The sequence below is a fragment of the Barbus barbus genome (assembly GCF_936440315.1).
Source record: "Barbus barbus genome assembly, chromosome: 19".
NCBI lineage: Eukaryota > Metazoa > Chordata > Actinopteri > Cypriniformes > Cyprinidae > Barbus > Barbus barbus.
The window spans coordinates 1,968,810-2,072,733 of record NC_136747.1 but is presented as its reverse complement, the minus strand read 5'-3'; the positions used below and the strand labels follow the sequence as shown (position 1 = coordinate 2,072,733).

At 37.6% G+C, this 103,924-nt stretch overlaps 3 protein-coding genes across 5 annotated transcripts; 1 reads left to right on the top strand and 2 right to left on the bottom strand.

Moving 5' to 3' along the window:
• Window positions 1-4,001: 4,001 nt before the first annotated feature.
• LOC306885576 (DNA topoisomerase 2-beta-like) lies at window positions 4,002-46,993 on the bottom strand. 2 transcript variants are annotated; one of them, XM_079442193.1, is made up of 35 exons: window positions 46,485-46,993; window positions 44,216-44,395; window positions 42,254-42,344; window positions 40,963-41,026; window positions 38,438-38,583; window positions 31,236-31,333; window positions 30,905-31,117; window positions 29,963-30,136; window positions 29,669-29,770; window positions 29,422-29,559; window positions 28,972-29,110; window positions 27,831-27,988; window positions 26,493-26,618; window positions 26,266-26,376; window positions 26,074-26,179; window positions 25,875-25,984; window positions 25,676-25,768; window positions 23,094-23,208; window positions 22,791-22,912; window positions 22,383-22,531; window positions 21,437-21,668; window positions 18,828-18,962; window positions 18,547-18,747; window positions 17,007-17,202; window positions 16,685-16,776; window positions 14,929-15,084; window positions 14,206-14,289; window positions 13,926-14,123; window positions 11,644-11,797; window positions 10,360-10,524; window positions 9,267-9,450; window positions 8,536-8,618; window positions 7,963-8,052; window positions 6,395-6,618; window positions 4,002-5,122 (listed from the first exon to the last, which is right to left on the bottom strand). In XM_079442193.1, exons 1-35 carry the CDS (start codon window positions 46,524-46,526, stop codon window positions 4,961-4,963), a joined length of 4,833 nt encoding a protein of 1,610 aa, XP_079298319.1. In that variant the 5' UTR covers window positions 46,527-46,993; the 3' UTR covers window positions 4,002-4,960. The 2 variants fall into 2 exon arrangements, with proteins under 2 accessions (XP_079298319.1, XP_079298318.1); XM_079442192.1 differs by having other exon boundaries at window positions 44,216-44,410; window positions 46,485-46,981.
• Window positions 46,994-66,304: 19,311 nt separating this feature from the next.
• Window positions 66,305-69,912, top strand: LOC306885301 (general transcription factor II-I repeat domain-containing protein 2-like; the record flags this gene model as incomplete). Its single annotated transcript, XM_079441736.1, has 5 exons — window positions 66,305-66,374; window positions 66,454-66,539; window positions 66,657-66,771; window positions 68,204-69,627; window positions 69,751-69,912. 5 exons carry the CDS (start codon window positions 66,305-66,307, stop codon window positions 69,910-69,912), a joined length of 1,857 nt encoding a protein of 618 aa, XP_079297862.1.
• Window positions 69,913-70,977: 1,065 nt separating this feature from the next.
• LOC306885599 (T-cell differentiation antigen CD6-like) lies at window positions 70,978-94,042 on the bottom strand. Of its 2 annotated transcripts, XR_013785562.1 has the most exons (16): window positions 93,947-94,042; window positions 91,409-91,462; window positions 90,373-90,633; window positions 88,131-88,406; window positions 86,009-86,320; window positions 84,236-84,547; window positions 82,768-82,827; window positions 82,384-82,518; window positions 80,518-80,634; window positions 80,315-80,434; window positions 78,576-78,650; window positions 77,796-77,879; window positions 77,552-77,686; window positions 72,037-72,114; window positions 71,640-71,832; window positions 71,015-71,454 (listed from the first exon to the last, which is right to left on the bottom strand). XR_013785562.1 is itself a non-coding variant. In XM_079442244.1 (15 exons), the coding sequence occupies exons 1-15, from the start codon at window positions 93,996-93,998 to the stop codon at window positions 71,696-71,698; spliced, it is 2,208 nt and encodes a 735-aa protein (XP_079298370.1). In that variant the 5' UTR covers window positions 93,999-94,042; the 3' UTR covers window positions 70,978-71,695. The 2 variants fall into 2 exon arrangements, 1 of the variants encoding a protein (XP_079298370.1); XM_079442244.1 differs by having other exon boundaries at window positions 70,978-71,832.
• Window positions 94,043-103,924: the final 9,882 nt, after the last annotated feature.

The following is a 103,924-nucleotide window of genomic DNA, read 5'->3' as shown; positions in this document are numbered from 1 at the left end:
TCTGTAAATATTTTATTTTCTCAGGATTTTTTTCTTTGATTTTTTTTGGTGACAACATACAGAGTCCCTAAATATTGTTTAAAAAAAAAAAAGACTTTTGCATGAACACAAGAAACTTTTAATGCCCTCGAGAAACTATTCGCATGTGCATAGACATTTTTTGCATGCTTATGCATTTCAATTTCTAGTTTAAAATACCCTATTTCCTTTGTGCATCACTGCCATCTTACTATGAATAAAACAAGTGCATGGATGCACATGAATTACAGTTTTGTATGATTGCTTAGGCACAATTTTAAAAACAAGGCTCATTTTGTCAAAACACTACACACAGTTCACACATCTACACACACAAGTAGCAGAACATCTCAGATCTTTTGCAAAATGAAACACTTCTTTCAAAACTTTACAATAACTTAACAAAACCCAGTTTCAGTACCATATGATACACACATGCAGTCGGATTCTGTTTGAACGACTTACACACTGCTGTGCTCAATCTTAAACACTTGTAACATTTCTACCTTTCTAATGATACAGTCTGGGTTTGATTTTTGATTTTGATTTGATTGTTAAAGAACATGAATTGACCAAACACAATACTCGAGACAAGTGTTGCACACTGATGAAAGTATTTATTTCTCACCACATTGTAAAATCCTTCAGTACATCATTGCAATTACAGTTTTTGCCTATTGCTTACACACTTTTTGCAGAATTAGGCTCATTATGTCAAAACTCTACACACAAGTCAATCAGACATAGCACTTGGAGATTAACAACTCACATCTATGCCAAAATGAAATACTGCAATCAAAACTTAACACTCCTTTCTAAAAACGAAATTCTTGCAACAAAACCATACACACAAGCGCCATTTGAATTACTCTTTCATATCACCAGCAACACACTGACGGGCTTTATATAAAACACTGCAGTCTTTGTGTTTCTATTTTTATTGTCATTTTCTCAGACTCATTCTTCTGTAAAACTCAAAAGTAGAATTTCTGCAGTAATCAAACAAGAGTTTTTACAAAAAACAAACATTCTTACAGAAATAAAGAAAATAGAATCATAAATCATCAAATTTAGCAACAAAACAAAAGTAAAAAAAAACAATTACTGGATAAATTGGTATTGAGGGGAAATATATATACTTGTTTTGTGTGTGTGTGTGTGTGTGTGTGTGTGTGGTGGGGGGCTGGGGGTCTTATGCATCCCGCCTTCTGTTCGGATCTGGCCACAAGACCTCGTCAACATCACAGGCGATGTCCTCGCGGTCTAGGCATCGGGAAAATATGGCCTTGTGTGCCGAATCCACCCTTGGATTGATCACACCTCAATGTCTCCGCATGCCTCTTCCATTGCTTGCAGAAGAGTCATGCGGGCGTGTGGTTGCCAATCATATACGTTACACCGCCACGCAGAAAATTATTCCTCAATTGCATTTAGAAAGGGGCTGTAAGGGGGAAGGTATAAAAGTGTGAAATGGTTATGGTTGTTGAACCAATCTCTGACCAGAGCAGCCCGGTGGAAACTAACATTATCCCAGATGACAACAAACCTGGGCTGCTGTGGTCTGTCCTGCATGTAGTGCATCTAGAAATGCAATGATCTGTCCTGTATTGTGGGACCTAGAGTGGCACGGTGATGCAGGACTAGTAATTGCAGCACACAAGGTGATATTTCCCCCACGCTGCCCATTTACAACAGCCCTTTGTCCAACTACATTATGGCCGCGACGCCTGGTTTTGGCCAGATTGAAGCCTGCCTCATCCACATAGATGAACTCATGTGGCAGTTCGCCGGCATCAAAATCCAGAACTGTCTGTAACAGAAAATATTGAATAGTGTTACTGAAAACACATACAGTAACTACAATGTCTATATTTTCACACACGTAGGGGCTGGGTTGGGTCAGTATAGACAAACACTACAAGCTACAGGCAAGGCAGGTGGCAGCATAAACCTTCATTCCCACATCACAATATATAGTATGTAAAGTAAAGTGACACATACCTGCATATAATCATGGCGCAGATCCTTGACCCGGACACTGTTCCTCTCAAATGACACCCTGTACAGCTGCTTCATTCTGAAGTTATGTTTCTGTAGGATTCGACTTGGTGTAGAAATGCTGACCCTGTTGATATTGTTGAATACATTTCTATTTGCAATTATGCATTGTTGCAACTCACGAAGTCGGATTGCATTATTTTCTCGCACACATTTCAATGATGGCAAGCTCTTGCTGTCGAGTGAAGAGCCGTTCCCTTCCACCTTGAGGAGGTCATCCAACCATTCTGTAGAAAATGCCACCACAAGATGTCATTGGTTAGGTTCTTTTTCACATATTGTACTTTCAAACTGTACACAGCACTGTAACATCACAATGGTATTCCTTTACATATACTTCACAGCACTACCCATTTTTGTATGGTGCAGTTAGTACAGTAATACTGTAATATGATACAGAATCATGTGACACATACAGTAGGTACAGTCTGGAGTAGAAACTTGAAGATATACCTGTTCTCCAGTCGGAATGCCCTTATTATCGATGCTACTGTGTAGCGACTGAGGTTAGGGTGGACTCTTTGTCCAGCCTCCCTCATGGACAGGCCATGAGTTATCATATGGTCCACCAGAGTAACCCTGATGTCATCTGATACACGTCTCCGCACTGGTCCTCGTCCTCTTCCACGTCCGACTCCTCTCTCTCTTTGTCCTCCTCTTACTCTCATTGCCTCCATGCTTGCAAAGTTCTCAAAATGGCTTACCTGAGGACTATTTGTAGTGCTAAGGCTCAGACCGATTGGTGTTCTGTTTTCTGTGCAAGTGTTTTCAGGTGTGCGCTGTAAACCTTCCACTATCATGCAGAAGGGAAAAAGGAAAGTACTGGAATAATGGAACCAGATACCTACTGTACTTAGTCTATCTAAAAACATGATGTGGTCGGTGTTGTAAAGAGCTATTTTGTCATGAGGACCCCATTCTGCGTGATCGCAGCACATAAAGTGATGTTACCACCATGTTGACCCGGGACATTCAAAATAGCTCTATGGCCAAAAATATTTCTTCTTACAGTATTCCTCTTCCTCTTACCGCAACACTGCCTTTCATTTTGGTTGAATACAAAAATTCACCTGTTGCCTTTTTAAAGTCCTTACACGTTGATTGTTGGGTTTACAGTTAAGCAGCTAAGTGTCTGCACACCTGACGGCCGTGTTTGATCAATCGGTTCATATGTGTAGTATTTTGGAAAGCAGTGCCTTGAACTGGCAAAGAAGTGACATTATGTTAGATTTCTGTGTCTAATGTAGAGAAGTGTGTTTAGTGTTTTGCAATACAATGTGTGTCATGTTTTGCAAAAAGTGTGAGACTGAGAATGTGCTTGTTGTGCATATTTGGGCACAAATATGTTCCTTGAGTGTAAGGTTTCACTGTGTGTTAATTTTCATTTTAGTGTGTAAGCAATCGTAAAAAACTGTGATAGAGAATTAAGATTTCTTAGGGTAGTACCTCTAATGTCAAGGCCTAATGTCCAATTTAACACATCCTCTGTGGCGGCACAGAAACCATGACATGAAATGGGCTGATGGCTAATACGGCTGTGTGCATTGTCCTGTTTGTCAAACATTAATCAAGGGTCTACTAATAAACAAAGTTCAAAAGTGTTCAAAACTTGGCTTTCGTCAGGGCAGTATGTCATATTTCAAAGCCTTGGGTTTCTTTAATGCATACTCTGTGGCGGCCAAGGAACCATGCCACAAAATGGTCCGATGGCTCAGTGTGCACTGTCCGATCTTCTAAATTGAATGTTTTCTTGTGTGCACACACGTTTGTATATTTTTGCAAATGTCTTTGAGGCTATGTAATACGAATATCATGAGAAGAAACTCAAACTGCATTTTGCATGATTAAAAAGTGCACCTTGAAGTCATTCAGTCATGTTTGACAATCACTAAAGAATCACAAGAGCTGCCATGAAAACACATCTTGTATGATACATTTATTTTCATTAGATTCTTAATTTTCTATTGTAAAAAACTAAATAGGGGCAAAAGTCTAGAAATACAAATACTTTTCCATACTCTGCATTTCTTGTGTGTGTGTGTGTGTGTGTGTATATATATATATATATATATACTGTATATACTGGGTTTAGTCATTTTACACATTACAAATTTATCTGCTGTTTTCTGTTCAATTCTTCTCTTCAAAAAAACAAAACAAACAAAAAAAAGGTTGAAGTTGTCTAAAGCAATGTTTTTGTGTCTTTGGAGAACTTTCCTATGCAGATTTCTGGTTCTAGTTATGCGTCACTAGAGTATTATCCATATAAAATGCCCTCTTATGTCCGTGGCTTACACTTTCCTGTTAGGAGTTGATCAACTGGATCTAACGTTACACAATTCATATTTAATCATGCATAATTGAGTCTGTACCACCGTTCTAAGTTTGTTATTGAAAACACCATTTAACCGTCAACAGCTGACGTGGAAATAAACAGCATGTCACAAAGCTAAACTTGTCTTGAAACCAACACCACTGAAATGCTGAAAAAAGTTTTGAAGACCAACAAATAATTTACATTTCATGTTTATTTCCAAGTCGTCTCAAAAAGGTAAGTCGTCTCTAACGCTGAACCATTAAAATGTGCTAAAGCACAGCAGTCTAAACTTCTAAAAGCTGCTCAGGACAAATACAATTTAATGATAAAAAAACAACATTGTCAATGTATCATAACAATAATACCAATAATAATAATTATATAGCAATAACAATAATAAAAAGAGTAAAACAGCTACACAGTAGAAAGAATTCAACATCACAAGTGAAGAAAAAATAAAATGGAGGGTAAAATGTACAAAATTCTGCTGGGCAGAGGACAGTGAACCTGTTCTTCAACAAGCATTCTTCTGGACTGAGAGAGAGTGTGTGTGTTTGTGTGTGTTTTCTAGTCAAACATATCGTCATCATCGTCGTTATCAGATTCTGCAAAGTATTTGACTTCCTTCTTGGCTCGACCGGACCGATCTCTGCCCGAGTCCAGACGGCTGAAGCTGTTCATGCCTGCATCGTCATCATCTTCATCGTCAGACGCTGCCTTCTTTGGTTTCTACATGTCAACACACACACACACACACAACATTGTAAGACACTGCAGTTAGCCATGAGGAGAAGTGCAAGCTCTAGAATTGATATATTTAGACATTTAGTCACAAACACAGTTCTTACTGGAGTAGCAGTGTGCAAAAACATTTACCAATGTGCATCTCAGTCCTATAGTTTAGAAAATATTGCTATTTCGAGGCTTTACCTGCTACTGGTTTGAACACAAGCCTGGATTTAATTTTAATATTGTGCTGTAAAGTATAACAATCGCCTGACCGCTGGCGCTCTCTGCAGGACAAAAGTTCATCCGCCTTTTTATTAGCATAGTTCTCATTAAGTGAAGATCAATTAAAAATCGGACTTTTTGACTACTCTAAATGCTTTGATAAAAAACTAATCATGCAAAGTATTTAAAGAAGATCCATCTGAACTATAAGAGTTTATTCACATGAAAAGCCATTGTAACTAATACTAAGCATGTTACCAAATCAAAACATTTGTGCTGTGTTTTAATGGATGTAATACAACCATATCTCCTATTCAAAACCAATCATTCGTTTCAATAATGGGTCAAAGGGTATTTTCAGGGCTGTCAACTGATTAAACAAATAATCATACAAATTTCTGTAATTTATCGTGAATAACCACACCTAACATTACAAGTTGTAACCATAAATTTACTTTCATAAATTTACTTTTGCCAAAAATACATTGTACGGGACAAAATTATCCTTTTTATTAAATGCCAAAAATCATTAGTATATTAAGTAAAGATCATGTTTCATGAAGATATTTAGTAAATTTCCTACCGTAAATATATAAAAACTTCATTTTTTATTAGTAATATGCATTGCTAAGAACTTCATATGAACAACTTTAAAGGAGATTTTCCTCAATATTTTGATTTTTTTGCTCCCTCAGATTCCAGATTTTCAAATAGCTGTATCTCAGCCAAATATTGTCCTATCATAACAAACCATACATCAATGGAAAGATTATTTATTCAGCTTTCAGATAATCAAATCAATTAAAAAAAATAGTTTTGTGGTCCAGGGTCACATATATGATTCTATACTGTAACTTCAGGAAAATTTAATTATTTTTTAAATCAAAATGTTTAAAAAAAAAATAATGGCAAATATTAATCTAATATTTTTTCCCACCCTTAATTTCTTTATAATAAAACATATTCAAACAAATGATTTGAAAAGGATTATACGTCCCGCGTTACACAGACGTAGCTTCTAGTGTTTTCAGTAGAGCATAAATCACTCACCCTGCTTGTGGCAGTCTTTCCAGGCTTCTTCACAGGACTATACTCATCCTCCTCTGAGCTCGACTGCTTCCTCTTCCTGCCTCGGCCTTTGCCGCCCCCTTTGGGTGCTGCTGGTGCTTTTTTAGTGCCTGTGTCTGAGTCCGAGTCCCAGAGAGCGGTTTCAGGCTTCTTGGCTTTTGCTGGAGCTTTCCTCTGTTTAGGTGCTGTGTCTGCAGGTTTCTTAGCTGGAGTAACACAACAACATGATTTCAACAGACTGGAAATGAGCTATTCACATTTACTCGTTAAGATCATTAAGATCTGCGCTAGTGAGCTACATGGCCACTGTACACACATGCTAGTAAAGTATATCTGCTCATTTAAGACTAAAACAGGATGTTGAATAAAACAAAATGTTGGATGAGACCAGTTGCATTAACATAGTTGTCATGTTAAGACTGTGCCTTAAGGACTAGTTTAACTAACTGGCAGTTAACCAAGTGGTTATCAGTCTTACGTCTCAGATGCAAATTAGATCAATCCACAAAAAATGTATGTAACTGACTTTAAAAAGTTATGACCAGTCTAAAAATAAAAAAGAATTTAAGACGAGTCTAAGCAGTTTATGCAACCGGCCACAGATTTCCTCCATCAGGAATCGACTGGCTTGTACAAAGTGCTTGTGCTGTTACTGTGATTCTGTGGATTGTGAAATTATTTTAGAAGACAAGACTTCGTTTCAGAAAATGCAATCATTCCATAAGTTATTACATTTTGATGAAATACTGCTAGGACAAACTTTTTTTGGTTACACTTTATTTTAAGGTGTCCTTGTTACAGTGTAATTATGCATTTACGTACTTAGTAATATTAATTAACTACATGTACTTACTATATGGTTAGATTTAGGATTAGGGTTAGGGTAACACTAACTAGTACTTAGTAGTAACAGTTGAACTTACATTAAACAAAATGTACTTATCATGTAACTAAGTGATGGAACAGCCTGTAATTACAGTTAGTAATTATGTAGATGTAATAAGAAGCTACTGTTACACACATGTATCAGACCGAGTCTGTTACACAGCTACTAGCACACTTAAGTACAATCTTGATACACTTTATTTTAACTAGCTTATGTCTGTTTACTGACATTCATAATTATGCTGTATAAAGTCTGCAACACGTGTGTAACAATGTTTTGGTTACATAAGTAGCTGTGAAACAGACTCGGTCTGATACATATGTGTAACAGTAGCTGTCTATTACATCTACATAATTACTAACTGTAAGTACAGGCTGCTCCATAACTGAGTTACATGGTTTCATGTAAGTACAATGGTTACTACCAAGTACTTAATTAGGTAATTACTCTGTATTATGACACCTTAAAATAAAGTGTTAACGGGTTTGGCTTTGCATGTATTTTGGACATGCATGTAATTATGCATAATTCATTGTTATTGCAATAGTAAGTACTTGTAACTTTTTTCTTTGGCACTGATGAGTTGTTCACAATAACATGAAGAACACACATAAATGTTAAATTTGGAGTTCATGGTGACTTTTCAACATTACTGCAACAGTACCTTTTTTAGCTGGAGGTTTGTCAAAAGCAGAAATGCTGGAGTATGATGAGAACACTGGACCCCTGTCGTCATCGCTGTCTGACTTCACATCTGATGAACAAACACACATTATTAATACATGTTTAGTTTAGCTGCTTGTCAGGATGGCCGAGCGGTCTAAGGCACTGCGTTCAGATCGCAGTCTCCCATAGAGGCGTGGGTTCGTATCCCACTTCTGACAGACTTATTCTTTTGAGGGCAGTCGTGGCCTAATGGATAGAGAAGGTTGTGGGTTCGAGTCTCAAATCCGGCAGGGATTGTAGGTGGGGGAGTGAATAACCAACACGCTCTCCACCCTCAATACCACAACTGAGGTGCCCTTGAGCAAGGCCCCGAACCCCCAACTGCTCCCCGGGCGCCGCAGCATTAGCTGCCCACTGCTCCGGGTGTATGTTCACTACTGTGTGCACACTTGAATGGGTTAAGTGCAGAGCACAAATTCCCAGTATGGGTCACCATACTTGGCCACACACCACTTCCCTTTCCCCTTTCCCTTGTTGGTAGAGACACGATAAACCTCCACCAGACACATACCGTCATCGCTGCTCTTGTCAGCAAAGGCAGCTTTAGACGACAACACCGTCTCTGGATCCTTTTTCTTCGCTGGTGAAGTGGACCTGAAAATGAATTCATTAAAACTGAAATGAGCTGCATTCATGATTGTCACCTTCAGCATAAGAGTAAATGCATAGTTTCACTAAATGGGTGGATCTCCCAAAACCTATCAAAAACATACAATTGTCATTATTCTCAAATTCCCGTTAGCCTATCATTATAAATAGGTAAAACCTTATTTTAAGGTGTCCTTGTAACACGTTCCATGTATGTAATAACAATAAATGATGCATAATTGCATGCAAGTAACGCTAAGCCAAACCCTAATCCTAACCCTAACCATATAGTAAGTACATGTAGTTAATTAATATTACTCAGTACTTAAATGTATAATTATACTGTAACAAGGACACCTTAAAGTATAGTCAAATTTAAATAGTAAAAGTAAACAATCTGTATTGTATGAAGCACTATAGAAATTTGACTTAATGAGTTGAATTTTTTACAGTACAGATTGGATTATGAAGGTTTTTTTTTTTTTGCATTACAGTAAAAAGAAATGTGTTTACTTGCCATGAAGATAATGTCACAATGCAAAGCTCTTAATGGTCCTATTTTGTTTGCAGACAAAAAAAGCTATTTTCTTTGAAAAAAATGTTTGTGACAGGCTTTGAGATTCACCCAATAGTGAATATATAGACACAACGTACAATTTAGTAAATGTTGTTTTTGGCGGGAAAATGTCATCGTCATCATCTTCATCGTCATTGTGTTGCTCTGTGTCTTTACTGGAGTGAACTGGTGATGCTGGAGCATCATTCTCCTGTTCTTCATCACCATCCTCCTCTTCCTCTTCCTCCTCAGAGAAGTCAAAGGTGTACTTGGCCTTCACAGCTGTGAAACAACACAACACATTTCAGGCTATACATTTGTGAAGCGCCATTTTAACACGATACGAGTAAGTTAATGTGTTCACATATACACTACCACCTCTGCACTATTTTCAAAAATTCAATATAATATTTCAGAAGCTGGTCAATTACTTCTTCCATAGATGTTGAATGGGTCATTCCACTCAAATTTTTGATTTGCTAATATGGTTTCTGAAGAAAGATAAACATGTATAGTGATGAAAGCCAAAATATTAAATGTCGGGGTTGAATATTTACTGAGTAATCCACTGTCAAATTACAGGGGTCTAAAAATGACTTCAGAAAGATTGCAGCATCATTAATGTTACTTTCACACAGAGATTGGTAGCTCTGATAGTAAACTCTGTTGACTTTAGCTGTCTTTGTTGTATTATGTGCCATTAGTGACCATAAAAAAATTGGGAAACAGCACTTTTCAAGTTTTTTATCATGCCCATAACTCAAGAAGTATTAAAGATATCTTAATGCCCTTTTAGATATTGGGTCTTTCTTAACAAACTTTTCTATTGGCATCTTTATTTTTAAGGGCCTTTATGGTTCAGTTCCAGAGATGTGGGAATCTCAATACAGCTCCAGAAGTAAATCGTTAAATTGTACACATTTTCAATGGTAAAAAAACCCAAATGTGGGTCTGAAGAACAAATAATGTTGAAACTAGAGATGTATTTGGTTAAGTTGACACAAAATGACCTAAATATGTTTTTTCAATCACCCTTCATGTGTATATAACAGTTCAGCCCACTGATAGCCATGCAAATATATACAGTGAAATAAAACATATTCTTTACCGGCCTACATGACATGAACCGTCATATCACCAAAGCCTGATTTAAATGACAAAAACATTAGCAGTACAGAAGCACACACACACCTGAGGCTCTCCTGGACGAGGTGTCTCTAGGAATAATAGGTTCGCTTTCATCCAGCTCGTTGTCAGACCGATCATCATTAACTTCATCATCTGACCATGGATTCCTCTTCTTCACTTTCTTAGCTGGGCCTTTAGGAGCTGCTGGCTTCCTTTGTCTCGGAGCTCCTAAAAGATTATATTACAAATAAAAAAATATTAAAAACGAAAGCCACATTTGAAAGTAAACTGAAGTTAATGCTGCAGTCTGTAAGTTTTGCCTCTTTGTCGTCATCTCTGTTTTAAAACCTGGAATTGCAGCTGTGTAAATGATCTTGTTTGCGTGGGTTGTGCTCCGGTGTGATGAATCTAATGTTTTGAGGTGAATGTGTAGCTGTCAGTCACTGCACCGGTCTGGATACTGTACTCAGAAATCACAGATTCTATCCTACGTCTTGGAATATATGACCCAAATCGGAATGTTCACCATATACTGCCATCTGAACAAGTAACAAGTCTGCCACGTTTGTTCTGACCAACTGAGGAAAAAAGCATTACCATAAATCGCGCTACCAACAGAGATTAAATCTAAAGATTGGTTAGCTCACATCACACCAAACCCTCCAAAGTATTATTATTGTTATATTTTGTTCTCAAATTATTAATGTTAACAACATCAGCATTGCGTGACTATGAGTATAGTGTATTAGCGTGTAGATTTCAATTTCTGTACAGTCTAATCTCTAATTGTCATACCATTCGAATTTCATATTAAGACATTTTTTTAACCTAAAAATCAAACTATGCTCCCTTCGAACTGGTTTTCTTTAAAATACAAATCTTGTGTAATCCCCGGCTATCTGTAATCAGCACATTTAAAACTGGAATACAATTTAATTTCATTCACATGTGTTTCATGATCACATGATCCTTTCTGGATTACAATCCGCCATCAAAATGATACATTTAATTATTCTAGCTGCTGTGAGTATAAATGAAGACTATAAACGATCAGTCACCTGCAGGATCCTCACATGAGCTAGCCTGCTAGCCGGGACAACTTCTTTATGTTTACAGACGTGACGTAATGACGCAGGAGCATGCTCGAATTTCCCACGAAAACCTACTTGTACCACTCAAATTAGAAAACATTATTATAAGCTAACCGTTGTGAATCGGGCTAAAGTAAGGCGATAGTTTTGAACACTGGCTGGTTATGTACTTACTCAAATACTGATTGCGGATCATTTTTAACCAAAAAAAGTTAAGGACTGCAGCTTTAAATAGAGTGCCAGTATTTATTGTTACCAGGTTCCTTCTTCTCTCTCTTCACCCGAGGAGCTTTGGGTTTGGCTCCTGGATTGGGAAGGCCGGATGGAGAAATGAGGGAATTCTCTCCTTCATTGGAGCCCAGCACGCTGTCCTCATCAAACTCCAGCTTCAAGGCAGTGTCTATCTCAACCTGACAGGAACACAAACACACACACACACATCTTTAGACATGCACAGACTGGACATTTATTAGCTGTGCTTCAGCCTATAAGGTATAATTGATATAGGGCTCCAGACTATTACATAAACGAATAACAACCGTTTTTCACAAATAAGTGCAGTTATTATTAATAATACTTAATTTGTCTCACTTTAGTTTATTTGACAGTAAAGCACAGAGTGAGTGTGAGTTGGGGTGCTGACGTAACTTTACTTACATTAACGATAACAATGTCTGTAAATGTAAAAAACTCATTGTTATTAAGAAAAAATGTAAAAGAGTTCTGCACCAGCTGGACATACACCAGTTATAAGACTGGTCTGGATGTAAAATGCACCTTAAGTCCTGCATAGAATTGCACCTGTTGCACCAAATAGGTGTAGTGCTACGTAAGACAGATGTGAAGTGTAATGAACTGTAATATTTACTGTTAATTTGCGCAGGATTAGCAATACACCGCAAAAAAAAAATGCTTTTCTTACTTAGATTTTTTGCCTTGTTTCCAGCCAAAATATCTAAATAATTCTTAAATCAAGAAGGATTTTCTAGACAAGTAAAAAATTATTGTCTTGTTTTCAGACAAAACATGTCAAAATTAAGTGAGTTTTTGCTTGAAACAAGCTAAATAATCTGCCAACGGTGTAAGAAAAATAATCTTGTTTTCTGTTTGAAATAAGATAATTTTTCTTACCCCATAGTTTTTTTCTGAAAATAAGACAATAATTTTTACTTGAGTTAAGAATTTTTTTATCTTTTGGCTGGAAACAAGACAAAACATTAAGTAAGAAAAGCATTTTTTTTGCAGTGAGTCCATTTACAGCCAGCAATATGTTTCTGACTAAGTTGCGAATCCTCTTTGGACTCTTGGAGAATTCGAGAAATAATAATAAAAGGGCTGCAGGCGTGACAGCACAAATTCATTGGCTTTTTATTTGCATTACAGTTTGCCTAGGAATTAAGTGTCATTTGTATATATATTGTTTAATTAAATGTTTAACTTTGACATGACATTAATTTTGAAATACATGCTGTTAATCAAACCACTGTTGAATTATTTTAAATAATTTACTGTCCTAATAAAAACAATATTATGCAATTACATAACCACAGTGTATAAAAGTACAAGATGAATTAAGTAGTATGCGCACCACTTAAAGACAAAACATAAATCTGTATTCAGATTTCAGAATGAGCACTTTGACATTTGAAGGACATGTAGCTCACTCACACTTTTAATAAGCTGGGGAAATTCCTGACTCGTTTGCATTGTAGGAATGTACAGAGAGACTCCAGATGACTCGTAATGTTCACTGAAGTTAGATTCACTTGTTATTATGTCAGGAGCAATTCAGTTCTTAATAAATGTAGGTTTGTAATCAATGTTCCCTCTATTTTTTTTCTTGCTGAGCAAAACTTTTCTCTATTGGGCAGACATTTCGGCCACCTGAGCAAAAGCATTCTTTATACCAGACCTGTACAGCGCGCGCAAAAAGTGTGCAACTTTTAACTTTAATGTGCTATTTATATTTGATTTGACCCTTGGTGTAACTAAATTAATTTTTTTTATAGTGCTGCTACCAAGACATTCTATTAAAAATTTGTATTTATTTATTTTATTTTTTATATCATGCAGAACAATACAATTCATTATAATATAATATAATATTTAAAAAATGAAGCAGATATTGCTCATGAATTCCCTTTTTGAGGTCAGTTATTTGAAGCTACTCTTTAAAACATGTTTTATTTCGTCATTGCGTTTGCGCTGGATATCGTCTTGAGCTATTTCGTCTTCAAGCATTCGATTTCTACAGCGACTCCTTTGGCACACATCATTCTCTTTCTATGAAACCTGTAAACCACATTCACCGGCTCTAACTCATAAACAACACCAGCTCTATAGTGGTTTGCACTGCGTTTGTCCTGTGCGCGGTATATTATTTCTTCTGCGCAGCCGCACGCAACCGCAGCTTAGAGGGAGACTTGTTTGTAACCCCTGCAATGTGAATGGTGTTGGCTTACACTGACACTATCATGATAACCACAGGTAAAACCATGCATGTTTTTTGTTAACAGATATAGATTTACTCATCATTACCTTCTTCTTCTTGCTGAGTTTCTTGGAGGCGTCGGCTTTCATAGCGAGTGTGACCTGTGGCTCTATCCTGCGGCCAAACGGAGAGGGCAGAGTTTCCTCCAGATGCATCTTCTTCACTTTAGGTTTGCCCACCTTCCCTTTCACCAGCTTCACGCCCTTCCCAGAGTTCACACTCTCCTTCTCCAGCTCCTCCACACGCTGGAAGAAAGACCGAGAGAAAACTCTCACACACTTCATCACACGCATCTCGACTCAACCCAATCCTAAAGCTGAGACTCACATCCAGCTCCTCGATGAAGACGGCCAGATCTTCCCTCCACAGATCTTCTGAATTCTTCCTCTGGAGTTCATTCAGCTCTGCTTTCTAAATGAAACATTGAAGAGCAACACTCACAGTTAAGACTGAAGATTCTTACCCGCTGCTGTTCAAGCGAATAGCTCACCACATGATTTTTAACAGGGTTTGTGACGGTATCATCAAATCTAATGCCTTTTTAATACGGATGTAACAATATCAAAATCTCACGATATTATTGCGATATGAAGACAAGGATACGATATTTCTTGTGATATTTAAAAAGAAAAAGAGCTTCAACCCATGTTCTTAGCTAAGAAAACTTAAGTCAGAAAAAAGTCGACTTGCACCTGAACTTAAAAGTGGACTCAACCCTCTTTTTATTTGTGATATACTGTCTCAGTCTTAATTACATTCACACTGCTGTTTTAGAGAACAAACAAATAATAATAAGAATAAGAATAATAATGACAGCAATGACAGCAGTAGCCATATATTGTAAAACAATTGCACATTAAAATAAACGAAAATGAATATTTCATAGTTTTTTGGGGGATATATAAATATAAGCGGGATCAATCACAACTGCTTCGTGTCAGGTGGTTCTTTGCCTCCACGTCGTGCATTCATTTTGTTTAATGCACAGCTAGCAATATAAAAAAGATATGAAACATTGAATGTAACACTGATGGCTGTAGATAATAGTACCTTCAGGTCTCTCTGCTTGAGGAGTTCCTCGACCTTCTCCTTGGTCAGACACCACAGAGGCATGTTCAGAATGTAGTTAAAATTCGGCCCAGAGAAAGAGCCAGAGTCCACTGAGCTGTCACTGTCGTTACCATCGCCATCCTCTTCCTCCAAAGACTAACATCACCATCATTCGACCAAACAGAGAGAACCAGCAAGATAAGAACAGTGAGTAAAAGTTCAAGCCCTACAGACACTGGAAACTATATAATCCATCTTACTATAATACTGTAAATTAGGGATGCACGATATTGGATTTTTGCTGATATCTGATATGCCGATGTTTTCCAACTCATTTTGGCCGCTACCGATATATTTCCTTTTGTTTGGAAACAACACCAAGTATCTCCTGTGCAGAAATTATAAGCAAAATATTTTTGATTTTGGTTAGTTTTTAACAAGAACTTATTTGTTAGAATTAAATAAACAATAATGAAGAAAGATGCAGTGTTAACCCTAACATTTTATTTTAAGATTTAACATTTGTAGATTGTCTAAAGCAAAAGAGTTGTAAAAATTCTTAAGATTTGTTTAAAAAATTAAACATATTACACATTAATTAATAAATCAGTATATATATATATATATATATAAATATTTTATTTACAATATTCATGTCATGTTTGTGATTTATTTTTTTTATGTAAGCTATAGCTTCTGACCTTACTAATTATACTAATTATTTTATGACATCAATTACTGCTTTATTTAATCAGAAACACAGTCTAAATGTTATTTGTGTAGGCTAGTTTACTTTTAATTTAATTAGAAGTAGGCCAACAGCGACCCCTACAGATTAAACTCCTTACGGAGCAGGCGTTAGGACCCGGGGGAGGCTGCCACTGCAGTGCTGTTACTGTTTAAGATTCTGTAGGTGCTTTCACAGATTAAATGCATTGATCCAAAAGAGTGAATCTACTCATCATTCAGACAAAACTTTGCTTCAAGAATGAGCCACACTGCTGACGTGATCTAATCGCTAGCACACCCTGAGCACATGCGAGTTAATGTATTCCTCTTATCGGCAAGACATATCGGCATCATTTTTCAGATCGGGCCGATGCTGATATTTACATTTAAAGCCATTATCTGCCGATTCCGATATCAGTCCGATAATATCGTGCTTCCCTACTGTAAATATAAAAAAATGACAAAAAAGCCATCACATCACTAATGGTCAGGCTCAGGATTGTTCATATCTAAAGCACTGTCTATACTTTCGCCTAGTGACTGTCCACTGACTGCATGCACGATTTATTAAACAAAAGACGTAGTTTGGCAGAACAACATCAGATCATATTGTCAAACTTTTTTTTTTAATGACAAACATTTCTTGGATAGATTTAAAGATGCGTGTATTCCATGTTCCATTTTTTAATAACCTTTTTCATTCAAATTTAAAAGAAATTAATGAAATAAAGATATACGAATAAATAATAAGTATAACAGGAATAAAGTTAAACATTATGTAGAGATTATGAAGTACAGTTAGTCATTCTACTGGAAAAAAATACCATATGCACAAGAAATTTTTTATTTTTTGTAAACCATAATCTATGCCTTTTAATCTTATTTATTTAGTTTATTTTTGTGCATTATTTTATTTTTTTTGTTTAGTTGGTCTTAATGCATAGACTTTATCTTAAGTCATGAGCTGACCTCTAATAGATGCATACATACACAAAGCTGTATCTAGCATCAGTGTTTCCTCACATACCTTCTCCTGGGCTTTGTTCCAGGCTGCAATGGGGTCGGATTCGTATCCTCTTTGCACCAGCATTCGGATCAAATCTCTTTTTGACTTGTTCTCTGGTAAATTAATACAAACCATTAAAACACACTGAGTGCACATTTATTTTTATTATTATTATTATTTTAAACAGATTTTAAATAGATCTTCATTAATTTGTCCTCTGCAGTAAGGCCGTTATTAGCTGAAGTACAGATTCAGATTTACCAACCAGAGAGAAGAGAAAAACATATTTCAGAAGAGGATGCAGGTGAAAAAGAACTGAGAGACGTATGGATAAACATCTTACCGATTGATATTTTTCCTTCAATCTTCTCCAGCACAAATCGTGCCTGGTTGGAGAGTTTGGCTGCCTCAGCGCCCAGACTACCCACCAGCCAGTCCTTCCTCAGTTTATAATAGTGCAAGCGCAGCTCAAAGAACTCCTTCAAGATATCCTGCACGGACTCATAGCGCTTCAGACAGCCCATGTGATCAAACAGCACCTACAGACCAGCGAAGAAAAGCGTGAGGCAAATAAAAAATCACATTACTGGTTTCACAACAAACCACAGCGATACACGGATGACACACTATTAACAATCTAGCAGAGTTTTCAAATTTATTTTTTGGTGGATAGCATTTTAAAATAATTTCTCGTCATGGCTTTGAAAACATGCAGCGATGTCAGGAATCATTTGATAAAGTAGATGAAAATAAAGTGCAAGTTGTACAGCGCTAAACTGTCAATAGTGTCAACACTATTGTAATACAATGTTGTTAAAGCTTTTGTGTTTAGACCTACTGAGTACTCAAAAGGGAAAAATTACAAAAATGACTAATACATCCCTAATGTGGTTATATTGTTCTTACATGCACATCGATTAGTGTTGGTTTATTTGCAAATTTGGTTTGCTTACTTGAGTTTGTGTCTATTAAAACCTGCACTAGGTGCCATCAAGGCCACAAGGTGCCATCTTTAAAGGGATAGTTCACTCAAAAATGAAAATTCTGTCATTAATTACTCACCCACGTCGTTTCAAACCTGTAAGACTTTTGTTCATCTTCGGAACACAAATTTAGATATTTTTGATGAACTCCGAGAGCTCTCTGATAGACATCTGATAGCTCCATAGCCAGCAAGGATCCTTACACGATCAAGGCTCAGAAATATAGCAAGGATAACGTTAAAATAATCCATGTGACATCAGTGGGTCAACTGTAATTTTAAGAAGTATGCTGTAAACAACGTCTGTGTCAGCAGCACCGTACGCGGACATAGGTTGCATACTTAGGACCCTTGCTGTCTATAGAGGGTCAGAGAGCTCCCGGAATGCATCAAAAATATCTTAATTTGTGTTCCGAAGATGAATGAAGGTCTCACAGGTTTGGAACAACACGAGGGTGAGTAATTAATGACAGAATTTCCATTTTTAGGTGAACTATCCCTTTAAAACAGTGGTCTCCAACCCTGCTGCTGCAGAGCTACCATCCTGAAGATTTCAGCTCCAACCCCAATCAAACACACCTGAACCAGCTAATCAAGGTGTTCAGGGCTACTTGATAATTACAGACAGGTGTGTTGCAGCAGGGTTGGAACTGAAGTCTGCAGAACGATAGCTCTCTAGGAGCAGGGTTGGAGATCCCTGCTTTAAAGGTACACTTTTGGCACTCTAGTGGATGTTCTGTAGCTACAGCTACTTCGCTCTGTTTATGTATATGACGAGTCACAGGTACTGGGCTACTCCGCAGCGGTTTATGTTTCCGCAGATTGTTTCTGGCCTAATTATTAATTGAGGTGTGAAATCTCAATAGCTTGATCCGGGAGCATCAGGAGGGGAGGTTCGTACCATTGAGTTGCAGGTGAGGGACGACTGCAGTTTGAAGACCTTGTGGAGACCGGCCGCCTCTGCTTGTGCAAGCTTCTCCTCTGTCATGCGCACCACAAACTTCACTGTGGTGTCGGTGTGGTATTCCTTATAGTCGCTGATCAGCGGAGAGGTTTTGTCTGTTCCTTGGAGCATGGGCTCCAGAACCGACTCCTTATACGCCTGGAAGAGAAAAAAGATCACCAGCGTTACAAAAAAGAGATCCAGCTTTATAAAATCAAGACTTCTACAAGTGATCTTACCTGAGTCCAGGTGCGAACAGGAAGTTCAATAATCTCAATGGTATTTTTGTCCAAGACAGACACTTCTCCGCTGACCAAATATTGGTTCTGTCCCAACTCATGAATGGCGCCTTTGAAGTTCTTGTACCTGGGCAGCTAACAAAAACATGAAGATATGCAGAGAATGAGTGATTTAAACTTCTGATCTTTCCATCCATCCAAAGATATGGTATCAGATATTTCCATAAGCATTAGGCAGCTGTTTATATCACTGCTAGATAAGGTCTCAAGAAACAAACACGCTAAAAATGGAAAACACTGGCTGCTTAACGTTTTAACTTCCTTTAGTTTTACTATCATAACAACACGGACAGAATGGCACTTGCAACTGTCTGCTGCAGAGACATTTCAAAAATTGGGTAAACCTTTCCCAAACATTTATCAATAATTCAATTATTATGAAAAAATTATCAATAGCTATTAGGCTATTAATAGCTATTAATTATCAATAGCTCTGCAAATTAGGCCAAATTCCTCTTATAAAAAATAGCATCTGAATTGTTCAACATTGGACGTGTCAGTAATGAACATACAGGTATTATACAAAATACTGTAAAGTAGGGGCGGGAGATATAGTAAATAAAAAGGAAAGAAAGAAAAATAAGTAAAAAGCTCTCAAGCTTAATGAAAAAGAAAAGTAAACAGTAATAAAAGAAGAACAAAGAAACTAATTACAAGCAATAGAACAAGTAAATTTAACAGAACAAATGGCATGTTTCCACCGAGCGGTATGGGTCAGTACGGTTCGGGACCGAACACCCAGATCCAGCTTGTGTTTCCACCGCCAACAGTACTTGATAGGCGTGGAGTATGCTGGAAACTAGCCATCGACGATAAAGCGTGACAATTAACAATAATAGCCATTATAAAAGTAAGTACAAAGTAGAAGAGGCTTATAAGAGGAAATAAAGACAAAAGCATACAATTCAGTCAAACGTATACTACAAAGTCCAAATAAATATATAAAGTTAAACATAACTTTGTGCTCAGCCAAAACGATATGACCAGGAACAAATAATAGATTCATGAGACCACGAATGCCTGATAAATATACCCAAAATGAATTGTATCTCATGTTTAATCACTGCAAAGACATCAGAGCCAGCAGCAAATGTCTTGGCTGCTCGAGGCGGATACATGAGCACTGTTCGCCTGGAGCTCCGAAATCGGCAAAGCAAATTATCCAAATAGGCTGTCTTTATAAATAAATTTGAGTTTTAAACAACTACATTCTCACCTGAAAAACTCTTAAAACTACATTTCATGACAGAATAACAGTAATATTTTTGGGCAATGACGTATGTTTCGCAAGTCCACAAGAAGGTTGAGACACGGCTATTGTCTGTATGGAAATATAAAATTATAGAATACACTGTTTTTTTATTTTAGTGTTTGCGTACTCTGATGTAAATAAGCCCAACACTCATGGACAGCAGAGCGGAACGAGTGAAGGAGAAGCTTTATACCCTTGTATCACGCAAAAGTGATGATTCTAGTCAACCAATCAACTTCTGCAGTGAGTTTAGCTCCACCCCTTTGGAAGGGTACCAAAAAAGTGATATGGTACGGTTCGCTATTTTGGTACCATTCACAACTTCTGACAATGGAAAAATGTCACTTTTTTAACTCAAGTTAGTGTTTAAAGTTGCTGTTTGAGCATAAACAACATCCCAAAGAGGCACAAAATCACTTTCACAGACTTTTACATTAACTGTTCCCTCCTGGTGGAATGACCTGCCCAACTCAATCCCAGCAGCTGAGTCCTTAGCCATCTTCAAGAAACACATCTCTTCCATCTATATTTAACCCTCTAACTCTAGCAATCTCTAGTCTAATTCTATTCTTAAAAACAAAACACTTGTCCCTTTTAAACTTGCACTCTATTCATTTACAAACTGCTTGTTTTCTTTAGAAAAAACTAGCACTAGCTTTTCTAATCTTTTTATATTCTATCTATTTGTTTTCTTTTTATTTATTATACAATTAACAAAAGCAAAAAATAGCCTATAACACTAGCTTGCTCTATTCTTTTTCTATTCTATCGGTTTTCTTTTTATTTATTATATAATAAAAAAAAAAACTTGCTAAGTGTACTGTGTTAAGCTAACTGAGACTTGTCATAGCAGTCATATCATTGCTCTTTTGTTGGTTTTGATTGCTTCCATTGTCCTCATTTCTAAGTCGCTTTGGATAAAAGCATCTGCTAAATGATTAATGTAAATGTGAATCTGCAAAGTTATGACGCTCAAAGTCAATGCAAAGAGAGATATTTTCTATTACAGAATTAGCTTTTTAAGGCCTACAACAAACGGCTGGTGGGGACTACAACGAGCTTTGGTGACATCACAAACCCTGAAATTTGCATAAACCCTTAAGTTTTATAAAGTTTGCGATATTAACAAGAATAACGTACTGTTTTTGAACAGTTAAAATAACAAAAAGCAATGGACACCTTAAGCCTTGCACATTCAAGTTAAAAAATCTGAAAGCACGTATCCAAAAAGGTGGATATCAACATTAAATATCCGTCACATCCAGTGGTCGGGACAAGAGCAAGGATGAGGTCTTACCATGGGAAGAGGGTCCTGGTGGTTGAGCATACGGTTAATGTTGTTGACGATTTCTCGCGGGTCATAGTTGGGGATCTTGCAGGCCCAACCGGTCCCGATACCCTCAGCTCCGTTCACCAGTACCATGGGAATTATGGGTATGTACCACTCTGGCTCCACCTTCTGGTTGTCATCATACAGAAACTTCAGCAGGCTGGAGTCCACAGCAGGAAACAGCAGTTTGGCCAAAGGACTGTAAGAAAAGATAAAAACTGATTTCTTAAGATAAAGACATAGTTATTAAGCAAAATATAGTTACTAGGATTAAAGTCAAACTATGTGATGAATTAAATTATACCGTATGTATTAAAAGCATTAGGGCTGCCACAACTAATCAATAAAATAAACTGATAATGAACATAATTGACAACGAATGGAGACAATGCATCTGAAAACATAGCGGAGTGAGCTGCAGAAGGACCGAAGTTGTCATAAAAATTATAATACTTCATTATGCACAATTTAAACAAAAGAATATAGTTTGACACGGCATGCCCTGCAAGGTGCTTTGACAGATAAATGTGTAGTTTAAAGAGTATGAGACTCAACACATGCATGTTAGAATGTCACATGATTATTTCCGTTTTGCATAAAGGCTCTTCGTGACAGTAAGCGAGTCTTCTTGAAGCACACCAGCCCAACAGAATAAGAGCACAGTAATTATGACTAAAATCCACATTTTACTATCATTTATCTTGTTAGACATTAAATATAATGCGATGAGCAGGGTGAGGCCGAGAGCTGTTCACTTTTGCTTTAAAACGGTAAAAAAATCAACAATTGATTTTTTGGTTTAGAATGTAATGTCAATATTTTAACCTTTTTTTGCACATAATGTATAGAATAGCCTACTGCACATTGTTTGGAGGTATGGCACCAGTATATGTCAAAACAATTAAAACCTTACCTAAGCATAGTGAAGATGTAACGAGGGCTGGCAGCATCTTTGCCGCCATTAATACGGGTACCAAACTGACCGAGAGGCTGAAGGATGTTGATATTGTTGCTGCCCACAAAGTTCTGAGCCAAATTCACGATGGTCATCATCAGGGCTTGCTGCAGAAAACATAACAGTTCTTGTCATAAATCTTTCATTCTGTTCAATTTCATTTATTTTTATTTTTTCAATAAATGGGTGTTATTATAATTGAACATTTTCAAATAAAATAAATCGAATCATGGTTTTTGATTCAAGACTGTTATTGCATATGATTTATCGTTAATCAATGCATCAAGAAAACCACTGTAAATCGCTACATCAGTAAGAACCAAGAATAAATAAAAGCAGCAAGACAAAGAAAAGTTTGCTACAAACTTCGCCGTGATGGTATGCAGACATCTCAGCCACGGATCCAGCCAGCTGGGCCACCTTGACTTCCCTTTTATCATTCCTCTTCATACAGGTGAACAACACCTTCCTCGCACCTGGCTTCATACCTGCATACATCAGATGAAAGCAGACATTAAGTACAGAAGCCCAGCTAAACCACAGACAAGCAGCTAATCTAATCTTCAGTCATACATAATCAGGACAGCAAAAAAAAAAATCACTCAAGGTAAGAAGAAAACCCCAGTTCAACATGTTTCAACATGTAAAAACGTAACTAAAGATACACACCATCAACAAGCGATGGGATCGAACGCTCATTGTCAGAATTGGAGAAGAGGATGAGTTCTTTATTGATGAAGTCATTGTAGGACAGGTGTCGTGTTGATGTGCCATATAGGAATTGCTGTGATGAGACAACAAAGACGTGCACAATGAATGATCAGACAATCATTAATTATTAAAGTGGTCACTCACATTTGACAGTAAGAAGAAGAAAAAAGAAAATAAATAAAAGTTCAGTTTAAAGGAAGTTGGTTAAGACAAACTGTGAATGTTTAAAAGAACCTCAAACAGTCTTGACACTTGAAGTTTAAGTTAATTTCTGTGATTAACATTTGTTATTTTACACATTAAAAATAATTCATGCAATTAATGCAACATCCATTTTTCCGTTTCCTGAAATAACAATGCTAATATCTTTTAAGAGCAGTGATGTAAACAGGTAAGGGGGGAAAAGAGAGGACCGGGGGCCTGCTCCACATGAAATTGTTTTTAAAGATATTTGTTTTACATGCTCATTTGTAGTTACTTTAAGATATTTTTAAAATATATTTTATTACCTTGTATGAAAAACTGAAATTTTTCACTAAATAAATAAGAAATAACATCTTGTTGCAACATTTTACAAAAATCAAGATTGAATACATTTGGTCAAAATCCCATGTTATAAAAGATTTATTTCTATTTAAGACAATATTGGCTGATTAAATGGCAATGCTGATCTAAAATGCTAAATGTTTGCCCTCTCTCTCTTCACTGTTCCCACATCTCAGACCTCAAATACATTAAATATTACCCTTTTTAAACATAGTTTAGTAAAGAGTAAAGAACATACTACACAAAACTTACTAGCAGTTGCCAAGTGGTTATCAGTCTTACCCCCCCCCAAATAAAAACACTTTCTCATTGGATCTAAGCAAATCTCATAGGTAACCTATTTTGATCTCAAAAAGTTAGTCGCCACCTAAAGGTGAGGGGTTTGCATCTAAAGGTCACTGTTCAGCAGATTTTAGAATTTCTTCAGAATTTCCTGAAAATTTCCATTTAGTCATTCAGCAGACACGTTTATCCAAAGCGACTTACAAATGAGGACAATACAAGCAATTAAACCTACAAAAGAGCAATAATATGTAAATGCTGTGACAAGTCTTTGTTAGTCTAATGCAGGGGTGCCCAACCCTGTTCCTGGCGATCGACTATCCTGCAAAGTTTAACTCCAACTCTAATCAAATACACCTGCCTTTAATTTTCACGCGATCCTGAAGACCTTACTTGGTTGCTTCAGGTGTGTTTGATTGGAGTTGGAGCTAAGCTTTGCAGGACAGTCGATCGCCAGGAACAGGGTTGGGCACCCCTGGTCTAATGCAATACACATAGCAAGGTTTTAGTAGATAGAATAGAAAAAGTATAGAGAACACTACTAGTTTTAGATGTTCTTTTATTTGTTTTAAATAAATAAAAAGAAAACAAGTCGAAATAATAAAAAAGAATAGAGAATGCTAGTATTAGTGGGTCATTTTTTATAATAAATAAAAAGAAAACAAGTAGTTTACAGGTAGGTTACAAGGAAAACTATAGGCTGGTGTGTTTGTTTAGGGACGGAACTAAACTCTGCAGGACCCTGTCCCTCCAGGACCCTTGTTTAGATTATGCAGTGATTCATTCACAGATAGAAATCCATTCAGATTTAAAGGAGGCATTCAAACAGTACCCAAGAGGGTAGTACTTAGCTTCACTATTTCTGCTTTAAAAGTGATATGTTCACATTAAATGTCCCCTGAAATGCTTTGAAACACGCAGCGTTATTCTGTGTTGACGTCATTTTAACTGAAACAGGAAGACAGGGCGGGACATATCAAGCAGCCACGCCCCTTTTTAAAATAGCCAATAGCGTTCTTTTATATCACAGCTTGGGCTAAAGCCGTTCAGAGCCGCTGAGCTCCGTAAAGCCGCATTTGACAGGGTATGACAGCCACAATCTCAACCATATTGCTATAAATATAGCATTCTGTGTAGAATTCAAATAGGTCCGATACGTTTTGTGGTCTGCGCAGACTCGTGCATGTGATTCGCTCCGTGCTATCATGTCTCTTGTCCGGAGCAGAGTGTGTGTGCGGTTCGGTGGTTAGCGTGGCACAGTGCAAAACCAGACTTCTTTTTTTCCCTTCAATGGAAAACATATTTACACTGTCTGAATCGTTCCCTGTCCCCTATATAGTGCACTACGTGCTATTCACCGTACAGAAAATGCAAATTCTGTGAACAAGTGACCTATTTCAGCCATGACTTCAGCGTCTATTTATAGTGTAGGGGGCGGGCGCTTCAATTCTAGAGAGCATTTGATTGGACAGAAAGTTTGATGAGAAGATGAAATACAATGTGACGTCCAAAAAAATCGTTGAGCCGTTTTGGCGGAAGTGATGCAAACTTTGAATGCTTATATCTTCCAAATGCAAATTTTGTCACTGTCTTGGAGCACACTGGCATACAGATAACCTTAAGACTAACATATTGATTCTAACTTCAAGTTTGATCTCATGGGACCTTTAAGAAACATTTCTCTTTCATTGCTGTGTAATTGAGAGCTGTACCTCAGGCAGCCCATGCATCCTCCTCTGCCGTCTGTCCTCCATAAAGTTAGTCAGCCACTCTTTCCTGTCATCTGTTTTCTTCTTACTGAAGGCCTGAGCAAGAGTTCACACACAATGTTACCCAATATGTCAAAGTAATATCTGAATAAAAGTAATGTTGCACCAAACGTAGTACAAAGACCAGTAGTGACCAACTAACCAGTGTGATGGCTGCGTCATCTTCAGTGCCATTGTACTTGAACATAATTCGATGTCTCTCCATGTCAGCAAAATATTCCTTTGCTTCTTTGCTTGTACTGGTACCCAAACCTGACAAATATGCAGTAAACATATAGTCATGAATGCTGCTTGTTTTTAGATGGAAACTGTTTCAAATAAGTAGTAAGCAGAAAACAAACCTTTGTAGTACTTTATGTGCCACGTTTTATAGTTTTCTGTGTGCTTCTTCCATTCGTCAAATTCTGGGATGCTGTAGAATGATAATTCCTGTTTATTCTTACTGACCTAAAGAGAAAATTTTAGAAACAAGTTTAAAAACCTGCAGCAGCACTGATGAACAGAACATTTTCTTTACTGGATGATTATCATACCTTTACAATGGGTGTGATGAACTCCTCCAGGAAGGTGTGCTTGAGCAGAGATGGCCAGTTGTGATGGAAGAAGTTAATGAGAAGACCCTTGATGTGAGAGCCATCTTGATCCTGATAGTACACACAATAGAAATGATGCATACAGGTATAGGGAACATCTCTGCATACTTAATGGATAGAAAAGACAAAATAGTCAGATGAAGACAAACTAAAGCAGTTAATCGCACCTGATCGGTCATGATCATAATCTTTCCGTAGCGTAAGCTCTTCAGGGAGTCTGGGTCGTCGTAGCTCTTCTTGTACTGGAGACCCACAATTTTAATGATGTTGTTGATTTCTGCGTTCTCCATGATCTACAATCGAAACGAGGTCAACATCCAGTTCACAAAATAATTATTTTATACCATTTGTATTCTCAAAAAGCAAGCTCTTACTAATTAAATATTGTTGGTACAGTGGGATGAAAAAACTTTTTTATTTAATTTTTTTATTAAATATCAAAGAATAAACAGTATTGTCCCATTCTAGAGGGGGAAACATGGAGTTTCAAATAATGTTACACACACACAGTTCTGCACATGCAATGGGTAAAGCAGTGCATTTATTTGGACTTGTTCAGAGCATGCACGCTGAACTGAAAGGATTTAACGATGATTTTAAAATCTTGTCAATATTTATCCTCTGCTCTTAATTTTTTTTTCTTCCTTTTTTCCTTCTTCTTTATTTAAATACGTTTAACATCACTGCACCATAAAAACACAGTAACATACAGACACACAAAACACATGATGCCAGTTTTACAATTTACATAATTAATAGTTTGGAATTTACATAGATTAAAGCAGTGTTTCCCAACCTTTTTTTCAGTCGCGGCATCCTTTGGAAATTTTAACAAATTTGTGGCACCCTACAAAATTTATTTTATCACAATACTTGAATTTCTAACCTTGAAAAGTATAGATATTCGGTACAGCAGGGAAGAACTGCAGAATACACTGTCATACAGATATTTTTAATATTATTACATTTTTGTCCATCAATGGTGGCAATCAGTAGGCTAATTTCTAATAAGAGACTAATTTATATGACAGATTTTAATGTAGACTCGTCACAAATTTTTGCTCATTACTGATTTTACAGTGGGGTAATGTTGTTGCAGTAGCACAAGATAGCTTGATTTCAAACTTTGAATTGAATACAAAATGACAAGTAATCAGTCAGTAATAAAATAAGAACAAATTAACAAATTATTAATGATAGCACAAATAATTAGCCTAATAATGATACAAATGAAATAAATTGCTTTTTAGTTTTTCAGGTAGGTCTAACAGTAGGGCTATTAAAAGATTTAGATTTGTTTATTATTTTTTTACCAATTATCCAAATAATGTTTAGTCCTAGAAAGCTATTATTGTCAGAACATGTGAGCATAACATGGCAGTTCGCTGATCAATGAACAAGAGGGCAGCATTACCAAAGTTTACATAATGTGGTGCAACATCTATCTCCCTAATGTAATTTTTTATTATGGTTTGTCTTTCCGTGTCAAGGTTCCTGGAGCTCACCTGTTTGTGTGTGGCCTCCCTCACGTTGAGGATCTTTCCTCTGAGTGGAAACACTCCATATCGATCTCTCCCGATCACTCCTAAACCGGACACAGCCAGGGACTTGGCTGAGTCTCCCTCAGTCAGGATCAGAGTGCACTCTGAGGAGTGTTTCCCCCCTGCACGACAGAGAGACAGTTACTCACAGATCAATCAAGCTTTTCAAACAGCTTTTTCATGTTTACAGTAAGTATTCATCTGCCAAACACAGAAGCTGCTAAAATAAAACTGCAAATACCAAATGAAGATTTTTTCACATTAATGTAAAAGACATGAATGTTTTCACACCGACACAAATTTTCACATGTGGTGCATATAATATGCCATTTGCTTATCAAGATGCTGATTTATTTGTATTTTTTCTTTTTTAATAATATTCTTATCTTGGTGTCAGTATTTAATTTGCTATGAGCTGATATTTGCTATGACTGATAGTGGTTGCAACTTTCCATTTATGACACTCGCTTATCACAGAGAAAGAAAGTCAAACAGTCTCATTTTTTCACTAGGCTTGGTGTGAACAACTCAAAAAGGCATAATATGCTTTATGCAAGATATCATATTTTCTTCCAAAAAAAATTTTATTATTATTTGGACATTTCTAGACAGTTTCCACAAAATTTAACCAAACATTCAAATAACACTCGCAAACATTCAGATAACTTAAATAAAAATTGCATTGCATTAGTCGATTTATCAAATAAATAATCAACGGATTATTAAAATAAACCGTAAGTTGAAGCCCTAGTTAAACTATTAAAGAGGAAAGAGTTTGTATCCAAATGTGGAAGTACCTCAAATCTCTTTTAACATTTACTGCAGTGTTCGGTGCTGTTGTAAAAAGACAGTGTTGAACTGCTCAAAATCCAACCTTGAAAAGTCTTTTAACCATGCTTTTCAAGCTTGGTTTTATTGTGTGCCTTATAAAAAGAAATCACTTCATAAAATATACTGAGATGTATACCGTATATTGCCATTCAGCCTAAAACAAAATACAGATATGATTTTTGGTCCATATCACCCACTCACCCTAACGAGCAGACCATGATCTTTGAGATCTGCTGATACAGCTGTGACAGTGTTTTATCTGTCATGGACTTACCAGCATCATTGGCGTCATCTAGTTTGGGGATCCCTTTAATCTTGCTGTGCTTGACAGAGGAGCATTTCTTGTTTAGCTGTATCTGGGCCTTAAACTTCACCCAGTTCAGAATGCTCTCCACAATACCACAGTTTGTAGCCTACGATGGGACAAATCAATCAGACATCGACACAACTTAACACATATTAAAGTCAGCATTAAATCAGAATTTTTTTATTTATTTTTTACTTGTTTTCTCATACACAATTCACTGGTCACAGCTTCAGTTTCATGTTGACTTCAAAGCATGCGATTGTTTTTGTTATGTCTTATAAAGCCAGAAGCTCTTAATGATGAGAGGAACTCTAAATTAAAAGGTGATAAATTAAGAGCAAAGTTTTGTTACAATAAGTGCTACATTTAATGTAAGATATGTGTCAGAATCATGATAGGAGATCATCACACACTTACAGCTCTGACGAATTTCTCAGAGAGAACACATTTGGAGCCAAAGCTTTTGGTCTGCAGAGTCATGTTCTCCTTGGTCTGGGAATCAAAGGTTGGGTTCTCGATCAGGGCATTCACAAATACCCACACATGGTTTTTAACCTGAAATTAAAAAGATTCTCTTAGATCTGTTAAGTGACCAAAGAACCAAATATTCAAGTGTCTGGACAGATATTTTATCATATCAGTGTGTTGAACTGTGAATATACACCTGGAATGGTTTCACAGTGACTCCAGCTTTGTTCTTCTTCTTGACCACTTCAATCAGTTTCGACACTATCTGGTCCACAACATAATCAACATGTCTTCCTCCCTAACATATCACACAGCTCATGAGTATCACATGACTTTAAAAGAAGCACTGAGAAATCACTATAGCAGAGCATACAACTTAATGTTTTCACTGTTTAGTTTAATGGTACAACTCTCTAAAAGTTGCACCTTTAAATTCAACCCCTTTAAATCACCACTATCATCCCCAAATTCAGTAATGAGTTTCATAAACCTTGGTGGTGGCAATGCTGTTGACGAAGCTGATTTGCTGGAAGCCCTTCTCACTCATGGTGAGACACACTTCCCAGCGCTCATTCACCGACTCATTCACCACCTTCAGAGCAACGCCCGTCTCGTCCAGTTTATCCTTCACATACAGATCCACATAACTGCGGAAACTATTCACCTGCAGCACGAGACACAAACACAGATGCTCATGAGGGAGACGGCTGTCTTAAAGCATTTCTATGTCTGTTAGATTTAAAGGGGTCATGACAAGAGAAACCAAATTTCCCTTGATCTTTTGATGCAGAAGAGGTCTTTGCTTAATACATGCTGCAAGATTCATAACTTAAAATGTCCTCATCATCAATAAAAAAAAGCATTTATGTGATAAACGTTCTTTCACTCAATTTGTTTTCTGAGGGTTATATTAACATTCGCGTCTTTGTACAGCGTCAGAAGGATCCCAGGGTAAGGAACAAGTGGATAGTTTATTTTTAATGGCATCCCGAATCGTGTCTTGAGGAGGATTTTGTTTTATAAACGAGGCACAGTGCCATGGAGAGTTCACAAAGAAACTAACCATAAGTAAGTATGGAAATTACCGTTTTATTTTGAGTATGTTGTCAAAACACTCAAAACATGCAATCGCGAGGGGCGTTGATACTGTTTGCTATGCAATGACGTTAGCCAATCACAGCAGTGGCCGATTACTGAGAAGCCTTAAAGGACCCTTAAAGCAGGTCGTTTTAGAGAGAGGGTCAGAATGAGGGTGGAAAATAATACTTTTTCCACATATTTATTTGTTGTTTTTTTTGTGCAAAAAAAGTAAACTTCAAGGAACATATTAATAAAAAAAATCCATATCATGACCCCTTTAAAGAAGAATCTCGTCACGTTGTCAAAAAAGCACAAGCTTTTTTTTTACATATGGAAATGACAGGTGACTTACAGGTAGCTTCTTTCCGTTGAGCATGACTTTAACGCCCTTACAAGAGCCAGCCACATCATACGCCCTGCGTGTGAGCAGAGCCACAATGTCCTTGTCCAGTTTCTCCATCTTGAATTTGGCCAGATCAGGCTGAAACGTGACACATGTGAAGTCTTCACCATCAAAGTACTTGATCTTCGCCTCGCTGGTCTTTCCCATGTTGTCCTGCCATGTCTTTGGAAGAATTGGGATGAGAAAAACTTTAGGTAAATGTGTAAGACATCAAGATAGCTGCTGTTTTATGACAACCAACTCAGATTTCCTGTATTACAAATTCAAGAAACGGCTGTACCTGTTTGAAGCTCCGTTTGTACTCTTTGCAGGCCGTCTCCACTGTAAACTTTGTGCTGAATATGTTACACAGTTTTGCACCATATCCATTCCTGCCGCCTGAAGAACACCAGATTGATGAGTTAAATTCATTTGAACAGTTCAGTTGAACAAACAGCACAAACGCATCTAATTTGCATACTAAGGCTGCATGATTATGACCAAATCATAACTGCTGATTATTTCTCTTGATACTGTAATCTTGATTATTAATGGCAATTAATCAAATGAATTTGTAAGAAGCAACTGTGTCATATTCTTTATGCAGCTGCAATATTCAAAATGTTATTGCAGTTGAACACATGAAAGTATTAAGACAGTGCCTAAACATTCAACTACAAATTCCTCTTAAAAATATAAAAAACAAAAGCTGTTATTTAAACTGAATAAATTATACACAACGCTGTAATATTAGAACACTTTTAATCTGTTATAATCACTCACTGCATGTTTACAGTTTCACATGATTGTTTGAGACCATATGCACTCTCACAAACAATCCTGATCTAATCAATGACCTGTCTACACTGTAGAATAATCTCTTATTGACACTGCCAACAGCTTGTGAATGCAGAGCTAGCAAAACCAAAACATTTCCATTTCCATTTAGTCATTTAGCAGACACTTTTTGCAAAGCGACTTAAAAATGAGTACAATAGATGCAATCAAAACCAACAAATGAGCAAATAATATGCAAGTGCTATGACAAGGCTCGGTTAGCCTAACACAGTACATGTAGGAATTATTAAATATAGGCCTATATTTAACAAATAAAAAGAAAGCAAGGAGACAGAATAGGGAATACTAGTGTTAGAGAGTCTTTTTTATAATAAATAAATAGAAAACAAGTAGATAGAATAGAAAAAGAACAGCGAAAGCTAATGTTAGAGGCCTTTTTTAAAGAAATCAAGCAGAAATGAATAGAGAGTGCAAGCGTTGGAGGGCGTTTCTTCCTGCTCATTTTTCTAAGGCTGTATAAAGCAAATCTGCAGGACCGGACACTTTTATAAATGTGATCATCAACTGGATGGTGAAGTTGTGATGAAACGTTCAGTTAAATCAACACTCCCAGTGTTTATATAATCCACACTCAGTGTTAAAAAAGTAACACTGATGATTGAGCTTTAATGAAGAACACCTGCTGTCAACAAACTGAACCATTGAAAGAAAAAGAAAAAAAAGAGACGAGATGAGCAGAAATACAAGAACTACAACTGACTTCAGTCACAGACTTAGATGAAATCAACACAAGATAAAAGAAGATCTCTCAAGATCTCAGCAGAGGATGATTAAACAACTCCACAAACAGCATCACCAGCTTCACGCATTACTAACCTGATTGCTTTTAGATGTGGATGTTTTAGTTTTGTTTGAATTACCATTATCGAGGTCAGTGTTTGCCTTAGTTGGGCTCTTGACCCTTGACTTAAAACATTAGTTACTTTGGCTGCTATAACAGTGTGTTTGTTTAGATATGTTAGTTATGGCAAATAAAGTCAAGTGTAAATATAATTTGGTGATGGTTATGTTTCAATAAAGACGTAATCAGCATAAAGTGGCTTGAGTAGCTGATTTAATTTGGTGTATAATCACTGGTAGATTTAGTTCATCTTGTTGTTGGTCTTATTATATGCATAGTAGAAGGAATTACCGTTTTAAGAGGAATCTGAAAAACTTTTGAAACTTATTCTGCACTGAAAGTTTTGCTTTTCTTTATCAAACAGGCTTCAAGAATCAGCGAATGAATCTCAACAATGGTGAAAGTCAACATAAAACTCCATGTTGCAGTGCATTCTGGGAGCACCAATCAAAACTCATCCATGGCTCCCAGCATGCAATGCGACATGAATAAATTATGCAGCTGTCTTTGTATTTTCTTTTATTCTTACTATTTCCTTTTGTTTTGCTATTTTGTTGTGACTTTTAGTATCGTGTTTTGTGATGTTCACAGATGATCTGTTTATCTGAATATGTTGATTGTCACCATTGTTGAGATTCATACACTGACTCTTGATGTCTGTATGATAATGCAGTTTTAAGTTTTTAGTGCCAATTTATTTTTAAAAAGCCTTTCAGATTAATCTTAAAACCATTGGATCAAGCTTTATGTTCCATGTGAACAAAGTTAAGCACTAATCAATGACGATGCTCTGAATAAAATCAGTTATGAAATGCCCTAATGCTAGGGCTGGGAGATATGACAAAAAATATTATCACAATAATTTTTTTCATATCAGTCAATATTGATAATTATCACGAAAAATGTGAAATCTTTATTTCTTTCAAGTTTAAAGCCAGAATTTTGCTCCATTTGCTATTTTCCCTAAAATATATATCTAAATAGAAAAATGAATTTCTTAGTTTCTGCATGTTCTAATGAGTGATATTGTTTCAAATCAAGAAACAGGTTTGGGTTGCCTGATAATATTAATAATAATATCCCTTTTTTGTCTCTTAGAAATGTATATTTGATAGTAGCTTGAGTTAGGATGCAGAGGCAAATGTTTGTTCATTTTTAAAATCAGTAACATCTGTAAAAATTGTACCAACCTCAGTTTTATATGGTTAAATTTATTCTGACCAATTTTTTTTTAAATCATGATAAACACAATTAAAACCACACATATAGCACCTCAATACATGGTAAAAATATAACTATATGGTTTTTAGGTAGCCTATTTGTATGAAAAACAATAGTCTAAAAACATTCTGTATAAATGCATGCACTGCACACATGCTATAGCTTAATCACAAATACATACACTATAATTATACACCATTACTCCTGTAATAAAATTCAATGTGAATATCCCACATTTCTGTCGCAATACCATGGTGCAGTGAGTGTTACTACAGAAAATCCATGGTAAATGATGGCGATGTGTAAATTGAAAAGCCTTCTGACTGTCTAGTTGCACACAGTGTTTCTCCTGTTTGGCTCTAAATTAGTTTAAATCAAGGAGACATTTGTGTTCATCGCTGGATTCAAGCGATTCACACTGGATCTCACAGTGCTGTTTAGTGCTCGCGTGACCGAGTCAACGCATCTGCTCTAGTGAGCTCGCGCCGCGCGGCAGTTTGAATTTTGATCCGAGCGGACAAACGGTCCATGTGGCGCGCTTCAAATGAGGCGCGCTGTTTCGTTCCACTTTCGGCGCATAACATTATACTGAACATTTATCGAACTCTTCACATTGTTTTATTGAGGAAAGTTACATCGCAATAATTATCGTTATTGAATTATCACTCAGCTCTACTAATTGCTGATGATTTCTTTATTGAAACATAACCACCAACACCTGGTTATCATAACTAACATGTCTAAATAAACACACAACTATTGCAGCCAAAGTAATTGTGATGTTTTAAGTCAAGGATCAAGAGCCCAACTAAAGGAAACACTGACCTTGATAATGGTAATTCAAACAAAACTAAAACATCTAAAAGCAATCTGGTTAGTATTTCTGCTCGTCTCGTCTCTTTTTTTTGTTTTGTTCTTTTTCTTTCAATGGTTCAGTTTGTTAACAGCAGGTGTTCTTCATTAATGCTCCATCATCACTCAATTACTAAACTAATTATCTCATTAACTTTAACACTGCTTCAGTGTAACTTTTTTAACACTCTGAGTGTGGATTATATAAACACTGGGAGTGTTGATTTAACACTGGGGGTTTTTACTGTGAGGGTTTGCTGAAACCACAAGCAGTTCTGTTTTGGCAAGGTTGAAGGTGATGGTCCTTCATCCAGCAAGAAATGTCTGTTAGACAAGCTGAGATGCGAGCAGCTATCATCGGATCATCAGGATGGAATGAGAGGTAGAGTTGAGTGTAAGACAGAGAAGACAGAGAAGAGAAGGCAGAGAAGAGAAGTGGTCCAAGTAGACATAGAAGAGAAGTGGTCCAAGAACTGAGCCCTGAGGCACCCCAGCAGCTAGATGTTGCAACTTGGACACCTCCCCTCTCCAAGAAAACCTTGAAGGACCTATTTGAGAGGTAAGACTCAGACAACTGGAGTGTGGTTCCTGAGATGCCCTTTGCAAATAGGGTTGGCAAGATGATCTGGTGGTTAAGCGTGCCAAAAACAGTGGACAGTCCAGCAAAGATAAGTATAGAAGATTTGGAAACCGCTCTTGCCAGTCTTAAGGAAGAAGGCAAACCGGTCTGTAGTTCTCTAAAAGAGCTGGGTTCAGAGTGGGTTTCTTAAGTAGTGGGGTTACAAAACACCAGTGTGAAGGGATGTGTTGATGTGAGTGAGTGCTGGTACAATGGCAGAAGAAATGGCTTGAAGGAGATGAGATGGAATAGGATCAAGTGGGCATGATAACAGAGATATCAAGAGATGATAACTGTTTAGGGGGAGAAAGCGAAGATGAAACCACAGCAGATAGCCGAGAGGGTGAGGGTGAGCATAGGTTACGTCGAAAGATGGCATATGGAGGGGTATGTGTTGTGTCAGGAACCATGTTGAGGTTAAGAGTGAGGAGGAAGTGATCTGAGGTGTGCAGTGGAGTAACCAGCATGTGATCAGTGGAGCAGTGTCGTGTGTAAATTAGGTCCAGTTGGTTGCCTGATTTGTGAGTAGCGAGTGTAGTTAACACTCGCTTGAGATCAAAAGAAGCAAGCAGAGTGTGGAAGTCTGCAGACCGAGGTTTATCTAGGTGAATGTTGAAGTCTCCAAGCATAACTAGGGGAGTACCATCCTCAGGAAAGTTTGAGAGCAACACATCTAATTCTTCCAAGAAGTTACCTTGTTGTCCTGGGGGTCGATAAACAACTACAAAATGGATTTTAAGAGGATGGGTAATAGTAACTGAATGTGATTCAAGGTACTTTAGATATCCAGAGATGGTAAAGGATTAAATTTACAATCATTAGAGATAAGCAGACCAGTACCTCAACCTCTTCCAGTCAGATGAGGAGTGTGGGAAAATTAGACATTATTGGAGAGCGCTGCAGGAGTAGCAGTGTCCTCTGGTTTGATCCACGTCTCTGTCAGGGCCATGAGGTGTAGCCTTGAATGACTAGTTATAGATGTAATGAAATCTTTGTTCTCTGCAAACTGGCAATTCCAGAGACCGACAGGAAAGTATTAGCAGACATAGGCAAAGTGCTTAGGTTGTCAGGATTGCACTGCCAACAGTGTGCGGTTTGCTAATAGTAGGAATTTGAGAACAGATAGTAAAAATCAGTCATTAAAATCTGAAACCAAAGTGAAACAAGTTGTAGGAAAGAGGACGAATAAAAGTGATAATTTTGTCCCTTGTCTGTGTCCTTGCTCAGTGGAGTCGCACAGGTAGAGTCGGTGGTCTTTACGCTCTTCGGGCTTCACACAAGGGCTGCCGCGATACACTAACCTTATTTATACCCGTCTGACAAAATTAATTGTATTTAGCTGAACACACTTTACTGTTTATCACAACAAAGGGCCAAGAAAGTGCACGACACTGACAAGGTGTGCAATAAAGCACGAGACCAAACGCTGCTTCAGCACGTCTCAACACAATAAACAAAACAAGTGTTTCCTAGCGACGCCAACTGCTCTGAAATCTGAGACAAGAAATAAATACACTTACTTATTACATTTCCCTACAAAGATCACCCCATTCTGCGGTTTGAAAGAACAGTGGGACACGAGCAGGACAGAGCCCATCTCTTGTCTCATAACTTCCAAGTTTTCTCCAAATATTAACAAGCAACTTTTTGTCAAATAAAATAAAGACATTTATATTGGATGGTGCATTGCCGGGGAAAGTGAAAATGAATTAACAGTGCGTGTAAAATGTACTATGTATTAAATGTACTATGAGCCCCACACATGACGTGCAAAAAATAGATATCAGAAAACAATATTATAATAACAATTTCCTCTTACAACTAGTTAATTTGTTCATACAACTTAATTGGTGGCCACATTTCATTCATTCTTTACCTTGTTAAATTAAAATTGAGGAACGAATTTGTACAATGTGGCCATGATTTAACTAAAATGAGAATAAATTAATTTGTGACTTTGATATCTTTCACTTTTCCCCTGCATGTCATGCTCAGGGCTCCATACAAATAAACTTGACTGGCTTAACTTGTCTTACAAGCGCAAACATACTAAATGTGAATGCCAAAATAAACAACCCTGTGACGTCACAGGTTACAGTACTGCAAGATGTCGTGTTTGTTATATAACTATTGATTAGAGTGGAAATCCATTTACTAAATGATGAGTTTAGCTGACTGACTGCTTCAGATCCACTTTGTTATCACTTTGAGTGGATTTCTTCAGCATCGGTGGACAGGTAGGGTAAAAATATAGCATAGTCTCTTGTAACTTTTTGCTTAATCACAGTGTAGGAGTGTCTAACTCTGCAGTAAACTTTTTTTGACCTTCTAACTCTCTATTCTAATTCTATTTTATCTATTTGTTTTCTTTTTTATTTTAAAAAAGGCCTCTAACACTAGCTTCCTCTGTTCTTTTTCTATTCTATCTACGTTTTCTTTTTATTTATTATAAAAAACACCTTGCTACGTGTACTGCATTAGGCTAAGCGAGACTTGTCATAGCACTTGCATATTCTTGCTCTTTTGTTGGTTTTGATTGTTTCTATTGGCCTAATTTGTACGTTGCTTTGGATAAAAGCGTCTGCTAAATGACTAAATGTAAATACTCATGCATCATCTGAAACAGCATAGATCAAAGCAGGGGTTCTCAACTCTGGCCAAAATATATCAAAAACCTTTGAGGATTTACGATGCTGATGACTGTTAAAATGCTTCATCAGTTTTGTGAAAAGGGTCCATTTTGTACTGACTCGTGTTGACATATAGGTCATAGTGCATTTTTCTGTCTCAATATGTTGTCTGCACAGCGTGAGCCACAACTGCAAAAATCACGATTTAACAAGGCATAAATTGCCAATGTTAAACACCGATATATTTTTCAATATTTCTGGTTCGCTAGCACACCAATACTACACACTATTTTTTAACTATGAAAGGCAGAAATCGTGATCGCATAAAATACTGCTTGCCCGTTCTGTGACTTAGATAACAAGTTCAATAATGAGCAGAAAATGAGCAAAACACTACCAACAAAAACTAACTCCATCACAGGGAAGTTTCTGAAGATGCACCATTGCATAATTGCAGTATTTAATTATGCGCATTGCAATACCTGTGACTTTCTTCTCATTGTCATCATAGTTGCTAGAGGTGAGGAGATGTCCAAAGATCAGGGCAGGCACGAACATCTTCTCATCTTTGTGTTCTACCACAGGAATTCCCTTTCCATTATTCCACACAGCGATGATGTTGGACTCTCTATAAGAACAGAGAGGACAGGTAAGGATATTACAACCCAAAGAGACAGAAGATGTAAGAAGTAGAAAAAAATTAAGTATAATGTATGTATATATATATATATATATATATATTAGTATCTCACAGAAGTGAGTACAACCTTCACATTTTTGTAAATATTTTATTATATCTTTTCATCTGACAACACTGAAGTAATGACACATTGCTACAATGTAAAGTAGTGAGTGTACAGCTTGTATAACAGTGTACATTGGCTGTCCCCTCAAAATAACTCAACACACAGTCATTAATGTCTAAACCGCTGGCCACAAAAGTGACTACACCCCTAAGTGAAAATGTCCAAATTGGGCCCAATTAGTCATTTAAAAAATAAAACTCTCCCCGCTGGCATGTGACTCGTTAGTGTTACAAGGTCTCAGGTGTGAATAGGGAGCAGGTGTGTTAAATTTGGTGTTATCACTCTCACTCTCTCATACTGGTCACTGGAAGTTCAACATGGCACCTCATGGCAAAGAACTCTCTGAGGATCTGAAAAAAATAATTGTTGCTCTACATAAAGATGACTTAGGCTATAAGAAGATTGCCAAGACCCTGAAACTGAGCTGCAGCACGGTGACCAAGACCATACAACGGTTTAACAGGACAGGTTCCACTCAGAACAGGCCTTGCCATGGTCGTCCAAAGAAGCTGAGTTCACGTGCTCAGAATCATATTCAGAGGTTGTGTTTGGGAAATAGACATATGAGTGCTGCAGAGGTTGAAGGGGTGGGGGGTCAGCCTGTTAGTGCTAAGACCATACGCTGCACACTGCATCAATTTGGTCTGCATGGCTGTTGTCCCAGAAGGAAGCCTCTTCTAAAGATGATGCACAAGAAAGCCCACAGACTAAGGTGGTGGGAGTGTCATGGTCTGGGGCTGCATGAGTGCTGCCGGCACTGGGGGGCTACAGTTCATTGAGGGAACCATGAATGCCAACATGTGCTGTGACATACTGAAGCAGAGACTGGGTCGCAGGGCAGTTTTCCAACATGATAATGACCACAAACACACGTCCAAGATGACCACTGCCTTGCTAAAGAAGCTGAGGGTAAAGGTGATGGACTGGCCAAGCATGTCTCCAGACCTAAACCCTATTGAGCATCCGTGGGGCATCCTCAAATGGAAAGTGGTGGAGCGCAAGGTCTCTAACATCCACCAGCTCCGTGATGTCATCATGGAGGAGTGAAAGAGGACTCCAGTGGCAACCTGTGAAGCTCTGGTGAACTCCATGCCCACGAGGGTTAAGACAGTGCTGGAAAATAATGGTGGCCACACAAAATATTGACACTTTGGGCCCAATTTGGACATTTTCACTTAGGGGTGTAGTCACTTTTGTGGCCAGCGGTTTAGACATTAATTAATGGCTGTGTGTTGAGTTATTTTGAGGGAACAGCAAATTGACACTGTTATACAAGCTGTACACTCACTACTTTACATTGTAGCAAAGTGTCATTTCTTCAGTGTTGTCACATGAAAAGATATAATAAAATATTTACAAAAATGTGAGGGGTGTACTCACTTCTGTGAGATACTATATATATGCCATCCGTTTTTATTATAAATGAAGTACTATTGCCAAAGATAGTATTGGTTTTACCATTTTTATTCAATTTCTGTATTATTATTCTGATTATTCAATATCTTGATTGAATGCTACTGTTAAATAGACCTACTGTACCTGAAAAGCTTAAAGTGCTGTAGATTTCATTATTTTTTTTCTTCTATTGTATTTGTCCTGTTTGTTTTTTGCATCTTTGTCCTTATTTTTAATAACAATTTTTTTATAAAAATTAACAAAAACAACTGTGGAATACATTGTTATTATGAAATAAAATTACTCTAATGATTTTTTGTCATATCGCTGACCCCAACAGTACACTACAAACACACTATAATCAAAGAATTGGAGAATAAAAAGCATGGTGACGCATCGTTTTATAATCAAATTGTTAACCTCTGAATTGAAATTGAATTGTGAGGCAAGTGAAGATGAAATCTACTAAATGAAATTCAAAAAAATTATTTCTAGGGATATGTTGGGTTAGGGATAGAAAATATAATTAGCTCAGTACAAAAACCATTATGCCCATGGACAGTCCCTGTAAACCACATATGAAAGCGTGTGCGTGTGTGTGTGTGTGTGTGGTTATGGATGTGAAGTGAATGTGAAATGAGCAGCCATGGGTGTTTATTAGATCATTACACCCACTGCACGCTCTCCCAACAATCACATCAACTTCTTGCCACTGCAGGACTGTCAGCACCAACATTTATTTGATACAAGAGCATTTAGAGCCGTTACTCAGCAGATGTGAATGAGACTTTTAAAGCAGCACTCACGGGTCAATGGTGATTTTGATGGTGTTCATGTTCTTGTCTCTCTGTTTGTTATCAGCTGCATTTACTGATGGGACAGAAAATCCAATGTTAGAGCATGAAATATCACAGATATTTATTATCCAGATATCATTTTTGAAAATAGCAGATTTACCAATAAAACTACCACTATAACAAGCGATGACATCTACATTTTTAGTGCTAGTGATTTTACGTAACGCTTCTATTAAAAATAAAACTGCATTAATCAGCAATAAAATTCATAATTCTCTCAATTTGTTTTTACATGACTACAGCAAATACAGCAATTTTCCACAAAATTAATGGTAAAAAGAGATATGGTAACAATTTACATGGGTTAGGGACATGTTGTTTATTAATACTTATAAAGCACATATTGAAGCCTTATTCTGCATGACCATGTTCTAGATGCCTTAACCCTACCTAATGCCTAAACAAAACTTCTGCAACAACTACCAGACTTACTATCTATAAGCAGCAAATTAGCTCTTTATTGAGGAAAAACTCTTTGTTAATAGTGGATATGTGTTCCCTAATCTAAAGTGCTACCAATATGTGACCCTGGACCACAAAACCAGTTTTAAGTCGCTGGGGTATATTTGTAGCAATAGCCAAAAATACATTGTATGGGTCAAAATTATAGATTTTTCTTTTATGCCAAAAATCATTAGGATATTAAATAAAGATCATGTTCCATGAAGATCATTTGGAAATTTCCTACCATAAATACATCAAAACTTAATTTTTGATTAGTAATATGCATTGCTAAGAACTTCATTTGAACAACTTTAAAGGAGATTTTCTCAATATTTAGATTTTTTTGCTCCCTCAGATTCCAGATTTTCAAATAGTTGTATCTCAGCCAAATATTGTCTGATCCTAACAAACCATACATCAATGGAAAGATTATTTATTCAGCTTTCAGATGATGCATAAATCTCAATTTCGATAAATTGACACTTAAGACTGGTTTTGTGGTCCAGGGCCACATATTATAAATGAAGGCAGATTTTATTATTTATAATATTTATTAAAGCAATAAAAATTACTTTTATTTAAAACCACTGCAATTTTTTTTTTAAATATTGCATACTTTTTGTTATAATCTTTGCAAATATCTTGTGAATCTTTAACATATTGCAAAAATCCAATCATGTCTGCTACAAATGCTCCAATACAAAATACTGTACAATGAAATAAAAAAAAATTACTAAGCAATTATGATTGACAAAGTATGTGAAAGTCTCTGAAAAGAACATAATAGTATTCTTACCAAGGATCTCGTCAAAGATTTTATATAATCCAGGGACGAACGTGATCTCCCTCAGGTTCATTCCGATTTCTTCATCAAAAACCCACATTTGCTACAAAACATACAATCAGAGTGTTATGTAAAGAAATGAAAAGCACAGAAACAGTGAGGCTTTTAAGAAGCCAGAAATCAGTCAGTTTACAACATTTACTTCAACATTGACTCTACTACAGTTAGCAAAATGATTTTCACATTATAGTTGTTCTTGATTGCTAAAACACTATAACCAGGCTTTTTAACTAAAATTTCAAAACCATAACGCCATTTTTCAAAAAGCACACCAATTTAGCTAAACTATAAACACAATTCCCCTGCTTTGACACATGAGTCAGATTTGGTGAACTGTTACTGCAAAAACTCTTCACACAAATCCCTACATTTCTCAGTGCTTACACAATGTGCTCATTTAGAAAGCTCTAGCATTCAATATTGTTCACTCAAGTCTGCACAGTTTGAGCTCAATTAGCACACAATTACCCAAGTGGAAACACTAGGAGTCAAAATATATCACACACCAATCAGAACCTTCGATGGATAAAGGGCCAGTTTTTCTCAGTTGCTTTGGTGCATTTCTCGAATCAGAAATGAACTTCTTGTTCAACCTCCACATCATCTAGTCACTTGTGCACATCATAAAAAGTTTATCATTCTTTTGAACAAGTTGTGATTGCTTTGGTACATTCATGCAACTGATTATGTACATTTGTCTGCTGTTTCCAACATTATCAGTTGCTATTGTCATGTTGCTCAAAATGAATAGTTCTCTGTGCTGTAGTCTTACCCCTCAAAACATCAAGTCATTAGTTCAAATGCAAAATGGTTGATCTAGTTGTCATAAACTGTCAAGCATATTTTCTACACATTTCTATTAGACTTTTTATAAATTTGCCATTAATTGTTCAAGTGAATCTTGACTTTCACTAATGAAGAGAATATAGATCAACCAATGAAGAACCAGTTCTCTGAAATAGCTCAAAGGTACATCTCATCAACCTTCAATAGGAAAGCATATATATAGAAAGAGGACAAAGACTTACAAATTCTGATAGTGGACTTTCTTATTTTTATTTTCGCCTTTGTGCACATATTTCTTTTTCTATTTCACAATGACGTTGTAATGTGTTTTTTGTTTTTTTTTGGTCAGACCATTAGTAAAAGTGTAACTGTGAATCATATCCAGTCTTTTTCAATCAATATCCCACATACAGTAATGTGTACATTTGTACTTTTGAAATGGATATGTGGCATAAATAAGAAGTGCAGCCTTCTGCATTTCAGTACACTATCATCCAAACTGTTACCATAGTTTACATCAGGTAATACTCACAGAGTGCAGTGTTATATTGACAACATGACTAAGCATGTTGCCTATCTGACACAAGGACATCAGGCATGCAAGATGAATTTACCCCCGCTACCTGGCCAGGGCCAGTACAGCCTGTGATGTTGAAGAGTTTCTTTGGCCTGTCCCGGACCAAAAGATGGGATACTGGGGCAGAATAATTATTTTTGTTGTTTGCTGTATTGTACTGTACACTACATTAAATTGAGGAATAAAACATTTGGCGAGTACCACAAGCAACACTTATTACCGGTTTGTGTAGTATTGTTTTGAATTGATCTCATCAGTGTGTAAAAGTGTTGTAGTGTGTGTGTTTTTGACTGTTTGTGTGTCATGTCTGAGAGCAAAGTTTTTCAGCAAGATTGAGTTGTTTTGAGTGGAGAGCTTCATTTTGACCTGAATATAGGAAGTTTGGGGAACTGAGTTAGAAGTTATGGATTTGTGTTTACTGTTTTGAGAATACGAGGCATAGTTTCAAGAAATGTGTTTAAGCAATCGAGAAAAACTGTAAAAGGTTGGATTCACATTTTCCAGAATGTCAGTGTCTCTAATTTGAATCCTGCTCAAACCTTCTCTCTCACCTGAGTGACGGGCTCCACCGAGCCGATGTAGGTGTCTGGACGGAGGAGGATGTGCTCGAGCTGCGTCTTCTTCTGGTAGATTCTCTCCACTGACATCTTCTTTGAGCTTTCTTTCTTGACCGTCTCACTCTTCCCTGCATCTCCCCGGCCGTTCACTTCCTCTTTTTTCGCACCATTGTTCTTGTCAAAGAGGGTCTGTTGTTAGATACATCCATACATGCAACTTTGTTAAACTTGTCTGCGGCTATCAAATCAACTTTTTGCTTCCTTTAATGTTGTAGTTATTTTACAGACAAAGAGGGTGACCGAAATATTTGGTGAATCCTCTAGATGTCGTGAATTTACAGCTGCATTACAACCGTTCTGAGTATATGATGTGCAAAACGGATACTCTCTGTAAATGTGTCTGTATAATGTGTCTTTCTGTCTTTATAAGTTTGCTAAACTCACTCCACAAACTGTGTAAGGTCAGGGCTTCATAATATATATGTATATGGTAACACTATTACTACTATCACTAGCATATTGGCTGTTTATTAGTACTTATAAAGCACACATTGATGCCTTTTTTCTATTATATGCCCCATACCAAAACTTAACGGTAACACTTTAGAATAGGGAACACTTATTCACTATTAACTATGACTTTTCCCTCAATAAATTCCTCATTTGCTGCTTATTAATAGTTAGTAAGGTAGTTGTTAAGTTTAGGTATTGGGTAGGGTTAGGGATGTAGAATAAGGCATTAATATGTGCTTAATTACTACTAATAAATGACTAATATTCTAGTAATATGCATGCTAATAAGCAACTAGTTAAGAGACCCTAAAATAAAGTGTTACCAACTTAACAACTACTTCAATGATAATATAATAATAATAATTGATGCAAAAGTCATAATTAATAGTTAGTTATTGGTGAGAATTAAAATAAAGTGTGACCAAAAAATAATAATAATAATCTCAATGACATTAACCGAACTCTGCAGCATTAGTGACGGTGGGGGAATTACCTTTTGACATTTTTTTAAAGCATTTTCCTCTTATTATTTCTGAACCTATAATATGTATAAGACAAGTTTGTACAAGACGTAGTTGTAGTTCATGCAAAGATATTTTTGTTTAACATTTACATCATGTTGATTACTTCATGTGTGGTGCACTTGGAATAGAATTTTCTTTAACTAGAGACTTAATAAAGAAAAAGTTACTGGAATCATTTTTTTGCCAGAAAAAAAGTTTTAGAATTTTTATCATGTTAATGTAAAAAATCTTGCGTAATATAACTTGCGTTTGTTTGTTTGCTGGTTTTTATTGTAGTTGTTATACTTGTAGTTTTTGCCATGAAAGATGCTGACATGGCATTAAATAAATATTTACTACTACTTGAATCATGTTGTAGTTACATTTCCAAATCGTAAAGAAAATTGAGAATCGGTCAAACGTTCTGAAAAATTTTGATTAATTTTTTTTACCAAATCACCCAGCCCTAGTTATTTCCTAGATTACACTGAATTAATTTGTGAGAAATTCCAGTGATTTTCCAATGCAATGGCCTCGAACGGCAGCACACACTAGACTCACTCGTTTATTGAGTTATAATAAACTACAAGCATTGTAGCTTTTAGATGATGGCCAGGGCTGTAATCTAATATTACAAATTATTAAAATTATCTTCACAAAGTCACACAAACAAACAAGTGAAAATAGCTAATCCAGTTACTAATGTGTAACAAAGCAGATCAGTTCTCATAATTAACATGTGTCTCCCTATGGGCTGCTCTTTTGTTGTGGCTTTGAGGGGCTTTAAATACAGATCAAACTCATTTAAACCCTTCCACCCTGTCCTGGTTTAATCATCTGTAATAAAGCAATGGTCTGTGTCTGTTAAACATCAAATCTGTGAGTTTGACTCTAATAAAGAGGAAAAAGTTTAAATCAGTGGAAAGACTCGTTCACAGCTGATGAGAATCAACACAAAAGAACTTTCCCCCACATCACCATGAAGAGCTTCAAAAAGCATCATTTTAATACACAAAGTTCAGATTAATGTGCAGTATTAAAAACAGATGCTATATATTGAGCACTGAATGAATAATAGAGAGATGAGGATGAGTCTCTGTGAGCTCATTCGTGTTGAGCTAGATTAATCTTGCAGCCAAAAGGCTAAAGCACATGTATGCGGACACAAACCGGTTATAATACGTAATATGCGATGCCTTTGCGTAATAATACATGAATTACTACGTTAGTAATCATATACGACTTACCACCCAGGTTAAGCCCCCGCTTCCCGCTGCACCGTTAGACATTTTCTATTGTTTAGCCCAGAAAAACAATCAGGAACTGTCCATATGTGATCTGCAAACGCTTCAAACGCCGGGCACCATCCGGGCAGGGTTCCTGTGGTTTCTGTTTCTTTCGTTTGTTTACTGCTGCAGTGGAGGTAAGTTTCTGGAGGCTCGTCTCATGGAGGAAGTGTGTCCGCTTCTACGTGACTGTTCCTCGGCTATTGTTAAAATCGACCACCGGCGCTTGCTCAAGGCCTAGACCTTTAACTCAGAGTTGTAACTAGAACCTAAATATTGAAAGCTGTTAAAAGCTGCGTAATTACATGCTAATAAAGTCTAAATAGGTTAACAAATTATTAAAACATATAACCTATTTTTTCGTGTGCTAAGCAGGTATATCGCCACATAAAAACGATTTTCATTCAATAACAAACAGCCGCGGCGTCTCTCCGGCTACACCATCCGCATGGCGACACGCCCCATAGCTCCATCCGACCAATCCGATGTCCCCATAGCTCCATCTGACCAATCAGATGCCTCAGAATCTGAGGCGCCGGCATTTCAACCAATAGCACAACGGTCGGCGTCGTGTAGCGTCACGCACATAGGTAGAAAAGACTTGTAGGTTTGCCACAATTTTCACTTAATGTCTGTAAAAAAATATGAACTTTAAATATAGACCACAAATATCGACGTAACATTGATAATGTAGCCCCTTTAAAACAGTTACCTGCTGTAAAAATCTGTTAAACTGGATTTAACAAATATTCCAATCTACCTTCTATTGCTGTTAAATTTGATCAATATTTACCTCAGATATAGTACATAATAAACCTGAAACTCTCAGACAGTCAGTTTAAAACAAATACAATAGTTCAATAGCTCATTCGTTACTTGATCCTTCTTATTTATTTTGGTGCGTTAATCTGTTAAATCAGATTTATATATATATATATATATATATATATATATATATATATATATATATATATATATATATATATATACATGCAGTCTTTTTCTCCTTACTACATCTGAATTTACCATCATATCTGATACAATATTTGGATATGGGGAAATATTACAATATGGGGACATCGGATGCGCGGCAGCCCTCGTGTAAAGCCCTCCTAAAACCGAAGAGTGTAAAGACCATCGACTCTACCGTACGAATCCACCGGACAGGGACACCGGCAGAGGACATAAGTATCGACTTTTAATTATCCTATATTATTCCTACTTGTTTCACTTCTGTTTTAGTTTTTATTACCAATTCATACTATGTGTTTCCAGATCAATACTATCACTACCACTCGCAAGCCACGCATCACACACTGTAGACAGCGCAATCCTATCAACCTGCGCACTTTGGCTATGTCTGCTAATACATTATTTTCTTTTTCTATTGGTCTCTGGAATTGTCAGTCTGCTGTCAACGAAGCTGATTTCATTACTTCCATTACTAGTCATTCAAGGTTAAACCTCATGGCCCTGACAGAGACCTGGATCAAACCAGAAGACAATGTTACACCTGCAGCACTCTCCAATAATTTCTCCTTTTCCCACAGCCCCCGTTTGACTGGAAGAGGTGGAGGTACTGGTCTACTCATCTCTAATAATTGGAAATTTACTCCTTTACCATCTCTGAATATCAACAGCTCTTTTGAATCACATTCGGTTACTATTACCTACCCTCTAAAAATCCATTTTGTAGTTGTTTATCGTTCCTCCAGGATTACTAGGTAACTTTGTGGATGAATTAGATTTATTGCTCTCAACCTTTCCTGAGGATGGTACTCCCTTTGTCTTACTTGGAGACTTCAACATCCACCTAGATAAACCTCAGGCTGCAGACTTCCACACTCTGCTTGCGTCTTTTGATCTCAAGAGAGTGCTAACTACGGCTACTCACAAATCAGGCAACCAACTGGACCTTTTTTCCCAAGATGGCGCCGCTGTGTTCGGACGCCGTGCGGGTCGCTCCACTGAGACTTTGCTTAAACTTACTTTTTTCCCTACTTTTACTTTCTCTTTTTACACATTTCACGTCGGCACTGATCACCTACAACATAGAAACACTTTTGGACATTGGAAACCGCTACACCAACCTGCTTCAGGACACTTTATCCACGAATCCTGCGTGGCCTCTGGAGATTCTTCGGAACACGGAGACGAACAATAACCCCCCGAGGCGACGGACCAAGAAACACCGCGGGAAGCGCGCTGGAATTCGAGTCAGACTCAGGAAAAGGGCTCACAGTCCTCCTCTTCCAAGCATTCTCCTTGCTAATGTCCAATCCTTGGAGAATAAGATGGACGATCTTAGAGCCAGGATTAGTTTCCAACGGGACATTAGGGACTGCAACATCCTTTGTTTGTCAGAAACGTGGCTTTCGTCCTCGGTCCCGGACACTGCTGTAATGCCGAGTGATAACTTCTCTGTCTTTCGGACGGACAGAACAGCAGAGGCCGGTAAATCCAGGGGTGGAGGAGTATGTTTCATGATCAACAAGAAATGGTGTGATCCCAGGAATATCTCCATTCTGTCGCGTTCCTGCTCGCCTCATCTGGAACATCTTTCCATTATTTGCCGCCCATTTTATCTGCCCCGGGAGTTTTCATCGATCATTGTTACTGCTGTGTACATTCCACCACAGGCGGACACCGGCTTGGCTTTGTCTAAGCTTCACGATGTGCTCAGCGGCTACATCAACAAACATCCTGATGCTGCTATTATCATCGCGGGGGACTTTAACAAAGCCAACCTCAAGCAGGTCATGCCGAACTTTTATCAACATGTATCCTGTCCAACTAGAGGACCAAACACACTGGATCATTGCTACACTCAGTTCAAGGATACCTACAAAGCCCGCTCACTACCGGCTTTTGGCAAATCGGACCATGCCACAATTTTTCTAACACCGGGATACAAACAAAGGCTCGTTCAGGAACCTCCGGTGCAGAGAGTAGTGACGCGCTGGTCCTCCCACTCAGAGACTATGCTGCAGGCGGCGCTTGATGACGTCGACTGGGACATGTTCCGGGCGAGTTCTTCTGACGTCAGCGAGTTCACGGATGTAGCATTAAGCTTCGTAAACACGCTAACCGAGCAAGCTACAGAAACAATAACGATAAGGACATTCTCCAATCAGAAACCGTGGGTGGACAGAACAATCCGTGCCGCGGTTAACACACGCACTGCCGCTTACAATGAGGCTCTTCTGTCTGGGAATACGAGCGAGTACAAAGCATCGTGCTATGCTCTCCGACGCGCAGTAAGAGCCGCTAAACACAGATACAGAGAGAGAATTGAGTCTCATTTCCAGCTCAACGACTCTCGACGGATGTGGCAGGGACTGAGGACCATCTGTGACTTCGGAAACAAATCCTCCGCGGAGGTGAGAGCAGATCCGTTGCTGGTCGACGAGTTAAACATCTTCTACAGCCGCTTCGATGGCAACGGCGGCGGCGCGTCAGGAAGCAGCAGGCAGAGCAGCGATGATCCTGTAATCACCGTGTCGGAGGATGAGGTTCGGAGGGCGTTAAAGAGAGTGAACGTCAGGAAAGCAGCCGGTCCTGATGGGATAACCGGCCGTGTTCTGAGGTCCTGCGCCGATCAGCTCGCTGGTTTGTTCACTTCCATTTTTAATGAGTCCCTTGCTACCTCCGTGGTTCCCACTCCATTAAAAAAATCCATTATTATCCCTGTGCCAAAGAACAATAAACCCTCTTGCCTGAATGACTATCGCCCAGTTGCCCTCACATCTATAGTCATGAAGGTTTTTGAGAGACTTGTAAAGAGCCACATCTGCTCCTCCATCCCTGATACTTTGGACCCTCTTCAGTTTGCCTATCGCCCAAATAGATCCACGGACGATGCCATTTCTCACGTTCTCCACTCTTCCCTCACACACTTGGACAGCAACAATGGGAATTATGTAAGGCTGCTATTCATTGACTATAGCTCAGCTTTCAACACTATAGTCCCCATCAAGCTGGCATCTAAACTCACTGACCTCGGCCTAAACTCCTCACTCTGTGACTGGATTCAAGACTTCCTCACCGGCAGACCTCAAGTGGTGAAAGTTGGCCAGTTCACCTCAAACTCCATCACTCTGAACATAGGAGCCCCACAGGGCTGTGTCCTGAGTCCCCTGCTCTACTCTCTCTACACGCATGACTGCGTGTCCTCTCACAGCTCCACATCCATTGTTAAATTCGCTGATGATACTGTGGTTCTGGGCCTCATCTCCAACAACGATGAGACCGCATACTTGGATGAGGTAGAGAGACTCACATCATGGTGCCAGGACAACTGTCTCTCACTGAATGTGGGGAAAACTAAAGAACTGATCATGGACTTTAGGAAGAGACAGCAGCAGCCCTACTCTCCTCTCAGGATCAGCGGGACCCCTGTGGAGAGGGTGAGTAGCTTCAAGTACCTCGGCGTAAACATCTCAGAGAACCTGACTTGGACTACACACATCCAATCACAGGTTAAGAAAGCCAGGCAAAGACTGTACCATCTGCGACAGCTGAGGAAATTCAGGGTCTCACCAGCAATCCTGAAAACTTTCTATTCAGGGACCATAGAAAGTGTATTGACTCTGTATTGAAAGTGCATCTCAGTGTGGTTTGGAAACAGCTCCAATCAGGACTGCAAAGCTCTACAGAGAGTTGTGCGCTTAGCTGAGCGCATCTCAGGGTCTGCTCTCCCCTCTCTGCAGGACATCTACCTCAAACGCTGCAAAAGTAGAGCTGTTAAAATCTTCAAGGACTCTAATCACCCTGGTAACTGTCTATTCACTTTGCTTCCATCTGGTAAGCGCTTCCGTAGCCTGATGGCAAAAACTGAGAGACTTAGGAGGAGCTTCTTCCCCCAGGCCATCAGGCTCCTAAACTCTAACTCTGTGTCATAATATCACTTGACTCCATGTAATATCACCATATCAATAAGTTATTCATAATTTCTTTCTCCATGTAAATATCATATATCAATAAGCTATTCATAATTTTTCTCTACCTCATATTGCTGCTATTCAAATACCCTGTACAACTTTTTGCACATTATTTTTTGCACATTCCTCTCATTACTATTTGTCAACAACATACTGACCTGCACATTTATATTTATATTTTTTATCCTATCTTATCTTATCTTATCTTTTATTTTATGTTTGTACTTCTCTTAATATTTGTATTCTTTATAATTGCACTGTCCTTGGAGCGGACCTGACCTACATTTCACTGCTGGTTATACTCTGTATAATTGTGTATGTGACAAATAAAACTCTTGAATCTTGAATTATTTACAGACGACACTGCTCCACTGATCATGTGCTTGTTACTCCACTACACACCTCGGATCACTTCCTCCTCACTCTTAACCTCAACATGATTCCTGACACATCACATACCCCTCCACATGTCACTTTTCAACGTAACTTGCGTTCACTCTCACCCTACCGGCTATCTGCTATGGTTTCATCTTCACTTCCTCCCCCTAAATAGTTATCCTCTCTTGATGCTAACAGTGCTACTGATACTTTCTGTTCCACTCTGACTTCTTGTTTAAATACTTTCTGCCCCTTATCTTCCAAGCCAGCCCATACCACCCCTTCTGCCCCTTGGCTATCTGATGTTCTCCGCGAACATCGTTCTAAACTCAGGGCCGCAGAAAGGGTATGGCGCAAATAACGAAATCCTTCTGACCTTAATTTATATCGATCACTCCTCTCTGACTTCTCTGCTAATGTTTCCACTGCTAAAAGGACATACTATCATGACAAAATTAACAATTCGCCTAACTCTCGCATGCTCTTTAAAACATTCTCCTCCCTCCTTTGTCCTCCTCCTCCATCATTTCTAACAGCTGACGACTTTGCCACATTCTTCATTAATAAAATTACAAACCTCACTGCACAATTTTCCACACCACAATCTATCAAACACATCTTTCCAGCAAACATACACTCGTTCACATCCTTCTCTCCACTCTCTGAGGCAGAGGTCTCTAAACTTATCCTTTCCAGTCATCCTACTACCTGTCCGCTTGATCCTATTCCATCTCATCTCCTTCAAGCCATTTCTCCTGCAGTTGTACCTGCACTCACTCACATCGTTAATACATCCCTTCACACTGGAATTTTTCCCTCAGCATTTAAACAGGCTCGTATAACTCCACTTCTTAAAAACCCCACTCTTAACCCAACTCTTTTAGGGAACTATAGACCGGTTTCCCTTCTTCCTTTCATTGTAAAAACACTTGAACGAGTTGTGTTCAACCAAGTCTCTGTCTTTCTCACACAGAACAACCTCCTGGACAGTAACCAATCTGGCTTCAGAAGTGGACATTCGACCGAAACTGCCTTGCTTTCTGTTGTTGAAGCCCTAAGACTTGCAAAAGCGGCTTCCAAATCTTCATTACTTATCTTGCTGGATCTGTCTGCTGCTTTTGATACAGTCAACCATCAGATCCTCTTTTCAACCCTATTGAGAAAGGGCATCTCAGGAACCGCACTCCAGTGGTTTGAGTCTTACCTCTCTGATAGGTCTTTCAAAGTATCTTGGAGAGGTGAGGTATCCAAGTCGCAACATCTAGCTACTGGGGTGCCTCAGGGCTCAGTTCTTGGACCAATTCTCTTTTCTGTCTACATGGCATCACTAGGTTCTGTCATTCAGAAACATGGCTTTTCATATCACTGCTATGCTGATGACACTCAACTCTACCTCTCATTCCATCCTGATGATCTGACGATAGCTGCTCGCATCTCAGCGTGTCTAACAGACATTTCTTGCTGGATGATGGACCATCACCTTCAACTCAACCTAGCTAAGACAGAAATGCTTGTAGTTTCAGCTAACCCATCGCTTCATCACAATCTCACCTTCCAGTTAGGCTCATCTACCATAACTCCTTCAAAAACAGCCAGAAACCTTGGAGTTGTGATTGATGATAAGCTAAATTTCTCAGACCACATTGCTAAAACTGCCCGGTCCTGCAGATTTGCATTATACAATATTAAGAAGATCAGGCCTTTTCTCTGGGAACATGCAACACAACTCCTTGTTCAGGCTCTTGTTCTGTCCAGACTTGACTATTGCAATGCTCTCTTGGCAGGTCTTCCAGCCAATTCTATTAAACCTCTACAATTAATCCAAAATGCCGCTGCAAGATTAATCTTTAATGAGTCGAAAAGAATGCACGTCACGCCTCTGTTCATCAATTTGCACTGGCTACCAATAGCTGCTCGCATTAAATTCAAGGCATTAATGTTTGCCTACAGAACCACCACTGGCTCTGCACCCCTTTACCTAAATTCATTAATTCAGACTTATATGCCCTCTAGAAGCTTGCGTTCTTCAAGTGAACGACACATTATTGTACCATCCCAAAGACACACAAAAACACTTTCACGGACTTTTTCATTAACTGTTCCCATCTGGTGGAATGACCTGCCCAATTCAATCCGAATAGCCGAATCCTTACCCATCTTCAAGAAACGGCTAAAAACTCATCTGTTCCATCTGTACTTGACCCTCTAACGCTAGCACTCTCTATTTTAATTTTATTTTATCTATGTCTTTTTTATAAAAAAAATTATAATTAATAATAATAATAATATTTATCTGTACTGCATTAGGCTAACTGAGACTTGTAATAGCACTTGCACGTTGTCGCTCTTTTGTTGGTTTTGATTGCTTCTTATGTCCTCATTTGTAAGTCGCTTTGGATAAAAGCGTCTGCTAAATGACTAAATAAATAAATAAATAAAAACAATATTTGAATTTATCATTTAAAGATTCATCAGATGATAATATGTGCCAATATTTATAAATGATCGATTTTGTATAACTGATCGGTAAACTACGTTTTAAAGGAGCTGGATGATAAATCTCAATAGATAATATTGTGTTTTTATCTGTTGGTTTTCGAAATACTGTTGTATGTAATGACTCATTGATCTTTGGTTACTTTAACGTGCAAAAAATGTATGGAATCACAGCTTTTTTTCCATTTTAAACTTAATTGATGGAATTAATGAACGACACAAATGAATCTAATTCCTGTTCAGAACCTGACCAAATCATAAAACAATCATCTATATCAGGGATGGGCAACTTCGGTCCTGGAGGGCCACTGTCCTGCAGAGTTTAGCTCCAACTCTAATCAAACACACCTGCTTGTAGCTTTCTAGTGATCTTGAAGAACTTGATTAGCTGGTTCAGGTGTGTTTGATTAGGGTTGGAGCTAAACTCTGCAGGACAGTGGCCCTCCAGGACTGAAGTTGCCCATCCCTGATCTATATAATGCATCCAAACTTTAATATTTGACTGGAATGGATTGTTGTTATAGACATGATCTTGTTCAAATTTACCCATAAATAAATTAGCATAATTTGGTGCTATTGGAGAGCCCATTGCTGTACCTTGCACTTGCAAATAAAAATCTCTCTCAAATAAAACATAGTTCTTGGTTAAGACTAATGTAGTAAGGTCCACTATATATTGTGATGGTACTCTGCTGTCATCGTCTCTACAGTAAAAATGTAGTGCATCCAAACCTGCTTCATGAGGTATATCTGTAAGAGACATTACAAGCCAGTCCATCGTGCTTATACAAGGAATTTGATTCAATTTATTAAAAAAAACAGTGGTGTCTTTGAAATAAGATGGCAATTTTTTCACTATCGGTTGAATCAAAGAATCAAGACATTTAGATATAGTTTCTGTCAATGACCCATTTCCTGAAACAATTGGTCGCATTGGAGGATCTTCTAGTGATTTATGAATTTTTGGTAAAGTGTATAAAACTGGAATCTCTAATCCTATTAGTAAAATTTAATCAATTAGTTTTTTATAGGACTCAGTCGGGTTAAATACAAGTTTCTTATAAAATGTCTCATCATGTAACATCCCTTTTATTTCCTTGATGTATGCACTAGTATTCATGACCACAATCCCTCCTTTATCTGCTCGATGATTAGTCAATGTCGGATCATTAATTAATGCTGATAATGCTTCTCTTTGCACTCTTGTTAAATTTAGCTTCTCATTATGAGGTTCTTGTAGTAATTTTTCCTCATAGTTTTCTATGAGTCTACAAAAAGTATTAACTGAATGATTATGAATTACTGGCATGAAAGTACTTTTCGGTTTAAACAGTTGTTTTCACATTGAAATTAAAAAAACTTCTCAATTTCACATTTCTAAAAAACTTAATTCAACCTTGACCATGAAGGGATTTGAGACATTATATGGTACAAATGATAGTCCCCCTTACAAAAATTACCTGCGGTACAACATGGTAAAACATTAAAAGTACTACACAAAAATTGTGTGGTAATTATGTGGTATTGTGTTGTTTTTTGGGACGCTTTACCACATCATTTTTGTTGTACAGTATGTGATATTCCTGTGGTACTACTGTCATATTTCTGCAGTAATACATAGTAATTTCCTGTAATAGTCCTGTGGTCCTTTTGTTATATTCTTGTGGTATTCCTGTAATAATTTTGCAGGGTCGTTTATGGTAACACTTAATTTGCTATGATATTCCTGCAAGAAAACCATAGTTTTTCTGTCATAAACCTGTGGTATTACTAGCATACTTGTCATAATCTTAAAAATGTTACAAATACAAAAATGTGACACACCATACTACATCTGCCATATTACATTTCAACATTTATTCACCATGTGTAACAAAATCATCTGTGTCAAGTCAAGTCAACTTTATTTATATAGTGCTTTTAACAATACAGATTGTGTCAAAGCACTTAACAGTATCAAATTGGAGGATAGAGTGTCAGTAATGTATAATAATAAGATTAAACTTTGTATAATTGTGTATGTGACAAATAAAAACTCTTGAATCTAAACACTCAATTTTCAGTTAAAAGCATTTCATTATTGAATTCAGTGATGTCATTGTCTAGCTTAGCTTAGTTTAGTTTAAATAGTATCTGTGAAATAAAATTGACGATAATCGCTAGAAATGAAGTGTCCCCAACTGAGCAAGCCAGAGGCGACAGTGGCAAGGATCCAAAACTCCCTCTGTGACAGAATAGAGAAAAAAACCTTGGGAGAAAGCAGGCTCAGTCGGGGGGGGCAGTTCTCCTCTGGCCAGGATATTATTGTTTATTTATTGTTTAATTAACATTTTAAATGTATTATATTTCTATTTTTATATTGTTGCAATTTCTAACAATAATAGTATTATGTAGTTAGGTATTTTATTATATTTTTAGTTATTTTGTTTTATTTTTTGTTTTATTGTATTTTTAATCAAGGTCTTCACTGGGGATATGTCCCCGGGGCTAATCCAGGTGTCCGGCCTCCGCCGTCGATCAGGGCCGCAGACATCATCTCCCAGCGCCGATCCACCATCTGATCTGGACTCGGACTGAGAAACAGAATAAGAAAGAAACAGACAAATATTAGCGTAGATGCCATTCTTTTTATGATGTAACGAGTACATCATGTGTTATGGGGAGTGTTCCCAGTTCCGGTTGATCTAATTAATGCACCCTAACAATCCTTTAACGGATTTGAATAATAGAAGTGTAGTAGTGTGTTATGTGTAAACCAGGTTAAAAAAATTTGTTTTTAATCTAGATTTAAACTGACAGGGTGTGTCTGCCTCCCGAACAGTGTTAGGTAGATTGTTCCAGAGTTTGGGTGCTAATATTAGCATTTCTGCATTTGAAGTTGAGAGCATAGGTCGCAATTTAGATATGTTTTTGAGATGGAAAAACACAGTTTTACAGATGCTAGAAACGTGGCTTTCAAATGAAAGATTGCTATCAAACAACACACCTAGGTTCCTAACTGATGAAGAAGAATTGACAGAGCAGCCGTCAAGAGTTAGATAGTGTTCTAGGTTATTACATGTGGGGGTTTTAGGTCTGATAATTAACACCTCTGTTTTTTTCAGAATTTAGCAGTAAGAAGTTACTCGTCATCCAGTTTTTTTATATCGACTATGCATTCCGTTAGTTTCTCAATTTGGTGTGTTTCACTGGGCCGTGAAGAAATATAGAGCTGAGTATCATCAGCATAACAGTGAAAGTTAACACCATGTCTCCTGATAATATCTCCCAAGGGTAACATGTAAAGCGTGAAAAGTAACAGCCCTAGTACTGAGCCTTGAGGTACTCCATACTGCACTTGTGATCGATATGATACCTCTTCATTCACTGCTACGAACTGATGGCGGTCAGATAAGTACGATTTGAACCATGCGAAGGCACTTCCACTAATGCCAACAAAGTGTTCTAGTTTATTTAAAAGAATGTTGTGGTCAATAGAGCCGAACACAGCGCTAAGATCCAGTAGAATTAAAAAAGAGGTACAACCACTATCAGATGATAGAAGCAGGTCATTTGTAACTCTAATGAGAGCAGTCTCAGTACTATGATACGGTCTAAATCCCAACTGGAATTCCTCACAGATACCATTTTTCTCCAAGAATGAATATGAGGATTTGTGAGGATACTACCTTTTCTAGTATCTTTGACAGAAAAGGGAGATTTTAGATTGGTCTGTAATTAACTAGATCCTTGGGGTCAAGTTGTGTTTTTTTTAATGAGAGGCTTAATAACAGCCAATTTGAAGGTTTTGGGGACTTATCCTAATGACAATGATGAATTAATAATAGCCAAAAGAGGATCTATGACTTCTGGAAGTAGCTCTTTTAGTAGTTTAGATGGAATAGGTGTTACGAGTATGTCCCTCTCCCTCTCTAATCACAATTTCTTTCTTAGTGAACTCAATGATCAAGAGCATTAGATTCATCGAACAATGGTTGAGAATCTTGCACCACTTTTTGCAGAACTCAGAGTAATCACGTCCAATTGTCGGTTCTTTTTGGATTCGCAGTCCCCGTGGTATCCAACACTTTCTGTAGTACTCACTCAATGTTTGGGCGTGTAGCTCCATTCAAACTCCTTTTTGTTGAAGTGCCAACAGCCTTTGTTCCATTTGTTGTATCGTTTCTTGTGTAGAAATTGAGGACGTGAGTATTTGGCCCGGGAGTAAAATCTTTTCCACATCTCCTATGGTGAATGTGAATATCGAAGCTTTTTCGTCAGTCATTTTACTAATTTCGTTGAAAGACATCTTATTGAACACTGGCAGCAGGTGCTTAATGAGAATTCAGTTCAACAATGTTGTTTGCACCGAGCTCCTTCGTTACTTGATCTTTTTTATTTATTTTGGTGCGTTAATCTGTTGTCACTTTATTGAATTTTCCACTGTTATACTATTTAAAGTTAATTGGTGGAGTATATATTGCTGATTGTTTATTTAAACTGTAGGCTTCTATAATAGTGATAAACGAATAATCCTAGATAATTCTTATAGTCATGGATGTGTAGTGTGATATACTACTGAATATAATGTTTTCTGTTGTGAAAATTGTTTAGAAGTTAAAAGGAAAATGTTTTAATGATTGTGGTGATTCAACATTGATTAATGACTGATGACGTTGACACATTTAGTGATTTGAAAAGTGGTGGAGGGATGTAATTGCTTTACACACTGAGGAAGGCTTGGTAGCTGAAAAGTTTGTGTCTTTCCCTATTGGTGATGAATGTTGAATTAAACGGAAAAAGAAGACTGTTCTCGTGAGTGCAGATCATAATTTCTGGCACAAAAAAATAAAATAGGTCATCAACACTGGAGACAGTGTTGATGAAAGGAGACATGTGACCCTGGAGCACAAAACCAGTCTTAAGTCGCTGGGGTATATTTGTAGCAATAGCCAACAATACATTGTATGGGTCAAAATTATCAATTTTTCTAAAGATCATGTTCCATGAAGATATTTTGTAAATTTCCTTCCGTAAATATATCAAAACTTAATTTTTGATTAGTAATATGCAATGCTAAAAACTTAATTTGGACAACTTTAAAGGTTATTTTCTCAATATTTTGATTTATTGTACCCTTAGATTCCAGATTTTCAAATAGTTGTATCTCGGCCAAATATTGTCCAAACCATACATCAATGGAAAGCTTATTTATTCAGCTTTCAGATGATGTAAAAATCTCAATTTTGAAAAATTGACCCTTATGACTGGTTTTGTGGGCCAGGCTCACATATCAAGTCAAGTCAAGTCAAGTTGAGCTTTATTGTCATTCCGCTACATGTGGGGACATACAGTGGAACGAAATGTCGTGCCTCGCAGGACCACGGTGCTACATAAATACAGACATACAACAATGAAGTAAAAAAACACTATAAACCTATACACAACTAACCTACTGACAGATTTTAACTATAAGTATACTATACGTATATAAATATTTACCCAATACAAACAAAAAAAAATTAAGATAAAAAATACAAACTATACGAATGCTTCACATAAATATTTATCCTATACAAACTAAAAAAAGTAAAAGATAAAAAATACAAACTATACGAATGCTTCACATAAATACTGTACATGTGCAAGAGAAACATTTTGAGTCAAGCAGCTGGTTGGGGAACAGTGCAGGATGATTTGTAGTGCATGAGCATGTAAACATACATATATTGCTGAGTCTTTTGTGGGATTGTGTAATGTGTACACGCAGCAGTGTGTGTAAAGTGTCTAGTTCACATAGAGGAGAGTGTGTTACTACAGGTGGTTTGTACAGGCCCACTCACCTGTGTGTAGCACACTTCGAATTGCACAAAAAAGTTCCATACAGTTTTTTCTTTGGTGTGGTAAGGTTTGGGGGGTGTTTGGGGTGGGGGGTGGTCCATGTTTCAGGAGGTAGGGGTTTGCATGGGGTTTGAGTTCAGGGCTCTCAGCCTGGGGGAAAAACCTGTTGAGCAGTCTGGTGGAGCGGGCTCTGATGCTCCGGTACCGTCTTCCTGGTGGTAGGAGCTGGAAGACACTGTGGGAGGGATGGGTGGAGTCCTTCACGATGCTGTTGGTTTTGCTGGAGCATAGTGTAAGGAAAATGTTCAGGATGGGGAGAGGGGCACCGATGATCTTTGCAGCTGTATTCACTGTCCGCTGGAGGGTCTTGCGGTCAGCAGCACTGCAGTTCCCGTACCTGACAGTGATGCAGCTGGTCAGCACACTCTCAATGGTGCCCCTGTAGAATGTGGTGAGGATGGGTGGAGGGAGACTTGCTCTTTTCAGCTGGCGGAGAAAGTGTAGGCGCTGTTGTGCCTTTTTGGAGAGTGACTGTCATGGTTCATGGGATCACGGTCTCATCTGGGCTTGGTACTGTTGACTACAAAGAAGATTAAACTTAAAGATGGTTTGATAGATTGAGATGGAACAGAATAACTGATAACTCACGAGTCCATCACTCCAGGAAGGTTTTTTCCAGTGCAGTGAGATTTCGCAGCCATGTTGGTGAAGGCTCTCCTGAATTTTTCTGCCATATCTGGGGTGAGTTCAGATATTAATTTCTTTCAGACAGAGGTGTGTCCCATGTGTCTCGTGTTAGAGTTTTGCCTCCAGCTTCTTGAAATGCCTTTCTTCACCCTCCTCAGTTCCCTCTTCAGCGTCTGCCAGTAGGCCAGCCCTGTAGTCATCATTTGCATCGCTGACATACCTTGCCAGGGAACTGAGCTTGCTGAACTCCTCTTGTAGTTCATCCTCCTTTCTGTTTGGCAGCTGTTGCAAGGCCTGTTGGGTCATACAATCCTACCAGTTGCGTCTTTGGATGATCAGGAGCTGTGGTCATAGTATCTCTTCAGGAACGGGAGAGAGGGCCAACTGAGCTCTTACCAAACATTTCAATGCCATGCACTCCCTGTGGGTGCGCAGGTAAATATGGTCCCAAGAGCACTTCCTGGGAAGTTGGTTCCACCAACTCCATTGCATGGTTGCCCCCTGCAGGCAGGTTGGGAGTGCTCTGAGTGTCCTGGGTGAATCTAGGCTGGAGTGCTCAGTCTTCCATTGTCCTTTCAAGCTCAGCCTGCTGGTGCTTGTCGAGCTTGACTTCTTCACCCTCCTCAGTTCCCGCTTCAGCGTCTGCCAGTAGGCCAGCCCTGTAGTCATCATTTGCATCGCTGAGTCAGTGAGTACAGTGAGTGGGTGTGTCTGATTACTGCAACGAGCTAATCAATTCCAGGTGTGGCTCATTTGCGGCTCTATATTAGCTGTGCTAATCTCGCCTTGTTTTGTCAGATCCTTGATGTTTGTCCTTGCGTTCCTGGTTTCTTTCTGTTTCCTTTTTTCTGGCTCCTTGGTCGGCATCCTGGGATTCTTCCTCCGTGAGCTGCCCATTGCATCCCTGCGCTACAGTGACTTTTCAGCCCTTGGCTAGATTGATGTGGACGCGCAATTGTTGTTCTTCAGAGATTCTCTAATAAACTGTTTGTTTAGCACCCGCTATTGAATCCTGTCTCTGCTTCCTTGTGACAGAAGGATCTGACCCTAACACTACCAGATGGATTCAACGGAGGCTTCAACACTGCAAGGTCTTTTTGCCTCTAGCAATGCTCGTATGGATCGCCAGGATGAGCAATGCTGGCTACTGGGCGTGCTGTGCAAGCACTCGTAGCGCAGGTGTCCGAGCTCACCACCCAATTACAACTTTTAAGAGCACCCGCTGCGCCACCCTCACCGCCCGTTCCCCCGATTCCAGCAGACAACGCTCGTCAGCATGAACCCAGATTACCCACACCAGAGATGTACGGGGGGAACCCGATCTCTGCAGAGCCTTTCTAACTAAATGCTCTATGTTCTTTTCCCTCCAGCCTCTGACATTTGCCACTGAGGAGGCGAAGGTGGCCTTGGTGTTGACGCTACTGACTGGGGAAGCAGCGTTGTGGGGAACGGCGGTGTGGGAGAACCAACATCTCTGCTGTTCCTCGTTCCACGCCCTCAAGGAGGAGATGAGACGGGTTTTCGATCGCGCGGCGACAGGCCGCGAAGCAGCTAGGAGGTTAGCTGATCTCCAGCAAGGAGAGAGAACCGTCTCCTGTTATTCGATTGAATTTCGAACCCTAGCGGCAGAGAGTAAGTGGAACGCAGTGGGACATGTTCCGGCATGGGTTGGCTGATCGCATCCAAAGGGAAATATTCATGTTGGAGCTACCTCCTGATTTGGACGGTCTCATAGACCTGGCACTGAGCGTGGACTCACGCCTTCAACAGAGCGGTCAGCGAAGTCGTCACCTGTGGGACTTCGCATTTCCTGAATATTCTCCCACCAACTCCGATGATGCGATTAGTCAGCCGCCAGGAGGCGAACCCATGCAGGTGGGGAGAGCTCGGCTTTCCCGGGAGGAGAGAGAACGTCAGAGGAGGCAAGGTTTGTGCATTTCCTGCAGGACTGCTGGACATTTTTTAGCTGAGTGTCCCGTAAAAGGGCAAGCCTGACAGCGCATCTGAGGCTGCTGTCGGGTGGCATCTCTTTTAATAAGACCTCAGCTAATACTCTCCTCCCAGTTAGATTGCAATGGGCGGCCAGAAGTCAGGAGTGCAAGGCGTTAGTGGACTCTGGGGCTGAAGGTAATTTTTTGGATTTTTCTTTTGCCAAACATATTCCCATTATCACGCTCGACCACAGGATTTTTGTTAGGGCACTCAACGGACAATCACTGCCTTCTGTTACGCACTCACCAACCCCATTACCCTCATCACGTCTGGCAATCACACCGAAAGGATTCATTTTTTTCTCACTGACTTCCCCTTAACACTGGTCGTGTTGGGCCATCCATGGCTCACCAAACAATCCCTGGATCGATTGGGGCCAGAGCTCCGTGGACAAAGAGAGCTGTGAAATTGGTATGCAGCCGCTCGCACCAAGACCAAACAATCTTATCTTTCGGCTTCCCAAAACAACAGAACTGCCTCGATCAAGGTCGTTCTGAAAACAACTCCCCCGGAAGGGCACTGCAGTGAGACGCTCTTGCTTCCTGACCCCTCCCACAGACACCTGGTGACTGTCGACTCCGTCTGGGTCCCGAGCAAGGCCGTTTCCATGGCAATTGCTGTGTCGCTATCACAATCTGCGGACTGAGACAACTTGTTTTGGATACCAGCGGGGCGGATTTCCAGGCCTTCAAATACACGAACTTACATACACACACACACATACCAATATATACAGACATTCCACCCCCCCTCCACCCCCCACCCCCACCCCGATCCCTCGCCTTCGCTGCTTTGTTCCGCCAGTCCGACAGGCGGGTCTGAGATCGGCGCTGATAATAGCTGCTGGACCGGATGGCTGTTTGTAGGAGCTGGATTACCCCCCACCTGTTGCAAGTCGTGTGTCTATGGTGTATTGATTATGTGCTTTTGTTGCTGGGGTGTTTTTTCTGTTCTCACACTGTACTCCCATAGGAGCATAGTCTGGGGGTTATTTTTTTTTCTCCCCTCCTTCCTCATGTTTAAGCTGTATTTCTTCCTCAAATTCCCTGTCTTCCTGTCCTGTCCACCCCCTTGTCATATTGTATTGTATGTATGTTTGTGTATGTATGGACAGGTTGATGGCTAATTTCGCTGGTACTTGTGACTAGTGACAATAAAGGGCTACTACTACTACTACTACTACTACTACTCTTGGAGCGAGTCATGTTATGCGTCTTGTCTTGTGTCTGCCTGTTCCCCTGTGTCTTGTTCTCCATTGCAGGATGAGGCGGTGAACCTGTCTAACGTGCCCGCAGAGTACCACGACCTGAAGGAGGTGTACAGTAAGTCCAGGGCTGCTTCTCTCCCTCCACACCGTCCCTATGACTGTGCTATAGACCTAGTTCCAGGTACGTCTCCGCCTAAAGGCAGGTTATACTCACTTTCTGTTCCGGAAAGGGGGACCATGGAGAAATATATTTCTGATTCTCTGGCAGCCAAGTTCATTCGTCCTTCTTCTTCTCCAGCTGGGGCAGGTTTTTTTTCCGTCGCAAAGAAGGATGGCTCCTTGCGACCTTGTATTGACTACCGAGGCTTGAACAACATCACGGTAAAGAATACTTATGCTTTGCCGTTGATCTCTTCAGCTTTCGAGCGGTTGCAAGGAGCATCCCTTTTCACCAAGTTGGAAGATGCAATGCTTATCATTTGGTCCGCATAAGAGAAGGAGATGAGTGGAAGACTGCTTTTAATACCCCAGGGGGCATTTTGAACATCTTGTTATGCTTTTCGGGCTATCTAACTCCCCCGCGGTCTTCCAGGCGCTCGTTAATGACGTGCTGAGAGACATGGTCGATCAGTTCATATATGCCTACCTGGATGACATTGATTTTTTCTTCTTCTCTCCAGGAACATGTTCAGCACGTCAGACGAGTGCTCCAAAGGCTGCTCAAGAATGGGCTTTTTGTCAAGGCGGAGAAGTGCGTGTTTCATGCATAGTCGGTTCTGTTTTTGGGTTACATCATCTCGTCCGAGGATAAATGCATGGATCCCGATAAGGTTAAGGCTGTGGTGGATTGGCCCACCCCTGATTCCCGTAAGGACCTGCAGAGGTTTCTGGGGTTCGCCAATTTCTACCGGCGTTTTATTCGCAATTTCAGCCAACTAGCCGCTCCTCTGACTGCCCTGACCTCCACCAGGGTGACGTTCAGGTGGTCAAGTGCAGCTGAATACGCATTCTCCAACCTCAAGAGCCGCTTCGTTTCGGCTCCCGTTCTCGTTGCCCCTGATTCCACACGTCAATTCGTGGTGGAGGTCGACGCGTCGGAGGTGGGGGTAGGTGCGGTGTTATCTCAGCGTGCTGCTTCGGACGACAGGGTTCATCCCTGCGCGTTTTTCTCTCATCGATTATCTCCCGCCGAATGCAATTACGACATTGGTAACAGAGAGCTGTTGGCGGTTAATTTTGGCCTTCTTGTTAAACAACGGTTCTGGTGGCCTTCCATGGCCCGCAACGTCCGGGATTTTGTTTTGGCCTGTTCAGTCTGTGCTCGGGGTAAGCCTTCCAATCGTTCGCCAGAGGGGCTACTCCAACTGTTGTCCGTCCCTTTGAGACCCTGGTCCCACATCGCACTTGATTTCATCACTGCCATCCCGCCCTCCCAGGGCAATACGGTTGTTTTGACCGTAGTGGACCGGTTCTCGAAGGCGGCTCATTTCATCCCCTTGCCCAAATTACCCTCTGCCAAGGAGACATTGGTAACCGTTGTAGATCACGTCTTTCGTATTCATGGCCTCCCGGTAGACGTGGTCTCTGACAGAGGGCCCCAGTTCATATCCAAATTTTGGAGAGAGTTTTGTCGTTTACTGGGGGCGAGTGTTAGTCTGTCTTCGGGGGTTTCACCCTCAGACCAACGGTCAGACTGAGCGGGCTAACCAGGATCTTGAGAGAGTGTTGCGGTGTTTTGTCACACAGAATCCCACTTCCTGGAGCCAACAACTCTCGTGGGTTGAGTACACTCATAACTCGTTGCCAGTGTCGTCTACGGGCCTCTCGCCATTCGAATGTAGCTTAGGTTTCCAGCCACCTATTTTTCCAAGTCTGGAATCTGAAGTCACGGTTCCCTCTGCTCACGCCTTCATCCAGAGGTGTCGTTGCACCTGGAGAAGAGCCCGTGAGACTCTCCTTCGGGTGGGAGCACGCACCAAGGCCGATCGCCACCGGTCGAGGCCTCCCATCTACGTCGTAGGTCAAAAGGTGTGGCTTTCTACTAAGAACATTCCGCTCCGCCCCGTATGTAGTAAACTTGCTCCCAAATTTATTGGCCTGTTTGCTGTCACTAAGATTCTTAGCCCAGTGGCAGTCCGCCTCAAACTTCCTCCGGCGTACCGGAGAATTCATCCCATGTTCCATGTTTCCAAAATTTAAACCAGTTTTTCATTCACGACTTAATCCGCCTACTCCGGTTCCTCCACCGCCGCGTCTCGTATATGGGGAACCTACCTTTCTGGACTCGAGACGGAGGGGACGCAGATTCCAGTTCTTGGTGGACTGGGAAGGGTACGGTCCGGAGGAGAGAAGTTGGGTTCCTGCCAGGGACATATTGGATCACTCACTTATTGATGATTACAATCAACAGGTAAGATCAGCAGAGAACGCCAGGAGGCGCTCTTAGGAGGAGGGGTACTGTCACGGTTCATGGGATCACGGTCTCATCTGGGCTTGGTACTGTTGTGTGTGTGTGAGTAGGTGTGTCTGATTACTGCAACAAGCTAATCAATTCCAGGTGTGGCTCGTTTGCGGCTCTATATTAGCTGTGCTAATCTCGCCTTGTTTTGTCAGATCCTTGATGTTTGTCCTTGCGTTCCTGGTCTCTCTGTGTTTCCTGTTTCTGGCTCCTTGGTCGGCTTCCTGGGATTCTTCCTCCGTGAGCTGCCCATTGCATCCCTGCGCTACAGTGACTTTTCAGCCCTCGGCTAGACTGATGTGGACGCGCAATTGTTGTTCTTCAGAGATTCTCTAATAAACTGTTTGTTTAGCACCCGCTATTGAATCCTGTCTCTGCCTTCTTGTGACAGTGACATGGTGTTGGAGGTCCAGGTGAGATCCTCTGTGATGTGCACCCCCAGGAATTAGAATAGATTAGCAATCTAGTTGTTTGGCTAATTGTGTTGGTTATTGACAATATTAGGCCTATAACTCACACAAATTAATGAAAACATTTTGTTTCATAATTTCACTTACTAGAATTGGATAATGAATCTTTGAGCTTGATGGTAGAAGTTAACAGCTGAATTTGTGCAAAATAAAATATAAAGTAAAATATTATTATCTGTGTGGGTTTTACTTTGTAGAAATATTATTAGTTTTTTACACATAAAACATTTTGGGTTTTATAATAAAACAGCTGTCTATTACATAGGTGCTACACAGCTATGAATTGAAAATATGCTTGTGATTTCGTTTTTTTTATTATTATTTTATTGTCTTTATTTATTAAAACTGTCTCAATTTGTATTTTCAAAATGTGTAAATATGAGAAATATGAGAAGAACTTGCTGATGAATTTTGTAATTTTGAAAGTTCAAACAAAAAAACTAACATATGAAAAATATATAACCATATGGCCAAAATGAGACTGAAATAAGAGGTTGAAATCAGATCAGACCCAGAAGGATTAAACTCTGATAAAGGATTCCTGTTAATTTTTGTTAAAATTGTATAGAATTTCAATGTTTCAGTGCTTACTCTGTTCAGGGTCGACTGTTGTAATAATAATGCAAAAACTGACACTTTAGATCAACATTTCAAACAAAAATTTAAAATATATATATAAACCTTGACAAAATGTACTCTTTGAGCATGCATTAATATACATTTAAATCCACAACCTAATAAAAGTAAACTATGTCTAAAAACAACTAGAGAATTCACAAGACTCTCTATAGCAGGGGTCTCAAACTCGCGGCCCGGGGGCCAATTGCGGCCCGCGGGATGATATTTTGTGGCCCCCTACTTGACATCAAAGTTTAGTGTTAGTGCGGCCCGCACGTTGTTCTCAAACGCACCTTTTTGCTGAGTCTTGCCACGCTTTTATTTAAATTTTTATCACTTATGGGCTACCATAGATAGTCTCGTGACAGCTTCCGGCGGTGTTTGTACGAAGTACATGGGGAAGTGTCAACGTTAGTCACTTGGTTGAAACTTGTTCAGGAGTGACACCAAGTGGACGGAAAATATATGCCATCACCCAGTTCCAGTCATGTCTCTCTCAAAACGTGCCGTGAAGAGAAAGGTTGGCAACGAGCACAGGCAATTTCAGGAAAAGTGGGAGACGGAATTTTTTTTTTTCGAGCACAGGGGCACCCCTACGTGTCTCATATGCACAGAGAAAGTTGCAGTGTATAAGGAATACAACGTCAGACGTCATTACTCAACTAGACATGCTGAGGAGTATACAAAATACCAGGGAGATGAGAGAAAGAACCGGGTCGCCAGTCTTAAAAAATGTCTATTGAGGCAACAAGATTTATTCAAGAAAGCAAGCAAAGAGAATGAAGCAGCAGTCGAAGCTAGCTACGTGGTGAGTGAGATGATTGCTAGGGCCGGAAAGCCATTCAAAGAAGGCGAGTTCATCAAAAAGTGCATGTTAATAGCTGCAAGTAAAATCTGTCCGGAAAAGAAGGGTCAGTTTAGCAACATCAGCCTTTCAGGTAACACAGTGGCAGAGCGCATTTCTGACCTGTCAGAAAACATATATGATCAACTGTGTGAGAAAGCCGAACGTTTTTGTGCATACTCAGTCGCTCTTGATGAGAGCACAGACAACACTGACACTGCGCAGCTCGCAGTATATGTCCGTGGTGTTGACGACAATTTTGAAGTGATCGAGGAGTTGCTCGCAGTGATTCCAATGCATGGTCAGACCACCGCTCAGGAGATATTCCGCCAGCTGTGTGGTGCTATTGAGGATGCCGGTTTGTCATGGAAGAGGTTTGCTGGAATAACAACCGACGGAGCACCATCAATGACAGGAAGGAAAAATGGACTGGTGGCACTTGTTCAAAGAAAACTGGAAGGGGAGAATGTGGAGGAGGCCATTGCTCTGCACTGCATTATCCATCAGCAGGCCCTTTGCGGCAAATGCCTGAGGTTTGACAATGTGATGTCTGTTGTTGTGAAATGCATCAACCATATCAGATCCAGGGGCTTAAAGCACCGGCAGTTCTGCGCCTTTTTGGAGGAAATAGAGTCAGAATATGAGGATGTGCTCTACTTCACAGAGGTACGTTGGCTCAGTAGGGGAAACGTCTTGAAGAGGTTTTTTGAGTTGAGAGCAGAAGTGAAAGCCTTCATGGAGAAGGATGGGATGGCTCTTCCTGTGTTAAGTGATCCCAAATGGCTCATGGACTTAGCTTTTCTTGTTGATATCACACAGGAGCTGAATGTACTGAACAAGAAGTTACAAGGTCAGGGGCAGCTTGTCAGTGCTGCCTATGACAACGTGAGGGCATTCTCTACAAAACTTGTGTTATGGAAAGCCCAACTCTCTCAGACAAACCTCTGCCATTTCCCAGCATGCAAGGCACTCATGGATGTGGGCACACCATTCAGTGGTGAGAAGTATGCTGATGCCATTATGAAGCTACAGGAGGAATTTGATCGCAGGTTTGCAGACTTCAAGACACACAGAGTCACTTTTCAAATTTTTGCTGACCCCTTCTCCTTCGTTGTGCAAGATGCTCCTCCTGTACTTCAAATGGAGCTCATTGACCTGCAGTGCAATTCTGAACTCAAAGCCAAGTTCAGGGAGGTGAGTGGAAACGCAGACAAGCTTGGACAATTTTTGAGATAATTGCCACCCACCTTCCCTGAGCTGTCCAGGATGTTCAAGCGGACCATGTGCCTTTTTGGGAGCACATATCTATGTGAAAAGCTCTTCTCCACCATGAACTTCAATAAGTCAAAGTACAGGTCCAGACTTACTGATGAGCATCTTCAAGCCATACTGAGGGTCTCAACTGTTTCCTCCCTCAAGCCAAATGTGTCTCAGCTGTGTGAGAGGAAGCGCTGCCAGGTCTCTGGCAGCAAGGAGTAGGCAAGAGAAGCCTTTTTCTTTTCTGTTCATGTTCAGAATGAAAGTTCATGTTCAGAAGGACAGTTCATGAAGAACCTTTCATGTTCAGAAAGGAAAGTTAAAATTCAGAGGAACCGTTCATGTTCAGAAGAACTGTTGAAGAACCTCATGTTGAAGAACTGTTAATAATAAAGACTGAGAAGTTAAGATAAGTTGTGCTCCTTTTTTTGGAATACTTGAAACCCTTTTTTTGTGGAATACTTAATGCGGCCCAGCCTGACCCAGACTCTACCTCCAGCGGCCCCCAGGTAAATTGAGTTTGAGACCCCTGCTCTACAGTGTCCCATACAGGAATCTAGTGGTTACACCATGAAAGTACATGTTTTTCTTTCTTTGCTCTCACCAGGAGATGCTAATCTGCCTTCATGAATTGGATTTTAAAGGCCTATTCTCTGTTTTAATCTGAAATACTGCATTAATTCTTTATTTTTTCTTTTAAACTTTGTACCCTCTTAAGTGTAAAGCGTTTTGAGAATGAATTTTTAAAGGCACTATATAAAAAATAAATGTATTATTGTTATTATTATTATCAATAGAATTTTTTTTATTTTTTAAATCAAAAAGTATTGTTTTCAATGGGAAAATGTATCATAATTATTGCATAAATATTAATTAGTACTATAAAATTTATTTCAAAATACAATATATATATATATATATATATATATATATATATATATATATATATATATATATATTATTAAACAAAAAGATATTAGGTTGATTTTCAGGTGTCCAGTCACTTTTGAACGAAAGGAACATGAGTGTGGCTCACAAATAAGTTCCACACAAGGGTTAACCTAATGCCTAACATGCTAAAAACAATATTAATGTTTCCAAAATATTTGACTTAACCCCAGCCAGGGATCATTTTTATTTTGATTCATTCTGAGCAAAATATTTTTTTCTGTTCCAGAGGTCTCCTTTCCAAAAAGCATCCAGTTAGAACAAAAATAAAAGGACACTTAATGTTATAATGAGAGTACATTGTGCTAATACACTTTGAAAATAACAATAACATCAGATCGATCACTTAAGTGTTTGCATTTATTTTATTTTTTTTCAGAGACCGATTCAGTCATAACCAAAACATTTCATGTGCATGTCATCAGTTACAGATGTTGCTTACAGCGCCTTTGATTAATATGGTCATATCTCATTATTTTGGTGTCTATGGTGGTCACAGCCCAGTCATCGGTCCTTGTAAGCATATAGAAATTCAGAGAAAATTGTTTGTATATGTAAATATTTGTACTTGGTATGGACTTAATGTACCTACAGTGACAGTAAAATTTGCTTAAGCATTTGTGATAAAGTTTAATTGTACTACTTAGAAGCAGATATGAATGAATAAAGAAATAACACTGAAAATACTGAAAGAAAAATGATATACTGTAAAATGATTCTCAGGTATGGTTTCTAATACTGTAATTGTAGTACAGTCAGAATATTTCTCACTGTACACTCTTAAAAATAAAGGTGCTTCGTGATGCCATAGAAGAACTTTTTTTTTGTCTAAATGGTTCCATAAAGAACCTTTAACATCTGCAGAAACTTTCTGTTTCAGAAAACTTCGGAGTATAAAAAGGCAAGAAAGAGATGGTTCTTTAAAGAACCTTTGACTGAATGGTTCTTTGTGGAACCAAAAATGGTTCTTCTATGGCATCGCTGTGATTATTTCCCCATACATTATTCATCACCATTATTTTTAAGAGTGTAAATGTAGCCACATCACAGTCTCTAGCTAATGTAAGTGACTAGGTTGTTGCAAATAATTGCCAATGTCATCATAGTCACTTTCTGAACAGACTGCTTCATTATCATAGCTGACGGGTGAGTACAGTGGGGAGTCCTCTCTGCTGCCGCCCTCTTTATCTAGCTCTGACCATGAAAGATAAACCAAAGAAAATTACATATTAGTGCAATAAACTCAAAACATTACCAAAAACTCATGGTTTGAGGTAAAGAGGGTTGCATGCTGCAAACAGTAAACTGAATAGACCATTGTGAAACATCTCAACAAACCATTAAGACATCAGTTTGGCGTGTAAATGTATATTAATTGCTGCTGGTAGACACACACACCTTGGTAACTGAAGGCAGGATCTGTGGTGGGGCCCAGGAATGACCTTCCGGATCCCTGCTTCAAGAAATCTGCATTATCTGAGTAACATTTGGAACACTGTTATACATATTGTTATACAGTATATACATATACTATAAATACATATATATCCTAGTAGTCCACATTTGAAGTGGATCAAAGCCTTTCATCAAAATTGTCCTAAAACCTTGTCTTAGGACAACTTTGGTGAATTTTTTTGATCCACTTCAAATGTTGACTACTGTATACATATATACATGTTATATATAAACTGTTATGAATGTATATCTCAGAAACAACAGGCAACTACTTCAAAATCCTTAAGTATCAGTTCTGCGTTTAACCCTCCTAAGCTTTTCAAAAATTGAATACATATACACACAGTATCGTGGTGCAAAGTCAACGATCTTAAGAGTAAAGATTCAGAGATATTGGCGCTTTGTAAAGAGCAGAGAGCCAGTTGTGTTTTCTGTGTTATTTTGACACTTCTGTCTGTTTCAGTTCAGTGTCAGGATCCGGATATTCCTGCTCCATGTTTTTTCGTGAATTTCTTCATCCACGTTTCATGTGCTTATGTGTTGTTTCGCTTGAGCACATTTGTTTTCATTGGCTAGTTGTTCTTGTATCCTCACGTCTGGAGTGAGCGATACAAGAACTATCATTTATGTGCTTTGTGAAGAAGTCTTGACCTTGCCTTCTTGATATCACATTATTGTTTAATTTGCCCCACCTGCCTTCCCTTGTTACCCTCACTACCTTCCCTACATATTCATGTGCATTGCTGTGCCAAATCATCTCCTAGTCTTGTGCCTTCCATGTCCTATTCCTATGGAAGCAGAAAATGACAATAGTTTTTGAGACATAAAGCATGCTGAATTCCACAAATCGAAAAAAAGACACATTGCAATTAACAGTGCTTTCATTTTAATGCCTTGTATTTCCAGGGCTTGCATTTTTAGGTCCTGAAATTTAACATAGTTGTTTATTTAAGCTGTGAATATTTCAATTCAAAATATTTCACACACATTTTCATAATTAAAAATTCAATAATTCATATTCACCTTACAGAATTCACTTCCAAAATATTCAGTCTGTTTAAAAATGCGATGTATAATATTAGACAGGCAAATTTCGGTCATTTTATTTCATTTTCCAAATTCGCTGCCACAAATTCAGTGGTTAAAATTCGGCAGAAAATTCAGCGTTGCACATCCGGGACCCGCAGGAATAGCAGTAGAGCACCGATGCATGATCTCCAGCTGCTGTCAGCCGCTCACCAGCAGGTGGCGCAAGCGGCTGTTGATGAAGGCCATATGTGGCTCAAGACGTTCATTTACAAAACTGATTTGCAGAAATGGAGCAAGCGCTAAGTAGAAGTTTTGATTATCGGGGCCTTTATTTCGTTGCTTAGTTTCTGTAACGTTGTATCATGGCTTGTGTGACGCTGTGCTGTAATACTGGGTTACCCCTCATACATCACACTCCAGGATTCCCCAACGACGCGTAACACTCCTCAGTGATACAACTAATACAGTGATATAAGACCTCAGATCTCAGAACACACTTTACTGATGATTATGTGAACTATATCGACAGTTAAGCAGATGTAGAATATGAACGAACGCGCAAGGTTCCCTCAGAAATCGGTTAAAGAAAACGCATTATGCGGCTCAGTAGCAATGACTTCTGGCCGTTTGATAATACCTAAAATATCAAAATCGACTGCGGGCGGCAGATCCTTTTCCTATTTAACACCCAAACTCTGGAACAATCTACCTAACACTGTTCGGGAGGCAGACACTCTCTGTCAGTTTAAATCTAGATTAAAGACACATCTCTTTAACCTGGTTTACACATAACACACTACTACACTTCTATTATTCAAATCCGTTAAAGGATTGTTAGGCTGCATTAATTAGATCAACCGGAACCGGGGACACTCCCCATAACACATGATGTACTCGTAACATCATAAGAAGAATGGCATCTACGCTAATATTTGTCTGTTTCTTTCTTATTCTGTTTCTCAGTCCGTGTCTGGATCAGATGGTGGATCGGCGCTGGGAGATGATGTCTGCGGCCTTGATCGTCGGCGGAGGCCGGACACCTGGATTAGCCCCAGGGACATATCCCCAGTGAAGACCTCAACTTAAATACAATAAAACTAAAAATAAAACAAAATAACTAAAAACATAATAAAATACCTAACTACATAATACTATTGTTAGAAATTGCAACAATATAAAAATAGAAATATAATACATTTATACATTTAAAATTTTACAATAATTTTTACAATAAAGTTTACAAATAAACAATAATATCCTGGCCAGAGGAGAACTGCCCCCCCGACTGAGCCTGGTTTCTCCCAAGATTTTTTTCTCCATTCTGTCACAGAGAGAGTTCTGGTTCCTTGCTGCTGTCGCCTCTGGCTTGCTCAGTTGGGGACACTTCATTTCTAGTGATCATCGTCAATTTGATTTCACAGATACTATTTAAACTAAACTGAGCTAGACAATGACATCACTGAATTCAATAATGCCTTTAACTGAAAATTGAGTGTTTAATCTTATTATTATACATTACTGACACTCTATCCTCCAATTTGATACTCTTAAGTGCTTTGACACAATCTGTATTGTTAAAAGCGCTATATAAATAAAGGTGACTTGACTTGACAATAACAGCTATTATTAGGCTTGTTTGAGATGCGCCTTGCCTCGCCTGATGAAATAAGCTAAGATCAGGCAAGACGGACAGTTATGACCTCTAGAAGTAGAACAGATAGCTACGAAATCAGCGGGTATTGCGTTATTCTCACTCATGTGCTGTGCTGCTGATAAACGTGATATAGCCTAATTTCAGTTCTGTTGCTTTTATATGAATATTATATGATGAACAAGACACTCAATGTGCTTGCTATTTAATCCCATACGAAAGAAAGGTGTATTTATCATTCATTTCTAATATTGTATTTTTAATATGACAACAATCACATAGCTCACATGTGAATAGACATTTTCACATGTGAGATATGTTTTAAGCAGACGAGCCCAGAATATGAGCCCACAACCAACAAGTTTCACCAAACCATTTTTCTCTCATAGAAAACCAAGCGCGGTAGTTATTTACACCAAGTGTGAAGTAATAATTTATTTAATTATTTAAATTTAATTATTAAATTTCAATAATTTATTCAAATTAATGTTTACAGTAAATAAATAATTTACTCAAACTGACTAAATAAATACTGCAAATATCTCACCTTAGACAATACTTTCCCTAAGTATGCACATTACACAAATATTTTTAAGAAACAAATTACAGTAATTCACCAAAATGGAATTGTCTTGCTCCAAATGTTGTATGTTACTCGAGACCAGACTGACTTACTACAGTTTAAATTTTGCCAACATCTTCCTCACTGTACATGCAGTATATAATTATTCTTAAGAAATTACTGTAATTCACAATTCATTTTTTTGCTCCAAAGTTTGTAGTACATTCCTAGTGACTAGACTGACTTACTATAGGTGACATTGTGCTAATACCTCCCTTAATGTACATAAAGAACATCAATATTTTATACTACAACCTTCGGAACATGAACAATTCCTTTTTCGGGTCTTACAGATTTTTTTGTTGTTGTTTTTTTAAATAATTGTAAATTGTACATACAGTAAGGGAGATATTGGCAAAATGTCAACGTACTACAACCTGTGTAACATGAAAAACCCTTTTGTAGTTTTAAAAATATATATGTTTGTGTACTTTTCATACCATAAGGGAGATATTGGCAAAATCTAACCTGTAGTATGTCAGTTTTGTACCTAGCAACATACTACAACTGTTGGAACATGAGGAAAATTAAATAATTTCCAGGGATTTTTTTATATGTAAATAATTGTGTACTGTAACATATATAAAAAGGGCGGTATTGGCAAAATCTCATCTGTAGTAAATCCCTATGTGTGTTATTTTAAATGTTAAAAGACGGCCCTTTAGGTGCAAAAGCGCGTCAATGCTTTCTCCGGTTTACATTTGCAGCAACAATACACCTAGGCGATTTTGAACTCCTTTTTTATGTCAATATAAAGTGGTTGCTTACTGTTGAAACTAATCCTGGTATTGATATATTTGTAGGATTGTCGACTCTATAGATCAGTGGTAAGGGAAAGCAATGCAAATGCAGCGTGTTGCGTTCTTCTGACCTCATTTACTTGCCTGTATATAGTTCACATAATCATCAGTAAAGTGTGTTCTGAGATCTGAGGTCTTATATCACTGTATTAGTTGTATCACTGAGGAGTGTTACGCGTCGTTGGGGAATCCTGGAGTGTGACGTATGAGGGGAACCCCAGTATTACAGCACAGCATCACACAAGCCATGATACAACGTCACAGAAACTAAGCAACGAAATAAAGGCCCCGATAATCAAAACTTCTACTTAGCACTTGCTTCATTTCTGCAAATCAGTTTTTGTAAATGAACGTCTTGAGCCACATATGGCCTTCATCAACAGCCGCTTGCACCACCTGCTGGTGAGCGGCTGACAGCAGCTGGAGATCATACATCGGTGCTCTACTGCTATTCCTTCAGGTCCCGGATGTGCAACGCTGAATTTTCTGCCGAATTTTAACCACTGAATTTGTGGCAGCGAATTTGGAAAGTGAAATAAAATGACCGAAATTTGCCTGTCGAATATTATACATTGCATTTTTAAACAGATTGAATATTTTGGAAGTGAATTCTGTAAGGTGAATATGAATTATTTAATTTTTAATTATGAAAATGTGTGTGAAATATTTTGAATTGAAATATTCACAGCTTAAATAAACAACTATGTTAAATTTCAGGACCTAAAAATGCAAGCCCTGGAAATACAAGGCATTCAAATGAAAGCACTGTTAATTGCAATGTGTCTTTTTTCGATTTGTGGAATTCAGCATGCTTTATGTTTCAAAAACTATTGTCATTATTCTGCTTCCATGCTATTCAGCTTTGCCCTGCCTTTTACCCTATAGGGGAGTTTTTGTTTGCTAATGTTTAGAAATTTTAAACTAAAGTCCATCTAACTCTGCACCTGAGTCTTCACTATTCCTCACACCAAACCTCTAGTACTACATGTGGTTAATTAGTATTACTCAATAATTGTTTGTGTAATTACACAGTAACATGGACACCTTAAAATAAACTGTAAGAAGAAAGTCATGCAGTTTTGGAATGACGATTATATTACGAAGCAAAACACAAAAGTGTTTATTATAACGTCACTTAGTGTCCAAGTGTCCACCTACGGATGCTTAGACCCTCACAATCAAGGTACAAATTCGAAAAAATAAATAAATGTGTGTATATATGTATAAGTGTGTATAAGTCATACTGTTGGACTAAAATGACCTGCATGGCATGTGTACACATGTGAATATAGCAGTCTGTATATTGCTCAATTCTTCAAAAAAAATTTTGAATGAAAAGCTTGGGACATTTAATACCTGTGGTTTGTAGACGGTCTCTGTCTTCCCCTGTATTTTCATAGCATTCAGCAGACTCCTGTGAGCACAGGTCCTGTGCATTTGTGTTTTCATAGCATTCTCCTGAAGAGGTGCAGGATGACTCAAACGTGTCCACTGAGAGAGAGGTGATGAGAATACTCACTGTAGCCTAATCAAAGACTTTTATGTGTAATTTAATTAATAATATCTCTTCAGTCAATGGTTTGTTATGAACAGTTCTCACCACTTGTAGCAGACCCACGCATCTGCTGTGCCTTACGATCAGAGATGTGCTGGTATCCTCCCACTGCGACCTCTGCTGGGACGGCTGAGACCAAACCATGTTTATGAGCGATTACAATCTTTTTCAGCTGCTTACACACATTTTCAAAACTTTGCCTCTTTTTTTCAAAACTTTACACACAAATCCAAGAATTGCACACATAAAATGCAAAATGCCTCACATCTCTTGCAAAATGAAGCACCGCATTCAAAATATCACAAACACATCTCAAAAGCAAAATATTAATTCCTGTTAGATTTGTGTGTGTTACATAGAGAACTGTGTGTTGTGTTTTGCAAAAAGTGTTTTATGAAATTGAAAACTGAGTCAAATTAGTGCAGATTTTGTGTGCAAGCAGTTGAAAAAAAAACCTAAAGACATTCGGATGGTGTGTTATTATAAAGTCATGTAAAGATATGTTACTGTAAAGCTGCTTTGTATTGTTAAAAGCACTATAAATAATGGTGACTTGACTTGGCTTGTTATCTGCCTATGCCAGTGTGTTAAGACTATTCATCAACAATGTTATACTTTAACATTAATCAATTATTTTAGCACTCGAGTCAGCTCCTGTGCTCAAACCCTAAAGTTACGGACAGGACAAATATGTTTACCTACAAGGCTTATAAATTAAATTAATTAGTGACCTTATGAAAGGACATTTTGAATGTATGTAGAGTAAATTGGATTTTGATTTCATGTTGATGTTTTACTGAATAATAGAAACCTTTCCCTTCTTACCTTCCTCCATCACACTGTTCAGGTTTGTGCTCTTCACAGCAGGCCGTTTCCCATCTGCACTGTATCGCATTGAGTCTAGAGAAGAAGAGGAGAGACGTCTCCTTACAGCATGCTTACTGCTTTCATCTACAGAGAAATCAAATCTAGAAACACTTATTGTTCTGACGTACAGTAGGTGAGACTGGGGATGGTTGGACCCATTTTTACTTTAACCTCTGTAAAGTACTGAATGTTGCAGTATTTAGGCCTATTTTAAGTTATTCATCTGTGCACACCATCATTTTTTTAAACCATGGGCTATTATGATAATATTATATGATGGAAATTATGCTATGTTACATTCCTTCTTAGATCATGTTCTTATTGACGCTAAATAATGTTAGTTGAATTTAATTAAGAAATATTTGGTATATGTAGAAATTTACATAAGCCAAGATTTTAAACCAGTTTAGAAGTAGTGTACTGTTAGTGTTGACTTGTGTAATGTTAATATACAGTATAATAATCTTATTTCAGTGTCACTGCTGAATAAACCGCTAGCAGACACAGACGATCATGTATTTTCCCAACTTTTCTGAACTGAATAGTAAAATAAACTCGTGGTGTCTTCATGTGTGATGGAAATCTCATTATTTGTGAACTGATCAATCGAATTTGACTATATATTTTACTAATCAAATTGTACTATAAAAACATACTAAAACATAAAGACATAAAGTAAACTAAACATAAAGTAACTTTCCCAACACTGCTAGCAATTTTATCGGTAACAATTTATAATAACTGCACGCTATGAATCATTAGTTAAGCGTTAGAAAACAGTCAGTTCATCCTTATAAAGCATTGTTCCAACATTAATAGTCATTAGTAAGCAGTTTATAAATGCAGCTATAAATGCCTTGTTCTTGATTTATAAGCATATCTATTACAAAGCAGATTTAAAGACTCAGTTATCTTCCTAACAGGAAATAAACAAACACAACACAGAGGGATACACAGAACTCAGAAATATTTATTTCAAGATGCAAAAAAAAATGAAACTGTACAATTTCATTTTTATTTTAAGTTTTGTTCTATTAAAATTTTTTTTTGCATCTTGAAAAAATATTTCTGTGTTATTCTGTATCCCTCTGTGTTGTGTTTGTTTAACTTTCTGTTTGGAAGATAAATGAGCCTTTAAATCTGCTTTGTAAATGCTTTACAAGATATAAATATTCCTCACTTTAGATGAGCTCACACAAATAGATGACTGGCAACTACTCAATGTTTTATAACTACCTGACTTAATCATGAATTACAGCAAGAATATGTGTTAATAAGCATTTATTAACACACTGAGCAGCTATCATCATGTCTAAATAATACGATTTATGAATGTACATTTAAATAGTTTATTAATCATTTACTTACTGATCTTATGAACCACTGACAACTCCTAAATAACTGGATTTGTAAGTAATCATTTAGAAATAATCATTAATAAACTAAGAAAATACAATTATTAAACATTATAGACATGCTCAAGAACAAAACATGTATAGCTGTATTTATAAACTGCTTACTAATTAATGTTGGAACGATGCTTTATAAATGATGGATTGACTATTTACTAATGCTTAACTAATGATAATTCATAGTGTGCAGTTATTATAAAGTTACCATTTTATCCCCATACCTGCAACCATCCCGGCTCTCTCCTGCGTTCTCAGTATTGTCCATAGCACTTAACAATGACTAACTTTGAAAAGTGGACAAAGGAAAAGCCGTTTCCGGACTGATGTCATGTTGCTCGTAGTCTGTGTCGTACGATCCGCTCTCAACGCTACTCTGAGCCCAGATACGCTGAGGAGATACGGGAACTACAAGGGCACAGAGAAAACAGTTCACAAATACAGAAACAAACGTCGAGCAGAGAGTAAAGCACAGAGTGAAACACACTCACCCTCAGCATCACTGCTGTTGTTTGTGACTTTGACGAGATGCACAGACTCTCTGTAGTTGTTTTCCTCTGCTTCAGCCGGGGCCTGCAGGTTCATGTATCTCTTCTGGGCCGCAGCAGCTAACAACGAGGGGAAACACACAACTGGCTCAGTTTTACATTTCAAAGGTGTTTGAATTGTATTGTGTAAAATGTCATTTCTTATTTTTTATTTAATTCATTTTGCCGTTGATTATGGACATGCTCTTGACATGTTTTGTGAGATTCATCTCTCACATCTCACAAAGGTATTGATGGGCAGCGTTGGGGAGTAACTATTACATGTAATGGAATTATGTCATTTAATTACAAAATAAATGTAATTGTAATTAGTTACAGTTACTGAGAAAAAATATGTAATTAAATTACAGTTACTTATGAACATGTTAACGATTACAAATGGGCCTAACATCTGAATATTTTCACAGACACATACAGGTTTAATTGATTTCTGTCATAAATTGCAGTGACTGCTCTAAAATATCTAAAACTCCAATGTTTCAAGATTATAGGACACAGAATAGGACACATGCTTATTCAATAACTGTTTTATTTTCCACTTGGGTTAATGCTTTATTTTTTTAAATTAGCAGATTTTTTCCAAGGCATTGTTAGATGCCAGTGTTTCCTATCTATGCAAATATTTGATTTCAAAACCGGTATCATAGCTATTACAGTTTTTTTCAACAGCTTACACACAAAATCTTTACTTGTCACAGTTTCTGAAAGCTGGCACTCAAACAGCAGAAGCACATACCAAATCTGCAGAACCAGACACTAATTCTCGGCCTTTGACTCAGTTTTCAATTTCATAAAACACTTTGGTTACACTTTATTTCGATAGTCCAGTTTAAACATTCTACTAACCATAAGTAACTTTGTAACTACGTGTCAACTGCATGTCTACTAACTCTCAGTAGGGTAGGTTTAGGGTTAGCAGAGTAAGTTGAAATATACTTGCAAAGTTTCTAATAGTCAGTATTTTGTATGTTGTGGACCCATCAAAATAAAGTGTTAGAAGATATTAAGCAGACAGTCTACTTATACTCTAATGACTGCTAGTTGACATGTAGATGCAAAGTTACTTACTGCTAGTAGAATATCTAAAGTGGACTATCAAAATAAAGTGTTACCAACGCTTTTTGCAAAACACAACACACAATGTAACACAAAAATCTAACAGGAAGTATCTTGATTTCTTTTTTCAAACAACCAATCAGCTTTGCAACATAAGACAAATGTTTGCTTTTGAGATGTGTTTGAGATATTTTGAATGCAATACTTAATTTTGTACTTTCAAGAGATGTGAGGCATTTTGCATTTTATGTGTGCAATTCTTGGATTTGTGTGTAAAGTAAAAAAAAAAAAAAGGCAACGTTTTGAAAATGTGTGTACGCAGTTGAAATAAACCTTTTAACGTTTTCTTGTTACGATTTTAAATCTGTATATATAAATATGTATAACCTCAGAATGATCTCAGAGTAAAACGAGGTGCTAAAGTCAGATTTTTTGGTTGTTTAAAATTTAATTATTATAATCTTAATTCAAGTGAAGAAAGATTTTGAGGAGTCTGACAGTAATCAGTGTTGAATCCTACTGTAATGTTAACCCTGCCTGCTTTAAATGTTTCAAAATAATTAACGGTTGAAAATATAAAAAATTTAGAAAATAAATTTAGTGTAAATTTACTACATTTTGAATAGGGTAACTTGTAATCTGTAACCTATTACATTTCCAAAGTAACCTTCCCAATACTGTTGATGGGTCCCACAGGATTTTCTGCCTACAGTTCAGTGAAAGAGTTGAGTGTTGCTGTAAGTTTGCACCCACCTTTCGTCTTTTTATCATGATGACACAAGAGGATATTTGTGATAACTGCAATCAAAAGCAAGAAACCAAGAACAAAACACCCCAGTTGCTCTGAAGTCGGGACGAATCCAGGTGGTTTGTCCATTGTTGCAGTCACTGGATGAAAGAAAAGAGCCCCAGACATGATGAAAGAGTGATGCTTTGACTTGCATTACACACCATTTGCATAAACACAGCCAGCCATAAACGTTATCTAATTTAATTTTTCTCTCTCTCTCTCTCTCTGCACAGCCTAACTGTGATTGTAGTAGATTCACTTTACAATCTATTAAATAAGGGAACCTTTACAAATATTGTTTTTGAATCATCTTCAGCTTTAGGGTTGATAGAAAGGTTCAGGGTCACCTGTGGTTGCTGGTGTTGAGGTTGGTTGTGGACTGGTGGGAACAGGCAGACCAAGAGAATCTGGAAAAGAAGAAATGTTCATCTTAAAGCTGTTTTGCACAGGGTTTCTCTGAGCTGCCTCTGTGCTGCTCCCAACTCACTTTAGAGTCTAGTGTTAAAGGCAGCTTCGCTTCCGTGTAACGAGCAGCATCAGAGCGGCCTTACAGTAACATACAGTACTGTGCAAAAGTCTTAGACCACTAGTATTTTCAGCAGCTAAAAATGGTTTTGAGTCAGTTATATCTATCTTTTGCTGTAGTGTGTCAGTAGGAAATATCAGTTTACATTTCCAAACATTCATTTTGCCATTAATTGTAATAAGTGAGATTTTTGTGCTCCACACAGAGATCTGATCTGATCATCATCAGTCTGTCTGGAGTGACATGAAGAAACTGAGACAGACTGAATCCAGGAGAACTGTGTCTCCAAGACGCTTCAAGCAAGCTACCTGCAAAGCTCCTGAGAAACTCTGCTCAAGTGCACCGAGGACAAAAGCTGCTTTAAACACAAAGGATGCTCACAACAAATGTTGATTTCATTTAGTTAATAGAAGTTAATTGATAAAGAAAATATATTTATAACATAATTTTTGACAGCATCCTCATTTTACAGCATTTTTACACAAGTGCCTAAAACTTTTAACAGCACTGAAGTTTTGCATGTAGGTTTCTTGAAGTGTCTTGGAGACACAGTTCTCCTGGATTCAGTCTGTCTCAGTTTCTTCATGTCACTCCAGACAGACTGATGATGATCAGATCAGATCTCTGTGTGGAGCACAAAAATCTCACTTATTACAATTAATGGCAACATGAATGTTTGGAAATGTAAACTGATATTTCCTACTGACACACTACATCAAAAGATAGAAATAACTGACTAACAACCATTTTTAGCTGCTGAAAATACTAGTGCACAGTACTAGTGCAAAGACTTTTGCACAGTACTTTATATGTAATTATATTACTTAAAGTGGACTATAATTGCAAATTGTATGGATAAAATGCAGTAGCACCACTGATGGACAAGACGTTAGATTTTTTTTCAATATTGTTTAATATTAGTTTTATAACAACAACAGTGAACAAAAAAAAAAAGGCCAGATGACATTACAAATGACATAAGTGAATGGCATAAGATTTAAGAGCTCCAACAAAGAGGAAAAAACAGTCAAACATGAGTGGATAAAGCTTCAGGAGGCTCTAAATATAGTTTATGAGCTGTATGGACTACTTTTTTGTGTTTATTTTATAATTATTATTATTTTATTTTTTTAAATTTGACAGACATGGTCACTATGATAAGGGTCGCGCAAGGATTTATTTATTATTTTAATGTTTCACATAAGAAAATAAGATCATTTTTGTAAGCTATTGTTTTAGCTATTAAAATTTTATATGTAACATGCAAAAGCACAAAACATCTTACTTACTATTGCAGATCAGCCCAGCTGCTTTGGTACCCTCGCAAAAATGCAGGATGTTAATGAATTCCAAGCACTGCCACAGGTCTGTGCTACTCTTCAAACAGTAAAAATACCAGAGTGATCCATTTTTATGCTTGAAGCCTGGGTCAAAGGCCGTGAACTGTTTGACCTCTCCACAGTTCAGCATATTACAGGCCATCGTGCCTTCTAATTTCTGCCAGCACGAGTCACACACTGTCCCCCAGCTGCCATTGCGATGGACCTCCACTCTCCCAGAGCATCGGTCCAGACCTCCTGTCAGTCGCAGAGCCTTGTATTCTTCATTCAAACGAGAGAAGATGTGTGATCAGACACATGCAATGAGAAAAATCACAAAATCACTTTAACACATACAATACATCAGTGTCACCCTTAACACAGAGTAGTTTGATCTGTTTGGTTGGCTTTTTTTGACCATAACAGCTTTTGTTATTCTGCAGTTGGGATCGAGCAACAAGTTTTGAAGAGGAAATAATTAAATAATTAGATCATGTTTCATGAAGATATTTTGTAAATTTCCTACCGTAAATATCAAAACTTAATTTCTGATTAGTAATATGCATTGCTAAGAACTTAATTTGGACAACTTTAAAGGCGATTTTCTCAATATTTACATTTTTTTTTTGCAGTTATATCTCAGCCAGATATTGTCATATCCTAACAAACCATACATCAATGAAAAGCTTATTTATTCAGATGATGTATAAATCTAAATTTTAAAAAAATGACCCTTATGACTGGTTTTGTGGTCCAGGATCATATTTTGTTTTAGTTTTAAGTATTATGGCATGACTTTCAATTAACCTCTCAGTTAAACTTAGGGGTGAGAGAAATTTATCAGATCTGTGTTCAAATAGAAATTATTGGCTGAAATATGGATGCATCTGTACTGAAGTCTCTAATTAACATAATTTGAGATGTCACCTATAACTCTGTTACATGTTCCTTGTGTGTGTTTTGCCCCTGTCTGCTGTGTGCCTTGTTTGTTTCCATAGCTACCCTCATTAGTTGCCATAGAAACTCATTGGACCACACCTACTACTTCTTAGTTTCCATAGCAACTCATTGGTTCCTTGTGTTCTCCTGTGTATAAATCGCCCTTGTTGTTGAATGTTTTTTTTCTATTATTTTTATTAAATTATATAATACAACAATTTCTTACATTTGGTGGTTACAAGCTGATATATGAGAGACAATAAACAAACAAAATAAAGCAAAGCAAACAACTATGATGCACCAGCACAATCTGCAGATTTGCCCATCAAACTAATAAATGACTCCCACATGCTCAAAAAAACATGCTCTTTCTTTTCCTTAATAAAATGAATCCTTTCCAAATGCAATATTTTTCCCAACTCCATGATCCTCATATCAAACGTTGGCACTGCCTCAGACTTCCAATTTTGTAAAATCAAACGTTTTGCAAGTAACATGCTGAGGGCAACAGCTTGTACTTCCAGTTGTTGAATGTTATTGTGTCATTCTGTTCCTCGTTTCCCCCGTGTTTTGGTTCATTGTTTGTCCATGTTTTGATATTAACCCAGACAGCAACATAGTGTTGGCCCAGATCCAGCCCACATCTAGCCCATGTGACATCCATGCGGGCCAGATGTGGGCCAGATGTGGGCCAGATGTGGGCCGATACTGCTTGCTGTCTGGGAAACTGCCTGCATTTAGATCCACATTCCCTGCCTGCCTACTTCATCCTAAAGCTCATAACAAACACATAGCGTCACGTACCTGAGCAAACCACGCTTGCATCCTCCTTATGTCCGCAGTCATGTCCATCCGTAATCGCTGGGCATTCCCATAAGCTCCTCTCTTTTCCAGTGCAGTTGAGCTCATCCATGTGTATGAGGCCTGTGCCCTGGCCGTACGGCTCACCCTGCCCGCTGACAGACAACGCGTACCCGCAGCCCAGCTGTGCACACACCACATGTGCATCGTCCATATCCCATCCATCATCACACACTGTGCCCCAGGAGCCCCTCCACACCTCCACACGCCCCCCGCAGCGATGACTGCCCCCCTCCAACCGAACGGCAGCATTGCCTGAAGAACCAGACGCAAAATTTAGACAATAAAAATAAAATTTACATGATACAGACATATAGAAATCTTCACATATAAACTAAAACTGTGTATAATAATGCATTTACTAGAATGTTTATGAAGAATGTTTACTAAAAGGTTTTACATTTAGTCATTAAGCAGACGCTTTTATCCTAAGCGACTTACAAATGAGGAAAATAGAAGCAAACCAACAAAAGAGCAACAACATGCAAGTGCCATGACAAGTCTAGCCTAACACAGTGCACGTAGGAAGATGTTTTATATTTAATATACATGAATATATACATATGAAAAGAAACAAATTGGGAATGAGTGGTTAGAGGGTCTTTTTTGTATACTAAATAAAAATAAAAGATAGAATAGAAAAAGAATAGAGAAAGCTAGTTTTAGAGGCCTTTTTTTCAAGAAAACAATCAGGTTGAAAATGAACAGAGAGGGTCAAGTAAAGATGGAAGAGATGTGTTTTCAGCCGATTCTTGAAGATGGCTGAGGGCTCGGCTGCTGGGATTGAGTTGGGCAGGTCATTCCCCCAGGAGGGAATATTTAATGTAAAAGTCCGTGAAAGTGTTTTTCTGTGTCTTTGGGATGATACAATAAAGCTCTGTTCACTTGAAGAACGCAAGCTTCTAGAGGCACATAAGTCTGAAGTACTGAATTTAGGTAAAGGGGTGCAGAGCCAGTGGTGGTTCTGTAAGCAAACATTAATGCCTTGAATTTAATGCGAGCAGCTATTGGTAGCCAGTGCAGATTGATAAACAGAAGTGTGACGTAGCTAGATGTTACGACTTAGACACCACACCGTTTTAAAAGTAGAAATGTGCAGCTTGTAAAGTGCACTAATAATTTTTCCATACAAAAATATTTGCTATTAGAAATAACATTGTCTAATTATTTATTTTCTAGCTGGACTTACTCGAGGGTGAGTAAATGATGACAGACTTTTCATTTTAGGGTGAACTAACCCTTTAGAGGGTTTTTTTAGCTTTACACGGTGAAGCAGAAAAATTGCATGTCATTTTGCACAGACATTTTGTTTCACATGTATAATGTGTAAGTTATATTATGATTTCAAAATATTGTGTATTTAACAGCATATCCAGGTGCAGTGTTGCATATATGGTAAAAAAAATATATATTGTGTGTGACCAAAATATGTTTTAAATATATGCCAAAAATATTTTAAACAGTGAAGCTTAATGAAATATATTTTTTGAAATAAAAAAATATATTTAGTTTCAACCCCCATAGACCAAAACATATTTCAAAATGTATTTAGGGGTAAAAACTATGCATTTCCAATCTTACAGTAGACTAGGCTAAATACAAATTATATATATAGTTTTATATCATTGTATTATATAACATTGTAAAGTATGTTCTTTGCTGAATTTTATTCGAATGTGTTATATGTTCATACGTGTTAAACAACAAATAAAGTTTTTCTTTAAATGTGACATACATGAATGTATTTTCTTGGATTAAAATGTATAGCACAAAATATATTTATGTTATTAATGTATATTAAATGTTTTTAACATATATTTAAAAAAATATACTAAAGATTGGTCCAAAAATATATTGGTATAAAATTATAAAATACACTTTTTTTATATATATGTATTTTGAGATACGTTGAAAAATATTGAAAGTCCTTTCCTGTAAAAATGCATTTTTCAGTTTACATTTTCAGTTGATATAACTGGTACTGAACCCAGAACATTTCTTTAAATAAATATACTGTCACTGATTTCATAACCATAACATGATGATGGAAAATGTACCGACTTACCACATTTAACTTCAGAAAGGACTGAGCAACTGGAGTTAATAACCTCACTACAGTTCTTCAACTGATAGTTGTGATAAACACAGTTTGTGAGACAGATCGTGTTTAATCCCGCTCTGCTTTGATTGAGACTGTAGACCTGTCCACAGCCAAGCTTGTGGCATATCTCACTGGACACACTGTGGACAGTGTCTTCAGGCAGAGACACAGAAGATTTCGGGTCTGGGGATTTGATAATCCAGGAACATGGGCTAGATTTTTGAGCCACAAAGGGAGAACCTGCGGGTAAAAGAAAAAGATTTCGCGTTCAAAACTCAAGAATTGAATAAGATGCAAATTCACTTAAATAAATAAATGTTTTAAATTATTTATTTATTTTTAAAATATTTAAATAAATAAATATTTTTTTAAAAATAAGTATATATTTTAAAATATATATATTTAAAAAAAATAAATGTTACAACATTAAAAATGTACTTCTTTGAAATATCTGCAATTATGCATCTCATTTATCATCATTATTTTTCTTTTATTAATTTATTTAAACTACATTTAAAACAGAAGCAAATACAATTTCATGCAATGCATTCCAGCCTATAGACCAGGCACGCGCAGAAGGGGGGGCTTTAGGGGCACTTTTGAATAATTTTTAATAAACTCACAATTATTCAAAAGTGCCCTTCTCAGACAAATACCAAAGATATTGTAGTCAATAAAACAAAATGCATTTGAATTATAATTAACATGACAATGTGTAAAAAACGGTAACTAATCGCTCAAAAGTCAGAAACTTCCTGTTTATTTTTTACATATCTGTCAATCTGAGGCGTTGCTATGGGATGCGTGCGTTTTGCTCGACTGACTGTGGAACAGTCTGCTCAGAAACCTCGGCTCTCAAATATAGTTTGTTCAGTGAGTGGTACTTGTAAATTGTAAAATGTATAATCATCAAATATAGTCTGTCGACTTAATTACAAATCTATATATGATATATTTTAGAATATTACATAATTCATCGATGCCCGTTTGTCATGTATAATACACCAACCAATCATGATCTGGCTGTTCAAATTCAAAGTTCAAATCTCATTGGACAATAATGTGAAGTGGAGCAGTCATTTTCCATTCTTATTCATAAAACCGTTGAAAATTGCATGGGACAGACAAGCTTATTTGTGGAGCGATCTGGATCTGCGGTTTGTCTCATTTTATAAATCAAATTACATCTCTGAGAAAATAGATGCTAAATGACTACAAAAGCATGGCACAATGCAATAATGGTAATCAGTATTCAATTCACTACATTTATGTATGATGCACCGTTTAGTATTTCATGAAACTATCATAGTTAATGAAGCCCAAGTGCCACCTACATACCTACAGGCGCATTATGTGAAGTGTAGGATGAGATGAAAGGACTTTATTATATTAGCATAATTGTGCAGCATTATGAAAGTGTCTTATGCTCACCAAGCCTGCATTAATTTGATCAAAAATACAGAAAAACTATAATATTGTGAAATATTCTTACAATTTTAAAGAATGTTCATCTATTTTAATATACTTTAAAATATAATTTATTTCTGTGATTCAAAGCTGAATTTTCAGCATAATTGCTCCAGTCTTCAGTGCATGATCCTTCAAGAAATCATTATAATATACTGATTTATTATCAATATTGGAAACAGTTGTGCTGCTTTTTATTTATTCATTTGTTTATTATTATTATTTTTAATTTTTTTGGAACCTGTGATACTTTTTTGAGGTTCATAATAAATATTAAATAAACAAAATGAAAACAAAAACAGCATTTATTCAAAATAGAGATGTCTTCTAACAATATCAATCTTTACTATCACTGTTTCTATCAATTTAGCAAATCTTTGATGAATGAAAACTAATTTCTTTCAAAAAAAAAAAAACTGACCTCAAGTATTTCACCATATATTGTAACAAAAGTTATGTTTTAAAAAATTCTGTGCTTTTTAAACTTTTTATTAATCAAATAATCCTGAAAAAAGTATCACAGGTTTCCAACATTGATAATAAATCAGAATTGCATAAAATGTATTTCAAAGTATATTAAAATTTCAATCAAATAAATGCAGGCTTAATAACTATAAGTGACTTCTTGCAAAAATATAAAATAGTAAGTTATCCAGACTTTTGATCTATGATTTAATTTTTTTATTTTTTACATTGCCCTTATTTTACATGCTCTATTTCACTTCCCACCAGTTCTTACCGCAAATGACCTCAGAAAGCATCATGCAGTGGCTTCTCACAGTCTGACTGCAGTTTCTTAGCTCAGAGTCACTGTAAAGGCAGCCTGTGAGACAGGTACTGTTGAATTCTGCATCATACGCCCTTGATTTATACACATCGCCACATCCCAGAGACAGACAGATCTGAGAGGAGAGATGGTTAATATCCTCCACGGCTATAACTGAAGAGGTGCTGAGGGTCCAGGAGCACGAGCCAGATCGCTGATCTGTTTGTGACACAACTGAGAATACAAGAAAATGCACCCTTTACTTTTTCAATGCATACTACTGATCTGTTAACTATAATCTTCAGTGTCTATAATTCCAATTGTCTCTGTAATATTTAATCAAAATGTAATAACTTAGCTCTGTCTTTGCTCCTTTTCTATTGAGTCTAATAATGCAAAGACTTATTGGATAATGTTAACCAATATATTTTTAACCCAAACATATTTTTTTAGCATTTGTTCTTGCTATCCCCATTGCATCAAATTTAAATAACCTGCTTCTGAAATACATCACATTATGGAAGTATCAAGTATGTGAATGACATTAAATAGCTCCGAAGTACATCTAAAATATCAAATGGATATTAGATGAGCGCACAAACATTGAACCCAATACAGCACAATGCTGCCTTTTGAGCACACAACATTAATTTAAAATAAACCACATAGTAATGGTGTTCAGATTGTAACAATAGCATGGAGCCCAACATAATCTGACGTCTTACACTCAACCTGTTTTATCTGCCACCTGTTTCAGTGCAACAAACGAGAAAAACAGTGGAAGTGAGCAAATGTGCACCACAACGAGTGTGTCACCGCAACATCCTGTCGAACTCTTCAAAGAGGTTACAAATTATGTGAAATATTCTTGACAATGCTCTAAATTTTGCATCACAACATTTAGTAGTCAACAGACTCAAAAAAGAGTAATGCACATGTAAACTACTAAAAGGAAAAAATCCATGAATATCAAATATGACATACAATATTAGGAAAGCAAATAACTCACGTCTCACATTGACCCTGACCTCAGGAGGCTCAGTAGAGATGAGACTGTCATATCCTGAAAAAAAAAGGCAAGAAACTTTACGGTCTTCATAAACTGTTGCCTCTATATTACATAGCTGGAATAATATTTTTACTAGACTAATGTGAAAGTGAGTATTTAATGAAAAATCACATGGTTCTGTTGCATTGTCTTCCAGTAACTGTCAAATTGATGTGGCCGCTGGGCGCGATCATCTCCGGTGGCCGCGTCGGAGCGGCGGGACGGTGTAAATCAGGGGTTATATACTGCACTACAGGCTACAGCGCCAGCTATTAGATTTTACTGATACTGCATATTGGAACAACTGCCTCACGGGCTGCATGAAAACGCCCGTAGTTTGCCCTCCTCTGCAGATTCTTATCTTTTTTTTTTTAAATCCCTCGCGGGCCGCCACAGGAGTGATAGCGGGCCGCAGATGGCCCGCGGGCCGTAGTTTGGACACCCCTGTGTTAGATCGTTGATTTTCCATAAAACACAAGTGCAGCTGACATCTCTGTGTTTCTGCTAAAGTTTTATTCTGTGCATCCACTGAAAGACTTAAACTAAACTACATTGCATGACAACTCAATGGATAATTACATAACGCTTACGTGCATCTTACAGAATCTGAAACATGAAAATAATTTTAACAAAATAAGGGGGTCGCAAAAATTGTTTGCTGTTTTTTAGTACTGCCTTGAATAAGATATTTCACATAGCGCACGTTTATTGTACACAAGACAAAATAATTTCTGAATTTACTAAATTGATCCAGTTTAACAGTAAATTGCTGTGATTCGAAATGCTGTGTGTCATTATGTGGATGATCTTTGACTATTTTTTTGTTTTGTTTTGTTTTGTCTGCTGAGAAGCATGTAAGTATCATATGTGGCTTCTAAATGGCAGCCCTAAATGAAAACAATATAATCTTTAAAAAAAGAGAAATATTAATATCTTCATTCTGTAAAAAAAATTACAACCACAATCACAAAGTTTTCTTGAGATTGAGCGGTTTGCACCTTTTGTAACTCCTCTGTTTTTGAGTCTCACATTTGTCCAAACAAGAGACTCATGAACAACTATCACAAAAAAAAAAAAAAGGTTGTGTGTGTGGACTATCCAGGGGACGACACACAGCATTACTAGTCAAGTGTATGCAAACTTAGAACAAGGCAATATTTATAAATTCAGTTCTTATTTAGTTTTGTGTCTTTCCTGATAAGCTTCCGGTAAGTGCACTTATCATCAGACCTACTAGAGCATGGTCAAACGTGTGGCTTTGTCAAGTGTGTTTATAGCCTGTGGTTAGACAGTCATTTATCATATTAAAAATAAAAATAAAAATTATTGAAATGCCTTACTATACAATAAAATCTCAATATATATATATTGTACATCTTATTTGTTCCTTTCATTTCCTATTTTTGACAAGAACGTATCTGCAACCTTTGTACTGTATATCAATGGCTGGTCTGTGCTCAAATTTTAAAGGGATGGTTCACTTAAAATTAATAATTCTCAATTATCAATCTATTATCATTTTCCTTTTCAAATGGTCTTACTCTAGAACCAAATTATACTTTTTTTAATTTTCATAACCATATAACTTTTTGTTAAAAAAAAGAAACACTGTGTCTACTTAATTTTTTTCCACTTACACAGACATGAAAATGAAAAAGCCTGGCGTGGTTTTTAAAGCTATTGTTATGCCTCCAGACGTCTTAAAATGCACATATGTAGATCAAGTAAAAGCTGCTTCTTTTTTTTCAGGCGGCCCCAAAAAAGACTTAATTATCAGAGCTTGCATTTCTGAAACCCTGCATATGGCCATGTTTTATAATATTATTATTATTAATATTAATAATAATAACAAACTTTATTTTCTAGCACCTTTACATCTCAAAGCGCATTGCAAGAATAAGATCAAACAAAAGAGAAATACGAGCATATAAAAGAAATGCATTCATCAAAAATAATAAAATAATAATAAATAAATAAATAAAACAAACAGAAATGACGAACAGTATAGAATCAATCACAAAATAATGTAATAAATTTGCCCTAAAACAAGTCAGTTTTATGGTAAGATTTAAAAACACAAAGAGATTTCCCTCTCCTTTTCTCAGGACAGAGACCTCCATAGCTTTAGAGCTGAAGAGAAAGCCCATTACTATAGATATTAAATTGGTTTTATTTATTTAAAACACTGCTTGATTATTTTACTGCTTTTTTTGTTTTAAAAGAAAATGTTATTTTGTTTGTTTTGTTTTAATTTAGCAATGATACATTACCTTAGTAAAAATGACAATAAAGACATTAAAATATTTGCATAAGACCTAAGAAATTTTAGCGTACCAAACCAACATATTATAATAATTTCTAACTAGCTGTTGAGAATGGATATTTACCATAAGACAAATATAATTTTGTAAACAAAGAATATTATTAAATATTAAAAAGCATTATTAAAATTCTGATCCCAAAAATTTCAATGAGATAGATAGAGAGATAGATAGATACCTTGTATTAAAGCAACAGTTTGGATGATGGTTATGACCTTTAGGGTCTCCATTCTTCATGAGGGTTGTGTTCAGTACTGCTGTGCTTTCACTCTCTGAATCACAGAGAGGAAGTGACACTTCTTCTAGGCTGCCTGGTTTTTGTTTTGTTTTTTCATTAAACTGCACATTCCATATAAACCATTACATTTTTTTTTTTAAGTGTGCTTATAGTATATTTATTTTAAACAAAATAAGAGTGAATGTCCTCAGGACAACATCAATTTTCCTAATCATCCACAAAAGTATATATATTATATATATATGGTTTTTTTGGGAAAGTAGAAATGCACAAAGTCTCCTGTGAGGCTAAGTTTGGGTGTAGGGTTGGTGTAGGGCAGTGCTTCTCAAAGTCCGGACTCCGGTCCGGATCCGGACCCGCTTCTATTTCATATTTCAAGAACACTAATTATATTTCCTACTTTGATAAAAGCACGTTAAACTTGTAAATCATTTGTTTATTTATTCTTATTTTTTTATGTCTTTTGGAGAAGGTCCGAAATTACAGGCGAGATATTGAAACTTTTCCTTCATGACATTTGTTGTCATCATGACATCCAGTGAGCGTATGACGTTTGACGTAATCGGGCGACATTTCACCGCTAATATTTAATTTTTTTTGTTTTGTTTTGCTATCACTTATATTATGGCAATTTGTCTTATAGCAGTGCCCAGTGTATACATTTATTTGTGGCGGCTTGTCACAATATCAAAACTGACCGCTACAAATAGATTTTCCAAAAGGCTTATACTTCGTTGAATAAACTGAGCACTGCGCGTTTCAAAAATAAAATGCTGCGCGGGTGTTTTTATATGAATGTATCTTTTAAAGGAACCGTCCGTTTTCTTCAGAAAAGCTTTGATGTCAATTTTCATTTGGTCTTTCCTGTAATGGCTGATAAAGTAGCACTTATTTGATTACAGTCGTTACCGGGGAAACAGCTATATATCATGCTTCAACAGCGCCTCCTGCTGGCAGAGAATCAACTTGCATTTGCTAGTCTGCGGGAAACACTGGTGTCTGTCAGCAAACATAAACAAAAAAGCATGCTTCAGAACTGTTTTGAGAAGGTGCTTAAGTTTTGAGCCATGTATTATTACTATGAATTAGGCTACTACTACTACTACTATTACTATCTTGTGCCCTGCAATAACCATTTACGCAAACTCTCTTTTGCTATAAAGGGGAAAAAAGAGAAAATCGGCCCAAAAAATCAGCATCATATATCGGCCATAGGCTGCCCTGATTTCTAAATATCAGCATTGGCCAGAGAAAAAACATTATAGGTCGACTTCTACTGCTGACACTTAAATTAATTGTTTTGCCACTTTTGCACTTGTTATTAAAGTATTTTGAATGCAAAGGGAACCTTTTTTTTAAATGAGTGTTTATTTGTTATATGTTATGTATGTTTATTAAAAACACGTTTTGTAATAACCAATTGTTCCGGACCTTTGACACTGATGAAAATTCAGATTTGGACCTTTGAATGCAGACTTTGAGAACCCCTGGTGTAGGGCAATAGCACACACAGTTTGTTCAGTATAAAAACCATTACGCCTATGGAGAGTCCCCATAAACCACAAAAACCAGCATGTCTTTTCTACATTGCATTTGTGCTCTAGTACCAGGCCTCAATTATTTGAAGATGGGTGAATCAAATAAGAAGTCAGACAGTACATCCACTCCTTTTAATGTACTTCCCCTGATAGCAAGCAACCTCTGAATCAATGTTAAAAATAGTTGATTTGTCAGCATTAATGGCACTGAATTAATATAAATTTTGCACCTGCAATTAATGTTGAAGAAATGTTGAAATTTCAACAAACCACCATTACTGTGATCAGTGTTTGCTTTAGCTGGGCTCTTGACTCTTTGTCCTTTATTGTTAGACTTTCACTGTCTCTTGTAACAATGTGTTGAAATACATTTGTTCCCATCTAAAATCCATTGGGATCAGGTGATTGTAATTGTAAATCATTGTAAGGTTATTTAAATAATATTGCTTAGTTTTGTTTGTTATGTGTAAATAATTTGTGATACTAAAGCAGTGGTATGATTATCCTACTTCTATGAGTTAACAGTAATTACTTAAAATTTTTAAAAAAAAAGCGTTAAGTTACTGAATCAATTAGACATCAAGAAGTGGCGTATGAAACTCAATGGTGACAACCAACAACATAAAAGTTTATGCTGAAATGCATGCTGGGTATTAACTTAGTATAAAACTCATTAATGACTCCCAGCATCCATTGCAGTGATCTGTTTATCTGAATTAGTTTGATGATTGTCACCATTGTTGAGGTTTGTATGATGAGTGTTGATTTCTATTTTGCCACATTTGTGAAACAATTCTTTCTCCAACAAAGAACCAATCAAGCAGCTGAAGCAGAGTTTTAACAGCTGATTAGCGTTGGTTAAACCAGATGCTTCAGTCAGAGCAGAGCTGTACAGCTGAATGTGACTTCCCTCACCGTAATGTCTGACTACTGAATGTGTTTCAGAATAACTCACCTCTGTGTCTGGCTGCCAGCGCTCTAATGCTTTCTGTGACTTCAGCTTTGACCAGACTATTCCAGAGAAAAGAGAAAAATGCATTTTAATACAGGGACAGATACCATTAGGGACAGTTTCCAGAGCAGGACCCTTTTGTGTCGTTTATTAACATGCATCAATATTCATTTATAGGTATTTTTCTCAACGTTTAAATGGTTTAATATGGTAGTTTGTCTTTCTGTATATTTTCAATATATTTTGTAAAGCTCAGTGATATATGTTGTGCTCCATGCAACAATCTGGTCTTTTTTTTCCCCCATTTATTAAAATGTGTTCTTCTCTTATCATGGACAATTAAAATTTGTCAGGGGGACAATTATAACCCTACGGAAGTTCTAAGCGGCCATGCATTATTATAATTTTTCTGTCTTGTTTTCTCGTGATCACGACATAACGAAAGTTGTTTTGTCGTTATCACGACTTAATTTTCTCTGTGTATTCGCATGAGAAAATGCTATAGAAGCAGCATCATCGCAGCATCATGGATGATCGTATTTGCTTTTACTTTGATCAGGGACTCACTCAAACTGAAATAGCTCTGTGTCTGTCAGTGATTGACGACTTACACATAAGTGTTCGACACTTGAGAAGGAGGCTGTCGGGTCTGCAACTATCGTCGAAGACAATATAGCGACCCTGATTTTCTCACAATAGCTACAATTACGTCGTAAGAAAACGGTTTTTACTTTGAGATCAACAACTTTCGTTATGTCATGATCACGACAAAACAACTCGTTATGTCATGATCAATTAAGTCATGATCATGAGAAAACAAGACAGAAAAAATATAATAATGCATGGCCGCTTAGAACTTCTGTATAACCCCATTATTTTTTTATTCAATTTTTTTAATTAAATGATTACTGAAAATAGATATTGGTAAAAATGTATCTCCAACAAATAGCTTGTAGTGTCTTGAGTTTGAGCAGAAGGCTAGTAATGTCAAACTACAACAAAACTGTTAATCTTGTTAGCAATTAAATAACAGCATGATTGGAGATTGAAGAATGCTTTTTAATCATTTATTAACATAATTCATAGTATACATTGCATGAATTGGGTGATTTATGTACTGTATATCTGATGAACTATTGTACTCACGGGACACTGCGTCCTCAATCTGGGTGACGTTGGCGAAGTGGGCTGTATTAGGAATGCCCAAACAGCGCATGCCGTGAGCGTGACGCCACTCCTGAAACACAGAAAACCAGGAACACCAAAGCTGTTATAGGCTTTTCAATACAGCACAACAGTTAAGAGTCAAATTACAAATACTTGTTACATTACATTTACATTTAGTCATTTAGCAGATGCTTTTATCCAAAGCGACTTACAAATGAGGACAATGGCAGCAATCAAAACCAACAAAACAGCAATGATATGCAAGTGCTATGACAAGTCTCAGTTAGCTTAACGCAGTACATGTAGCAAGGGTTTTTTGTTGTTGTTGTTGTTTTAATTATACACTGTATAACCCGCCAAGTTCAAAGTCCGTTTGAAGAAACTGATTACCTTAAACCATTTAACTTTTTAAAACTAACAGAGTACTCTGAACTTAATTCTGTTGAGTTTAGTAAAAGAAGATATACACTGCAGTTAAGTAATTAAGTGATTAATTGAGTGTTATACTAAGGGGCCGTTGAATGCTTGAATCTGATTGGCTGACAAACGTTCTAAGGTGTGCAATTATTTTCAGGGAAACGCACGACAAACATAGTTCGAGGCACCGCATTACACGCCCATAACCCTTCGCCAAATGATTTGCATTATTAATTTGCATAATTATTTTGCATTTACCTTAACTGCGTGAAATTTCGTCTCTCTTTAATACTTTTAACTTTAAGTCATTGCGCTAAAATTATTTGGTTTGAATCACGTAGACTCACACAGATATCAAGATTCAGCGTATGAACCTCACCAATGGTGACAGTCAACTAAATATTCAGATCAACTCTGAACATCACAAAACAAGCTTTTCGTTGATTGTCGCCATTGTTGAGGTTCATACCCTGAATCTTGATATCTGTGTGAGTCGACATGAGCCTCTCCAAGTAATTACTGCAAATAGTTCTGTCCTATACCTTGTGTTCAAAATGATGGTTAATGGCCTGCATTATGATCCATGTCAGTGTTGATTGACAGGTTGGCATACGTCAGCTGTGTACGTGGGTAGATTTTATGACCTGATTTGTAGCTATGTGATTCTCCCTGTCACCCCTGACTGACATGACAGTAGGGTGTGTAAATCAAAAGCTCAAAACAGATGTTAGATTTGACTTTTGATGGATTTATGAGTAGATTTATGATGTTTTTATCTCTCACCTGTGCCATGGCGTTGTTATGGTGTTGCTTCCTGGGCTGTAGCTAGCTTCCAGTCTGAAGGTGTTAGGCTGAGCACATTATGTTTGTTTGATCTGTAATGGTATATGTTAATGCCTCGACGGAGTTCTTCTTGATTGTGGAAAAATAGCTGAGCAAAGGGGTGCGTATTGACACCTTAAGAGGATCAGTGTTTGTTTGATCTGATTGGTATATGTTAATGTATAGTCACCAATTTGTTCCTACCGGCCCGACTACATCCACCTCTGAAAAAAGGTGCTATGTCCAGGCATGGTTTTCTTTATCATCTCTATGTGTGTATGCTAACACCTCTGTAGGATCAGAACAACCTAATCTGTAGGTTGAATAGATAAACTTATGAGAAGCAATCTTAAGTTAAAAATTATTCAAACCAAGAACTTCTCAGACCTATTCATTTCCTTGTAACAGTGAAGGTGTCTAACTGACAGTGGATATTATCTATGTGCTTGTGTTAATGGCTTCACAGCATCCACCTCATATAGATGGGCACAGAATCATGCTTTAGTCCAGTTCAGTTCAATTTATTTATAAAGCACAATAAAACAACAAAGGTTGACCATTGTGCTGAACAATATCGTTTAAAAGAAATCAAAGTACATATGTTATGACAAGACAAACAAATAAACATTTTAAATAAGCCCTGCTTTAGACAATGAACACACACGTAATGGTTTTTATACTGTACAAACAGTATTTTCCATCACCCTACACCGACCTTACACATAACCCTACCCCTTACAGAAAACTTTGTGCATTTTAAGATTTTCAGAAAACTACATTCTGTATCATTTATAAGCTTGTTTCCTGATGGGGGCAAAAACAAAATGTCCCCACAAGGACAAGGATTTTGGATATTGCCATCTTTATCCCCCATAACGTAGGGTATACCTGAGCCACACACACAAATCTGAGTATGCTAAATTTTAAATATGAGCAAAATTGTATATTTTAATCTAGCCTGTAGATAGTATGTGTACTGTAAAAGAACAAATTTTTCACTTTATATTTCAAAATATGTTGAACAGCCACAGGGAATACATGTTGTTTTCTAATGTTCATGAAACCATTATTGGTGTAAATTTCTCACCTAGAACACAAAACTTGTACATTTTGACTATTTGACTCTTTTGTAGGTATCATGTCATTTGAAATGTTTTACTAAAAGATTAAAGCACCAGCATCTGTGTTTTCAGCATGAAAGAGATGTACAAGGATGTTTCAACTATTATCGTCATTTCTTTTTGACCCTAATAAACTTGTAATGAATTTTCTATGGCAAGTGATACAATGTACAGTTCTCATTCAGTGTGTGTAAATAGCTGTGCTAAAACATTTATCAGCATTTTTGCATGCCAACAGATTTTGTTAGGGATGTGTCGCATCTAAGAATCACAATCTTTAGTAAATGACATTTTTCTTACACCGCTAGTTTTAGTCATATTATCAAGATTTCAGATGACCGTTCACATTTTGTTTGTTGGACTGTGTATGTTTTTAGGTGAAGACACCTCTTTGTGAGCTGTCACTAAAGACACCTCTTTGTGAGCTGTCACAAAATCACTAAGAAAGAGAGTACAGCAAGACAAGAAAATGTTTATAATGCATATAGAATTCAGAAAATCTGTTTCATAAACAATTATTAAATGCAGATTAGTAAATTATATTTTTATTACTCCACTGGATTTAGTCGTCTTGCTCAGATAGCAGATGACACAATTCATATTTCGTTTGTTTGGCTGTATTTGTTTTAAGACTCCTCCGCAAGTTCATGGGGAAGAGAGCATGACAAGCACATACTTATTCGTTTTAAAAAAAATTATTGAACACTTGACTGAACTTTTTATTATTTTGACAAACCTCCATTTCAAATTATTTCCCTTGAGGTGTTTGTCCACAGAATCTTTTTTAGCACAACAACATTAAACATTAAAGAATGTCATCAGTCACTATCGCCATCTTCTTTGACTCAAATAAAGCAACATCTCTGGTGTACGTAAGCATCTACAATGTGTGCATGTGCTAAACATCTTGTTTCTCCACTTCTGTCATATTTATTTGATGTAATGCAAACATATTTTGAGAACTATGATGTCCCACGCTTTTGTAAAGGTTATAGAAAGAATGCAAAACATAATCTTTACATAGGAATTATCTTTGCACAAAACGAAATCACTAAAAATCATTGAATTACGAAATGCAAAAGTGTATACGTCATTTAAGAAAAATTGCTATAATGCACACGGGATACAGAAATCCCCCTCTTGATCTATTGTGACTGACATTTTACTATTGAGGGTGGAGAGAGCGCTTGACATTCACTCCCCCCACCTACAATCCCTGCCGGCCCGAGACTCGAACCTTTGGATTACGAGTCCGACTCTCTAACCATTAGGCCACGACTTCCCTGTTTTACACTTACAGCTGAAACATATCTAATCATTGTGCTCAAAGCTACACATTCAGTAAAGTTTGAGGTTGTACACAGTCTTGAAAAGGCTACAGACAAAATATCAAGGAATTTTGTTGTGCTCCCTATGTAACTCAAGAGTTCAAGTCCCTAAGAAAATGATCATATGAATACCGAAAACCATAACATTATACTACATCCCCTTTTAAAAAGGTTATAGACATAGTCGTTTATACAGGAAATATGTTTGCACAACAGAAATATGTAGTAGTATAATAATAATAACCTAATACTGAAATCCTCTCTTCTAAACATATTGTTTTAATGTTGATTTTGATGGCCTACCCCACTAGCTGATACCACTCTGTACTTTTTCATTGTTTTTTTTTAGATGAAGACTATTCTCAGAATCTGGTCAATCACGTCGCGAGTGTTTGCAGGAAAACATTATAAGATAATAAAAGGAAAGTCCTTCTACAAGAGATTATTTAAGCTGAGATTGTGATGCACTGTAGAGCTGTTTCTGGTCTGTCTACAAACCGGCCACGAGACACAGGCCCCGTACTGTTTCTCTGTTACATGCACATCTATTTCATTTAGAACACAAAGTTGCACATTACAAGTTGAAGATGGTGTGGAAACACTATTTTCTTTGCACATGTCTCTAGACATGACTTTAATAAATAAATCACAGATGTCATGTAGTTAATTCATTGAAAGGTGCATGTTTTTGACCATTTTAGATGGTCTGCACCGGCACACAGACACATGTTTTAGGTATTCATCTGACCGAAAGGTTTGATCCTGGGGAAACACGCACAACAGCATCTGTGTGTTGTCATGATTGTCTTCAGAATTGATCCACTTTTATTAAAACAATGCAGCATGAAGTTACTCTATTCAACAGCACGGTCCCTTGAAATATTGTAGTATATCTTTTTTCCCCTTCTAAATATCTAAACATGTATTTAGCTTAAATATTAGTTGTTAAGTGTTTAGAAAGTTGTCATGCCTATTGTTGAATTTTATAACCTATATTTCACCAAACCTAAAGGACTGAAAATTAGGTTTAGCATAAGTCCGCATTTCAGCTGTTAGCCAGAAAATGCAAGTAAACTGAGATTTCATTCCTGAGATAATCTACAGGATGTGAAACAAGCTCACAGTTACATTAGAGCTCTGGATTCTAGTTTATGTAGAATATTGTTTGTTACTGTTCCGCATGTTTAACACCTCATTACTTGAAGACACGTACTGGATAAATCGCAAAGTTTTTCACTGTAGTAGGCCGACTCTGAAACCAGACCAAAAGAATTAGCTGGAGACTTGTAACAGTATGAAAATTGTTGTGTTTTTATCTTTCTAAGATTTGTTTGTGTTGTTCTGAACCACGGTTTTCATTCTTAACAAATCATGTGTGATTGTAAACGTTTTGTGCGTGAGTGTCTTGTTTTATTTATTTTTTTGCAAACAGTACTGCTGTAACGTTAGCGAGCTCTGTGTTCTTGGCTTCTCTTTGTTCATATTCGTCAATATTTATGTGAATTTGTTTGATTAATTATTGCTTTAATCAGTAATCTTCATTTACATTATATTATTAATACTATCCTAGTTTATATCAGATATAAGATACAATATAATTTCTTTCTAATTATTTCTGTCTACATTTGTACATTCTATTCAGCTACTCATTTTCTTTTTATTCAATTGACTGAAATTAAAAAAAGACTTGCAAACGATAACGAGTGATTCAACCTTTTATTTTAACAATATATTGATGAATATACATTCATACATTGAAGTAGTGAAGAAAATGGTCAAATCGCTGTTACACACAGTGGTCTAGCCAGAAAAGAAAATCTCTGACGGCCAATATGATTTTGTGTAATATGAAATTGACCTGCGATTCAATCATTTCACATATCATGGATTCAAAATCTTTTGCAATCAGCGACGTGCATAAATCTGTTACACACGTACACAGACAGAGAACCTCGTGAATCCCCATCTGATCCATACGTTCAGTCACATCCAGAATTTCTCTTGTGGTTACACAGACTGGCTCTTTGCTGTAAATAAACATGCTAGTCAAATCAGGCCATGGGTTATTTTTCAGGCTTCTTACAAAGTCCATTTCATTCTTGAGATTTTTTACACGGTATCCCCCGTACAATCATGACTCGGATCGCAAGCATGCTCGATGACCGTTTGCATCAGTTTGATCATATGTCCTCGGTAATGCGGTTTGAACGTAGTGTCTATGAAGTCAATTACATGACACGTTTTCCCCGCGGGGCAGCAGCACTTCAGCTGATCATCCGTAGCTGCTCCAGAACTCCAGTCGCACTCCATCAGCTTTTGCCAGGCGTCAGACATCCTTTTCAGAATTCAGTTCTCTCCAAGCGATAAACTTTGTCCCCTAATCGATATAGAATGTTGTCGCCGTTTCCTAGAATCTGGACTGACTGTTTTAATCCACGAGGGTCCAGGCCTTGTGCAATTTCAATTTCAGCTTCAATTTCCAGTTTATGGTTCAGATCCGTCGAAGCCTTATTAATTGAAAAATTGCAGAGTGCGTCAGGCTCGGACAAAATGGATTGTTGAAGCTGATTCTG

Excerpts from the sequence above, each read along its gene's own strand:
- LOC306885576 (XM_079442192.1), bottom strand. The coding sequence starts at position 46,526 with ATGTCTAACGGTGCAGCGGGAAGCGGGGGCTTAACCTGGGTG. Across the intron at positions 14,290-14,928 it reads TCAAGCAGAGAGACCTGAAG|AAAGCAGAGCTGAATGAACT; the intron begins GTACTATTATCT and ends TGTTTCATTTAG. Across the intron at positions 6,619-7,962 it reads CAAACCTCCAGCTAAAAAAG|CTAAGAAACCTGCAGACACA; the intron begins GTACTGTTGCAG and ends GTGTTACTCCAG.
- LOC306885599 (XM_079442244.1), bottom strand. The coding sequence starts at position 93,998 with ATGGAGACCCTAAAGGTCATAACCATCATCCAAACTGTTGCTTTAATA. Across the intron at positions 82,828-84,235 it reads AGCTGGGCTGATCTGCAATA|ATTCTCTTGGTCTGCCTGTT; the intron begins GTAAGTAAGATG and ends CTTCTTTTCCAG. Across the intron at positions 72,115-77,551 it reads AGACCGTCTACAAACCACAG|ATAATGCAGATTTCTTGAAG; the intron begins GTATTAAATGTC and ends AATGTTACTCAG.